Here is a 144179-nt window from a genome sequence, read left to right on the forward strand (position 1 = left end):
GGATTTATGATTTCTCCAATCACAAGCAGGGGGTGGGGATTGTGCTCCTCCAGGCATTCCCGGCCAGGACAAGTACTGTCAGTGACTAAAGCGGTGATGTGGCGGCCTTTTTTAGGGGTATCAGATTGGCCCGGGTGGTGGCTGTGTCAGTTTTATTCTGGGACACTGTATTGTCCTGGATTGAATGTGCCCGGGACAGACCTGCAAAATGCGGGACTGTCCCGGGCAATCCGGGACACATGGTCACCCTAGTCAGGGATTACAGCTATGTCAGCCAATGAGGTTGGATGGGCTGAGGCCTCACCTTCTCTCAACACCCAGTAGCACTCATGTGCGTCCTACTGCACCTGCATGACGCGCCTCACTCTGACTGCTGAGCCTGACCCCCATCCCTTCCATGACCATGTTTGAAAGGGTCTATGCCGCTGTCACCTCCATATCTGGTTTTGGTAAGGCCTCCCCAAGACCTACATAGTTGTAGGGCTAATGCCAGTTGGCAAAGCCAACTTCCAACTGACCACCAATGTAAGGGGAATTTTTCCCCTTGACTCTGATGAATTGGTTTTGGTAAGGGTTCCCCAAGACCTACATAGTTTTGAGGCCAATGCCAGTTGGCAAAGCCAACATCCAACTGACCATCAATGTAATGGGCATTTTTCCCATTAACCACAATTAAGGCCCCTTTCACACTGGGGCGTTTTTCGGGCGTTTTTTCAGGCGCTTTGGTGTTAAAAAAAAGCCTATAAAGCGCCTGAAAGAAGCCTCATCTGCAATCTCAGTGTGAAAGCCAGAGTGTTTTTAGAGCCCTTTCACACTGCCAGTGCCCGAAAAACGCTGGTAAAGCGCCGCTAAGACCCCTTTCACACTGGGGCGTTTTTCAGGCACTTTGGCGGTAAAAAAAGCTCCCTCAAGGGGAAGGGGGCTTTAGGAGCGGTGTATTCAATGCTCCTAAAGCGATGCAAAGAAGCTGCTTGCAGGACATTTTTTGACGCCCTGCCAGCGCAGCGCCTCAGTGTGAAAGCACTCGGGCTTTCACATTGGGATTGCAGATGCAGCTTCTTTCAGGCGCTTTTTTTAACGCTAAAGCGCCTGAAAAACGCCCCAGTGTGAAAGGGGTCTAAATGTTTTGATAAGCATTCCCCTATGGCTTACATAGTTCTAGGGCCAATGCCAGTTGGCAAAGCCAACATCCAACTAAGCAGTTGCTCTGGAAAAACCTGTGCATCCCACTGCACCTGCATGGCATGCCTCACTGAGCCTGACCCCCACCCCTTCCATGACCATGGTTAAAAACTCAATCAACTCCAATGACGTGAGGGCTGGGGTGCGGGGCTGTGTCCTGTAGTCGGCGGCTATGGACGCTGGATACAGGACTCGGGAGCGCGCCCACAAGGTAACCCCCTTGGGAAAGCGCATTCCAGGGGGGTTAGCTGATGTGGGGAGGAGCCGAGACAGCCGCCAAGGGACCATAGAAAATGAGGTTCGGGGCCACTCTGCACAAAACGAGCTGCACAGCGGGGGTAAGTATAACATGTTTGTTATTTAAAACACAAAATAAAATATAAGCTTTACAATGAGAGCTTTTGGTTGGGAATCCCAACTGTGTGTATGCTCCATCAGACGTTTTCCAATGGAGAAACTGCCGGAAAAATATAGGGGTAGATTCGCCTAGATCCGCGTATCTTTGCGGCGGCGTAACGTATCAGATTTACGTTACGCCTCCGCAACTTAGATGGGCAAGTGCTGTATTCTCAAAGCACTTTCTCCGTAAGTTGCGGTAGCGTAAATCGGTCGGCGTAAGCCCACCTAATTCAAATGTGGGACGGGGGGCGTGTTTTATGTTAATGTTCTGTGACCCGACGTGATTGACGTTTTTCCCGAACGGCGCATGCGCTGTCTGTGGAATTTCCCAGTGTGCGTTGCTCCTAATACGCCGCAAGGACGTCATTGGTTTTGACGTGAACGTAAATGACGTCCAGCCCCATTCACGGACGACTTACGCAAACGACGTAACTTTTTCAAATTTCGATGCGGGAACGACGGCCATACTTAACATTGGTATGCCGCACTTACGCCACCATATAGCAGGGGTAACTATACGCCGGGAAAAGCCTGACCTAACTGTACTGCGTCGGCCAGGCGTACGTTTGTGAATTCGCGTATCTAGTTGATTTACATATTTCGATGCGTAAATCAGTGTACACGCCCCTAGCGGCCAGCGTAAATATGCAGTTACGATCCGACGGCGTAAGAGACTTACGCCTGTCGGATCTAAGGGAAATCTATGCGTAACTGATTCTAAGAATCAGGCGCATAGATAAGACGGCGCAACTCAGGGATACGACGGCGTATCTCCACTGAGAATCTGGCCCACAGAGAGCAGGTTCTCTATTTTCCCATCGGGGAAAAATCAGATCAGAATTTCCAATCGTGTGTACAAATCCCGACGCGCTAAATTCCGACGTATGCTCGGAAGCATAGAACTTAATTTTCTCGGCTTTTACGTCACCACGTTATTGGCAGTCAAAGGTTCACCAAACTTGTATATGCAAGGCAGGCTTAAGCAGGATTTCTGATGGGAAAACCATCCAAGTTTTTTTCTGACGGGAATTCCGCTCGTGTGTACGGGGCGTTAGTGGCTAAACTCCCGAGCGCAGGAGATTGTTTGTGTTTCTGCAAAAAAGCCTGGCAGTTCCTTTCTATCCAAATAAAAAATGGGTATAAATAATTTTGTTTTGTGATTATCAATGGCTTTATTGTTTTTTTTACATAAACATGGAATTTATATACACTAACAAGCTTCTGAAATAAGGCTCAAATCTAGTAACCCACAGGAACAAATCCGATTTCGCTGACCTGTCCCAAGTAGACTAAGGCTGCATTCACACCTCCGCGACAAGATACGCCGCGTACGCGGCGTATTTTGCCGCGAGTGTGTAACTTTTTTTTTTTTTTAACAAATCCTTCCTATTGCTTTGTATGGCCGAACGCCAATGCCGTCTGAAAAAAAGGGTCCGGGACTTTTCAGGCGGCAGGCGTACGGCGTCTATAAGATGTGAACCATCTCATAGACAGCAATGGGAATTCTCCCCTCCAGCGGCACGAGCGTCCGGCGTCGGGCGTTTTGTCGCGGAGGTGTGAATGGGGCCTAAAATCGCTTTGTTATGGTGACGCGACTTTGCACATCATCTTAGCTCTTTGAGCTATTTTCTCCAGCAGGCCTAAGGGTGTTTTTCTATTAACAGTATATACATTTATTTATTTCAAGTTTCTTTTTATCTTGGCTTTTGTGGTCTAGTCCCTCAGGGCCTTCAGAAAATTTCATAATACAGTGGAACCTTGGATTACGAGCATAATCCGTTCCAGGAGAACGCTCGTAATCCAAAGTACTTGCATATCAAAGCGAGTTTCCCCATTGAAGTCAATGGAAACCAAAATAATTTGTTCCGCGTTGACTTCAATGGCATGCAATACCACATGCGGCCAGAGGCAAGGGGGGCGCCGGAGAGCCTTCGGAAACGTCCGAAAAGGCCAGAGGACTCTTCGGCTGACCTCGGCAAACCTTCAAAAGACTTGTAGCCAGATTCACAAATAGTTACGCCGCCGTATCAGTATATACGCCGACGTAACTCGGAATCTGCGCCATCGTAAGTTTAAGTGTATTCTCAAACTGAGATACACTTAAACCTAGCTAAGATACGACAGCCTGCGCCGTCGTATCTTAGGGTGCAATATTTAGGCTGGCCGCTAGGTGGCGCTTCCGTTGAGTTCGGCGTAGAATATGTAAATGCCTAGATACGCCAATTCACGAACATACGTGCTCCCGTCGCAGTAAAGATACACCGTTTACGTAAGGCGTTTTCCGGCGTAAAGTTATTCCATCAAATAGCTGGCCTAGTCAATGTTAAGTATGGCCGTCGTTCCCGCGTCGAAATTTGAAAATGTTTACGTTGTTTGCGTAAGTTGTCCGTGAATAGGGCTGAACGTAATTTACGTTCACGTCGAAACCAATACGTCCTTGCGGCGTACTTTGGAGCAATGCACACTGGGATATGTACACGGACGGCGCATGCGCCGTTCCTAAAAAACGTCAATCACGTCGGGTCACCCCCCATTAACATAAAACACGCCCCCTCATCCTCATTTGAATTAGGCGCGCTTACGCCGGCCCCATTTACGCTACGCCGCCATAAGTTAGGAGGCAAGTACTTTGTGAATACAGTACTTGCCTCTCTGACTTAAGGCGGCGTAGCGTAAATACGGTACGCTACGCCGCCTTAAAGATGCGCGCCCCTACCTGAATCTGGCTATTGGTTCCCGAGATTTGCTAGGTCATCTGAGCTGTCCTCTGGCCTTTTCATGCATTGCCAAATGAAGCCGATCGGCTGCGATCGGCAATGTCCGGCTCTGCATGGCTCCGGCGCCCCCCCCCCCACCTCAGGCCAAATACAGTACTGCAGGCCCCATTAGCTTGAATTCTGCTCGTTTTGCAAGACAACGCTCGCAGAATTATTTAAAAAAAGTTGCTCGTCTTTCAAAAAGCTTGTTAACTGGGTTTCTCGTAAACCGAGGTTCCACTGTATACAGTAAAAAACATAATAGATTTCTGTACTGCAAAAATATTGGATTTACAGGAACTTTAGCTAGTTTGGTCCTCAAGCTGTGCCAGCAGGATTGTAAAGAGTAAAGTGCTAAAGCAGTTTGCATTTCATTCTATCTTGACTTTCTTCGACTTTCTAAAAAATGTACTAAAATGGAACACTTCTCCTTTGCAGTGCCATCAGTTCTTTCTGCCTTTCTTTTTGCTTATCAGTCCCTAGATCTGATGTGCTGGAGATATTTCTAGGCTCCTTGTCCTTTATCTCTTGAAGAACTTCAGAGGCCTCTTGAAGTTGGGTCATCAGATCGTTTAGAATTGTTTCTGGGTTACACTCCACCCCATTTCCTTCTGCCGTCTTTCCAAGTTGTCCCTTCAAGATCTGGTTTAGCAGAGTCTTTGTTCTCTCCTTTCCACAGGCTAGCTTCATCTCCACTTGATCTAAATCGTCTTTGGTTAGATGTAGCATGGTGCTGTCCTTATCCGATGTTGAAGATAAGAGGTCTCCCAAGGAAGAGGCTTTCATTTTACTTTTAATGTGATGCGTTTGCGTTGTCACGTGGCCAGTTTTCTTTTTGTGTTTTACGTATCGGAACTTTTTCTCATCGGTTGGTTGTGTAGTATGCTGTTCTTGGACGTCACTTGTCGGTGAATCTTTCTTTGCCGTCTCATTGTTGTCTTCGTCCTTATTGCTGTTACATATACCGTCTGCAGATGTCCCCTGAAGAGCTCCTTCATCGGTGTCTTCGTCATTGAGATATTGGGATGACCTCTTACGCTCTTCTTGAAGGCTATTCGAGCGACTTCTTAACTCCTCTTCTTGTAAGTCTTCTAATGACTCTGCTTGATGTGGATTCGATGGGTGTTCTTGATCATCAGACTCAAAGTCAACTAAGTTCTCTTTGCTTCCTCTCTCATCTGACACGACGTCCTCTTTGTCCTCCAAGTCCGATGACGAACCAACCCACTTAATCTTCATCTTGTCAGAAAGAATTTTCGGAGGTGGTTTGGGAGGAGAACTCATAACCTCATTTAGATTTTCTGTACTCTCATTTTGAAGAACCTTGAGTGCTGAATTTTCTTCCATGCTTGTCTGTTCATTTTCAGACTTTAGCTTCTCGCGGGCATAAACATCTTCTTTAAGTTTTTTGGAGGGAGGAGCCGGTGCTTGAGGTGCTTGATCTTTGCTGTCCGTTGTGTCAGGAATGGTGGTCTCCAAAGTTGGGGGAGGATTTGGTTTTGTGGGTGGCATTGGAATCTTTACAGGTTCTTTTTGAGGTTCTGGTTCTGCTTCCTTAGGCTTAGCCATTGGTGGAACAATTGTTAATATTCCAGTGTCCAACGATTCCAGACCCAACCTTAGAGAGTCATCAGTAGCTGCCTCTGCCACCTGAATAAGATAGTTAAAAAAATTCTGTTAGAAGTTATGAAGATAAAATGTCAACAACTGCATACATGTCTGAAATTACACATACATCTTCGGGTTACTTCACTAGGAAGTGATAATGAGCACCACCAACCAGTGCTGGGACAAGGCCATTTGGTGCCCAGGGCAAACTGCGCCCCCCGTTTTTAAGAAAGAATCGATGTTCCCATCTGTGTGCCCCTTAGCATAAAATGTGCCCATTAGTGTTGCTCATAAAATATGCTCAGGGGGGGTGGGCATAACAGGGGGAATACCCCAGGGTATTGATACCTTAAACAGGGATGGAACACGCTAAGCGTTTAGTGAACGGGAAGTAGTAGAAAGGTGAGGTTAACCTTTATTTGTGTTTTGCTTAATTAGGAATAAGTAAATGTTGTTAAAGCGGGGGTTCACCCGTACAATATACTTTTTCCCCTTAGATTGATGCTCATTTTGTCTAGGGGAATCGGCTAGTTTTTTTTTAATCTAAGCTGTACCTACCGTTTTCGAGATGCATCTTCTCTGCCGCTTCCGGGTATGGGCTGCGGGACTGGGCGTTCCTATTTTGATTGACAGTCTTCCGAGAGTCTTCCGACGGTCGCATCCATCGCGTCACGATTTTCCGAAAGGAGACAAACGTCGGTGCGCAGGCGCCGTATAGAGCCGCACCGACGTTCGGCTTCTTTCGGCTACTAGTGACGCGATGGATGCGACCGTCGGAAGCCTCTCAGAAGACTGTCAAGCAAGAAGGAAAGCCCTCTCCCGAAGACCCATACCCGGAAGCGGCGGAGAAGATCGCTCTCTACAACGGTAAGTACTGCTCGGATTTTAAAACAACTAGCCGATTCCCCTAGACAAAATGAGCATCAATCTACGGGTAAAAATCATTTTTAGGGTGAACTCCCGCTTTAAGAGAAAGGATACTCTTGATTAAGAAAACCTGAATTTTGGAAGAAATATATGATGTATAAATGTGATGTGTTATTATCCTTGTGTAAGGAAAATAAAAAAATGGAAAAATAAAGTATTAAAAAAAATAAAAATAAAATAAAATATGCCCATCAGAGCAAATAAGTAGCATGCCGATAGGCACATTTTATGTTAAGGGGCACTCTGGTACAAATTATGCCCATCAGTGTGCCCCTTAACAAAATATGGCCATCAGAATGCCCCATAAAAAATATGCCCATCAGTGTGCGGCTTAGGAAAACATGTGCCCCACATACCTTAAGCTCAGGAGTAGTCAGCACAAGCTGCAGTGGAGCGGAAAGCTGCAAGATATATCTCGCAAGTGAGAGTCAGGACAGGAGCTGGGAGCCGGGAGTAGCAGGGGGATGTCACACCCGGCCGGTTACTCTTGTGACAGAAAACCGTGAGCCGCGAGAAGCAGGGGGCGGGGCGGAGCATGCACGTGATGTCTCACCCAGCCAGGTGCTCTTGTGACAGAAGACTGGGAGTGAGAGCCGCAGTCAACTTCACTGGTTGCTGGGAAACCCGCAGTCCCAGCAAGCCAGTGACTGCTACTACACTGGCGGCCTGGCGGTCCGGGCAAGAGCATCGCTCGGTCCGTGCACGGACCGCGGGCCGCCATTTAATGACTGATGACTGCTGTTTTAAAAGGACACTTCAGTGCCCCCCCACCCTCAATAAATTGTACCACCCAGGGCTTCCGTCCCTTAGGCCCCCCCCCCTGTACTGCCTCTGCCACCAACTAATGGGTATATATGTTAATACGCCATGTTGGGAAATCTAATTCTTCACTCATTGGTGCAGTACAGTAAGAGCACCGGCTGCTTCCAGAAATAGAGGAGCAATCTCTCAATGGATACACAAGTTCTGGTGACCCTGCTGACAACCAGGGATTCCCCCACTTTGGATGGATTTCCTCTCACTTCCTGTTTTGGCTGTGGGACAGGAAGTGAAGGGTAATTTCCCCAAGGGAGAAATGACAAAAAACAACTGGTTTCATTGTCATAGTTTTGCCTGCAGTTTCCTGCCTGTGAATTTATTGCCTCTTTGCTGTAGTAGCTCTCTGCTAGACCACTGATTCTATTCACATGTTTTTTTTGGCTTCTGTGTTCACCTATGGGTATAGCCTGCTATTCTGTGGGTTTAAATGTCTTTCCCTCCTCTCACTGCCTAGCCCGCCTTCCAGTTTGCTTCCATGTATAATGCCGCGTACAAACGACCATTTTTAATGGTCTAGAAAAAAACGATATTTTTCTTGTCGTGATTCTTGTCAAGCCTGCCTTGCATACACACGATCGTGAAAAAAAATGCTCGAGCAAAGCGCGGTGACGAACAACGGCACTATAAAGGGGAAGTTCCATTCGGATGGCGCCACCCTTGGGGCTGATTTTGCTGATTTTGTGTTAGTAAAAGTTTGGTGAGAGACGATTCACGCTTTTCAGTCTTCGTGCTTTTCAGTCTGGTACAGCGTGACGAATGTGCTATCTCCATTACGAACGCTAGTTTTACCAGAAGCACGCACGTTTTTTCACGTCGTTAAAGCCTACACACGACCGTTTTTCACGACGTGAAAAACGACAACAAAAAATGAGCATGTTCTAAATTTCATGAAAAATGCTCTGGAGCCCACACACGATTGTTTTTAATGACATTAAAAAAAAAAAAAAATTTCACGTCATGAAAAACGGTCGTGTGTACGCGGCATAAGACATGCTCAGTGCAGCCCGCGTTGCCTGAGCAACTTCCTAGTTTCTCTCAGCTTCTGGTTTGCCTTGAATTACTTGTATTTTGTGTCTGGCTTATCTCCCGCCTGCCCTGACCTTGGCTAATTTCTCTGATCCTTTTCTGTCTCCTGCCATCTGTACTCTGCATAGGTGAGTGGTTTCCGTATTGTCAGATGGGCATACCAGGGGGCCATGACTTGGTTCCAACTGCTGCAAGTCCATCCTCATCATCAGGGGCCCTGGTAAAAAAGCAGTCTGGGGCCTCCGCACCTTGGGGAACGCCGAGCTGGCGTTCTATAGGGGCTCATAAACCACAGAAACCTGATACTTATGTAAATCTTTGGGGGGGCAGCAAACAATGCAACCCCCCTGGGCAGTCGGGTCACGTGCACCCCCCCCAGTCGGTTGGTCACCTGCCCCACACTCATCTATTGGGCAGCGCTTCCTTCGGCTTCCCCTGCGTCTCCTCTCCTCTGCATCACGGCGGCTTCCGTCATGCGTCTCCTCCCTTCTCCTCGTAGGCGCCAATAGGATCGCTTCTCTTTTTGGCCAACTGGGTGATGGGTCTCAGGACCCGCTTCCTAATTGGCCAGGAGGGGAATCAGAAAGACAATAGTGAATATTCATTCGCTATTGTCACACAACTGGGTGGGTTTAGGGCACAGTGCTCTGCGCCCCGAGCCCACCCTTTTTTTAAGCCAATGAGAGTCTCAGGCTCAGATCATGTGCTTCAAAAAACAGAAAACCTCAGTTGAAATCCATGCATCTGGCATCCCGCATGTAGATTAGGGGGCCGGACGCATAGATAGGGCAGTGGTGCACCTGCGCCCTGCATTACGAGCCGCGACTGCTAATATGAACACAGAATTATCTGCTTATAATAGTTCTTTATGTAAAAATAAATGTATCAACTTTTTTTTCATTAAATGCGTAGTGGTATTGATAACGTGGGGTAGGGGCACCCTATGCTACCAATACCACTAAGCAATATATTATCTCCATGCTTGCCTGGGTGAAATCTCCATGCTTGCCTGGGTGAGATCTCCATGGATCTGGCCTTATGGCTTTTAACTGGACTCTCAAGCTTAATGGTTTATGTCTGACAGTATGACAAAGTGACTGCCACCAAAATATGTGGCTACAAGGATTCAGACATCTTTCAGTCTAAATTTGAGTTCTATCACATACCTCTTTGAGGTGGATCCTGGTTGGGGGTCTTCTCTTTGCTGCTCCAACTTTAACTCTGTCCCGGGTCACATGTTCCAACGAGATTGAAGCGTCTACCTTCACCTGACCAACAAAAAACAAACAAACACAGGTCCTCATAAGGTCATGTTAATGTTGTCCACCATCTTGACCAGCTAAACCACGACTTCACTCTTTCTATACTGCTGTAAGTAGAGTCAATTACTCCGCAGACTCTACAGACCTGGACAATTTGTCCACCTATACAAGTCTTCAAATAGCTTAAATTCCTTATGAGATTATGAGAATAGCGCAATACTTTACTACCATCCTTCTCTTACCCTTTTCCTTCTTTTTTACCTCACCTACCAGAGGAAACACACCACTATTACCACCAACGATCGGTCCAGGCTAGAGTAGTGAGCTACTGTATAAAGGCAACGCCTTAATGGTCTACAGAGACTTGGCTGATGGGATTAATTTCCAATACTTCTACAGGAGAGTCAGGATGCTCTCTACATTGCAGATAGAGAAAGGAGCTGTGTGTTAGTGGGCACCCTGACTCTCCTGTAGTCCAAGGGAGGAGGCGAGCACGACACTCCACACCAGGGAGAAAGCCTTGCATTACTGTGTGGAGTTACAGACAGAAGAACAGGAAGTGAGGATTTCTCAGAAGAAATAAGGACATTTAAAAGCAAAATAGAAGGATGAGGTAAGTGAAGGAGGACTGCACTAAGGTAAAAAGCTATTTAGGGGGGAAACAATTCCTTTACAACCCCTTTAAAGTTTGATCAACAGAGCTTGAACTGAACCCAGGGCAGTAGGGCTCACCCCCGTTCTTCACCCAACAGACCGGTGTGCACAACCCCATACCTCATCGAAGACCTTGTTTTTCCCCCGGTTTATGCCGTCGTTCAAGGCTTGGATCCATGCGTCTCGTTCCTCTGCATTTCTGGCCAGAAATTTGACCTCTTGCACCTAGGACATATTAACATTAAAGTGGCTGAAAACCCTAAAAATTTTTTTAATAACAAACATGTTATACTTAAGAAGGTTTGCCGCTCTAAGCCCCAGTCCTCTAAAGCACACGCCCTTTTAGGAACTTACAGGTGCTGGCTCTGCAACGAACTAGGAAGGAAGAAAAAATCTTGGATGGCCGCACACCACTAAGGTGCTTAATCATAGCTGCTATGATTAAGCACGTCCATACGGTGTGAAACGCGTCAGCAGCTTTTCCTGTTTTCTGCAACATGAAGTGACTGTATTGGATTTCATCTGCTACACAAGATATCAATAAAGATGCTGTGACAGACTCACCTCGGACAGAGGCTTTTGAAGGGGACTGAATGCTAGCCTCTTGCCCTGCGATCATGGGCCCTGGCATTTGGGGGGAACGGTGCTCTTTGTGAGTTGTATGCCCGGGACCCTGTATATGACATTAGAGTGATTGATTCATACTGTTGGGACATGCTGTGGAGTTGCTATCCGGCCATCTGTCTGTTCTCTGTGCTAATTGACCCTGCTATTGTGTGAAGATGTCCTGTGTTTACACTTATGATAATGTGTATTGTATAGCAGGTGAGCGAGGAGACGTGACGTCTACCCTGTAAGGTCATATCTCAGAGTTGCCTCGGCTGTCTAAATGATTTAGTTAATTAGCTCATGTTAATTTATGTTCTGGTTACCTCCTCTTTAACTGTATATAAGGTTGTATTCTTGGTTCTATTAAACACTCCATGTTCAGCAGACAAACAAATCTCCTCTCATTGTGTGCTTTTGAGCAGCAGGAATATCTGATATCTATATCCAGACTGATAGGAAGCGGTATATGACGGAAGCACTCAAGCGGAGTGTGGGACCTTCCGTTATAGATGCCTTCAGCGATGTGCGGCTGTCCAGGATTTTTTCTTCCTTGCTAAACATGTTATACTTACCTGCTCTATTGTAATGGTTCTGCACAAAGCAGCCCCGATCCTTCTCTTCTCGGGTCCCCCCGCCGGCAGACCCTGTGGAGTGCCCACCATAGCAAGTTGCTCGCTCCTGAGCTAGCACACAGAGCCCAGCTCAGCCCCCTCCCTTCCCACTGGCTGTAATTGACAATGGCTCCCGCTGCTGTCTCTGAGCCAATGAGGAGGGAGAGAGCCGAGAGAGACGCTGCTCTTGTGCTTGTGCTCATCTCTGGATCATAATTAGACTCAGATCAGTATGGGGGGGGGCAGTGCCGGGGCCAGGTCATCTAGAGCCCAGCGCAAACGTGCCAAATTGCGCCTCCCCCAAGATGTATGAGCATTATGTGTCATCAAAAATCCCCCCCCCCCTAAAATATCGAGCACTAATATGCATGCTTATCTTTAAGCAAAAAATTCCCCCTCCTCCCCAATACAATTCCACCCCCCCCTGCTGAAATTCCCCCAGCACAAATATCCCCCTCATTCCCCCAGCTCAAATCCTCGCCTTCATATGCTCCCAGCACAATCCCCCCCCCCCCCCAATAAAGAATTATGCCTTTCTAGCACAAATCCTCTACCCCACAAATTTTGTCTTCAAGTATATATCACCCCCACTCCAAATCTCCCCTCCCAGTACAAATAACCCTCCCCAATCCCCCATCCTAGCACAAATAACCCCCCCCCCAATTTCCCATCCTTGCACCAATGCCCACCAATCATTCCTACTAGCACAAATCCTCCTCCCAAAGGAAATTCCCCCTCAACACAAATCCTACTCCTAGCACACTTCCCCAAAATTTCCCCTCGTTCTTACCTCCTGTCGCCTCCCAAATGTACCCTCCCAACACAAATCTCCTCCCCCCCAATTTCCTTGTGGTGCCCCTGCACCTCACATGATACCACAGTGCCCAGGGCAGCCGTCCCTCCTGCCCACCCCTTGTCCCGGCCCTGGGGGGGTGTTTAGCTTTACTCAACAGATTTTTATTTTAATGCTTTAAGGTAAAAAACATTCAGCCTTTAGAACCACTTATTTATCAGAAGATAAAATGTGCAATAACTGAATGCAGATGGGAGGAAGAAGTTGATTACAAGCTCTCATACTGAATTCTTGCGACACGCTTCCCAAAAAAAGGCGCTGCTTGTGATTGCTCCAAATCAGACTTTCCCCGTCCACTGCTGGCAATGGGCCTTGTTTGTAGACTTTATACTGTATGTCTATGACATCATCAGCAGTCACACTATAACAGTATTAATCCACTTCTTTCATTAGGATTACTGGAACTGTATGCAAGCAGATACAATTAGGTAGATTCACAAAGAGTTAGGCCGGCTTATCAGTAGATAAGCCGGCCTAACTCTGAATCTACGCCAGCGTTTGTTTAAGCGTATGCTCAAACAGAGATACACTTAAACAAAGCTAAGATAGGACGGCTTGCGCCATTCTATCTTAGATTGCAATTTTTTGGATGGCCGCTAGGTGGCGCTTCCATTGCGGCCGGCGTAGATTATGTAAATGAGCTTTTACGCCGATTCCCCAACGTACGCGAGCCCGCCGCAGTAGATTAACGTCGTTTCCATAAGGCCTTAGGCGGCCTAAAGTTATTCCACCTATGAAGTGGAATAACAATGTTAAAGTATGGCCGCCGTTCCCGCCGCGAGGTTCGAATTTTTTACGTCGTTTGCGCAAGTCGTCCGCGAATCGGGAGTTACGTCGTTTACGTACACGTCAAAATCAATAGGCCCGTACGGCGTCCTTAGCCGCAATGCGCACTGGGAAATGTAGGCGCCCGGCGCATGCGCAGTAGCAAAAAACGTCAAAAAACGTGAGGTCAAGCCTCATTTCCATACAACACGCCCCCCTCCAACCAATTTGAATTAGGCGCCCTTACGCCCGCTCGTTTGAGGCTACGCCGCCGTAGATTAGCAGGTAAGTGGTTTGAAAATCACTACTAGCCTAGCTAATTTACAGCGGTGTAGCCTAAAAAGGCTAGGCCGCCCTAAAGTAAGGCCAATCTCTCTGAATCTACCTAATAGATTCTAATGGAAATTCACCTGACAATGTCACTTGTGCATCATTATAAAATAAAAGCTAATTTTACAGTGCCTTGAAAAAGTATTCATACCCCTTAAAATGTTTCACATTTTGTTACAACCAAAAATGTTAATGTATTTTATTGGGATTTTATGTGATCAACCAACACAAAGTGCCACATAATTGTGAAGTGGAAGGAAAATGATAAATGATTTTCAATTTTTTTTCTCCAAATAAATCTGTGAAAAGTGTGGGGGGTACATTTGTATGGCGCCCCCCGGAGTCAATACGTTGTAGAACCTCCTTTCTCTGCAATTACAGCGGCAAGTCTTTTTGGGGATGTCTCTACCAGCTTTGTACATCTAGAGAGGGACATTTCTGCCCATTCTTCTTTGCAAAATATCTCAAGCTCTGTCAGATTGGATGGAGAGCGTCTGTGATCAGCAATTTTCAAGTCTTGCCACAGATTCTCAATGTGATTTAGGTCTGGACTGTGACTGGGTCATTCTAACACATGAATATGCTTTGATCTAAACCATTCCATTGTAGCTCTGGCTGTATGTTTAGGGTCGTCGTCCTGCTGGAAGGTGAACCTCCCCCCCGGTCTCAAGTCTTTTGCAGACTCTAACAGGTTTTCTTCTATATTGCCCTGTATTTGTCTCCATCCATCTTCCCATCAACTCTGACCAGCTTCCCTGTCCCTGCTGAAGAAAAGCATCCCCACCACATGATGCTGTCACCACCATGTTTCACAGTGGGGATGGTGTGTTCAGGGTGATGTGTAGTGTTTCGTCCCCCCCCCCCCCCCCACATAGCGTTTTGCTTTTAGGTCAAAAAGTTACATTTTGGTCTCATCTGACCAGAGCACCTTCTTCCACATGTTTGCTGTGTCCCCTCCCCCACGTGGCTTCTCACAAACTGCAAACAGGACTTCTTATGTCTTTCTTTCACCAATGTCTTTCTTCTTGTCACTCTTCCATAAAGGGCAGATTTGTGGAGAGACCACTAATAGTTGTCCTGTGGACAGATTCTCCCCCTGAGCTGTGGATCTCTGCAGCTCTTTCAGAGTTACCATGGGCCTCTTGGCTGCTTCTCTGATGAATGCTCTCCTTGCCCGGCTCGGTCAGTTTAGGTTGAACGGCCATGTCTTGGTAGGTTTGCAGTTGTGCCATACTCTTTCCATTTTCCGATGATGGATTGAACAGAGCTCTGTGAGATGTTCAAAGCTTGGGATATTATGTTATAACCAAACCCTGCTTTATACTTCTCCACGACTCTATCCCTGACCTGTCTGGTGTGTTCCTTGGACTTCATGATGCTGTTTGTTCACTAAGGATCTCTAACAAACCTCCGAGGGCTTCACAGAACAGCTGTATTTTATACAGAGATTAAATGACACACAGGTGGACTCTGTCTACTAATTAGGTGACTTCTGAAGGCAATTGTTTCTACTAGATTTTAGTTAGGGGGATCAGAGTAAAAGGGGCTGAATACAAATGCCCCCCCCCCCCCCACACTTTTCACATGTTTATTTGTAAAAAATAAATAAATTGAAAAACATTTATAATTTTCCTTCCACTTTAAAATTATGTGTGTTGGTCTATCACATAAAATCCCAATAAAAATACATTTACGTTTTTGGTTGTAACATGACAAAGTGAGGAAAATATCAAGGGGTATGAATACTTTTTCAAGGCACTTTATATCCAGAGGATACATATAAGTAGAAGGTCTTTTATATCCCCCTGAAAAGCCACATGTCTTTATCATTTAAAATACACCTATGATAAAAATTATAGACCCTTAATTTCTTTGTAAATGGGCAAACTAACAAAATCTGCAGGGGATCAAATATTTATTTTCCCCACTGTAGTCTCCAAACTGCGGCCCGGGGGCCAGATGTGGCCCTTTGCTTGCTTTTATCTGGCCCTCAGGGCAGTGTTCCTCTCACTGATACAAGACACTATTCCTCCCCCTGACACCAATGATGGGACACTATTTCTCCCCCTGACACCAACAATGGGACACTATTCCTCCCACTGACACCAATGATGGGACACTATTCCTCCCACTGATACCAATGATGGGGTACTATTCCTCCCACTGACACCAACATTAGGGCACTATTCCTCCCACTGATACCAATGATGGGGTACTATTCCTTTCACGACACCAATGATGGGACACTATTCCTCCCATGACAATGATGGGGCACTATTCCTCCCACTGATACCAACGATGGGGTACTATTCCTCCCACTGACACCAACGATGGGGTACTATTCCTCCCACCAACACATCCGGCCCCCCTACAGTCTGAAGGACAGTAAGCTGGCCCTTTGTTTAGAAAGTTTGGAGACCCCTGGTGTAAACAGCGTTCACTCGTAGATTATTATTATTTTTTGCTTATGCATTGTACTGCAGTTAAAGGGGTTGTAAAGGTACAATTTCCCCCCCCCCTAAATATCTTCCTTTACCTTAGTGCAGTCCTCCTTCACTTACCTCATCCTTCCATTTTGCTTTTAAATGTCCTTATTTCTTCTGAGAAATCCTCACTTCCTGTTCTTCTGTCTGTAACTCCACACAGTAATGCAAGGCTTTCTCCCTGGTGTGGAGTGTCATGCTCGCCCCCTCCCTTGGACTACAGGAGAGTCAGGACGCTCTCTACGTTGCAGATAGAGAAAGGAGCTGTGTGTTAGTGGGCGTCCTGACTCTCCTGTAGTTTTTACCTTTACAACCCCTTTAAAAACATTTTTGACTGCTATGAACAGTAACATTTGTATTGTATGGATTTCACAAAGAATAGAAAGTAGGCGTAAAGAAACATAATGAAATGTCAATGTAAAGTTCACTTTCTGAATATTTTTTACCTTGGTGCCCGCGGACGGAATCAATGAGAAATGCCTTTTGCGTTTTAGGAGGCCCTTTTGGTCCTGACATCGCTCAAAGCTGGCGAGCTCAAATGTCTCCAAACACTTCTGTTCATCCTAAGGAGACAAAACAAATAAAGAAATGTTAACCACTTAAAAGACCAGGGGCCAGATTCTCAAAGGACTTACGACGGCGCATCTCGTAAGTCTGAATGAGCGCCGTCGTATCTATGCGCCTGATTCTTAGAATCAGTTACGCTAGAATTCGGCCAAGGTACGAGCGACGTAAGTCTCCTACGCCGTCGTATCTTGGGGTGCATATTTACGATGGCCGCTAGGGGCGCTTCCATAGATTTACGCGTTGAATATGTAAATGAGCAAGATACGCCGATTCACGAACGTACTTGCGCCCGCTACGCCGTTTACGTAAGGCTTACGTCGGGCGTAAAGTTACCCCTGCTATATGAGGCGCAGGTAATGCAAAGTATGGACGTCGGGACAAGCGTATCTTTTTACGTCGTTTACGTAAGTCGTACGTGAATGGGGATGGGCGTAGGTTACGTTCACGTCACAGGCATTGAGCCGGCGTATCTTAGGGCGTAAATTCAACGTGATACTGAGCATGCTTCGTTAGGCGCGTCATTTACGCGGGGTCACGATTCATTTCCATACAACACGCCCCCTACCAGCCTACTTTGAATTAGGCGGGCTTACGCCGGCCAATTTACGCTACGCCGCCGCAACTTACGGAGCAAGTGCTTTGTGAATACTGCACTTGCCTGTCTAAGTTGCAGAGGCGTAGCGTAAATAGGATACGCTACGCCCGCACAAAGATACGCCCTCCTATGTGAGTCTGGCCCCAGGCCTTTTTCTAACATTTGTTATTTAAAAGTAAAATGTAGTACTTTTTGCTAGAAAATTACTTAGAAACCCAAACATTATGGGCCAGATTCACAGAAGAGATACGCCGTCGTATCTCTGAGATACGATTGTCGTATCTATGCGACTGATTCATAGAATCAGTTACGCATAGATAGCCCTAAGATCCGACAGGTGTAACTTGTGTTACACCGTCGGATCTTAGGCTGCAATTCTAGGCCGGCCGCTAGGTGGCGAGGCCATTGGCGTAGAATATGCAAATGACTAGTTACGGCGATTCACGAATGTTCTAAATTTACGTTGTTTCCGTAGCGATACGCGTCGTAAAGATAAAGCTAAGCCCTAGGTGGTCTAGCCAATGTTAAAGCGGATCTCCACCCTAAAGTGAAGTCGGCACCCTCCCCCGCTCCGGTTTCACATTTGACACCTTTCAGGGGGGAGGGGGGTGCAGATACCTGTCTAAAGACAGGTATTTGCACCCACTTCCGGCCACACGTCACGGGCAAAAGACGTTTTTTTTCTGACATCCCGTCTGTCCCCCGTTGTGTGCTGGGAACACTCGGCTCCCAGCACACAGCGGGAGCCGAGGATTGTGGCTCAGAACAGGGCCTGACAGGAGGGTGAGGGGGCACTATGCGCACCACATTACTATTCTTTTTGGAGCACCAAAGGTGTCCCAGGTCTGTTCCAATCCTATAGTGCAGGGGTATCCAAACTGCGGCCCGAGGGCCAGATGCGGCCCTTTTCTAGCCATTATCCGGCCCTCAGGGCTTTATTCCTCCCACTGATATGAGGCACTATTTTTCCCACTGACTCCAACAAGGGGGCACTTTTTCTTCCACTGATACCAATGATGAGATACAATTACTCCTACTAATAGGGGCACTACTCCTTATCCTACTGATCGCAAACTATGAGGCCATATTTATTCTCACCAATGCTGGGTCCGGGGCTTTTTCTGCCCCCGCTGGCCACAATCCGGCCCTCCTAAAGGCTGAAGAACAATAAACTGGCCCTTTGTTTGAAATGTTTGGAGACCCCTGCTATAGTGTATACCGAAAAAAAAAAAAAAGTGCCGTGAGCCGCTAAAGTGTTCAGGTTTGGCTTGAAGAAAATATGACAACCCTACCCCCACATCAAGGAAGGCCCATCAGAGTCCCTGCTTATATCCAGGAGTCCCCCCTCCCACATCAAGGAAGGCCTATCCGAGTCTCCTCCCCTACATCAAGGAAGGCCCATCAGAGTCCCTGCTTATATCCAGGAGTCCCCCCTCCCACATCAAGGAAGGCCCATCAGAGTCTCCTCCCCTACATCAAGGAAGGCCCATCAGAGTCCATGCTTATATCCAGGAGCCCCTCCCCCCCCACACACACATCAAGGAAGGTCCATTTGAGTCCCTGCTTATATCCAGAAGTCCCCCCCTACCACATCAAGGAAGGCCCATCAGAGTCCCCTCCCCTACATCAAGGAAGACCCATCAGAGTACATGCTTATATCCAGGAGTTCCCTCCCCCCACATCAAGGAAAGCCTATTAGAGTCCCTGCGTACATCCAGGAGTCCCCCCCCCCTCGAATCAAGAAGTGCCCATCAGGGTCTCCCCCCCCCCACATCAAGGAAGGCCTATCAAAGTCCCCCTACATTAAGAAAGGCCCAACAGAGTCCCCGCTTGTATCCAGGAGTCTTCCCTTTACATCAAGCAAGGTCCATCAGAGTCCCCCCTCTACATCAAGGAGCACCCATCAAGGCCCCCCTCCCCATCAAGGAAGGTCCATCAGAGTCCCTGCTTACATCCAGGAGTCCCACCCAAATCAAGGAGTGCCCATCAGAGCCCCCCTACATCAAGGAAGGCCCATCAAGATCCCTGCTTATATCCAGGAGTCCCCCGTCGAATCAAGGAGTGCCCTATCAGGATTCCCCCCCACATCAAGGAAGGCCCATCAGAGTTCCTGCTTACATCAGGAGTGCCCATCAGGTTCCACCTCCCCGCCTAATGTGTAAAAGTGTCCAGCTGAGTTCCCCCCTTACATCCAGGCGTGCCCATCAGAGTCCCTTCTTAAAACATTTAGCCAGATTCAGGTAGTGGTGCGCATCTTTAAGGCGGCGTACCGTACCGTATTTATGCTACGCCGCCGTAAGTAAGTGAGGCAAGTACTGTATTCATAAAGTACTTGCCTCCTAACTTACGGCGGCGTAGCGTAAATGGGGCCGGCGTAAGCGCGCCTAATTCAAATGAGGATGAGGGGGCGTGTTTTATGTTAATGGGGGGTGATTGACGTTTTTTACGAATGTGCCGTCCGTGTACATATCCCAGTGTGCATTGCTCCAAAGTACGCTGCAAGGACGTATTGGTTTCGACGTGAACGTAAATTACGTCCAGCCCTATTCACGGACGACTTACGCAAACTTCGTAAAATTTTCAAATTTGACGCGGGAACGACGGCCATACTTAACATTGATTAGGCCAGCCATTTTAAGGGAATAACTTTACGCCTGAAAACGCCTTACGGAAACGGCGTATCTTTACTGCGACGGGCGCACGTACGTTTGTGAATCGGCGTATCTAGGCATTTACATATTCTACGCCGAACTCAACGGAAGTGCCACCTAGCGGCCAGCCTAAATATTGCACCCTAAGATACGACGGTGCAGGCTGTCGTATCTTAGATAGGTTTAAGTGTATCTCAGTTTGAGAATACACTTAAACGTACGACGGCGCAGATTCAGAGTTACGGCGGCGTATCTACTGATACGCCGGCGTAAATCTTTCTGAATCTAGCTAATAGAGTGCCTATTATAGCCCCTCCTTACACCCATGAGTGCCCATCATAGTCCCCACATCCATATGTAGAAGGGTGATGGCCAGCTAGCTGGCAGTGGATGTGCCTATTGCCAAATTAGGATACACAGACCAGCATGCCAACTCCCAGCCAGCCAGGGTATGGTACTGGACAGTTGCTGTGGGCCAGATAAAATCCCACTTGCGCCGTTCTATCTTAGCTTGCAATGTTTCTGTTGTCCGCTAGATGGCGCTTCCATTGCGGCCGGCGTAGATTATGTAAATGAGGGGATACGCCGATTCACGAACGTACGCCAGGCCTACACCGTCGCATTACGTCGTTTCCGTAAGGGATAGGCCGCCTAAAGTTATTCCACCTATGAGGTGGAATAACAATGTTGAGTATGGCCACCGTTCGCGCCGCGAGGTTCGAATTTTTTACGTCGTTTGCGCAAGTCGTCTGCGAATCGGGATTTACGCCGTTTACGTACACGTCGAAATCAATAGGCCCGTACGGCCTACTTAGCCGCAATGCGCACTGGGAAATGTAGTCGCCCGGCGCATGCGCAGTGTCAAAAAACGTCAAAAAACGTGAGGTCAAGCCTCATTTCCATACAACACGCCCCTTCTCCAAGTCATTTGAATTAGGCGCCCTTACGCCCGCTCGTTTTAGGCTACACCGCCGTAGATTAGCAGGTAAGTGGTTTGTGAATCACTACTAGCCTAGCTAATTTACGGCGGTGTAGCCTAAAAAGGCTAGGCTAGGCCGCCCTAAAGTTAGGCCAATCTACGTGAATCTACCTAAAAGTTCCTATCTATGGTGAAGCACCACTTTAACCCCTTCAACACCGGGCACTTTCACCCCCTTCCTGCCCAGGCCAATTTTCAGCTTTCAGCGCTCTCACACTTTGATTGACAATTGCGAAATCATGCAACACTGTACCCAAATGAAATCTTTTTATTTATTTTTTGACAGATAGAGCTTTCTTTGAAACAAACAAATAATAAAAAAAAAAAAAAATTTTTTTTAGTTTTTCTTGGTTTCTGTTATAAAATTTAGTAAATAAGTAATTGTTCTCCTTCACTGGGCACTGGTGAGGCTGTACTGAAATGCAGCACTGATGGGCACGGATAGATGGCCATGATGGACACTATTAGCTGCACTGTTGGGCACTGATAAGGTGGCACTAATATGCTGCACTGATGATCAGTGGCCTGCTTATCAGTGTATATGTCCCCTGTAACTGGAAATCCGGTAAACAGCTTTCCTTTTTTCAGACACCGACAGCGCTAAATAAAGGAAATGCCAATAACCGGCATTGGTTTACATGGGATCGGCTGTGATTGGACACAGCTGATCACATGGTAAAGAGCCTACATCATCGTCTTTTTACCCTGATTGGTGATGCGCGGTGTCCGAGGGACACATCTCACCACTGATCGCCGCACTGCACGCCCCCGGGGGAACGCACACGAGCGCAACGCGTGAATGACGTCATATGACATCCAATCAGGATCTTAAAGCCACTGCCCCCCACTGTTATTCTGCTGTAGGCCAGGCTTGAAGGTGTTAAACAGGGGGCAGATCCACAGAACGAGTATGCCGGCGTATCTACTGATACGCCGGCGTACTTTCAAATTACCTGCGTCGTACAGTATCTTTGTTTTGAATCCTCAAAACAAGATACGACGGCTTTTGGGTTAGATCCGACAGGCGTACGTCTTCGTACGCCTTCGGATCTAAGATGCAATACTTCAGCATCCGCTGGGTGGCGTTCACGTTGTTTTCCGCGTTGAGTATGCAAATTAGATATTTCCGACGATCCACGAACATACGAGCGGCCGTCGCATTTTTTTTACGTCGTCTGTAGTCGGCTTTTTCCGGCGTATAGTTAAAGCTGCTATTTCGTCGCGTATAGTTAGACTTGCCATGTTAAGTATGGCCGTCGTTCCCGCATTTAATTCGAATTTTTTTTTTTGGTTTGCGTAAGTCGTCCGACATTATTTAGCGCAATGCACGGCGGGAAATTTAGGGACGGCGCATGCGCAGTTCATTCGGCGCGGGGACGCGCTTCATTTAAATGAAACACGCCCCCTAATCGCTGATTTGAATTCTGCGCCCTTACGCCGCCAGAGATAGACTACGCCGCCGTAACTTACGGCGCAAAATCTTCCTGGATTCGATTTAAAGCCAGGTAAGGTACGGCGGCGTAGCGTATCTCTGATACGATGCCCCGGGGCAGATCTCTGTGAATCTGCCCCCATGTATACATAAGTGGGAGAAAACCGCCATTATTTTAGTACATAAATGTCCCGGATTGCCCGGGACTGTCCCACAATGGACAGTCCCGGGCAATCCGGGACATTTATGACATTTATGACATGTCTGTCCCTGGTCCTGGGCACCTTCATTCCGGGACAATACAATGTCCGGGAATGAAACAGAGGACACAGTCACCCCCTACTAACTAATAACTACATTTCCAGAACTGATTGCAAGGGCCGGCGCTGCCTGGCGTCTTGCAACCAGTGACAATTTACTCACAGACAGTGAGACCGGGAGCGAGGCCTGCGTCTAGGGCAGCACTGCTATCCCCACCCACCTCGGCACCTCCTCCTTCTCTGACACCCAGCGGCAAGCAGCGGGGACTGGTGTGATCTTCACTCTCCAGATAGCGACTCCACTCCTTTCCTGTAATGCACGTGGCTCATGCAGAGGGAGTGACAGCAACACTGCATCTGGTGGCAGGCTATGAGTGGCAAGCGGCACTGCACCGGGTGGCAAGTGGCACATTCAACTGACAAAACCCGCCGCCAAAATTCCCCATCAACCCCCAAGACTACATTTACCCCCCCCTCATCTTTTTTTGGGGAAGGTGAGGGGAGGGGGGCAGGGTGTCCCTGAATGGCAGTTTGGAAATGTGGTCACCCTATTCCAAGCTTAAAGAGGAATTGCAGTCTGCTCACATAACTTGTAATAAACACGTCTTTGCCATTCTGAAGCTTCCCTCCAACCACTTTGCATATTATTTTATATATACTGTGATTCTGTACTTGCCAAATATGCTGCAGAAATCTCCCTCCACTGAGTCTGGCTGCATCCATTTTAACTGTGGGCAGCTGAAGCTGCTGCCTGTTCACTTCCTGGATTTACACAGTGGTACACCTCCAGCTCAGCAGCTCGCATTGACCCTCTTATGACTCACCCCCTCCCTTCCTGGCAAACTCTCACGAGAGAGAGAGAGAGAGCGAGAGAGAGAGAGAGAGAGAGAGAGAGAGAGAGAGAGAGAGAGCTGTGCATGATGTCATAAGCCTAGGCTAATGACCAGACAAGAACCAGGAAGTGGGCTGTATAAGGGATTTACTGGCAGAATTTTTTTTTTTTTACTATCCAAAGTTAAAACAACAACAAGGGCAGAAGATTTATTAGATGGAAAGATGAAAAAATTACTAAAGTTCCACTTTAATTGGGCTAATAACGTCTCCCACAGGTAGAAGAGGTAAATCAAGTGTAACAATTTTACCTCCATCTCACAAGTCTCCCATTATAATCTTTCTTGATTTAATCAGTTTATAGATTACAGTAGCAGGTCACCCTCCTCAGCCTGTGAGGAGGGTGACAGGTGGGGAGGTGAAGGAGGCGGGCACAAGGACAGCTGGGGAGGTGGAGGAGGCGGGCGCGAGGACAGCTGGGGAGGTGGAGGAGGCGGGCGCGAGGACAGCTGGGGAGGTGGAGGAGGCGGGCGTGAGGACAGCTGGGGAGGTGGAGGAGGCGGGAGTGAGGACAGCTGGGGAGACGGACATGAGGACAGCAGGGGAGGTGGGCACAAGGACAGCTGGGGAGGTGGAGGAGGCGGGCGCGAGGACAGCTGGGGAGGTGGAGGAGGCGGGCGCAAGGACAGCTGGCGAGGTGGAGGAGGCGGGCGCGAGGACAGCTGGGGAGGTGGAGGAGGCGGGCGCAAGGACAGCTGGCGAGGTGGAGGAGGCGGGCGCGAGGACAGCTGGGGAGGTGGAGGAGGTGGGCACGAGGACAGCTGGGGAGGCGGACACGAGGACAGCTGGGGAGGTGGGCACAAGGACAGCTGAGGAGGTGGGCATGAGGACAGTTGGGGAGGCGGACATGAGGACAGCTGGGGAGGCAGGAACGAGGACAGCTGGGGAGGCGGAGGAGGCATGTATGAGGACAGCTGGGGAGGTGGAGGAGGTGGGTACGAGGACAGCTGGGGAGGCGGAGGAGGCAAGTACGAGGACAGGTGGGGAGGCGGAGGAGGCAAGTACGAGGACAGGTGGAGGAGGTAGGCGTGAGGACAGGTGGGGAGGCGGGCATACGGACAGCTGGGGAGGCAGAGGAGGCGGACACGAGGACAGGTGGGGCGGAGGAGGAGGGAGGCGCAAGGACAGGTGGGGAGGCGGCATGAGGACAGGTGGGGAGGCAAAGAAGGTGGGCATGAGGACAGGTAGGGCGGCAAAGGAGGCGGGCACGGGAACAGACAGGGAGACGAAGGAGGCGGGAATGAATACAGCTAGGGAGGTGAAGGAGGCGGGCACGAGGACAGGTGGGGAGGCGGAGGTGGCGGGCACGAGGATAGCTGAGGAGGAAAATACGAGGACAGGTGGGGAGGCGGAGGAGGCAGGCGCAAGGACAGCTGGGGAGGCGGGCACTAGGACAGCTGGGGAGGCAGAGGAGGCGGGCACGAGGACAGCTGGGGAGGCGGAGGAGGCAAGTACGAGGACAGGTGGGGAGGCAGAGGAGGAAGGCGTGAGGACAGGTGGGGAGGCGGGCATACGGACAGCTGGGGAGGCAGAGGAGGCGGGCACGAGGAAAGGTGGGGTGGCGGAGGAGGGAGGCGCAAGGACAGGTGGGGAGGTGGGCATGAGGACAGCTGGGGAGGCAGAGAAGGTGGGCATGAGGACAGGTAGGGTGGCAAAGGAGGCGGGCACGGGGACAGACAGGGAGACGAAGGAGGCGGGAATGAAGACAGCTAGGGTGGTGGAGGAGGCTGGCACGAGGACCGGTGGGGAGGCGGAGGTGGCGGGCACGAGGACAGCTGAGGAGGCAGAGGAGGCGGGCACGAGGACAGGTGGGGCGGCGGAGGAGGGAGGCGCAAGGACAGGTGGGGAGGAGGGCATGAGGACAGCTGGGGAGGCAGAGAAGGTGGGCATGAGGACAGGATAGGGCGGCAAAGGAGGCGGGCACAGGGACAGACAGGGAGACGAAGGAGGCGGGAATGAGGACAGCTGGGGAGGTGGAGGAGGCGGGCATGAGGACAGGTGGGGCGGCAAAGGAGGCGGGCACGAGGACAGCTGGTCGAGGTGGAGGAGGCAGGCACGAGGACAGACAAGAAAGAGAAGTGGGCTGTATAAGGTATTTACTGGCAGAAAGATAAAACAACAAGGGCAGAAGATTTAATAGATGGAAAGTTGAAAAGATGACTAAAGTTCCACTTGAATTGGGGTAATAACGCCTCCTACAGGTAGAAGAGGGAATCAAGTGAACAATTTCACCTCCATCTCACAAATCTCCCATTCAATTTTTTTGGATTTATAGAGTTTATAGATTAGTCTCAGGTTATAAATGACAGAAGTAACTTTTTTGTTTTAAACTGGGTAAGGGGAAATGATATTTTGTAGCATTATCTTCCCTGAGTACCAATTAGTTGCAGGCAAGATGATACTTTCCACATCGGAGATTATTTTTATTTTTTTCTGCAGGCTTTTCCATGTTTCATTAAGGCTGCATTCACACCTAAGCGACAGCCGCGTTCGCGTGTAGCGGCAGATTTGCCGCGAGTACAAATGTTTCAATTTTTTTTTTTTCCTAAAAGTATTCCCATTGCTGTCTATGGGAAAACGCGCCTGTCGCGTGAAAAAAAGGGTCCGGGACTTTTTTTCAGGCAACAGGCGTTGCGCGTCTATGAGATGTGAACCATCTCCATAGACAGCAATGGGAATTCTCCCCTCTAGCGGCAGAAGCGTCCCGCGTCGGGCGTTTTGTCGCTTAGGTGTGAATGCAGCCTAAGTGCTAAATCAGAACCCCGGAGATTAGGTTGGGAAGAGAAGAGGGTGACAGACGGAGGCAGCAAAGAAGTGGAAGATAATTGTCATCTTCATAAGTGTCATCAAAGAAACTGCTTCACAAGTATCTATTTCACACAGGCAAGCACAAATAATTCACAACCTAGGAGAGTCCAACATCGATATGTGATGTATAAGCCGTGCCGGTCCTGGATCTTTTGGGTAGATTCAGTAAGAGTTAGGCCGGCTTATCAGTAGATAAGCCGACCTAACTCAGAATCTACGCCGACTTATGTTTAAGCGTATGCTCAAACAGAGATACGCTTAAACATATCTAAGATACGACGGCTTGCGGCGTCCTATCTTAGGTTGCAATATTTCTGATGGCCGCTGGGTGGCGCTTCCATTGCGGTCAGCGTAAAATATGTAAATTAGTAGATACGCCGATTCACGAACGTACGCCCGGCCGCCGCAGTACATTTACGCCGTTTCCGTAAGCCATTATCAGGCCTAAAGTTATTCCATCTATTAGATGGAATAGTAATGTTAAAGTATGGCCGCCGTTCCCGCTTCAAGATTCAAAATTTTTACGTCGTTTGCGTAAGTCGTCCGCGAATAGCGATTTACGTCGTTTACGTCCACGTCGAAATCAATAGGCCTGTGCGGCGTACTTGGCCGCAATGCACACTGGGCAATGTAGGCGCCCGGCGCATGCGCAGTAAAAAAAAACGTCAAAAACGTAAGGTCAAGCTTTATTAACATAAAACACGCCCCCCTTACACACATTTGAATTCGGCGCCCTTACGCTCGCCCGCTTTAGGCTACGCCGCTGTAACATAGCAGGTAAGTACATTGTGAATCATGTACCTAACTAACTTACGGCGGCCTAGCCTAAACACGCTAAGCTACGCCGCCATAAGTGTAGGCACATCTACCTGAATCTACCTATTTGTGTTTTAACCAGGGCTGTGGCAAGGGTGGGCGGGAGGTTGTGCCCTGGGCTCGATGGCTTACTGGGGGCGACTTCCTTCTGTTGCTAGGCTGACAGGGGCAGTGACAGTGGCAGTGATTTTGACAACCGAGTGACTGCTGGGTGCAGTGGCGGCCCGTCCATTAGGGGCACCCAGGCATCACCCCTTTTAGCCATGGTCGCCAGATCCAAATTAATGCTCTATGATCCATGGGCGCTACCCCCTTTCAGGACGCCGGACGCATGAATTACAGTGGGGGGGGGTGTTCTTTTGAAGCACCTGATTAGAGCCAGAGGCAGTGGCGTCACTAGGGTTGGTTTCACCTGGTGCAGTAAAACATGGTGTTACCCCCTGCCCCATCTAGGTTGCCCAGCACCCTGCAGGCAGCGCACGGTCACAGGGTGCACTCCAAACCAGCGCCTGTAAATGATAGTATAGGGTGGTATAGTGACAGGTTAGGGTAGTTCGGGGTGGCACAGGGCAAGTTGCAGGTGGTACAAGGCAGGTTGGGGTGGTACAGGGCAGTTAGGGGTGGTATATGGCAGTTTGAGGTGGTACAGGGCAGGTTTGGGGTGGTACAGGGCAGGTTGGGGGGACACAGGGCAGGTTGGGGGGCACCGGGCAGGTTGGGGGGGGCACAGGGCAGGTTGGGGGGCACAGGGCAGGTAGGGGTGGTAGGTGGCAGTTTGAGGTGGTACAGGGCAGGTTTGGGGTGGTACAAGGCAGGTTGGGGTGGTACAGGGCAGTTAGGGGTGGTACATGGCAGTTTGAGGTGGTACAGGGCAGGTTGGGGGTGGTACAGGGCAGGTTGGGGGTGGCACAGGGCAGGTTGGGTGGCACAGGGCAGGTTGGGGGCACTGGGCAGGTTGGGGGGGCACTGGGCAGGTTGGGGGGGGGGCACAGGGCAGGTAGGGATGGTACAAGGCAGGTTTGGACTCTATGTAGTGAGTGTGCTGTGCAGTAGGCTCAGAGCATTGCTCCATGAGCCCGCCCAGGTGTTACAACTGTAAATGAATATTCGCTGTTGCAACACTGATCCTCCTCCCAGCCAATCGGGAAGCGGGTCTGATACCCGTCACCTGATTGGCTGAAAGGACATGTAATCCTATTGGACGCCTAGGAGGAGAGGAGGAGACGCACGGCAGGAGCGAGGAGGAGAAGACACAGAAGCCACTGCCCGATGCCCGCGGCAGTCTGATGTCCGCCGATGCCCCGTTCCCCGTCGCTGCCTGATGTGTCCGACGCCTAGGGGGTAAGTGCCATTGGAACGGCAGACAGCAGTGGGTGGGGGGTGTGATATGGGGGCCCAAGGTGTGTTCTGCATACCTTGGTTGTAATGAGTGGTTATTTGAGTTATTACTATTATTATATTATATTATTATTTGAGTTATTGTTGCCTTTTTATTACCTGGAATCAGTCTGTCCATTCTCCTCTGACCTCAACAAGGCATTTTCTCCCACACAACTTCCGCTCACTGGATATTTTCTCTATTTCGGACTTTGTAAACCCGAGAGATGGTTGTGCGTGAAAATCCTAGTAGATCAGCAGTTTCTAAAATACTCAGACCAGCCCGTCTGGCACCAACAATCATGCCCTGTGAAAAGTCACATCAAATCTCCCTTCTTCCCCCATTCTGATGCTCGGTTTGAACTTCACCACGTCTAGATGCCTAAATGCACCGAGTTGCTGCCATGTGATTGGCTGATTAGCAATTTGTGTTACCAAGCAATTGAACAGGTGTACCTAATAAAGTGTCCTGTGAGTGTATATACTGTGGCCCAAATTCACATACATTGGGCCAGATTCTTTTAGAATCTGCGGCGGCGTAGCGTAAGCCATTTACACTACGCCGCCGCAACTTACTGGAGCAAGTGCCGTATTCTCCAAGCACTTGCTCCGTAATTTGCGTCGGAGTAGTGTAATTGGCCCGGCGTAAGGCCGTGTAACTCAAAGGGGGTGGCTTGTATTTAAATTAGGCGCGCCCCCGCGCCGATCGAACTGCGCATGCGCCGGGCTTAAAATAGCCCAGTGCGCATGCTCCTTGTACTCGACGGAAAACGTCAATGACGCCGACGTGGGCGTCATTGACGTAAAGTCGTATTCGCGGACAACTTAGGAAAACGACGTAACCGACGGAACAAGCCGACGCTGACCCGACGCCATACTTAACATGGCATACGACGGACCTACGTAAACTTGCCCCTCATATTAGCAGGGGCAAGTTTACGCTTACGTAAACGTCGTAAATTCTCTGCGTCGTTCGCGCGTACGTTCGGGAATCGTCATAAATTGATAATTTACATAAGCGACGGTGGAAAACGACGTCGGCGACACCAGCGGCCGGGAAAAAAAATGCATTTAAGATCTGACAGCGTAAGAGCCTTACGCTTGTCAGATCTAAGGGATATCTATGTGTAACTGATTCTAAGAATCAGTCGCATAGATAGGCCGGGCCAGATTAGGACTTCCGACGGCGCAAATGGCTTTGCGCCGTCGTAACGCCTTTGAGAATCTGGCCCATTGGCGCATATTTATGCCGGCGTAGCGTATCTTTTTTACGCTACGCCGAACCAGCGCAGAGAGGCAAGCACAGTACAGTATTCACAAAGCACTCGCCTCCCAAACTGCGCTGGGTTTCCTCGGTGTAAGCCGGGGTAGGTGGAAGTGGGCGTGAGCCATGCTAATGAGGCGTGACCCCATGCCAATGATGGGTCGAGTGCCAGACAAGTACTTAAAACGAACGGCGCATGCGCCGTCCCGTGGACGCATCCCAGTGCGCATGCTCAGAATCACGCCGGAACTACTCCCTAAGATACGACGGATCACTGCCTACGACGTGAACGTAACCTACGCCCAGCCCTATTCACGTACTACGTAAATGACGTAAAATACGACGGCTGTGTTCCCCGGTGCAGCCATTTGCATGGATGCTGCTGACTTACACCTGCTTTATGGGGCATAACTTTACGCCGGACGTACGACTTACGCAAACCGCGTATATTATGCGCCGGGCGCATGAACGTTCGTGAATCGGCGTATCTCCCTTATTTGCATATGTGAATAGGAAATCAATGGGAGCGCCACTTGCGGCCAGCGTAAATATGCGCCCGTGATACGCCGGCGTAGGAAAGTTACGTCGGTCGGATGAAGCCTATTTTCAGGCGTATCTAGTTTCTGTGGGCACGGCGCACAGATACGACGGCGCATATTTACACTTACGCGGCGTATCTCGAGATACGTCGGCGTAAGTGCTTTGTGAATCCGGGCCTGTATGTATATATATATATATTGGATTCAGTGTGGCTCTGCCCCTGCCTAGGAACGGTCATGTTTTTCATGGGCCAGATTCACAAAGAGATACAACGGCGTATCTCCTGATACGCCGTCGTATCTCTGAGATCCGACGGTCGGATCTATGCGACTGATTCATAAGAATCAGTTACGCATAGATCTCCCTTAGATCCGACAGGTGTAAGTGACTTACACCGTCGGATCTTAGGCTGCAATCTTCCGCTGTCCGCTAGTTGGCGTTTTGTGTTTTACTCGCGACGAATATGCTAATGAGGAGATACGCCGATTCAGAAACGAACGCCCGCCCGTCACTTTTTTTTTTACGTAGTTTGCGTTCGGCTTTTTCCGGCGGATAGTTACCCCTGCTATATGAGGGGTAGCTAATGTTAAGTATGGCCGTCGTTCCCGCGCCGATTTTTGAATTTTTACATCGTTTGCGTAAGTCGGTCGCGAAAACGGATGGCCGTAATTTACTTTAACGCCGAAAACAATGACGTCCTAGCGACGTCATTTGGAGCATGCGCACTGGGAAATTTTGCCAGCGGCGCATGCGCAGTTAAATCGACGTGGGGACGCGCCTGATTTAAATTATACACTCCCCCTAGCCGTGGAATTTGAATTCCGCCGGGGGAGTTACGATCCGCCGGCGCAAGTTTGGAGGTAAGTGCTTTGTGAATACTGCACTCGCCTCGAAAATTGCGCCGGCGGATCGTAAATCACATAGATTACGCGGATCTAAAGATCCGCTAATCTATGTGAATCTGGCCCAATGTTTTTCCAGGAGTGACAGGTGTCAGCCGAATGAATCCAGCAGATCCGTCAGACAGATCTGTACGGAGAGCAGATTTATTTCCAGCCCCGGCATTGCCAAGTTTCCTTTTACAAGGAAAAGAAAAAGTCGTTGTTGGCAGCAGGTGCGTGAAATTCCCCGATGAAGAGGAGGCCGATGGTGACAGCCGAGGGCCGCTTTCCCACCCAGAGACCCGTCACTTTCCAGACATTACTGAGCCGTCCGCACGTTTCCTGTCTGAGGTTTATGGAGATAAATAAATACTCAGATTTAAAGCCAACGCCGAGGTCTGTTTCATGTAACAAGATGCTGACCGGCGTTTTTTTTCAATCTCTACTGGTAACCGTCAGTTTCCCAACCAAGTCAGAATTTGGTACATCACAGCAATCTAGTAAATTAATCATTTGAATATTCCTTTATTTCATGGAACGGTTGTTCATATGCACTATGGAGCAGCAGTGGCTGGTGTTCAAAGTTTTTTGGGGGGCGCAAACAAACTAAAAAAAAAAAAAATTATCAATTGCAGCCACTATGCCCATCAAATACAGCTACTGTGCCATCAAGCGCAGCCACTGTGCCCATCAAATACAGCTACTGTGTCCATCAAACGCAGCCACTGTGCCCATCAAATACAGCTACTGTGTCCATCAAACGCAGCCACTGTGCCCATCAAATACAGCTACTGTGCCATCAAACACAGCCAACTGTGCCATCAAGCGCAGCTACTGTACCCATCAATTGCTGCCAGTGTGCCCATCAATTGCTGCCACTGTGCCCATCAAACACAGCCACTGTACCCATCAAGCGCAGCCGCTGTGCCCATCAAGCGCAGCCGCTGTGCCCATAAAGCGCAGCCGCTGTGCCCATCAAACGCAGCCACTGTGCCATCAAACGCAGCCACTGTGCCATCAAACGCTGCCAGTGTGCCCATCAATTGCTGCCAGTGTGCCCATCAATTGCCGCTACTGGGCCCCATCAAATGCTGCCAGTGTGCCCCATCAATTGCTGCTACTGTGCCCATCAAATGCAGCCACTATACCCATCAAACACAGCCAACTGTGCCATCAAATGCAGCTACTGTACCCATCAATTGCTCCCACTGTGCCATCAAGCGCAGCCACTGTGCCATCAAACGCAGCCACTGTGCCATCAAACTCAACCACTGTGCCATCAAACTCAACCACTGTGCCATCAAACTCAACCACTGTGCCATCAAACTCAACCACTGTGCCATCAAACTCAACCACTGTGCCATCAAACTCAACCACTGTGCCATCAAACTCAACCACTGTGCCATCAAATGCAGCCAGTGTGCCCATCAATTGCTGCCAGTGTGCCCATCAATTGCCGCTACTGGGCCCCATCAAATGCTGCCAGTGTGCCCCATCAATTGCTGCTACTGTGCCCATCAAATGCAGCCACTATACCCATCAAACAAAGCCAACTGTGCCATCAAACGCAGCTACTGTACCCATCAATTGCTGCCACTGTGCCATCAAATGCAGTCACTGTGCTCATCAAGCGCAGCCACTGTGCCATCAAACGCAGCCACTGCGCCCACCATTGCTGCCAGTGTGCCCATCAATTGCCGCTACTGTGCCCCATCGAATACTGCCAGTGTGCATCACCCTGCACTAACCTGTCTCGCAGCGGGTCAGCGGCAGTGTCCTGCACGCTCCTCGATGTCGTCTTCTGTCCTCTCTATCAGGCGTCCAATCACAGCGCCTGACGTTTCAGGTGACAGGTAACAGACCCGAGCACCTAATTGGCTGAGAGGCGGTTCAGTGTTAGCAAAGCAAATTCCTGAGTGAACAGCGAGCACCCAGCATGGCGCCCACTGTTCACCTTTTTGGGCTCCTATTAGAGCCTACGGCCCTAATCAGGTGCTTCCAAAAAACACCCCCTGTCACTGTAATTCAGGTGCCAAGAAAAGTACCCGAAAAGGGGTTGGACACCTGAATAGGGGGTGTCAGCGGCTACCATAGATAGATTCATGTAATGGATAAATCTATCTATGGTGATAGAGCGATGCAGGAGAGAGGGGGCGGTGCCCATGTGCCCCTTATGGACGCACCGCCACTGCTATGGACATTCATAGGCAATATAACAAAGACATCTGTGTGGGTTCCTGCAAAGTCGCTATCGCACCAATTCGTGCCGGCAATAGCCGCCGATTTGGCATGCAATTTGACCTTTTAAATCGCATGCCAAATCGGCCCAATTTGAACCAGGGCTATGGCTGAAAGGAATGAGAGTAGAATTGTGACTACAGTGGAACCTTGGATTACAAGCATAATCCATTCAAGGAGAATGCTTGTAATCCAAAGCACTTGCATATCAAAGCGAGTTTCCCCATAGAAGTCAATGGAAACGAAAATAATTTGTTCCGCATTGACTTCTATGGCATGCAATACCGCATGCGACCAGAGGTGTGTGGGGGGGGGGGGCGCGCGAAAGAGCCTCGGAAATACTCGGAACAGCTTGGGAACTGAGGGCCATATTCTCAAACAAGTTACGCCGGTGTATCTACTGATACACCGGCGTAAATCGAATTTCCCGCCGGCGTATCATTGTTTTGTATTCACAAAACAAGATACGCCGGATTTAGGCTAGGATCCCACTAGTGTAAGTCACTTACACTGTCGGATCTTAAATGTAATTCGCCGCCGGCCGCTAGGTGGCGTTTACGTTCAGGTCTCATGTGTTTATGCAAATGAGCCTGATACGCCGATTCCCGAATGAAATCGCGTCGCGTAATTGTCCCTTACGTCGTTTGCGTAAGCGTAAGGTTACCCCTGCTATATGAGGGGTAACCTTACGCCAGTCCCACGTAGGCCATGTTAAGTATGGCGTCGGGTCCGCGTCGTCTTTTCCCGTCGGGTACGTCGTTTTACTAAATCGTTCTTGAATACGACTTTACGTCGGCGTCATTGACGTTTTCCGTCGAGAACTGGAGCATGCGCACTGGGCTATTTTAAGCCCGGCGCATGCGCAGTTCGAACGGCACGGGGGCGCGCTTAATTTAAATACAAGCCGCCCCCTTGGAATTACGCGGGGATACGCCGGGCCAATTACACTACGCCGCCGCAAACTACGGAGCAAGTGTTTGGGGAATACAGCACTTGCTCCTGTAAGTTGGGGCGCCGTAGTGTAAATGGCTTACGCGACGCCGCCGCAGGAACTACAAGAATCTGGCCCTGAGTATTTATGAGTTTTTCTGAATATTTCCAAACAGCTCCGATCGGCTGCCATCGGTCCTGCTCGGCTCTGGCGCCCCCACATCTCTTGCCAAATGCGGCACTGCACATCGCTGTGGCTTGAATCCTGATAGTTTTGCGAGACAACACTTGCAAACCGAGTCAGGATTAAAAAAAATACAATAATGCTCGTATTGCGAATCGCTCGTTAACCAGGTTACTCACAATCCGAGGTTTCACTGTATTTTGCTTGTCTGAGCATGCGCACTTGTGCTGCTACATAGTCGTAGAAAAAGGGAAAATGTATCTCTTCTCAGACTTTCAATGATATTTCAGTTTATACATCAATTCTTTAAGCAGTTTTAAAGCAGATCATCTTCAAACAATATACTGCACCATATACAGTAAAACCTTGGTTTGAGAGTAACTTGGTTTGAGAGCGTTTTGCAAGACAAGCTAAATGTTTTAATACATTTTGCCTTGATATACAAGCGATGTCTTGATATAACAGTAGCGTTATGTCACAACTGAGTATAAAAAAGAAGAGAGGAGCCTCTAAGGCCCCGTACACACGAGGGGATCTCCACTGGAAACGGTCCGCCGGACCGTTTCCAGCGGAGATTCCTCCTCCGGATTTTGATCCGATGGCTTGTACACACCATCGGATCAAAATCCGCGCGGAATACATCCGCTGTGACGTGTCGCCGCGACGATAACGCGGCGACGTGCGCGACGCTGGAAGGTAAGTACTTCCACGCATGCGTCGAATCATAACGACGCATGCGAGGGAGGGGAGCGGACGGATTGATCCGGTGAGTCTGTACAGACTCAATCCGCTGGACAGGATTCAAGCGGATAGATTTCTTAGCATGCTAAGAAATTTCTATCCGCTTGAAATCGCTCGGCCGGAGGAATCTCTGCGGATAAATATCCGCTAGGCCGTACAGACGACTATCAGTGTCCATCACTGCCAGCTATCAGTGCCAATTCTCAGCGCCCACCAGGGCCACCTATCAATGCCCTTCAGTGCCACCCATCACTGCCACCTCTCAGTGTCACCTCTCAGTGCTGCCTATCAGTCTCACCTACCAGTGCTGATCAGTGCCCGTCATTGCCACCCATCAGTGCCCATCACTGCCACCTATCAGTGTCCATCACTGCCAGCTATCAGTGCCACCTATCAGTACCACCTATTAGTGCCAATTCTCAGCGCCCACCAGTGCCACCCATCACTGCCACCTCTCAGTGCCCACCAATGCCACATCTCAGTGTCACCTATCAGTGCCCACCAGTGCTGCCCTATTGGTGCCCATCAGTGTAGCCTAATAATGCCCATCCGTGCAGCCTCATCAGCGTACATCAATGAAGGAGAAAAATTACCCATTTGCAAAATTTTATAACAAAATCTAAAAAAAAATTTTTTTTCATTCAGATTTTATTTTTTTAACAAAAGACAAAAACCACAGATGTGATCAAATACCACAAAAAGAAAGCTCTATTTGTGGAAAAAAATGATAAAAATATAATTTGGGTACAGTGTAGCACGACCGCGCAATTGTCATTCAAAGAGTGAGAGCGCTGAAAGCTGAAAATTGGTCTGCACAGGAGGGGGGTTCAAAGAGAAAGTAAACCCTCAATCTTTTTTTTTTTTTTTTTTTTAATCCTGCAAGAGAAAGTCATAATGAGCTAGTATGCATATTACGGCATTACCCCCCCCCCCATTGCCCTATTGACAAAACGGCACGCTCAGTGCGCCTGCGCCGCAGACATCGGTGCAGTCCTTACTGCAAATATCTCCTTAACCGTGTAGGTTAAAGGGTCACTAAAGGAAAAAAAATGTTTCTTTAAAATAACAAACATGTTATACTTACCAACACTGTGCAGTTCATTTTGCACACAGTGGCCCCGATCCTCGTCTTCTGGGGTCCCTCGGCGGCTGTCTCTGGTCCTCCTCGCAAGTACTGACCACAGTCATGCGAGAGAGCTTGCATAGTGATGAGTCCTTGCGGGCGCGCTCCCGTGATACAGCGAGCGGCCATAGCCGCTCACTGTATCACTCGGCCCCGCCCCTCGGCGCGCCGCGTCACTGGATGTGATTGACAGCAGCGCCAGCCAATGGCTGCGCTGCTCTTAATCCATCCGCTCTAGCCAATCAGCGGCCAGGCTGAGCGGCGAAGAGGATCTCGGGACCGAGCGCGGGACTTTCGAGGGGTCAGGTAAGTAAAACGGGGGCTCTGCATTAAGGTGATTTTTTTTTCCTTTACAACTCCTTTAACCACTTCCATACAGGGCACTTACGCACCTTCCCGCCCAAGCCAATTTTCAGCTTTCAGCACTGTCGCACTTTGAATGGCAATTGCGCGGTCATGCTACACTGTACCCAAACAAAATTGGCGTCCTTTTTTCCCCACAAATAGAGCTTTCTTTTGGTGGTATTCGATCACCTCTGCGATTTTTTTTTTTGCGCAACAACTAAAAAAAGGCTGAAAATTTGGAAAAAAAATTACGTTTTTATTTTTTTCTGTTAATTTTTTTGTAAATAAGTTTTCTCTTTCAATTACGGGCACTGATATGGCGGCACTAATGGGCACCGATGAGATGGCACTGATGGACATCGATGAGGTAGTACTGACGGGCACAGATGAGGTGGCACTGATTGGCGGCGCTGGTATGCGACACTGATGGGCACACATAGGCGGCACTGATGGGCACACATAGGCGGCACTGATGGGCACACATAGGCGGCACTGATGGGCACACATAGGCGGCACTGATGGGCACACATAGGCGGCACTGGGCACTCATGGGCGGCACAGATGGGCACTCATAAGCGGCACAGATGGGCGGCACTGATGGATACTTATGGGTGGCACAGATGGGCACTGATAGGTGGGCACTGGGCATGGATGGGCACTGTGGGGTGGCACTGATGGACACTGGGGTGGCGCTGATGGACACTGGGGTGGCACTGATGGACACTGGGGTGGCAGCACTTATTTTTGCCATCTTTTTTCTTTATGCTTTTTTTTTTTAGACTTTTTTTTTTTTTTTTTTTTTTTGCCATTTTTTTTTTTTTTTTGCCCACCCTGGTGCTCCAGGGTGGGCATCCCTGGTGCTCCAGGGTGGCGATCCGAGGGGGGGCTGCGCTGATAAACAATCAGCGCTAACCCCCCCTGTCAGGAGAGCCGCCGATCGGCTATCCTCTACTCGCGTCTGTCAGACGCGAGTGAGGAAGAGCCATCGACGGCTCTTCCTGTTTACATCGTGATCAGCCGTGGTTGGACACGGCTGATCACGTGGTAAAGAGTCTCCGCCGGAGGCTCTTTACCGAGATCGGAGATGCAGGGTGTCAGACTGACACCCCGCATCACCGATCGCCGCGATGCGCGCCCCCACGGGCGCGCGCGGCATGAAATCCTGCAGGACGTTCTAGAACGTCCTGTCAGGATTTCATAACCACTTCCCGGACGTAAATCGGCCATAGGCCGGGCGGGAAGTGGTTAACCACTTAAGACCCGGACCAAAATGCAGGTAAAGGACCCGGACAGTTTTTGCGATTCGGCACTGCGTCGCTTTAACTGACAATTGCGTGGTCGTGCGACGTGGCTCCCAAACAAAATTGGCGTCCTTTTTTCCCCCACAAATAGAGATTTCTTTTGGTAGTATTTGATCACCTCTGCGGTTTTTATTTTTTGCGCTATAAACAAAAATAGAGCGACAATTTTGAAAAAAATGCAATATTTTTTACTTTTTGCTATAATAAATATCCCCAAAAATAATATAAAACATTATTTTTTTTCCTCAGTTTAGGCCGATACGTATTCTTCTACTTATTTTTGGTAAAAAAAAAAAAAAAATCACAATAATCGTTTATTGATTGGTTTGCGCAAAAGGTATAGCGTTTACAAAATAGGGGGTAGTTTTATGGCATTTTTATTAATATATTTTTTTTACTAGTAATGGCTGATTTTTTTTTTCGGTATTGCGACATTATGGCGGACACTTCGGACACTTTTGACACATTTTTGGGACCATTGTCATTTTTATAGCGATCAGTGCTATAAAAATGCATTGATTACTATAAAAATGCCACTGGCAGGGAAGGGGTTAACACTAGGGAGCGGGGAAGGGGTTAGGTATGTTCCCTGGGTGTGTTCTAACTGAAGGGGGGGGTGGGACTGACAAGGGGAAATGACTGATCGCTGTTCATACATTGTATAAACAGACGGTCGGCCTTTTCTCCCCTGACAGGACCGGGAGCTGTGTGTGTTTACACACACACAGCTCCCGGTCCCCGCTCTGTAACGAACGATCGCGGGTGCCCGTTGGTGATCGCTCCCGCCGGGCACGCGCACAGGAGTCAGGAGCGAGCGCGCCCCTATTGGCTTCTCGGCGAGATGACGTATAGCTGCGTGCTCTTGGCTAGCAGAGCCGACCTGCCGCCGTATAACGGCGGCAGCTGGTCGGCAAGCAGTTAAGGAGATATTTCTTGCACCTACAAGTAAGCCTTAAAGGGGTTGTAAAGGAAACATATTTTTTTCATAATAAGCATCCTTTACCTGCAGACATTTCTCTTTTCACTTCCTCATTGTTCGTTTTTGCTCAGAAGTTGCTCTATTTCTTCTCTGTTCTGTTCACTTCCTGCTTGTCTGATTGTTACTGACCACCGTGAAGGGAGGCTTTACTGCAGTGGTCAGTGACGTGCTCGCCTCCTCCTGGGAACTACATCTGTGCGGCGGGACGCTCTCTACGTGTTAGAGACTTCAAGGAGGTGTGAATTACTGGGCGTGCCGCAATTCATACTGGGAAATGTAGGGCCAGATTCACGTAGGTGAGCGGCGGCGTAACGTATCGTAGATACGTTACACCGCCGCAAGTTTTCATCGCAAGTGCCTGATTCACCAAGCACTTGCGATGAAAACCTACGCCGGCGGCCTCCGGCGCAAGGCGGGCCAATTCAAATGGGCGTGTGCCATTGAAATTAGGCGCGCTCCCGCGCCGAACCTACTGCGCATGCTCAGTGTCGCAATTCCCGTCGTGCTTTGTGCGTCGTGACGTCATTTTTTTGAACGGCGACGCGCGTAGCGTAATTCCATATTCCCGGACGGCTTACGCAAACGACGTTCATTTTTTAATTTCGACGCGGGAACGACGGCCATACTTTAGACAGCAATACGATTGCTGACTAAAGTTAGGGCACCAAAAACGACGACTAACTTTGCGACGGGAAACTAGACTAGCAGCGACGTAGCGAACGCGAAAATCCGTAGTGGATCGCCGTAACTCCGAATTTGCATACCCGACGCTGGTTTACGACGCAAACTCCCCCCAGCGGCGGCCGCGGTACTGCATCCTAAGATCCGACAGTGTAAAACAATTACACCTGTGGGATCTTAGGGATATCTATGCGTAACTGGTTCTATGAATCAATCGCATAGATAGAAACAGAGGAACGCCGTCGTATCTCATTTGTGAATCTGGCCCGTAGTTCTTACATGAACGAACGATGCAAACCAGGAAGTGAATGAGAGAACAGAAACTAGAATCCCGGAGGTGATATAGATGAAGGAATCGAATAGGTATTTACTTGTTTTTTTAACAGAATCATTACACTATTCTGTCTGTCTACCTTGCAGACATTCATTTTAGGCAACAAAAATGTTTCCTTTACAACTCCTTTAATCTTACGTGTAGGGGGAAGTTGTAGAGAGGGTTTACAACCACTTTAAGTGCCCAGTAAGCAAGTGGTTAAGCCCCAGACGGATTCTCTTTGTATGAATGTATAATTATTGGAGGGACGGTGGCAACTTCTGTCCACACCAGAAACTCACTTTTGAATTACCTACATTAGTTTTGTTCAAAATACACTTAGACCCCTTTCACACTGGGGCGTTTTCCGGGCGCTTCAGCGTTAAAAAAAGCCTGTAAAGCGCATGAAAGAAGCCTCATCTGCAATCCCAATGTGAAAGCCTGAGTGCTTTCAGAGCCCTTTCACACTGCCAGCGCCCGAAAAACGCTAGTAAAGCGCCGCTAAGACCCCTTTCACACTGGGGCGGTGTATTCAACGCTCCTAAAGTACTGCAAAGAAGCTGCTTGCAGGACTTTTTTTAACGCACTGCCGGCGCAGCGCCTCAGTGTGAAAGCACTCGGGGCTTTTTACATTGGGATTGCAGATGCTGCTTCTTTCAGGCACTGTACTAGGGTTGCCACCTGTCCAGGATTGACCCGGACAGTTCGGGTTTGGAATCATGTGTCCGGGTTTCAGAAAGCCTGAACACACATTATTTAGCCTGGACCAGGCCCGGATTGGCCATAGGGCAAACCGGGCATATGCCCGGTGGGCTGCGGCCGCCGGGCCACTGTTCTTGCTTGCGGTGCCAAGGCAGGCTGCTCTTTAAGCCCGCGCCAGTCCTCCGACCTTTCCGCAGCCGCCCAGCTGCTAGTTTAGCCTCGGGCTCAGCCTTCGGCATCGGCATCAGCAGCAGCAGGACGTAAACAAGAAGGGGGAGGAGACACCGCTCCACGGCCGCCAATGAAGTGCAGCCGTTGGTGCCGGGGGGCGTGACCAGGAAGGGAGAGGAGCCTGCGATGGGATCTCTGCGATGGGATCTCTGCGATGGGATCTCTCAGAGAAAACATAAGCGCGGCCCCTGCCTGTAACCGGCCTGTAATAGGAGGAGCGGTGGCTGCATATAGAAGAATCATTGGCCCAGATTCTCAAAGGCGTTACGACGGCGCAACACCATTAGCGCCGTCGTAACACCTCATCTGGCCCCGGGTATCTATGCGACTGATTCTCAGAATCAGTTTCGCATAGGTACCCATTAGATCTGACATGCGTAAGGCTGTTACGCTGTCAGATCTTAAAAGTAAGTTTTTTTCCCGCCGCTAGGTGTCGCATCGTCGCTTTTCCCCGTCGTCTATGCAAATGAGGTAAGTACGGCGATTCCCGAACATACGCGAGGTCGACGCAGCGAATTAACGTCGTTTGCGTAGCGTACCCGACGCGTAAGGTTGCCCCTGCTAATTAGCAGGCGCAACCAATGTTAACGATGGCCGTCGTTCCCGCGTCAAATTCAATAAAAATTACGTCGTTTGCGTAAGACGTCCGTGAATGGCGCTGGACGCCATTTACGTATACATCTAGGCAAATGACGTCGGGGCGACGTCATTTAGCGCAATGCACGTCGGGTAATTTACCCGACGGAGCATGCGCAGTACGCTCGGCGCGGGAGCGCGCCTAATTTAAATGGTGCCCGCCCCATTTGAATTGGGCGGGCTTGCGACGAGCAATCTAACGCTACACCGCCGCAAGTTTACAGGTAAGTGTTCTGAGAATCAGGATGTAAACCTGTAGACCTGCGGCGGTGTAACGTAGATCTCATATATTACGCTGCCCAGGAGCAGCGCGAATGTATGAGAATCTGCCCCATTCTCTCCATCGTCCTCCCATGGTCTCTGAATGCCTGCTTCTGCTCCTCTCCCTCTCTCAGGCATTCAGGTACTGCGGGAAGAAGATGGAGAGAATGATTCTTCTATATGCAGCCACCCCACCGTTCCACTTATCCTGCTAATCTGCTGCCCCCACAGTGCTCTCTACCCCCCTCCACAGTGCTCTCTACCCCCCTCCACAGTGCTCTCTAGCCCCCCCACAGTGTTCTCTAGCCCCCCCACAGTGCTCTCTAGCCCCCCCACAGGCCACAGTGCTCTCTTACTCCCCCCCGCCTCTCTTCCTATGCTCTGCACCTCCCCCCTGTGATATCCACCTCCCCATGCTCTCCGCTGCCCCCTGTGCCCTCCACTTCTCCCCCAGTGCTATCCAGCCCACCCCCCCTGTGCTCTCCTCCTCCCTTCTGTGCTCTCCACCTCCCCCCCATGCTCTAGGCTGCCCCCCTGTGCCCTCCACCTCTCTACTTGTGCTTTTTACCTCCCCCTGTGCTCTCCACCTCCCTACATGCTCTACGGTCTCCCCCTGTGCGCTCCGCCTCTCCCCCTGTGCTCTTCACCCCCCCCCCAATGCTCTACAGCCCCCCAAGTGCTCTCTAGCCCCCCCCCCCAGTCATCTCCACCTCCCCCATGCTCTCCACCTCCCCCATGCTCTACGCTGCCCCCCTGTGCCCTCTGCCTCTCCTCCTCCCCCTGTGCTCTTCACCTCCCCCCAATGCTCTCCAACCCCCCCAGTGCTCTCCAGCCCCCTTCTCTCCACCTCCCTCCTGTGTTCTCCACCTCCCCCCATGCTCTACGCTGCCCCCCTGTGCCCTCCATCTCTCCCCTTGTGCTCTCCACCTCCCCCATGCTCTACGCTGCCCCCTGTGCCCTCCGCCTCTCCCCCTGTTCTCTCCACCTCCCCCTGTGCTCTTTTCACTTCCCCCTAATTCTCTCCAGCCGCCCCCCCCAGTGCTCTCTATCCCCCCCAGTGCTCTCCAGCCCCCCTCTTCTCTCCACCTCCCTCCTGTGCTCTCCACCTCCCCCCATGCTCTACGCTGCCCCCTATGCCCTCCGTATCTCCCCCTGTGCTCTCCACCTCCCCCATGCTCTATGCTGCCCTCTGTACCCTCTGCCTCTCCCCCAGTGCTCTCTAGCTCCCCAGTACTCTCTAGCTCCCCAGTGCTCTCTAGTTCCCCAGTGCTCTCCAGCCCCCCCTGTGCTCTCCACCTCCTCCCTGTGCTCTACGTTGCCCTCCCGTGCCCTACGCCTCTCCTCCAGTACTCTCCAGCCCCCCCATTGATCTTCACCTACCCCCTGTGCTCTCCACCTCCTCCTATGCTCTCTTCTGCCCCCCCCCTGTGCCCTTCGCACCCCCCCAGTGATCTCCGCCCCCACCATGTGCCCCCATGCTCTCCTGCCCTCCCTAAGCTCTCTGCCCCAGCATGTGTTTTTGCTTCCCCTTGTGCTCTCCAACCCCCCCACTCCCTGTGCTCTCCAGACCCCCGTGCTCTCCGGCCCCCTTGTGCTCTACTTTTCCTCCCTGTGTTCTCTGCCTCTCCCCTGTGCTCTCTGCCCCCCCCCATTCTCTCCGCCTCCCCCGTGCTCTCACCCGACCCCATGTTCTCAAGGTTCTTCCCTGTGCTCTCTGCCCCCCCTGCTCTTTCCCTGTCCCCTCGCCCCCTGCACCTTTGCAGGGTTTCCCCCTCTCCTCTCCCGGGGGATCGTCAGGATGGAGAGTGGGGGTGGGCCAGTTAACGTGTCATGGGCTGCTCATTCCAAAATGCCCGGGCCTATTTTTTGTCCCAGTCCGGGCCTGGCCTGGACTATGGCTTGCCAGCAGGGTTTATGGCTGCAGTTGTCTCTTTCACACCGCCTGAGAGAGGGCTCGATCTACACCTATCCCCCCACCCCGTCCCCTCTGTGTCTGTCCACACTCCAATCCCCGGCGCTGTGCCTCAGAAAAGGAAAGTTGGGTCTGGAAATTTGAAGTCCAGCAGCCTCAGATACATCTGGATGAGAGGTGCTGACTGCCAAGGGGTGAGTGAGCTCACCATCCGTCCCTGTCTGTGAATGTCTCCCCCCCCCTCTCCCTTTTCTCTCCTGCCTCTGATTGAGTACACAAAGGTGAGTAAAGGTTCTCAGAGCACCCCTTACATCGGAGTTCCCCTTTACACCAGAGGCCACAGCTTTCCCCCTTACATCAGAGTCTTCTCCGTACATCAGAGTTCTCAGTATTCCCCCTTACATCGGAGTTCCCCTTTACACCAGAGGCCACAGCTTTCCACCTTACATCAGAGTCCTCTCCGTACATCAGAGTTCTCAGTGTTCCCCCCTTACATCGGAGTTCCCCTTTACACCAGAGGCCACAGCTTTCCACCTTACATCAGAGTCCTCTCCGTACATCAGAGTTCTCAGTGTTCCCCCTTACATCGGAGTTCCCCTTTACACCAGAGGCCACAGCTTTCCCCCTTACATCAGAGTCCTCTCCGTACATCAGAGTTCTTAGTGTTTCACCTTACATCGGAGTTCCCCTTTACACCAGAGGCCACAGTTTTCCCCCTTACATCAGAGTCTTCTCCATACATCAGAGTTCTCAGTGTTCCCCCTTACATCAGAGTTCCCCTTTACACCAGAGGCCACAGTTTTCCCCCTTACATCAGAGTCTTCTCCGTACATCAGAGTTCTCAGTGTTCCCCCCTTACATCAGAGTTCCCCTTTACACCAGAGGCCACAGCTTTCCCCCCTTACATCAGAGTCTTCTCCGTACATCAGAGTTCTCAGTGTTTCCCCTTACATCAGAGTTCCCCTTTACACCAGAGGCCACAGTTTCCCCCCTTACATCAGAGTCCTCCTGTATATCAGGGTTCCCCCTTAGATCATGGTTTCCAGAGCATCCCTTATGTTAGAGCCCCCAGAGTTCCCCCTTACATCAGAGTCTGCAGAGTCCCCCCTTACAGTGAAAGGGAACTCTGCGAGTTCAGATGTAAAAGGGGGAGCTCTGAGGACTCTGATGTAAAGGGGAACTCTTGGTATTAACTTCATATGATCAGAAATGGTGTTTAATAGCAAAATATATGTATAGGTTATACTATAAAAAAAAAATTGCCGTGGGCCGCTAAAGTGTTCGGGTTTGACTTGAAGAAAAGGTGGCAACCCTACGCTGTACAGGCGCTTTTTTTAACGCTAAAGCGCCTGAAAAACGCCCCAGTGTGAAAGGGCCCTTAAGAAAGTATTAACATTGGTAAATGTATCATTCCAGGTTTCTTCAACCCTGGAGAGACATAGGGCCGGATTCACGTACAGCCGCGTATCTTTGCGCGGGCGTAACGTATCCTATTTACGTTACGCCTCCACAACTTAGACGGGCAAGTGCAGTATTCTCAAAGCACTTGCTCCGTAAGTTGCGGCGGCGTAGCGTAAATAGGCCGGCGTAAGCCCGCCTAATTCAAATGTGGGACAGGGGGGCGTGTTTTATGTTAATGTGCTGTGACCCGACGTGATTGACGTTTTTCACGAACGGCGCATGCGCCGTCCGTGGACATCTCCCAGTGTGCATTGCTCCAAATACGCCGCAAGGACGTATTGGTTTCGACATGAACGTAAATGACGTCCAGCCCCATTCACGGACGACTTACACAAACGGCGTAAATTTTTCAAATTTCGTCGCGGGAACGACGGCCATACATAACATTGGTACGCCTCATATAGCAGGGGTAACTTTACGCCGGGAAAAGCCTAACGTAAACGGCGTATCTGTACTGCGTCGGCCGGGCGTATGTTCGTGAATTTGCGTATCTAGCTGATTTACATATTTCTAAGCGTTAATCAGCGTACACGCCCCTATCGGCCAGCGTAAATATGCAGTTAAGATTCGACGTATGTTACGCCGGTCGGATCTAATATAAATCTATGCGTAACTGATTCTAAGAATCAGGCGCATAGATACGACCGGCCAGACTCAGAGATACGACAGAATCAGGGCAAAATCGTGGGTGCGCGGTATACGCCGATACCCGCTTTCCCGCGCCGAGTTTTGAATACTGCGCCGACATATACCGAGCGCAGTACACATTTGGGTATAGTTGGGCAGTCTCGGCTCCTTCCGCGCTCACGTCCTGGACGTACAGGACGTCAGCGCGAGAGTTGCCGAGCATTGCCGACAATACACGAGTGTACTGCGCTCTGTATATGTCGGCGCAGTATTCAAACTTGGTGCGGGAAACGAGCAGGGAGGACGCGAAGACGCCGCAAAAGGACGCCGGACCCGATGAAGAGGACACCCGAAGCCGCAGACGGGCGCCAGACCCGACGAGGGTGCCGATGGATGCCGCGCAAGACACCAAAACTGTAAGTACAAAAAAAACTTTTTTTCCACAGGATTCGGGGCAACTTTAGGGGTGCGCGGTATACGCGGGAGCGCGTTATACCGCGATAAATACGGTAGTTGCCATTGTTGATCCTCCCAGGTTGTCCTTGGGATTCCTTACCTCCTGGTCACATACGAGGAACTGTGTCTTCTGTATCAGAATGTAGCGATCCTTCCATAGACCCAGAATTCCGCCGCTCTTCTTCAGCCAGCCAGCCTTGTAGGCCTTCGCAGGTCCCGGCGGTGAGACGCTCTTCCCGTTCACTCCCTAAGAACAAATACATAAGAAGAGGTTAACATGAGCGATTGAGAAACCCAGAAAATGAGAACTCCTTATCACCCCGGGGGGTTTCCTTATTACTGCGCAATGGCTTAACCCTTTCACTGCCCAGAACCTTTTTAGCATTTTTTTGCAAATTTTATTTTAGGTCTGAAGATTACTTAACCACTTAAGCCCCAGACCTTTAGGCAGGTAAAGGACCCGACCAGTTTTTGCGATTCGTCACTGCGTCGCTTTAACTGACAATTGCGCGGTCGTGCGACATGGCTCCCAAACAAAATTGGCATCCTTTTTTCCCCCAACAAATAGAGCTTTCTTTTGGTGGTATTTGATCACCTCTACGGTTTTTATTGTTTGCGCTATAAACAAAAATAGAGCGACAATTTTGGAAAAAAATGCAATATTTTTTACTTTTTGCTATAATAAATATCCCCCAAAAATATATAAAAAAAAATGTTTTCCCTCAGTTTAGGCCGATACGTATTCTTCTACCTATTTTTGGTAAAAGAAATCGCAATAAGCGTTTATCGATTGGTTTGCGCAAAATTTATAGCGCTTACAAAATAGGGGATAGTTTTATGGCATTTTTAACCACTTAAGGACCGGACCAATATGCTGCTAAATGACCCAAGGGGTTTTTACAATTCGGCACTGCGTCGCTTTAACTGACAATTGCGCGGTCGTGCGACGTGGCTCCCAAACAAAATTGGCGTCCTTATTTCCCCACAAAGAGAGCTTTCTTTTGGTGGTATTTGATCACCTCTGCGGTTTTTATTTTTTGCGCTATAAACAAAAATAGAGCGACAATTTTGAAAAAAAAAATGCAATATTTTTTACTTTTTGCTATAATAAATATCCCCCAAAAATATATAAAACATTATTTTTTTCCCTCAGTTTAGGCCGATACGTATTCTTCTACCTATTTTTGGTAAAAGAAATCTCAATAAGCGTTTATCGATTGGTTTGCGCCAAATTTATAGCGTTTACAAAATAGGGGATAGTTTTATTGCATTTAAAAAAAAAAAAAGCGAGTTATGAGACAGGTGCGCTCGTTCTGGTAAAACTAGCGTTCGTAATGGAGTAAGCACATTCGTCACGCTGTAACAGACAGAAAAGCGCAAATCGTCTTTTATTAACACGCAATCAGCTAAAAGCAGCCCCAAGGGTGGCGCCATCCGCATGGAACTTCCCCTTTATAGTGCCGTCGTACGTGTTGTACGTCACCGTGCTTTTTTTAGAGCATTTTCTAAAAACGATGGTGTGTGGGCAATGTCGTTTTAATGATGAAGTTGGAAAAACTTAGTTTTTTTCCATGCCGAAAAATGATCGCGTGTACGCGGCATTAGAGTCTGCAAAAGACTTGAGACTGGGGCGGAGGTTCACCTTCCAGCAAGACAATGACCCGAAACATACAGCCAGAGCTACAATGGAATGGTTTAGGTCAAAGCATATTCATGTGTAGGGATGAGCCGAACCCCCCCCCCCCCCCCCCATGTTCGGTTTGCACCTCCGAATGTTCGCGCGAACATTTAGAACCCCATTGACGTCTATGGGACTTGAACGTTCGAATTCAAAAGTGCTCATTTTAAAGCCTAATATGCAAGTTATTGTCAGAAAACGTCTTTGAGAACCAGTGGCGGCTGGTGCTCAAAATATTTGGGGGGCGCAAACAAAAAAAAAACAAAACAATTGCAGCCTCACTGTACCTATCAATTGTCACCACTGTGCCATGCCATCAAATGCAGTCACTGTGCCATAAAAACGCAGCCACTGTGCCATGCCATCAAAACGCAGCCACCGTGCCATCAAAACGCAGCCACTGTGCCATGCCATCAAAACGCAGGCACTGTGCCATGCCATAAAAACACAGCCACTGCGCCATCAATTGTCACCACTATGCCATCAAACACATCCACTGTGCCCCCAATTGTCTCCACTGTGCCCCCAATTGTTGCCACTGTGCCCGCAATTGTTGCCACTGTGCCCCCAATTGTCGCCACTGTGCCCCCAATTGTCGCCACTGTGCCCCCAATTGTCGCCACTGTGCCCCCAATTGTAGCCACTGTGCCCCCAATTGTAGCTACTGTGCCCCCAATTGTAGCTACTGTGCCCCCAATTGTTGCCACTGTGCCCCCAATTGTAGCTACTGTGCCCCCAATTGTTGCCACTATGCCCCCACTTGTAGCCACTATGCCCCCACTTGTAGCCACTATGCCCCCACTTGTAGCCACTGTGCCCCCACTTGTCACCACCGTGCCCAGTACCCCCCCTGGCACTTACCTTTATGGCTTCTACGTCCCTCGATGTCCCTTGTCCCGCCCTCGATGACGCTTCAGCCAATCAGGTTACCTGATTGGCTGAGACGCCTGTCAGTCTTATCCTCGGATGCACGGCCGGTACGCCCCGAGGATGAGCTTCAGGAAGCCGACTACAGCCTCAGGGCTGGCCCTGATAGGTACTTCCACACCGCCAGTCAGCTGCCGCTATTCAGCTGACCGGCGCTCAACATCCGGCCATCTGAATAGTGGGCAGCAGCGGCGAAAATATACAGATTCATACAGTGTATGAATCTGTATATTTTACTGGCTGTGAGCGAGCCAGAGGGGGCGGCGCTCCTGCGTCCCTATGGACGCACCGCCACTGTTGAGAACCCCAGGGAACATGTATCAATGGAAAAAAAGTTTTAAAAACTGTCGTTTTTTTCAGGACTCCTGAAAAAAAGACCGTTTTTAAAACTTTTTTTCCATTGATACATGTTCCCTCGGGCAAGACCCGGGTTCTCAAAGACGTTTTCACAGGCATACTATAGACACCCAGCAGGTACAATATTTAAAGGAATTTTTCATTTTTTTTTTTCATTTAAAAATGAAATACATTTACGTTTTTGGGTGTAACATGACAAGATGTGGGAAATTTCAAGGGGTATGAATACTTTTTCAGGGCACTGTATTTGGAGAGTTATTATATGTTGGGAAATATTTGCAGTCAATAATTGTATGTATTGTTGGCATATTTTATGACCTATAATAGGTTTTAATGTATTTTAATATATATTTTTTTTAATACAATTTTGTTATGATAGTTTTACCTACATGAGTGTCCAAATCTGTGTGTCAGTAAAGTCCGTTAAGCTCATGCCTTAGGTCTTTTGGTCTGTGGTTATGTAGATGGAAAGGATGTGGCACTTTGAGTGGTTATTTATAGTTTGAATAATATAAAAGATCAGGTTGTGCCGAAAAAATAATATGTGAAGCGTTAAAATGACATGCATCTGTGAAACCAGCGGCAAACTTCAGTGCCCTATCATTTCTATAATAGGCGATGCTTTAACCACTTAAGCCCCGAGACTGTTTTTCAGATTCCGCGTTTACAAGACTAAAACTGTTTTTTTTGCTAGAAAATTGCTTAAAACCCCCAAACATTATATATATTTTTTCTAACACCCTAGAGAATAAAATGACGGTCATCGCAATACTTTTTGTCACACCGTATTTGCGCAGCGGTCTTACAAGCGCACTTTTTTTGGAAAAAAATCACTTTTTTGAATTAAAAAAATAAGACAACAATAAATTTGGCCCAATTTTTTTATATATTGTGAAAGATAATGTTACGCCGAGTAAAATGATACCCAACATGTCACACTTAAAAATTGCGCCCGCTCGTGGCATGGCGTCAAACTTTTACCCTTAAAAATCTCGATAGGCGACGTTTAAAAAAATTCTATAGGTTGCATTTTTTGAGCTACAGAGTAGGTCTAGGGCTAGAATTATTGCTCTCACTCTAACGATCGCTGCGATACCTCAGTTGTGTGGTTTGACCACCGTTTTCATATGCGGGCGCTACTCGCGTATGTGTTCGCTTCTGCGCGCAAGCTCGTCGGGGCGCCTATAAAAAAAAATTTTTTGTTTTCTTATTTCTTTTTATTGATTTTATAATTTTTTACACTGAAATAAAAAAAAAATTATGTAACTTTTATTTCTATTACAAGGAATGTAAACATCCCTTGTAATAGAAAAAAGTATGACAGGTCCTCTTAAATATGAGATCTGGGGTCAAAAAGACCTCAGATCTCATATTTAGACTTAAATGCAAAAAAAAAAAAAAAAAAAAAAAGCGGAAATTTTGTCATTTAAAAAAATTACAACAAAAAATGTGTCTCTTTAAGACGCTGGGCGGGACTGACGTTTTGACGTCACTTCCGCCCAGCAAAGCTATGAGGACGGGTGGGGGCCATCTTGCCCTCACTCGCGTCCTCACTGAAGAGCCAGCAGCACCCGATCGCCTCCGGCCCCTCTCCCGCCACCGATAACGGCGATCTCGTGGCGAATCCGCCGCGGAGACCGCCGTTATCGTTTACACGCCTGCCCACAGAAGAGATGGATACCTCGGTTGTGGCAGCAGCTGCTGCCGTTACCGAGATATCCATCTTTAAAAACGGGACGTATATATACAGTGGGCGGGCGTTAACCGGTTAAAAGACCTCTACAGGTCATCAGTTTAGAATTATGAATAATGGGTCTAGAATTATTACTCTCACTCCGGTGTGCACAAGCGACGGTGTTTGTGTTCATATGAGTGTGTCTGTGGCAGTCGGGCGAGGCACAAACATTTTTTGGGGAGATTGTAAGGGCTAGGAGCTTTGTTAGCAGCAGCTTGGCATTACTGAGCCTATCATCTACTAGGATATGGTGACCAGATTTTTTAAATGAAAACCGGGGGCATATTTTTTTTTACTAGTAATGCAGGGATGGACTGGCCATTGGGACTACAGGGAGTTTCCCGGTGGGCCGATGGCTCAGTGGGCCGGCTTCAGTGACAGCAGACCGCCGCCCCCCTCTGCTCCTCTGTCTCTCCCTTCCCGCAGCACTCACCTCCTCTCCCTCCCTGCAGCGCTCACCTGGGGGGAACAGAGAAGCAGGGGGAGGACCAGAGGAGCATGGGGGAGGGGACAGACAGCTGACTCAACAGCTATGGCCTGGGAGTTTCTCACTTCTGCCTAATCTTGTCCCATAAGAGGGGCACCGAACTGGTTCTTTGCCCCGGGTGAAATAATGTCTAGCTTTCCCACTGGTACTGCCTATGAGGCCTTGTACACACGACCGAACATGTCAGCTGAAACTGGTCCGTCGGACCAGTTTCCGCGGACATGTCCGACCGTGTGTAGGGCCTACCGGACAGTTTTCCGGCCTATCGGACAGGTTTTCAGCGGACAAAAGTTTCTTAGCATGCTAAGAAACTTGTCCGCTGGAAACCTGGCCCGAAATCCCGCGCATGCGTCGAATTGATTCGATGCATGCGTGGAAGCATTGAACTTCCTGGGTCGCGCACGTCGCCGTGTCAACGTCGCCGCCACATCACCGCGTTTTCTGTCCGCGGGGAGTTTGGTCTGATGGTGTGTACACACATCAGACCAAAACCTCCCAGCAGACATGTCCGATGAAAACGGTCCGCGGACCGTTTTCATCGGACATGTCTGGCCGTGTGTACAAGGCCTAAGAGTACCAGTACCAGCCTTTCTACTCTAATAAAGTAGAATGGCAAGTGAAGGGGGAGAGGGGGTGTGGGTGGCGGGGGGGGGGGGGGGGGGTGCGGGAGTTGTCCGTCCGACATGGGAGAGACCTTTCAAAGTGGGCCAAATTTTTGTCCCAGTCCAGCCCTGGTAATGGCGGCAATAAGAGCCCATTCACACCTAGGCCTGAAGCGCGACGCTCGTGCCGCTGGAGGGGCGAATTTACATTGAGATGGTTCACATCTCACGCCGAACGCCGAAACGCTGTACGTCTGCCGCCTGAAAACAAGTCCCGAACCCTTTTTTTCAGGCGGCTTTCGGCGTTCGGCATAGACATCAATGTTAAATGTTTTGTTTAAAAAAAAAAAAAAATGTTACAAATCGCGGCAAAATACGCCGCGTACGCCGTGTTATAGTGTGAATGCAGCCTAAGCGACTCAATCCCCGTTGCCACTGCTACACCACCTCGCAGCCTGTCAAGTCTCACTCTCCGGGCCCTGGAAATTACTGGGTGGGGAGCGGAGGAAGATCACAAAGGAAAGCCAAGGAGATAAGCAGGTAGGTGGCTGGCCGGGACTTGAGCCAAGGCAGAAGAACATGCGAGCGGAGCTGAATGAGCATCCGCCCGAAACTGAAGAAATATTCCCTCCGCTCCGACCAGCACATGATCATCAGAAAGGGGCACAGATAATGGAAAAAATACAACCCCCTAAGCTAGAGGTGGAGCGCGCGCGGGCGGGGGGGTTAGGGGTTGGTACAACTCAGATTTGTTTATTTTTTGTCTTTGAAATTGCCCCTGTTCAAATCCAATCCGGGGACAAAACTGGGGACAGACTTGGTCCGGGGACCAGAGGCGGCTCTAGGCCTTGTGAGGCCTTAGGCAAAACTTGACATGGGGCCCCACTCACGCCCATTATGGGAAAAATAATTCAAGGACGAGAGCCTCTTCCCCACAACCCTGGCCGGTGATTGTGGGGGTCTGCGGGCAGGGGGCCTATCGGAATCTGGAAACACCCCCTTTAACAAGGTGGCCCCCAGATCCTGCTCTTTAATACCTGAGGGGCAGGGGCCACCCGGAGATGTCACCTGCTGAACCCGTCCCCTTGTGACATCATTGACTGAGGGCATGCTGGGTCATTGACGTCACAAGGGGTGGTGTCACCGATATTCACTGGTTGTTAGGGACGCTGGCGGCCCCGCTCCCGAGTCAGGGCTGTTAACGCTGCCTGAGCACAGCAACGTTAAGGTCCCTAGCTGTCCCTCAAAACTGGGGTAATGCATTGAGTAAGTTAGGCAGCCGCGAGGCCCCTGTGAGTGTGAGGCCTTAGGCGTCCGCCTAATTTGCCTAATTAAAGAGCCACCTCTGCCTGGGACAGTGTCCTCAATCCGGGGACTGTCCCCTGAAACCAGGGATGTCTGGTCACCCAGAGGTTCTCCCCCCAGTTATAGATTGCATTCATATATTTGCCACCCAAATACTTATTAAATAGTTGCCCCACAATTCATTTGCTCAGATCTTCTTGCAAGGTTTACACACCCTGCGGAGAAGTTATCGCCCCGCTTAGCTTCGTATGGCACAGAATATCGCTGTGCTTTCTTCCTTCCAGAGACCCTGCAGAGACGAGAGCAGTCACTCTGCACAAGGTGAGAGAGAAGTGGTGACCCACAGGAAGCTCCGCACAGAGCAAAGCGTCGCACTGGATCACGGCGCAAATCTGGAAGAAATACACAAAGCTCACGAGAAGAATACAGAGGACTGTTATATTCAGAAGAAAATCAGGCGAAGATCTTTGTCCGAGGAACGATCGTGCGATTTTCGGTTCGTGTGTACACCACATTCCACCGCCGATTCTGACAAACTCCACAACAATTCTCATATGGGAACGGAACGAACAGTTTTTATTTCACCGCCTCCTGCCCGCCGTGTAGACTAATGACGACGGGTGGGGCGCCCTCTCGTTCTGGGGTGATGTCATATGACGTCACACTGCACAGTGGGGCATTCCGGTGCGCTGTGTCCCTAGGATCTCGGTAAAACGCCGGTGACGAGGCTCTTTACTCATGTGTACAGATAATCACAGCTGATTACATGTAAACAAGGAAATACCGGTTGTCGGCATTCCTTTCCTTCCACTGACAGCGTGTGAGGAGAGGAGAGCCCATCAGCTGCATTTCCTCACAGGGCAGACCTGTATAGATAATCAGTGCAGCCCCGACAGTGCCCAGCAGTGATTCCAGTCAGTGCTCATCAATTTGTGCCAATCAGTAATGCCAGTCAGTGTTGCCTTTCAGTGCTGCCTATCAGTGTTGTCCATACGTGGTGCCTATCAGTGCCCATCAGTGATGCCAGTCAGGGCTGCCTTTCAGTGCCCACCAGTGCCGCCCAACAATGCCGCCCATTAGTGGTCATCAGTGCTGCCCATACTTGCCACCTATCAGTACCCATCATTGCCACCTATAAGTGCCCATCAGTGTTGCATATTAGTGCCTCCTCCTCAATGCTGTCTCATCAGTGCCCTACAGTGCTGTCTCATCAGTACCCATCAGTGCTGCCTCATCAGTGCCCATCAGTGATGCCAGTCAGTGCTCATCAGTGATGCCAGTCAGTGCTCAGTGATGCCAGTCAGTGCTCATCAGTGATGCCTTTCAGTGCCCATCAGCGCCACCTCTCAGTGCCCATGAGTGTTGTGCATACGTGGCGCCTATCAGTGCCCATCAGTGATGCCAGTCAGTGCTGCCTTTCAGTGCTCATCAGTGCCACCCATCAATGCCGCCCATTAGTGCCCATACGTGCCGCCTATCAGTGAACATCATTGCTGCATATTAGTGCATCCTCCTAAATGCTACCTCATCAGTGCCCATCTATGCTGCCTCATCAGTGCCAATCGGTGCTGCCTATCAGTGTCCATAAATGCTGCCTATCAGTGGCCATCAGTGCTGCATATTAGTGCCTCCTCAGTGCTATCTCATCAGTGCCCATCAGTGCTACCTCATCAGTGCCCATCGGTGCTGCTTATCAGTGCCCATCAGTGCTTATCAATGCCCATCAGTGCTGCATATCAGTGCCATCTCAACAGTGCCCATGAGTGCAGCCTTAACAGTGAAGGAGAAAAAAACGTTCTTATTTACAAATCTTTATAACTGAAACTAAGAAAAACAGTTTTTTTTTTTTCAACATTTTCAGTCTTTTATTATTTGTATCGCAAAAAATAAAAATACCGCAGATGTGATCAAATACCACCAAAGAAAGCTCTATTTGTGGGAAGAAATGATAGAAATATCATATGGGTACAGTGTGCGACTGCGCAATTGTCATTCAAAATGCGACAGCGCCGAATGCTGAAAATCGGCCTGGGCAGGAAGGGGGTAAAAGTGCCCGGTATTGAAGTGGTTAAACAAAAAAATATTTTGTTACAGTTTTTTAAATATTTTATTCGGTTCTCTCAGGTTCCGTTCACACTTGTGGGACTCCAAAGTCGCTCGATTTCCAGTGCGACGTTCCACTCTCCGGAAACTCAAGTCGCCTCAAAGCGTAAGGGCGCCCAAACTTTTACAGACGCCATTTTTTTGTTTTTTCTGTCATTTTGAAAGTGTAAATGATGGAAATAAAATCTAACTTTTTTTTGACATGTTATAAGAATGTCTAATCTGTAATTTGATGCCTTTTGGAGATTTTTCCATCTTTCCTTGGCTTTGTTATGCACATTAATACAAATTTTCGATCCCCACCGTAATTACTATGTATATATCACATCCGATCCGCCATGTAAGTCCTCCTAGGTCGGGGGGGAGATATGAATAGTCCGGGTGAAAACACCCAGGCAGATGGAAATGTCTTGTTGATGGGAAAGTGAGAGGGGAATATGAAGTGGAAATGATCAGGTAACAAGGACAAAGGGAAATGGCACAGAGGAAGCTGGATAAACAATGAGATATTGCCAGAAATAGCAGCAAGGAGTGGCTGCACAGAGGGGCTACAGGGAGAGGCAACAGACAGGCATGGAAACTATTTACTGATTCCTCCTCTGATAGACGTGAGTCCAGACTTCACACATCTCTGTGTAGCTCTGAGCCATTCTAAGTCCTGTGCAGGTTCTAAAAGTAATATACACAATGTTACCAAAAGTATTGGGACGCCTGCCTTTACACGCACATTAACTTTAAATGCCATCCCAGTCAGGGCTGCCATCAGGTGGGTACAGGCAGTACACCTGTAAGGGGCCCGGGTGGCAACCCTCCCTTTTTTTTTTTATAACATATTTTTTTTTTTTTTTTTTTTTTCCAGGGACCCGGATGGCTACCCTTTTTATATATATATATATATATATATATATATATATATATATATATATATATATATATATATATATATTTCTTTATTTCTTTTTTTTTTGTAATTGTTTTTTTTTTCGTCAGCACCCAAAATTTGCGGCAGCAGCACCCTCCGCTTCTTAATTCACTGCCCCCCCCGCTTCTCAATCCGTGGCACCCCCGCTTCTCAATTTTCTCAATTAGCGGCGGCACCCCCCTGTTTCTCAATAACCCCCAGCATTGGTGTCAGTGATCACAATAAAAAAAAAACAACAACATTGGTGTCATTGATCGCAATAATATCCCTGAACATTGGCAGCAATATTAGCCCTCAGCATTGGTGTCAGTGATCACAATAACTCCCAACATTGGTGTCAATGAGCGCAGTAATAACCACCAGCATTGGTGTCAATGAGCATAATAATAACCCCCAGCATTGGTGTCAATGAGCATAATAATAACCCCCAGGATTGGTATCAGTGATCACAATAATAACCCCCAGCATTGGGAGTCAGTGATCACAATAATAACCCCCAGGATTGGTATCAGTGATCACAATAATAACCCCCAGGATTGGTGTCAGTGATCACAATAATAACCCCCAGGATTGGTATCAGTGGCCACAATAATTACCCCCAGTATTGGTGTCAGTGATTGCAATAATAACCACCAGCATTGGTATCAGTGGCCACAATAATAACCCCCAGCATTGGTATCAGTGGGGTGGATTCAGGTAGGGGCGCGCACTACTACGAAGGCGCAGCGTACCGTTTTTACGCTACGCCTCCGTAAATTACTTGCGCTACGCTTCATTCACGAAGCAGTAGCTCCGTAATTTGCGCGTGCGCTCCGTAAAACTGCCCCGGGTAAACGCGTGTAATTTAAATGATCCCGTAGGGGGCGTGGATCATTTAAATTAGGCGCGTTCCCGCGCCGAAAGTAGTGCGCATGCTCCGTCGGGAAACTTTCCCGACGTGCATTGTGGTAAATGACGTCGCAAGGACGTCATTTGCTTCAACGTGAACGTAAATGGCGTCCAGCGCCATTCACGATTCACTTACGCAAACTACGTAATTTTTAAAAATCGCGACGCGGGAACGACGGGTATACGTAGCATTGGCTGCCCCTGCTAATAGCATGGGCAGCCTTACGTAGAAACCGACGAACGCAAACGACGTAAAATGCAAACGCAGGGCGCGCGTACGGTTGTGAATCGGCGTGAGTATGCAATTTGCATACTCTACGCTGACCACTACGGGAACGCCACCTAGCGGCCATCGTAAGAATGCAGCCTACGATACGACGGCATAAGAGCCTTATGCCAGTCATATCTTAGGCTGCAGTCGGCGTATCGAGCTTTCTGAATACAGAAAAGTCGATACGCCGGCGCAACTAAGCAATTGCGCTGCGTATCTATGGATACGCAGACGCAATTGCTTACTGAATCTACCCCAGTGATTGCAATAATAACCCCCAGCATTGGTGTCAGTGATCACAATAATAACCCCCAGTATTGGTGTAAGTGGCCACAATAATAACCCCCAGCATTGGTGTCAACGATAGCAATAATACCCCTCAGCATTGGTGGCTGTGTCCGCAATAATATCCCTGAATATTGGTGTCAGTGGCTGCAATATCATAAGACATTGGAACTGCCGCTATTTTATTCTCCAGGGTCTCTTCTTTCAGAAATTATATTATAATGGTGGGGGGCGGGGTTCAGGCCTAAAATGCAAAAAAAAAAAAAGCAAAAATGACTCTGGCAGCACAAGGGTTAAAAGTGACGTTTATTTTAGTAATTGGCGTCACTTGTCACATGAGAGAAGAGAAGAGCGCAGAGTCTTTTTTTCCTAAAGATGTTGGGCTAGATTAAGATAGCCCGGCGTAATTTTCTGCGGGCGTAACGTATCTCAGATACGTTACGCCGCCGTAACTTAGGGCGCAAGTTCCGTATTCATAAAGAACTTGCGCCCTAAGTTACGGCGGCGTAGCGCATGTGGTCCGGCGTAAGCCCGCCTAATTCAAATGTGGGCGATGTGGGCGCGTTTTATTTAAATGACTTATGACCCCACATACTTGACGGGTTTTTTTACGAACGGCGCATGCGCCATCCGTGAAAGAATCCCAGTGCGCATGCTCGAAAGTACGCCGCAAATCGTCAATGCTTTAGACGTGAACGTAACTTCCGCACAGCCCTATTCGCGAACGACTTACGCAAACGACGTAATCGACGGAAAATTCAACGCTGGCCCGACGTCCATACTTAACATAGGATACGCCTCATATAGCAGGGGTAACTTTACGCCGGAAAAAGCCTAACGTAAAAAAATGCGCCGGGCAGACGTACCTTTCTGAATCGGCGTATCTACCTAATTTGCATATTCCTTGCGTAAATCGACAGAGGCGCCACCTAGCGGCCAGCGTAAATATGCACCCTAAGATACGACGGCGTAGGAGACTTACGCCAGTCGGATTTTAGCCTAATTTCGGCGTATCTTGCTTTCTGAATACAGAAAGAATATACGCCGGCGCAGCTTTGAATTTACGCGGCGTATCAATATCTATTGATACGCCGAAGTAAATTCTTTCTGAATCTAGCCCGTTGATTTGAAGTATCCGGGACCTTTGTCTGCAGAAATCAGATCTATTAGAACTTTATTTCACAGATGATGTTCTGCTGCTTCTTTGTCGGATGTCATTTGCTTAGCAATCATTTCCAGGAAAAGCATCTCCTGCTCTCATTTCCTGTTTCTCTTTAAAAAATACGATCGACTGACATGAAGATCGGTGAAGGGAAATTATGTTTTTGTATAAGATGATTTTTTTTTTATTTTTATTAACCACTTAACCCCCGGACCATATTGCTGGTCAAAGACCAGAGCACTTTTTGCGATTCGCCACTGCGTCGCTTTAACTGACAATTGCGCGGTCGTGCGACGTGGCTCTCAAACAAAATTGGCGTCCTTTTTTTCCCACAAATAGAGATTTCTTTTGGTTGGTATTTGATCACCTCTGCGGTTTTTATTTTTTGCACTATAAACAAAATTAGAGCGTAAATTTTGAAAAAAATGAATATTTTTTACTTTTTGCTATAATAAATATCCCCAAAAATATATAAAAACAACTATTTTTTTCCTCAGTTTAGGCCGATACGTATTCTTCTACATATTTTTCGTAAAAAAAAAAAAAAATCGCAATAAACGTTTATTGATTGCTTTGCTCAAAAGTTATAGCGTTTACAAAATAGGGGGTATTTTTATGGCATTTTTATTAATATTTTTTTTTTACTAGGAATGGCGGCGATCAGCGTTTTTTTTTTCGGTACTGCGACATTATGGCGGACACATCGGACAATTTTGACACATTTTTGGGACCATTGTCATTTTCACAGCAAAAAATGCATTAAAAATGCATTGTTTACTGTGAAAATAGCAATTGCAGTTTGGGAGTTAACCACTAGGGGAGCATGATGGGGTTAAGTGTGACCTCATTTGTGTTTCTAACTGTAGGGGGGTGTGGCTGTAGGTGTGACGTCATTGATTGTGTTTCCCTATAAAAGGGAACACACGATTGATGACGGCGCCACAGTGAAAAACGGGGAAGCTGTGTTTACACACACCTCTCCTCGTTCTTCAGCTCCGGCGACTGATCGCGGGACTCCAGCGGCGATCGGGTCCGCGGGTCCCGCGGTCACGGAGCTTCGGACCGGGTCGCGGGCGCGCGCCCGCGACCCGCGGCTGGGCACTTAAAGAGGACGTACCTGTACGTGCTTGTGCCCAGCCGTGCCATTCTGCCGACGTATATGTGCAGGCGGCGGTCCTTAAGTGGTTAATGGGCTTGATTTACTAAAGGCAAATAGGCTGTTCGCTTGGCAAGGAAAGTTGCACTTTTCCCCAGAGCTTAGTGAATGCGGTGAAGTTTCACTTAGCAAAGAACACCCAATCACAGAAAAGGAAAATTAACCACTACCCGACGGCCGTACGACTTTATAAGGCCGCGGGGTGGTTCTGAATCTCTAACTGGCCGCGTTTTTACGGCCTGAGCGCGCATCCAGCGTCACGGGTGCGCGCGTGCGCGCGGCATCGCTGAGGTGCCGATGCGAGTGCCTGGCGGCCGTGACAAGACGTGGAGCTCTGTGTGTAAACACAGAGATCCATGTCCTGTCAGGGGAGAGAGGAGACCGATCTGTGTCCCTTGTACATAGGGACATAGATCGGTCACCTCCCCCAGTCACCCCCCCTCCCCCCACAGTTAGAACACACCCAGGTAGTACATTTAACCCCTTCCTCACCCTCTAGTGTTAACCCCTTCAGTGCCAGTCACATTTATACAGTAATTAGTGCATATTTATAGCACTGATCACTGTATAAATGTGAATGGCGCCGAAAATGTGTCAAAAGTGTCCGATGTGTCCGCCATAATGTCGCAGTCACGAAAAAAATGCTGATCGCCGCCATTAGTAGTAAAAAAAATAATAAAAAATAATAATAATTCTGTCCCCTATTTTGTAAGCGCAATAACTTTTGCGCAAACCAGACGCTTCTTGCGATTTTTTTTTTTTTTTTCAAAAATATGTAGAATAATAATACGTATCACCTAGACTGAGAAAAATGTTTTTTTTTTAAAAAAATTGGGCTATTTATTACAGCAACAAGTAAAAAATATTGTTTTTTTTTCAAAATTGTCACTCTATTTTTGTTTATAGCGCAAAAAATAAAAACCGCAGAGGCGATCAAATACCACCAAAAGAAAGCTCTATTTGTGGGGAAAAAAGGACGTCAATTTTGTTTGGGAGCCACATCGCACGACCGCGCAATTGTCAGTTAAAGTGACGCAGTGCCACAAGCTGAAATTTTACCTGGTCAGGAAGGGGTATATGTGCCCAGTAAGGAAGTGGTTAAATAATTTTTGCTTGCGCATGATTGGATGATAAAAGTCATCAGAGCTTCACCTCATTCACTAAACTTTGGGGCAATTTTTCCTGCAAAGTGAACAGCTGATTTTTCCTTTTAGTAAATGAACCCCAATATGTCCATATTGGGTCAGATGGGGTGAGGTGCACCCCCGGCGCGTTGTGGAATCTCCCGCCCGCAGCTCATTCGCCCAGCAAGGACAGCTGACTTCTTCGGTGCGACTGAACCTAAGCTCATCGTTACTGACCTCAGATACAGGGCCAGATTCACATAGAGATACGACGGTGTATCTCCTGATACACCGTCGTATCTCTGATTTACTTCGGTCGTATCTATGCGGCTGATTCATAGAATCAGGTTACGCATAGATATGCCTAAGATTCGCCAGGTGTAAGTGTGTTACACCGTCGGATCTTAGGCTGCAATTCCCGGCCGGCCGGTAGGTGGCGTTTCGCTTTATTTACGCGACGATTATGCAAATGAGGAGATACGCCGATTCCGAAACGAACGACCACCCGGCGCTTTTTTTTTTACGTCGTTTGCGTTCGGCTTTTTCCGGCGTATAGTTACCCCTGCTTCTATGAGGCGCAGCCAATGTTAAGTATGGCCGTCGTTCCCGCGTCGAATTTTGAAATTTTACATCGTTTGCGTACATCGATTCTCCAAAGCGCTGGACGCAAGTTACGCTCACGCCGAAACCAATGACGTCCTTGCGACGTCATTGGGAGCAATGCTCGCCGGGAAAATTCGCGGACGGCGCATGCGCATTTAAATCGGCGCGGGGGCGCGCCTGATTTAAATACTACACTCCCCCTAGCCGCGGAATTTTAATTCCGCCGGGGGATTTACGATCCGTCGCCGCAAGTTTTGAGGTAAGTGTTTTGTGAATTACCTACTTGCCTCAAAAAATTGCGGCGGCGGATCTTAAATCACGTAGGTTACGCGGATCTAATGATCCGCTAACCTACGTGAATCTGGCCCAATGTGTTATTTCCTCATGAATGTTGGCGCAACAATCACAAAAGACAGTAAAAGTGTCACAAATATGAATTGTTTGAATGAAAATGAAAATGTTGCAAGAACTTTACGCAAGACTTCCACTGCTTGCCCAAAACAACAACAACGTGTCACAACTAATCTGCCCCCATTGTTTGTAACAAGTCTGTAAAGCGGAACTAAACTGTCTCTGAGATACGCTACGCCGCCGTAACTTTTCCGGCTTTGGTTTGAATCCTGAAAGATTGCGCAACGTAAGTTACGGCGGCGTAGTGTATTTCTGGCAGCGGAATTCAAATCGGCGATTACGGGGCGTGATTCATTTAAATGAAGCGCGTCCCCGCGCCGATTGAACTGCGCATGCTCCGTTTCGAAATTTACCGCCGTGCTTTGCGCGAAATGACGTCGCAACGACGTCATTTTTTGAACTTAGACATGACTTACGTCCATCCCTAGTCAAGGACGACTTACGCAAAAACTAAAAAAAAAAAAAAATTTCGTCGCGGGAACGACGGCCATACTTAACATGGCAAGTCTATCTATACGCCGCAAAATAGCAGCTTTAACTATACGCCGATAAAAGCCGACTAGAGACGACGTAAGAGAATGCGACGACCGCGCGTACGTTCGTGGATCGCCGGAAAAAGCTCATTTGCATACCCAACGCGGAAAACGACGCAAACTCCACCCAGCGGACGCCGAAGTATTGCATCTACGATCCGAAGACGTACGCCTGTCGGATCAAACCCAGATGCCGTCGTATCTTGGTTTGAGGATTCAAACTAAAGATGCGACGCGGGTAATTTGAAAGTACGCCGGCGTATCAGTAGATACTCCGGCGTACTCTCTCTCTGAATCTGGCCCTTAGAGAGCAAGGCGCACATTACACCGCCGTAGCGCACACGCCACGCTAACATCGCGCGGAGAGGCAAGCATTGCATTCAGCAAGCCAGTGCTCCCAACGCTGCGCCAGAGTGGCGAAGGGTTTCGAAGGCGCACGCCGACGTAGGTGAAAGTGGGCGTGACCCCATGCAAATAATAGGCCGAGCGCCAGACAGGTACGTATCACGAACTGCCCATGCGCCGTGACGTGGACGCATACACAGCACCCCCCTGCGCCTGCTCACAACCACACCGGCACAACTGCCTAAGCTTCGTCGGATCACCGCGTACGCCGTGAACGTAACGTACGCCCAGCCAGACACGCGTCCAACGCACAATACGCCGGCTTGTGTTCCCTGGTGCAGACCTGTGTATGTCTGTTGCCGGGTTGCACCTCATTTATGGGGAATAACTTCACGCCGGACGTACAACTTACGCGCGTGCGCCGGGCACACGCACGTTCGTGAATCGGCGTATTTCCCTCATTTGCATGTTTGAATGGCTAATCAATGGGAGTGCCACCATGAGCCCAGCCCATATGTGCGCCCGCCCTACGCCGGCGTGTGCAAGCTACATCGGCGGGGTGTAGCCTGTTTTTAGGCGCATGTTGGTTCGTGGGTCTGCCGCACACATATACGCCGGCGCATATTGGCACTTACGTCGGCGTAACTTGTTATACGTCGGCGTAAGTGCTTTGTGAATCTGGGCCTATTTATCCACTTCAGCCCCGGAGGGTTTTACCCCCCTTCCCCACCAGGCAGTTTTTTTTGGCAATGCGGCACTTTAACTGACAATTGCGCAGTCGTGCGACGTGGCTCCCAAACAAAATTGACGTCCTTTTTTTCCCACAAATAGAGCTTTCTTTTGGTGGTATTTGATCACCTCTGCGGTTTTTATTTTTTGCGATATAAAACAAAAATAGAGCGACAATTTTGAATTTTTTTTTTTTAAAATATTTAGTACTTTCTGCAATAAAACGTATACAGTAAAAAATCGAATTTCTTTATCAATTTAGGCCAATATTTGGTAAAAAAAAACAAAAAAACAAAAAATAATAAGCATATATTAATTGGTTTGCGCAAAAGTTACAGCGTCTGCAACCTTTGTGTATATATATATAATATGGAATTTCTATTTATTTATTTTTTAATAGTAATAGCGGCGATCAGTGATTTTTAGTGGGACTGTGACACTGCGGCGGACCAATCTGACACTAAGTGACACTTTTTGGGGACCAGTGACACAAATACAAAGATCAGTGTTAAAAAAAAATGCACTGTTACTGTACTAATGACACTGGCAGGGAAGGGTTTAACATTAGGGGCGATCAAAGGGTTAAACGTGTCCCTAGGGAGTACTTGCTAACTGTGGGAGGGAACGCTTTGACTGGGGGGAAAACCGAGATCCGTGTTCCTGCTTAGCAGAAACACTAGGGGCCAGATCCACATAGATCGGCACCGGCGCATCGTATCTACGCCGCCGTAACTTACTTGGCTTTGTTTCAAATCTACAACGAATTTGCGCCGTAAGTTACGGCGGCGTAGTGTATTTCTGGCGGCGGAATTCAAATCGGCGATTAGGGGGCGTGTTTCATTTAAATGAAGCGCGTCCCCGCGCCGAATGAACTGCGCATGCTCCGTTGTGCATTGCGCGAAATGACGTCGCAACGACGTAATTTTTTAAACTTAGACGTGACTTACGTCCATCCCGATTCACGGACGACTTACTCAAAAAAAAAAAAAAAATCAAATTTCGACGCGGGAACGACGACAATTCTTAACATGGCAAGTCTAACTATACGCCGCAAAATAGCAGCTTTAACTATACGCCGGAAAAAGCCGGCTAGAGACGACGTAAGATAATGCGACGGCCGCGCGTACGTTCGTGGATCGTCGGAAAAAGCTAATTTCCATACTCGACGCGGAAAACTACGAGAACTCCACCCAGCGGACGCCGACGTATTGCATCTACGATCCGAAAGCGTACGCCTGTCGGATCTAACCCAGATGCCGTCGTATCTTGGTTTGAGGATTCAAACTAAAGATACGACGCGGGAAATTTGAAAGTCCGCCGGCGTATCAGTAGACACGCCGGTGTACTCTCACTGTGGCCCAAGATCTCCATATTTCCCCTCTGGCAGAACGCCCTTCTGCCTCTTCTCAGAACGATCAGTGGGTCCGAGCGGACATCGTGTGTCCAATCACAGTGGAAGACGTGCACAAAGTCACGCACGTACGTTACGTGATTTCGGGCAGGAGGGCCATCCTGCCGCAGTGTATCTGCGTGGGGCGGTCCAAAAGTGGTTAAAGTGTTACTAAACCCGCAACAGTAAAATCAGTGGCCCCCGCAAATTTGCTCCGCTACCCTTGATACACGGAGCAGAAGCTCCGTAAATTGCGCGGGCGCGCCGGCAAAATGCCCGGCGCAAGAGCACGCAATTTAAATGATCCCGTAGGGGGCGGGAATCATTTAAATTAGGCGTGTTCCCGCGCCGATCGTAGAGCGCATGCTCCGTCGGGAAACTTTCCCTACGTGCATTGCGGCAAATGACGTCGCAAGGACGTCATTTGCTTCAAAGTGAACATGAATGGCGTCCAGCGCCATTCACCATTCACTTACGCAAAGTACGTAAAATTCTAATTTCGCGGCGCGGGAACGACGGGTATACGTAACATGGGCTGTCCCTGCTAAAAGCAGGGGCAGCCTTGCGCGAAAACCGCCGTACGTAAACGACTAAAACTGCGTACGCAGGGCTCGCGCAACGTTGTGAATCGGTGTTAGTATGCAATTTGCATACTATACACTGAGCACAACGGGAACGCCACCTAGCGGCCATCGCAAGAATTCAGCCTAAGATATGTGGGCATAAGAGCCTTATGCCGCGCAGATCTTAGGCTGCAGTCGGCGTAACGAGGTTCCTGAATCAGGAGCACTCGTTACGCCGGGGCAAGTAAGCAATTGCGCCTGTGTAACCTATGGTTACACAGGCGCAATTGCTTCTTGAATCTACCCCAGTCTGTATATGCAGTAAAGTATGCTTGTTATATTCACTGTGGAACCTAAAGGGGGGTCAATCCTCTGCATTGTGTAAAAAGACTGTTTGATCCTCACCTTCTTTTACTGTCCCCAATCCATCTGCTGATAGTACAGAGCCTTGGAGGCACTCTGCACATACTCAGTTTGGTGTATATTGCTAGAGAGTTTTTTTTTTTTTTTTACTTGGGAGGGTGCATGTGATCAGCACAGGGCCAATCAGCACTGTCCTGACAGGGGGTCAGGAGTCATGCAGCCTCATAGCAGACAGAGTAGAATGAAAACTGACTGGGCCATTTTTTGTTATACGGCACTGCACTACTTTAACAATTGCGCGGTCGTGCGACCTTGTACCAAAATAAAATTGATGTCCTTTTATTCCCACAAATAGAGCTTTCTTTTGGCGATATTTGATCACCTCTGCGTTTTTTTTGTGTTTTTTTTGCACTATAAACATAAAAAGACCCTACAATTTTGAAAACAAAAAAGTAAATTTTTTACTTTTTGCTATAAAAAAATTCCAATAAATAATAATAAAAATGCCAATATGTTTTCTGTTACATATTTTTGGTAAAAAAAAAATTCTAAGTGTATATTGATTGTCTTATGCAAAAGTTATAGCGTCCGCAAACTATGGTGTATATACTAGAACTTTTATTTATTTACTTTTTACTATGGCGGCAATTAGTGACTTTTAGCGGGACTGGGATATTGCAGCGGACCTAACTGACACTTTGACACTTTGTGGAGACCATTGACACTATTACATATCAATAAGACTCCACATATCTCCTACAGGCTAGAAGGCATGAGATTGGTGAAAAAAATATCACCGATCTCACGATCAGTGTTACTCACTAGCCGCAATCGCGCCTTTGTTTACTTACGGGTACCCGGGCGTGACGTCATCACATCGCGCCTGGGCCTCCGACGGTCATAGAGATGACTGGTGACCATCTGGTCACCAGTCATCTCTATGCTTCCTGCCTGCGCCGGACGATTCTTTCTCCGGGCCCCCGATGGCACGGGAGAGCCCGGAGAAGCACTGGATGGCGGCGGGAGGGGGGGGATGTCCCCTCCTGCCGCCTATTAGAACGATCAAGCGGCGGAACCGCCGCTATGATCAGTCTTATGGTGCGCAGGATCGCTGGCTGAAGATATGGATATCTGAATGATGCCTCTAGCTGCACCCATCATTCAGATATCCCCCCGCAAAGCCCGGAGATCCCATCTGTGGACGTCATATGACGATGGGCTGGTACTGAAGTGGTTAAAGTACCATAGTTTGCCGCCATTCCACAAGCGTGCGCAATTTTAAAGCTTGACATGTTAGGTATTTATTTACTCGGTGTATCACCAACTTTCACGTTTCACAAAAAATGGGGGTATACATATAGGGCCAGATTCATAAACTATGTACGCCGGCGTATCTCCAGATACGCCGCCGTAATTTCAAATGTGCGCCGTCGCATCTTTACGCCGATTCACAAAGTGAGATACGTCCAAAAACATGGCTTCAGCCGTCCGACATAACTTGCCTACGCCGGCGTATCGTGGGAGCATAGTTACGCTGGACGCACTCGGCGTTCCCACTATAAATATGCAAATGAGCTAGATACGCCGATTCACGAACGTACTTGCGCCCGGCGTATTAATATACGCAGTTTACGTAAGGCGCACGACCGGCGTAACTTTACCCCACATAAAGCAGGGGTAAGTCATGTTAACCAGTTCCCGACCCCCGCATGTACATATACGTCCACAATATGGCACGTACAGGCACATGGGCGTACACGTACGTCCTCGCCTATTAGCGGGTGGGGGGTCCGATCGGGACCCCCCCCCCGCTACATGCGGAGGTCGGGTCCGCTCGGGGAGCGATCCGGGACCACGGCGCGGCTATTTGTTTATAGCCGCTCCGTCGCGATCGCTCCCCGGAGCTGAAGAACGAGGAGAGCCGTGTGTAAACACGGCTTCCCCGTCCTTCACTATGGCGGCGCATCGATCGCGTCATTCCCTTTATAGGGAAGACACGATCGATGACGTCATTCCTACAGCCACACCCCCAAACAGTTGTAAACACACACTAGGTGAACCCTAACTCCTACAGCGCCACCTGTGGTTAACTCCCAAACTGCAACTGTCATTTTCACAATAAAGAATGCAATTTAAATGCATTTTTTGCTGTGAAAATGACAATGGTCCCAAAAATGTGTCAAAATTGTCCGAAGTGTCCGCCATAATGTCGCAGTCACGAAAAAAATTGCTGATCGCCGCCATTAGTAGTAAAAAAAAAATAAAAAATAAAAATGCAATAAAACTATCCCCTATTTTGTAAACACTATAAATTTTGCGCAAACCAATCGATAAACGCTTATTGCGATTTTTTTTACTAAAAATAGGTAGAAGAATACGTATCGGCCTAAACTGAGGAAAAAAAATGTTTTTATATATGTTTTTGGGGGATATTTATTATAGCAAAAAGTAAAAAATATTGCTTTTTTTTCAAAATTGTCGCTCTATTTTTGTTTATAGCGCAAAAACTAAAAACCGCAGATGTGATCAAATACCACCAAAAGAAAGCTCTATTTGTGGGGAAAAAAGGACGCCAATTTTGTTTGGGAGCCACGTCGCACGACCGCGCAATTGTCTGTTAAAGCGACGCAGTCCCGAACTGTAAAAACACCTTGGGTCTTTAGGCTGCATATTGGTCCGGGGCTTAAGTGGTTAAGGTATGGACGTCGGAACAGCGTCGTATTTTACATCGTTTGCGCAAGTCGTACGTGAATGGGGATGGGCGTAGGTTACGTTCACGTTGGACAAAGCATTGAGCCAACGTATCTCAGGGAGTATTTGCGACGTGATTCTGAGCATGCGCGCGCATGTGCCGTTCGTTAGGCGTGTCATTTAAGTGGGGTCGCGATTCATTTCCATACAACACGCCCCCTACCAGCCTACTTTGAATTAGGCGGGCTTACGCCGGCCAATTTACGCTACGCCGCCGCAACTTACGGAGCAAGGGCCAGATTCACAGAAGAGATACGACGGCGTTTCTCTGAAACGCCGTCGTATCTCTCAGAGTATCTATGCGCCTGATTCATAGAATCAGTTACGCATAGATAACCCTTAGATCCGACAGGTGTAATTGTCTTACACCGTCGGATCTTAGGATGCAATACCGCGGCCGCCGCTGGGGGGAGTTTGCGTCGTTTTCCAGCGTCGGGTATGCAAATTAGCAGTTACGGCAATCCACGACGGTTTTCACGTTCGTTATGTCGGCGCAAGTCTTAGTTTCCCGTCGCAAAGTTAAGCAATCTTTTTCATTGCTTAACTTTACACCAGCCATGTTAAAGTATGGCCGTCGTTCCCACGTCGATTTTGAATTTTTTTTTTTCTGCGCAAGTACGTTACGCACGTCGCGATTCACAAACACGTCGCGCCGCCGTAATTTCGCTCAAAGCACGTCGAGAAAATTGCGAACGGAGCATGCACAGAACGTCCGGCGCGGGAGCGCGCCTAATTTAAATGGTGCCCGCCCCATTTAAATTGGGCGGGCTTGCGCCGGACGACTTTACGTTACACCGCCGCAAGTTTCCAGGTAAGTGCTTTGGGGATCAGGCACTAACGCTGAAAACTTGCGGCGGTGTAACGTAAATGGGTTACGTTACACGGCCGCAATTATTCGTGAATCTGGCCCCAAGTGCTTTGTAAATACTGCACTTGCATGTCTAAGTTGCGGTGGCGTAGCGTAAATAGGATACGCTACGCCCACACAAAGATGCGCCCAGATACGTGAATCTGGCCCATATTATGTTTCTCTTTTTTTTTATTGAATAAAGTGTATTTTTCACCAAGAAAATTACATTTGCAAAACTGCTGTGCAAATACTGTGACAATAAAAAAATAAATGCAACGATCGCCATTTTATTCTCTAGGGTCTCTGGCCCGGATTCAGAGAGCAATTGCGCCTGCGTAACCATAGTTACGCAGCGCAATTGCTGACTTGCTCCGGCGTTACGAATGCTCCTGATTCAGGAACATCGTAACGCCGACTGCAGCCTAAAATCTGCGTGGCATAAGGCTCTTATGCCACGCAGATTTTAGGCTGCATTCTTGCGATTTTAGTGTTGCATACTAACACCGATTCACAATGTTGCGCGGGCCCTGCGTACGCAAGTTACAGAGTTTCCGTACGGCGTCTTTAGCGTAAGGCTGCCCCTTCTAATAGTAGGGGCAGCCAATGCTAAAGTATACCCGCCGTTCCCGCGTCGTGAAATTTGAATTTCACGTCGTTTGCGTAAGTGATTCATGAATGGCGCTGGACGCCATTCACGTTCACTTGGAAGCAAATGACGTCCTTGCGACGTCATTTGCCGCAATGCACGTCGGGAAAGTTTCCCGACGGAGCATGCGCTCTACGCTCGGTGCGGGAGCGCGCCTAATTTAAATGATTCCCGCCCCCTACGGGATCATTTACATTAGGCGCCCTTACGCAGGGCAATTTTAAAGAGCGCACACGCAATTTACGGAGCTACTGCTCCGTGAATCGCGCGCAGCGCAGTAAATTTGCGGGGGCGCAGGGCAAAAACGCTGCCCTGTGCCTCCATAAAAAAGGGGCAAATTCTACCTGAATCTGGGCCTCTGCTTAAAAAAATGTATAATGTTTGGGGTTTATAAGTAATTTCCTAGCAAAAAATAAAATAAAAATACTGATTTAATCTTGTAAACAAAAAGAGCCAGAAAAAGCCGGGTCGGCGAGGTCATTGGTGTGAATAAGCAGGAAGAAAGGCCCCACGTTCCTCGGTGTATCCCGTGTATAATGTTCTTTGTCATCCCAAGTTTATAGTTACAGTTTATTTCTTGTGAACTTCGCTGTATTGAGCAACTTGTAGTACAGGCAGTTACAGGGTGACTCAGCGAGCGTGTGCGAGCGCCGATCATACCGCAAGTCTGAGCAGAAAATAGTCCCCAGTGCTGCGCTCGTCTTCTCTATACATCCTGTTTGTACTCAGATTGTCATTGGTCACACTTTGCAAAATTTGCAACACAACGAAGTTCAAACACAACCCTATTGAAATCACAATGTAGACGCGTCCAATGACAATCTGAGTACAAACAGGAAGTGTAGAGAAGACGAGCGCAGCACAGGGGACCATTTCTTTCTCGTCACCTGAACACTGAAAACGCGAGCATTCAATGGGCTCAACCAACCATTTTTCACATTTTCAAATTACCGTATTTTCCGGCGTATAAGACGACTTTCTGGATGCACAAAAATGCATCCAAAGTTGGGGGTCGTCTTATACGCCGGGGACGGTCTCCGTGCTGCGAGCGTCAATGATTTAAAAGACGCTCCTTCTCCTCAGAGTGTTCTGTGATAGGCGGAACACAAATCTTCCCAGCAGCGCCTCTGTTCTGTGTTCCTCCTATCACAGATGCCTTCTTATCCTCGGACGAGATGAGAAGACGTCCGTGATAGGAGGAACACAGAACAGAGGCGCTGCTGGGAAGATTTGTGTTCCGCCTTGTAACGGACCTATGCATGCTGCCGGGACATCGATAATCTTCATGCAGGGAGGACTACAAGGAACTGCATGGCTTGTCACAATTGGATGTACCACATTGTATTCTGAGCTCAAAGGGTTAATTGGACAAAGGTCTCTTTCACTGCTGAATGCTAATGTACCCTTTGCATAGCTAATGAGAACTCTCTTTTGTGTAGGTAACAGCCCCCTGTGAGGTGTATGCTGATGGGGATTATGTGTGAGTGATAATTGTTTTAAAGGTTAATTGAATTCTATTGTAAGTTTAGGAGCCAAAACGGCTAGCGACTGATTGGCTCAAGGGAATGTCATTATTTTAAAGTATGTGTATTGAAGCCCCCCCTGGGTGGGGGGGGGAGTGTCATTTGTTTCTGTACAGTTTGTAACCAGATATAAGGAAGAAAAATGTGGCATTAAAAGTCTGTCTGCTTGACCCTTCAAACGTAGCCCGTCTCGTTTCTTGAAAGGGCGTTCGATGGGATATACCGGTGGTACCTGCATATCGCAGCTTGCCAGGGAAAAGGACGTCTCCAACGGCTGAGACCCTCTCACTACATGGGTAGCCGTTACATTGGTTGGCAGCGGTGGGTTGGTCCTTTTATCCAAAGAGCAAGTGCTGAATGGAGTCGCAGTACGCCAGGCTGAAAAGATCCACACTAAAAGATCTATTGGAGAGTCGTGGTAGGAGCGCCAGCAACAGACCACGGAGGGAGCTGATAGCTGAACTGCTGGGGCTGGACGAAATGGATGGATCCATGGAAGGAACTGAGCCCCTTGCACCTGTCAGCAAAGAAGATGTAATTACTGGGATTGTACAGCGGAGATTATCCTTGTATCCAGAAACGTCCGTGGAACTAATAAACCAGCTGTTCCGGGAAGCAAGGGAGGAGATACAAACGAAGAGGGGACAAGAACTGGAACTGGTAAGAGCGAGACAGCCCATTACACCTGCAGTTACTACCCCCCACCTGCTGCTACAGGAAAGAAAATACCGTTCACTGCATTTAAAGTGAGGAGGAAATAGATGGATATTTGGCGGACTTTGAGAGGCAGTGCTCACTACACCAGGTACCACCAGACCAATGGGTCACTATTTTGTCGGGCAAAGCCAATGAAGCCTTTCGGGCTCTCGCTCCAGAGGATATTTTACAATACCAGCAAGTTAAAAAGGCGCTGCTAACCCGATACGCCGTAACTCCAGAAGCCTACCGCCGGCGCTTCCGGGAGTCCAAGAAGATGGCTGTGGACTCCCACATGGAATGGGCCAACCAGTTACAAAGGGTGGCATCCCTTTGGGTCCAAGGGTGCAAGGCCAACACCGGGGAGGAAGTATTGCAGCTGTTCCTAATGGAACATTTCTTCCAAGACCTGGCCGCAGACATACAAGACTGGGTACGAGATCGCCGTCCCGCTAACTTAAACAAGGCGGCTCGGCTAGCAGATGAGTACGCGGAGACAAGGAAAGTAAGCCAGGGTACTATGCGGCTGGCTCAGAAGGTAGAACCGCGTACTCCAACCGTCACCCCACGCCCAGAGTTTCGGGCTCCAGTCCCACCACGTCCTTAGGGGCCTAGCAACTACCCCCGGGATTCGCCTAGGGTGACGTGCCATCACTGCAGCGACACGGGACATATTGCTCGTTATTGCCCTTTGAGAGCTACAAATAACAATTGGAGACGCACAACACCCAACACAGAGGTCACTCCATCACGTCCCTCTGCGGCCCACTGCCTGGAGACCGAGGGGGGCCCTGAGGAATGTCTGGGAATTTGGTATGAGGCAGACCCAATACAAGCTACCTCTCCGGATAACCGTCAGCATCACCGTCAGGAGGTACGAGTGAATGGACAAGTAGCACAAGGCCTAAGAGATTCCGGGACTACTATCACTCTGATTCAAAAACATCTGGTAAAGCCAGAGAACGTGTCCACTCGCACAGTTGCCGTCCGGGTCGCAGGGGGTGCTGTATTTCGCGTACCCACCGCCCGGGTGCACTTAGACTGGGGAGCCGGGTCAGGAAAGACCACAGTTGGTATCATGGACAACCTACCTGCCGAGGTGGTGCTGGGCAACGACATTGGCCCTCTGACTTCGGCTTATTTACCTACACCTGCTGCTTGTCCCGTGACCACCCGCGTTGCTGGAATCAACTCGCTTGCTGCTGAGAACCGGGTAAGACTACCTTCCCCGACATGTACTGTAGATCTGGCACAATATCACAGTCTAAAATGGGAATGTGACAAGTTGACCAGTGAGAAATCAGAGATGCAACAACACTATGTCATGTATTATGAGATGTCCCGTGGCTTGAACATTGAAGTGCACAAACAGGCGGAAATTGTCAAAAGATTAAATGGGATTTGCATCCAGGTGGTGCCGTATCTGTCCCAAGAGCATCAGCAACAGGTTTTAGGAGCCATTGAGAGAGCAAAGCAAGTGACTGTTCCAGAATTGAATTCTATTATTCACCGTCACCATCAGCTACCGACCTGGTAAGCCAATGGGAAGGCAGACGGACTGTCCAGGCAAACAAAACTTTTACCCTAACAGCAGACCGGACATCCCCAAGTTGATCCGAAAAGGATCAATCCGGGTCTGCCGGAGTGTTCCACAAAAGGGGAGTAGTGTAACGGACCTATGCATGCTGCCGGGACATCGATAATCTTCATGCAGGGAGGACTACAAGGAACTGCATGGCTTGTCACAATTGGATGTACCACATTGTATTCTGAGCTCAAAGGGCTAATTGGACAAAGGTCTCTTTCACTGCTGAATGCTAATGTACCCTTTGCATAGCTAATGAGAACTCTCTTTTGTGTAGGTAACAGCCCCCTGTGAGGTGTATGCTGATGGGTATTATGTGTGAGTGATAATTGTTTTAAAGGTTAATTGAATTCTATTGTAAGTTTAGGAGCCAAAACGGCTAGCGACTGATTGGCTCAAGGGAATGTCATTATTTTAAAGTATGTGTATTGAAGCCCCCCCTGGGTGGGGGGGGGGAGTGTCATTTGTTTCTGTACAGTTTGTAACCAGATATAAGGAAGAAAAATGTGGCATTAAAAGTCTGTCTGCTTGACCCTTCAAACGTAGCCCGTCTCGTTTCTTGAAAGGGCGTTCGATGGGATATACCGGCGGTACCTGCATATCGCAGCTTGCCAGGGAAAAGGACGTCTCCAACGGCTGAGACCCTCTCACTACATGGGTAGCCGTTACACGCCTATCACAGAACACTGAGGAGAAGGCGCGTCTTTTAAATCATTGACACTCGCAGCATGGAGACTGTCACCGCACCGCACCGCCTGCTATTCAGAAAAAAGTGAGTAAATGCACCGTTTGCAGTGATGGCACAGAGAGGGGGCAAGTGATGGCACAGAGAGGGGGCAAGTGATGGCACAGAGAGGGGGCAAGTGATGGCACAGTGAGCAAGTGATGGCACAGTGAGCAAGTAATGGCACAGAGAGGGGGCAAGTGATGGCACAGAGAGGGGGCAAGTGATGGCACAGAGAGGGGGCAAGTGATGGCACAGTGAGGGGCAAGTGATGTAATGGCACAGTGAGGAATGTAATGTAATGGCACAGTGCAGTGAGATTTGAAAAAAGCCTGTTTCTGTCAGTGGTTGTTCTGGCTCCCCCTCAGCTTTCAGAAAGACTAGTAGGAAGGGGGTAGTCTTATACAGTGAGTATATCCCAAAACCAACATTTTTCCTGGAAAATTAGGGGGTCGTCTTATAAGCCGGAAAATACAGTACTTCAAACTTATGACATTGTTGCAGTCTGAACGGTGAAGTTCTTTAGAGTGATAGCAAAGGCGTGGAAGATGCCAACACTTGAGGCGGTTAAAAACCACATGGATAACATAATGGTGAATGAGAAGTTGACTGCCATTCTTTTAGATACTCACGATAAATTCCTGAAGGTCTGGCCCCCTGGGTTGATTATACTAAACCCACTAGATATGACACCACCCTTCTTCAGATTTGATGTACTTTTGCCTCCTGCCGCGGGGACCCCCCTTCTCTCTCTTCTTCCCCCCTTTTTTTTCCCTCTCTTTTCTCTTTCTTCTTCTTTCTCTTTCCTCATTGCTATTATTTTTTCAGCCTCAGCTTATAATTCGGAATGTCGGTGACCCTGGCCCTGTCCCTGGAAGTGTTGGTGACATGGCTGGAAGTCGCGGGATATTTACAGTTGGGCTTCTGTTGGGATGGACCTTTTATATCAGGGGTGCCCAACCTTTTGAAGAGCGAGGGCCACTTAAGCAGCTTGGTAACCAGTCGCGGGTCACAATGAGCGGAGCGGGCGGATGACAGGTCACAGCTACTCTATAGGTCCTCTGTTCCCCCCAGATGAAAGGGGAAGAATTCCCTTTTGTTTTTCGGATTGGAGGTAGGTGGGTATAAATGGATATCTGTCGCTCTATAGAGGTGAATTGAGGGTCCCATTTGGTCGGGTTGGTCGTGTCAAAAGGGCCTAAGACTACTTTCACACTGATGTGCTACGGTAGTGCACCTGCGTCTATCCTGAACTTTGCCATAGACTCCTCCTGTGGCAAAAGCCGACGCTGTAGAGGAAGCATCGGCTTATGGGGCTCTGCTCCGCAGCCACTTTCTTCCTCTACCACCAGCTTCATTCACACCACTGATGCTGTGGTATGGCGGGTCGGCAACCTGCGATCTGTGCTTGCCAACCCGCCATTCCAGGGCAGGGTAGTCGCGGGCCACCGCAGAGGGCTCCGCGGGCCACATGTGGCCCCTGGGCCACTGGTTGGCCACCCCTGTTTTATATGTTTGCTAAATAGTGGGCATTCCTGGGTCCTGAAAATTTTTGTTTGTCTTTACGGGTCTAATTTACTGGCATTTTTTATTCTTGTTTGTTTATCTTTTTTTTTTAAATGCTGTATTGTTACTTTTTTATTTTTTATTTTTCTCTGTCATGTTTATTCATGATGTATTCTTCTCAATGTTAAGCTGTAAAGTTGAATTGTTTATCAATAAAACTCTTTGTAAAAGAAGTTCTTTAGAGTGTTAGGCTGCTTTCACATTGGGGATAGAGCCGCGGTGACGGTATAGCCTCGCTATTTGTAGCGCGGCTATACCGTCGTATTTACCACAATATTCGCGCGCTAGCGGTGAGGTTTTAACCCCCGCTAGCGGCCGAAAAAGCGTTGCGGGCGGTATTACCATGGTTTCCCATTGATTTCAATGGGAAGGCGCGGTATAGGAGCGGTAAACACACCGCTCCTATACCGCAGTAAAGATGCGGCTAGCAGGACTTTTGAAGCGCTCCTGCTAGCGCAACGCTTCAGTGTGAAAGCCTTCGGGCTTTCACATTGAACACTACAGGGCAGGTTTTTTTCATGCGGTATAGCAGCAGTAAAATCCGTCCTTACAGTGCCTTGAAAAAGTATTCATACCCCTTAAAATTTTCCACATTTTGTCAGGTTACACCCAAAAATGTGAATGTATTTTATTGGGAATTTATGTGATAGACCAACACAAAGAGTCACATAATTGTGAAGTGGAAGGAAAATGATAAATGTTTTTTTTTTTTTTTTTTTACAAATAAACATGTGAAAAGTGTGGGGGGGGGGGCATTTGTATTCAACCCCCTTTACTCTGATCCCCCTAACTAAAATCTAGTGGAACCAATTGCCTTCAGAAGTCACCTAGTTATTAAATAGAGTCCCTCTGTGTGTAATTTAATCTCAGTATAAAATACAGCTGTCCTGTGAAGCCCTCAGAGGTTTGTTGGAGATCGTTAGTGAACAAATAGCATCATGAAGGCCCAGGAACACACCAGACAGGTCAGGGAAGTTGCTACAACGTAACGCGTACGGGGGGAAGGAGCCCGAAGTCGCTCGCTGCCGTCTCTGTGAAAACACACGCTGTGTGTATTTCGTTTCTGTCGTTTACCATTTGGGATAATGTGAGTAGCCTTTTATGCCTTTTTAATAAATTCAAGCCGTTTTTAAAACAGAGAGCACTTAGATCTGTTTTTTTTCTCTCATCTATGATCCCAATGCTGCTGAGCTTAAGAAGTTTGCCATTCACACATCGCACTTATCTGTTTATTGATGTCTGCTGGTAAGACTGCCTGGTAAAACATGGGTCCATACGTTAAGGTGAGAGTAGCCATTCTTAACGGTGGAGGGATCACTGTATTTGAAGTCAAAGTCACCGGTGAAGATTTGGAGGGGTTGTCTTACTGTTCCTTTGGATTTTGTTTCACTTTCTGGACTTTCATATTTATGCATTATATATATGCAATTATTATTATCACAAATTTATTATCGTTATAATTACTGTGTTTATTGCACTTTTATTTTTTATTTTTATATTGCGCTGCACTATTTTCTCATATAGGTCAGGGATAAAGTTGTGGAGAAGTATAAAGCAGGGTTGGGTTATAAAAAAAAATCTCCCAAGCTTTGAACATCTCACGGAGCTTCTGTTCAATCCATCATCCGAAAATGGAAAGAGTATGGCACAACTGCAAACCTACCAAGACATGGCCGTCCACCTAAACTGACCGGGCCGGGCAAGGAGAGCATTCATCAGAGAAGCAGCCAAGAGGCCCATGGTAACTCTGGAGGAGCTGCAGAGATCCACAGCTCAGGGGGGAGAATCTGTCCACAGGACAACTATTAGTGGTCTCTCCACAAATCTGCCCTTTATGGAAGAAAGACATTGGTGAAAGAAAGACATAAGAAGTCCTGTTTGCAGTTTGTGAGAAGCCATGTGGGGGAGGGGACACAGCAAACATGTGGAAGAAGGTGCTCTGGTCACATGACACCAAAAGGTAACTTTTTGGTCTAAAAGCAAAACGCTATGTGTGGTGAAAAAGTAACACTGCACATCATCCTGAACACACCATCCCCACTGTGAAACATGGTGGTGGCAGCATCATGTGATGGGGATGCTTTTCTTCAGCAGGGACAATCATCCACTCAGGTCTCAGATTACACTCGGCTATTTGTTCAATGTTGTGCAGTGTGTGACATCAGAAAATGTAGCCACAGTGACCCCCCGTGTGGTGAGATGACTATTGCACAACATAACTGAACCGGAATTTGCAGCAGACTTTGCAGAATGATTGCAAAGAAAGTTGATCTGGAGTTATGCAATGCAGAGTTTCTGCAAATGGGGACGGGGGGGGTCGTCCCCCACCAGCACACAGCAGATTATTGACAGCCTCAGCTGTGCATGTTTTCCTATGAGACTGTGTAGAGGGGTGGTGTACATTCCATCCACTCGGGGCTCAGATTACACTCAGCTATCTGCTCAATGTTGTGCAGTGTGTGACATCAAATCTACTTTAGTATTAATAAGTACAGAAATGCATACAATATATGGCCAAATGTGGACATCACTCCACATTACTAAATTCACATGTAGAAAGCCGAGATCCCTAAAGACCTGATTGGACGACTTTGGTGTGGAGGGCACAGAGCCCCAACCCAGATAGTAAGGGTAACTTGCCACAAGTTTGTGGCCGTGTTGAATTGTAAGTCTTGGTAACTTGCTGCCCATTTTCCCTGGCAAGTTGTACACTTGCAGAGCACTTAAGCACAAGTTCTAGTTGACACTTTTCCAACTTGTAGCAAATTTACGTGGCAAGTCTTTAGCAAGAGCAAAGTTGCAGTGGTGAGACTACAGCAAGAGCTCTGCAAGCCAACAGCATGAAAATTCAACCACAGTGACCCCCTGTGGTGGGATGACTATTGCACAACGTAACCAGTGGCGGCTTGTGCTCACATTTTTTGGGGGGGGTGCAAAACTGAAAAAAAAAAAAAACAATTGCAGCCACTGTGCCCATCAAACGCAGCTACTGTGCCATCAAACGCAGCCACTGTGCCCATCAAATGCAGCTACTGTGCAATCAAATGCAACCACTGTGCCCCATAAAATGCAGCCACTGTGTCCATCAAATGCAGCTACTGTGCAATCAAATGCAACCACTGTGCCCCATAAAATGCAGCCACTGTGTCATCAAATGCAGCCACTGTACCCCATCAAATGCAGCCACTGTGCCCCATCAAATGCAGCCACTGTGCCCATCAAATGCAGCTACTGTGCAATCAAATGCAGCCACTGTGTCCCACCAAATGCAGCCACTGTGCCCCACCAAATGCAGCCACTGTGCCCATCAAACGCAGCTACTGTACCCATCAAATGCAGCTACTGTGCAATCAAATGCAGCCACTGTGCCCCATAAAATGCAGCCACTGTGCCCATCAAATGCAGCTACTGTGCAATCAAATGCAACCACTGTGCCCCATAAAATGCAGCCACTGTGTCCATCAAATGCAGCTACTGTGCAATCAAATGCAACCACTGTGCCCCATAAAATGCAGCCACTGTGCCCCATCAAACGCAGCCACTGTGCCCATCAAACGCAGCCACTGTGCCCCATCAAATGCAGCCACTGTACCCATCAATTGCTGACACTGTGCCCATCAATGGCCGACACTGTGCCCATCAAATACTGCCAGCGTGAATACCCCCTAGCACGGCACTTACCTTGCTATGGTGGGGCAGCGGGTCATGGCGGCGATGTCCTCCACGCTTCTCGATCTCTTCTCCCGCCCTCTCTTCCAGTCCTCTGCTATGATTGGACGCGCGATAGGCGGCGTCCAATCACAGCGCCTGTCGTTTCAGCCAATCAGGTGACAGGTAACAGACCCGATTACCTGATTGGCTGAGAGGCGGTTCAGTGTTAGGAAAGCGATTTATTCACTTTCCTTACACAACGCTGAGTGAACAGCGAACGCACAGCATGGTGCCCGCTGTTCACTGTTTTGGATGCCTATTAGAGCCTACGCCTCTAATCAGGTGCTTCCAAAAAAATACTCCGGCGCTGTAATTCAGGTGCCCGGCGCCCAACAAGGGGCCCTACACCTGAATAGGGGATGGCAGCCGCGACCATAGATAGATTCACACAATGCGGACTTTCTGCAATTGTGGAACAAACTTGTGAAGCCCGGCAAGTCTAGCAATAGCTTAGCAAGTCATTTTCAATCTCGCAGCACAATCGCTTGCTGTCCGGGACCCTCAACCCTACTGATCCCCCGAGGGAGAAATCAGAACTCTGACTGCAAGGCAGGTCTTCCCATCCAAAACAAGTACTTGACCTTAAATGCTCCCTTGGACACAATTTTCCATGGACGTGCTCCAAAATCTTGTGGAAATCCTTCCGATAGGAGTGGAGGCTGTTAACCACTTAACGCCCGCCGCACGACTATTTACGTCCGCAAAATGGCACGGACAGGCAGATGGGCGTATATATACGTCTTTGCCTTTGCTTGGGTCGGGGGTCCGATCGGGACCCCCTCCGCTGCGTGCGGCGGGCGGATTCCCTCGGGGAGCGATCCGGGACGACGGCGCGGCTATTCGTTTATAGCCGCTCCGTCGCGATCGCTTCCTGGAGCTGAAGAACGGGGAGAGCCGTATGTAGACACAGCTTCCCCGTGCTTCACTGTGGCGGCGCATCGATCGTGTCATATAGGGGAGACACAATCGATGACATCAGACCTATAGCCACACCCCCCTACAGTTGTAAACACACACTAGGTGAACCCTAACTCCTACAGCGCCCCCTGTGGTTAACTCCCAAACTGCAACTGTCATTTTCACAATAAACAATGCAATTTAAATGCATTTTTTGCTGTGAAAATGACAATGGTCCCAAAAATGTGTCAAAATTGTCCGAAGTGTCCGCCATAATGTCGCAGTCACGAAAAAAATCGCTGATCGCCGCCATTAGTAGTAAAAAAAAAATAATTAATAAAAATGCAATAAAAATATCCCCTATTTTGTAAACGCTATAAATTTTGCCCAAACCAATCGATAAACGCTTATTGCGATTTTTTTTTACCAAAAATAGGTAGAAGAATACGTATCGGCCTAAACTGAGGAAATTTTTTTTTATATATGTTTTTGGGGGATATTTATTATAGCAAAAAGTAAAAAATATTGCATTTTTTTCAAAATTGTCGCTCTATTTTTGTTTATAGCGCAAAAAATAAAAACCGCAGAGGTGATCAAATACCACCAAAAGAAAGCTCTATTTGTGGGAAAAAAAGGACGCCAATTTTGTTTGGGAGCCACGTCGCACGACTGCGCAATTGTCTGTTAAAGCGACGCAGTGCCGAATCGCAAAACCTGGCCTGGGCATTTAGCTGCCTAAAGGTGAGGAGAGAAAGTCCAATTCCATATGACTTCCCATGGTTTTGGAATTGGATGTCCCACATGTTCATGTAGGTATGATGGCCCACAAACTTTGGCCAATTTAACCACTTCAGCCCCGGACCATTTTGCGGTTCCACCGCTTGATCGTTCTTACATGCGGCAGGAAGGGACACCCCCCTCCCGCCGCCATCCGGTGCTTCTCTGGGCTCTCCCGTGCCATCGGAGGCCCGGAGAAGGAATCGACCGCTGCCGAATGAAGAGCATAGAGATTTACGGTGACCAGATGGTCACCGGTCATCTCTATGACCATCGGAGGCCCGGGGCGCAACGTTATGACGCCCGGGGACCCGGAAGTAAACAAAGCCGCAATCGCGGCTGAAAGCATGAGATTGGTGAATTTTTCTTTCCCAAATTCATGCTTTCCATCCTGGTGGAGAGATGTGAGGTCTTATTGACCACCCTGCATCTCTCCATAAAGAGGACCTGTCAAAAAGCATTCCTATTACAAGGGATGTTTACATTCCTTGTAATAGGAATAAAAGTCATCAAAAGTGCTAAAAAAAATGTTTTCAATTAAGTAAAAAAAATAAATAAATAAAAAAAAATAATATATATATATATATATATATATATATATATATATATATATATATATATATAGATATATTATTAAAAAAAATATTACAAAAAATGGAAAACACCCCCATCCCCAGTAGCTCGTGCTCAGAAGAGAACACGCACTTAAGTCCCACCCACATACGTAAACGCCATTCAAACTACACATGTGCAGTATCGCCGTGTGCGTTAGAGCGAGAGCAATAATTCTAGCACTAGACCTCCTCTGTAACTCTAAACTGGTAACCTGTAAAAAAAATGTAAGCGTCGCCTATGGAGATTTTTAAGTACCGAAGTTTGGCGCCATTCCATGAGTGTGTGCAATTTTAAAGCGTGACAAGTTAGGTATCTATTTACTCGGCGTAACATCATCTTTCACATTATGCAAAAAAATTGGGCTAACTTTACTGTTTTGTTATTTTTTTTATTCATAAAACATTTTTTTTGTCCAAAAAAACACGTTTGAAAAATTATTGCGCAAATACCCTGCGAGATAAAAAGTTGCAATGACCGCCACTTTATTCCCTAGGTGTGTCTGCTAAAAAAAAACTAACTCCCAGCCATAAAGTCAAAAGTACCTCTTTATTATATCCACCAATAAAGATAAATGCATATAATGGTATTAATCAGCCCTTCTAAAGCATAACACACTATGCCACATGTGCTACATCCTATACCATATGAACATAGAAAAGATACAAACATTAGGGATGAGCTTCGAGTTCGAGTCAAACTCATGTTCGACTCGAACATTGCCTGTTCGCCTGTTCGGCGGACAACGAACAATTTGAGGTGTTCGCGGCAAATTCGAAAAGCCACGGAACACCCTGTTAAAGTCTATGGGAGAAATCTAAAGTACTCATTTTAAAGGCTAATATGCAAGTTATTGTCCTAATTCAGAGAGGATTCATTCATAAAAAAATAACAAATAGCGTGGGGGTCCCCCCAAATTCAATTACCAGGCCCTTCAGGTCTGGTATGAATATTAACGGGAACCCCAGCGTCAATTTAAAAAAAAATGACGTGGGGTTTCCCCCAAATATCCATTCCAGACCCTTCAGGTCTGGTGTGGATTTTAAGGGGAACTCCACCCCAATTTTTTTTTAAAATGGCGTGGAGTTCCCCCAAAAATCCACACCAGACCCATTATCCGAGCACGGTAACCTGGCCGGCCGCAGAAAAGAGGGGGGGACAGAGTGCGCCCCCCCCTCTCCTGAAACGTACCAGGCCACATGCCCTCAACATGGGGAGGATGTCCCCATGTTGATGGGGACAAGGGCCCCGAAGGCCCTTTTATGAATACATTTTTTTATGAATGAATCCTCTCTGAATTGCCGGGAGCCGACAATTCATTATAGCCGCAAGTCCGGTTTTAAATTACTTTTTTTCTTTCAGAAATTACACTTTGTGCAGTGACAGTTCTAAGTACGGGAAACATGCGCTATTTCACATGCTAACTTTACACCCCCCCCCCCCTAGGTACGTAATTTAAAGGAATATTTCACTTTTATTGTTTCACTTTTAGCATTATTAAATTCACTGCTCCCGAAAAAACGGTAGTTTTTAAAACTTTTTTTTGCATTGATACATGTCCCCTGGGGCAGGACCCAGGTCCCCAAACACTTTTTAGGACAATAACTTGCATGTTAGCCTTTAAATTTAGCACTTTAGATTTCAAATGTTCGAGTCCCATAGACTTTAACGGGGTTCTAAAGTTCACACAAACGTTTGGTGTGTTCGCAAGTTCTGGTGCGAACTGAACAGGGGGGTGTTCGGCTCATCCCTAACAAACATATACAAAGGAACCAATTCTGTGATTTAGATGTTGAAGGACACAAAAGATGACCCATGACCATAAAAGGTCAGAAGTCTTCAAGTCTCGTCATTTCCTACAGGTCAGGAAGTAACCTCTAATATAGAATATGAATGCGTTACATTATACTAACACATTTCTATATTCAATCACAGAACACCATCACCAAGTCATTAACCACTACAGCCCCGAAGCCTCTTTCTGAGATTTGGGCCCGGATTCTTAACACACTATCTTTATATACGCCGCGTAAGTGCACCGATGCGCCGTCGTATCTCTGCGCCTGATTCTTAAAGCTAGATACGCCTGAATTGTGGCTTCATCCGACCGACGTAAGTTTCCTACGCCGTCGGAGCCTGGGCTCATATTTACGCTGGCCGCAAGGGGCGCTTCCATTGATTTACACATCGAATATGCAAATGACCGAGATACGCCGATTCACGAACCTACTTGCGCCCGTCGCAGTAATCTACGCCGTTTATGTAAGGCGTACGTCCGGCGTAAAGTTATTCCTCATAAAGCAGGTGTGAGTCATGTTAGGGTATGGACCAGGGAACAGCCGTCGTGTTTTACGTTGTTTACGTAAGCCGTACGTGAATGGGGCTGGGCGTAGGTTACGTTCACGCCGTAGGCATTGAGCCGTCGTATCTTAGGGAGTATATGCGACGCGATTCTGAGCATGCGTGCGCATGTGCCGTTTGTTCGGCCCTTCATTTACATCGGGTCACGCTTCATTTTAATAGATCACGCCCACTACCTTCCTACTTTGAATTAGGGAGCAAGTGCTTTGTGAATACTGGGCTGGATTCAAGAAGCAAATTGCGCCTGTGTAACCATAGTTACACAGCGCAATTGCTTACTTGCCCCGGCGTAACGAGTGCTCCTGATTCAGGAACCTCGTTACGCCGACTGCAGCCTAAGATATGCACGGCATAAGGCTCTTATGCCCGCATATCTTAGGCTGCATTCTTGCGATGGCCGCTAGGTGGCGTTCCCGTTGTGCTCAGCGTATAGTATGCAAATTGCATACTAACGCCGATTTACAACGTTACGCGAGCCCTGTGTACGCAGTTTACGTTGTTTCCGTACGGCAGTTTTCGCGTAAGGCTGCCCCTGCTGTTAGCAGGTGCAACCAATGTTATGTATACCCGTCGTTCCCGCGTCGCGAAACTTCAAATTTACGTAGTTTGCGAAAGTGATTCGTGAATGGCGCTGGACGCCATTCACGTTCACTTTGAAGCAAATGACGTCCTTGCGACGTCATTTGCCGCAATACACGTCGGGAAAGTTTCCCGACGGAGCATGCGCTCTACGATCGGCGTGGGAATGCGCCTAATTTAAATGATTCCCGGCCCCTACGGGATCATTTAAATTGCGCAAATCTACCTGAATCCAGCCCACTGTTCTTGCCTCTCTATGTTACGTTGGCGTAGCGCATATGAGATGCGCTACGCCGCTCTAAAGATGCGCCGATCTACGTGAATCCGGGCCTTGGTGTTTACAAGTTAAAAACATTTGTTTTTTGCTAGAAAATTACTTGGAAACCCCAAACATTATATATATATTTTTTTTTTTTTTTTTCTAACACCCTAGAGAATAAAATGGCGGTCGTTGCAATACTTGATGGCATCTGTCACACAGTATTTGCGCAGCGGTCTTACAAGCGCACTATTCTTGGAAAAAATACACTTTTTTGAATTAAAAAATAAGACAACAGTAAAGTTAACCCCTTTTTTTTTTTTACATTGTGAAAGATAATGTTACGCCGAGTAAATTGATAACCAACATGTCACACTTCAAAATTGCGTTTGCTCGTGAAATGGCGACAAACATTTACCCTTAAAAATCTCCATAGGCGACAAACCACAATGTCACAATGTATGAGGTGATCCACAGTATAAAAAGTGAGAAATCCACCCCTCCCCCACATAACACATCCTGGTAATAGACAATGAACTGTGGATCACCTCATATTATGATAAACATAACATATGATAAACATGTCCAAGCTAGATATGTAAATAACCTGTCACTCAAAGCAAGGAGAGAGGAAAGGACTTTGTATTTAGACAGGGTTTTATCTGGAAGTCTGTTAATTTTCACTGAACAATAAAAGAGGATTGCTCAGAGCTATGAGTAAGCACTGATTGTAGTACGAAACGTCAGCTGTATGCCCCTGTCTTTGCTGTGATGTGTGGTGTTTGAATACTTTTATCAATAAAAGGCAACCCGAGAAGGTTTTTCCAGAGTGCGGCTGTCCAAACATTTCTTTCTACAATAAAAAATTAAAGGTAAAATATGTAAACGCACCCCGTCCCGCCGAGCTTACTAGTAAAAAAATTATTAATAAAAATGCCATTTCATACCCTATTTTGTAGACACTATAACTTTTGCGCAAACCAATCAATAAACGCTTATTGCGATTTTTTTTTTACCAATAATATGTAGAAGAATACGTATCGGCCTGTGGAAAAAAAAAAAAAAAACCGCAGAGGTGATCAAATACCAACAAAAGAAAGCTCTATTTGTCTGAAAAAAAGGACGCCAAATTTGTTAGGGTGCAACGTCGCACGACCGCACAATTGTCAGTTAAAGCGACGCAGTGCAGAATCGCAAAAAACCCGGCCCGGTCATTGGGCAGCCAAATCTTCCGGGGCTGGAGTGGGTAATCCCTCAATAAAACAACAAAGCTGATGGACTGTTCATGGTCTGGAGGGTGACTGGACGTTAATTTTGGGCTGGGCGACATGTGGCACTACTACACTCAGCGGCCCCACGGGGGCACCACTACATTATTAATATATATATATTTTTTTGGTTGGGCTACACTTGACGTTGTATAGTACTATGAGTCACATGTGGATTCACTCTGAGAGGTGTTGGCAGCAATCACGTTAAGCCCATTAGTAGGCCAACACACTGAATTATTGAGTATTACTTAATATCTTAATAGTTATTTTGCACTATTTTCCCGTTATTATTGAGTTTGAACATTGCGCTCAATATGTATTTGCTTTCATTTATAGATACAATACAGTGGCGGCTGGTGCTCAAAAATTTTGGGTGGGTGCAAACGAAAAAATAAAATAAAAATTGTAGCCTCACTGTGCCCATCAAATGCAGCCACTGTGCCATCAATTGTCACCACTGTGCCATGCCATCAAACGCAGCCACTGTGCCATCAATTGTCACCACTGTGCCATGCCATCAAACGCAGCCACTGTGCCATCAATTCGCACCACTGTGCCATGCCATCAAACGCAGCCACTGTGCCATCAATTGTCACCACTGTGCCATGCCATCAAACGCAGCCACTGTGCCATCAATTGTCACCACTGTGCCATGCCATCAAATGCAGCCACTGTGCCATCAATTGTCACCACTGTGCCATGCCATCAAACGCAGCCACTGTGCCATCAATTGTCACCACTGTGCCATGCCATCAAACGCAGCCACTGTGCCACCAATTATCACCACTGTGCCATGCCATCAAATGCAGTCACTATGCCATCAATTCGCACCACTGTGCCATGCCATCAAACGCAGTCACTGTGCCATGCCATCAAATGCAGTCACTATGCCATCAATTCGCACAACTGTGCCATGCCATCAAACGCAGTCACTGTGCCATGCCATCAAATGCAGTCACTATGCCATCAATTCGCACCACTGTGCCATGCCATCAAACGCAGTCACTGTGCCATGCCATCAAATGCAGTCACTATGCCATCAATTCGCACCACTGTGCCATGCCATCAAACGCAGTCACTGTGCCATGCCATCAAACACAGCCACTGTGCCATCAATTGTCACCACTGTGCCATGCCATCAAACGCAGCCACTGTGCCCTTTAATTGTCGCCACTGTGCCCACTGTGTTGACACTGTGCATGTCACTGTGACCTTTAATTGTTGCCACTGTGCATATCACTGTGCCCTTTAATTGTTGCCACTGTGCCCATTGTCGCCACTGTGCCCAATGATGCCTCTGTGCCTTTTGTCGCCTCTGTGCCCATTGTCGCCGCTGTGCCCTGTAAAATGCACTTACCTTTCTGCTTCCACGTCCCTCGATGTCTTCTCCCGCCCTCGATGACGCTTCAGCCAATCAGGTTACCGATAACCAGAATCGGGGAACCTGATTGGCTGAGACGGCCGTCAGTCTTATCCAAGGAACGCACCCCCGTACGTTCCCTGAATAAAGCATCCGGGAGACGAGGGCTGTACTCGGAAAGCCTATAAGAGCCGCTGGCTCTGATAGGCACTTCCGCACAGCCAACCAGCTGCCGTTATTCAGGTATCCGGCGCCCAAGGTCCGGCTATCTGAATAGACCAGTGGCAGCCGCCAACAATAACATACATTCATGCAATGCAATGCATGAATGTATGTTATTTGCGAGAGCCAAAGGGGGCGGCGCTGCAGTTAGTAAAAACGACATTTTAAGGAAAAAATAAATTCTTAAAGGGCCCATCTTTTTTTTACTACAAGAGGGGGAGGGGGGCGGCGCCCGGGCGCCCCCTATGGACGGGCCGCCACTGATACAATATGAACATTGATTAGATACAAAACATTTACAAAGGAACCCATTCAGTAATCTAGATGTTGGGCGCAGACAAAAGTGACCTATGACCATAAAAGGTCAGAAGTCTGCGAGCCGCGTCATTTCCTACATGTCAGAAAGGGCTGAGTAACCTCTAATATAGGATATGAAAGCATTACATTATACTAACACATTGCTATATCCAATCTCAGAACACCATCGCAACCTAAATAACTTCGGGACAACCAACGCTCCTCAAATCGGATTACGTTTTACCATTTATTTTACACTTAGGGTCTCCAAACTACGGCCCTCCAGTTGTTCAGGAACTACAATTCCCATCATGCCTAGTCATGTCTGTGAAAGTCAGAGTTTTCTCAATGCCTCATGGGATGTGTAGTTCCGCAAAACAGCTGGAGGGCCTTGGAGAGTTTGGAGATCCCTGCGTGACGGTTGACCAAGACTACTAAACCTTGCCATACACAGTTCGAATGCCGGCCAATTCCACCAGTGGGTGGCGCTGTCTTGTGTGGGACCCTGCTACAACTGTGGTAAGGGGGCATCCAGGGCTGTGTCTTAGCCGAGGCTGACAAGGCCCAGGCCTAGGGTGGCAAAAAGCTGTTCCCCGCTGAGATTACAGTGAATGAATTGCTGAAGACTTTTTTTATTCCCTATGATGACCACCGGGAGGCATGTCTGCAGTCTCTGACCATCTCCTGTATCATGTTCGCAGTCTCTGATAATGTTTCACAGTCTCTAACCATCTCCTGTATCATGTCTGCAGTCTGACCTTCTCTTGTATCATATCCGCAGTCTTTGACCATCTCTTGAATCATGTCCGCAGTCTCTGACCAGCTCTTGTATCATGTCTGCAGTCTCTGACCATCTACTGTATCATGTCTGCAGTCTCAGACCATCTACTGTATCATGTCTGCAGTCTCAGACCATCTCTTGTATCATGTCTGCAGTCTTTGACCATCTCTTGTATCATGTCTGCAGTCTCTGACCATCTACTGTATCATGTCTGCAGTCTCTGACCATCTACTGTATCATGTCTGCAGTCTCTGACCATCTCTTGTATCATGTGTGCAGTCTTTGACCATCTCTTGTATCGTGTCTGCAGTCTCTGACCATCTCCTTAATCGTGTCTGCAGTCTCTGATCTTCTCTTGTATCATGTCTGCAGTCTTTGACCATCTCTTGAATCATGTCTGCAGTCTCTGACCAGCTCTTGTATCATGTCTGCAGTCTTTGACCATCTCTTGAATCATGTCTGCAGTCTCTGACCAGCTCTTGTATCATGTCCGCAGTTTCAGACCATCTCTTGTATCATGTCTGCAGTCTTTGACCATCCCTTGTATCATGTCTGCAGTCTCTGACCATCTACTTTATCATGTCTGAAGTCTCAGACCATCTCTTGTATCATGTGCGCAGTCTTTGACCATCTCTTGTATCATGTCCACAGACTCAGACCAAGAGGTGGAGCCTAAATAGGAAGGGGCGGGGTTTACAGTTGAAGGGGTGGATCTTAAGCAGGAAGGGGTGGGGTGCCTGATTTTAGTCTTGCCTAAGGCAGCACAAAAAAAAAAACACCACTGGGTGCTACACTGTCCTCCATCTTGCCAACTCTCCATCCCATCTGCCCACAGCTGACACTAAAAACACACAATGCATGCGCATATACGTTCTAGCTGCTGGAAAGCTAGGACATGTGCAGTGCACACTCCATGCCAACCATAGGCAGCCAGAAAAATGGGAATAGAGAATGGGCGCAGGGTGGTGCACCCACTGAACGACACACATTAGAATTGGGGTGCATTTCCGCATCCTTGCCCTGAGCGCTGGATGAACCTGTCCCAGTACTGGGTGAACAACAGCCAAGCAGAAGCAGCCACTGTTTGGGTATTCTGACAACCGCAGGTGAAGGCTGTCAAAATACAATAGCTGTCAGCGGGAGATTCCTCCATGTATGCTGCTTAGTGTGGATGAAGGAATCTATAGATTCCACTCATTGAGACCAGGGGGTAATTTCCTCATGTATGGCCAGCTTAAAGGAGGACTTAACCACTTCCATACCGGGCACTTACGCACCTTCCTGCCCAAGTCATTTTTCAGCTTTCAGCGCTGTCGCATTTTGAATGACTTTTGCGCGGTCATGCTACTCTGTACCCAAACAATTTTTTTTATCATTTGGCATCTATTGTGCCTATTTTTTTAACATGTGGATGGCCATGGGGGATGTACCTGGCCATCCACAGGTTGCCCCCTTCCCTGGTGGTCCAGGCGGCTTCCCTGGTGGTCCAGTGTGGGCATCCGAGGGGGGGCTGTGCTGATAAACAATCAGCGTGAACCCCCCCTGTCAGGAGAGCCGCCGATCGGCTCTCCTCTACTCACGTCTATCAGACGCGAGTGAGGAAGAGCCAATCAACGGCTCTTGCTGTTTACATCGTGATCAGCCGTGATTGGACACGGCTGATCACGTGGTTAAGAGCCTCCGCCGGAGGCATTATTCCGGCATTATTCCTCCCAAAGATGTCAATCATAGGGCTCTATTCCTCCCCCTAACTACCAACAATAGAACACCATTTCTCCCACTCATACCAACAATGAGGAACTATTCCTCCCACTAAAACCCAATGAGGAGGCACAGTTTGTCCACCCCAAAGCTCGGCCAGTACCTTTAGCAGAGAAACAGCCCCTCCACCTCCGTGCTTGACTGTAGGGATGGTGTTCTTAGGGTCATAGTCAGAGCGAGTCAAGTTAATTCTGAAGAGCTCAATTTTGGTCTCATCCGATCACAGCACTTTCTCCCAATCCTTCTCTGAATCATTTATATGTTCATTGGCATGACTGTATATGTGTCTTCTTGAGGGGGGGGGGGGGACTCGCCGTGTTTGGAGGAAGAACAATGCTGACAATGACCCTCAGAACACCATCCCTACAGTGAAGCACGGAGGTGGAGACATTATGCTTTGGGGCTGTTTCTCTGATAAAGGTACAGGCCGACTTTGCCGCATTGAGGGGCCAATGGATGGGGCCATGTATTGTAAAATCTTGGGTGAGAACCTTCTTCCCTCAGCCAGAACACTGAAGATGGGTCATGGATGGGTCTTCCAGCATGACAATGACCCAAAACATACCGCCAAGGCAACAAAGGAGTGGCTCAGGAAGAAGCATATTAAGGTCATGAAGTGGCCTAGCCAATCTCCAGACCTTAATCCCATAGAAAATTTATGGAGGGAGCTGAAACTTCGAGTTGCCAAGCGACAGCCAAGAAACCTTAAAGCGGAGTTCCATCCAAAAGTTGATCTTCCGCTTATTCGTCTCCTCCCCCCCCCTCCTCCGGTGACAGGGACCTCTTTTTGACAGGACCCCTTCCCCACTTCCGGTAGACCTTGCCGTGGCGAAGTACATCAGCAGCTTGACCTCCCTCCTCCCTCCCCTTCTGCTGGGTCAGTGAGAGAGCACAGCGCCCTTCGCGCATGCACAGTAGGGAGACCCGGCCATGAATCTAAACTGAAGGCTACACTGCTGGGTTCCCTTACCAGCAATGGCGGCGGCGGAAGTACCCGACCAGCCGATGTACACATCAGCTGCGCTACCGACATCGCTGGACTCCAGGACGGGTACGTGTCCTGATGTTAAAAGTCAGCAGCTACAGTATGGGTAGCTACTGACTTTTAATTTTTAAAGGGGCGGGCGGAACTCTTTAACCACTTAAGCCCCGGACCAAAATGCAGGTAAAGGACCAGGCCCCTTTTTGCGATTCGGCACTGCGTCGCTTTAACTGACAATTACGCGGTCGTGCGACGTGGCTCCCAAACAAAATTGGCGTCCTTTTTTTCCCACAAACAGAGCTTTCTTTTGGTGGTATTTGATCACCTCTGCGTTTTTTATTTTTTGCGCTATAAACAAAAATAGAGCGACAATTTTGAAAAAAATTCAATATTTTTTACTTTTTGCTATAATAAATATCCCCCAAAAATATATAAAAAAACTTTTTATTTTCCTCAGTTTAGGGCGATACGTATTCTTTTACATATTTTTGGTAAAAAAAAAAATCGCAATAAGCGTTTATCGGTTGGTTTGCGCACAATTTATAGCGTTTACAAAATAGGGGATAGTTTTATTGCACTTTTATTTATTTTTTTTTTTTTTTACTACTAATGGCGGCGATCAGCGATTTTTTTCGGTACTGCGACATTATGGCGGACACATCGGACAATTTTGACACATTTTTGGGAGCATTGTCATTTTCACAGCAAAAAAATGCATTTAAAATGCATTCTTTATTGTGGAAATGACAGTTGTAGTTTGGGAGTTAACCACAGGGGGCGCTGTAGGAGTTAGGGTTCACCTAGTGTGTGTTTACAACTGTAGGGGGGTGTGGCTGTAGGAGTGACGTCATCGATTGTGTCTCCCTATAAAGGGGATCACTCGATCGATGCAGCCGCCACAGTGAAGCACGGGGAAGCCTTGTTTACACGCGGCTCTCCCTGTTTTTCAGTTCCGGGGAGCGATCGCGGGACTCCAGCAGCGATCGGGTCCGCGGTGACGGAGCTTCGGACCGGGTCGCGGGCGTGTGACCCACGGCTGGGTAGATGTAAAGGACGTGCCAGGACGTCCATCTGCCCAGCCGTGCCATTCTGCCGACGTATATCGTCGTGCGGCGGTCATTAAGTGGTTAAAGGGGCGGGCGGATCTCTTTAAAGGGGCGGGCGAAAGATCTGTACAGAAGAGAGGACCAAAATCCCTCCTGAGATGTGCGCAAACCTGACCACCAACTACAAGAAACGTCTGACCTCTGTGCTTCCCAACTTCTCCACCAAGTACTAAGTCATGTTTTGATTGGGGGTCAATTATATATATACTGTATACACTCGCCGGACACTTTATTAGGTACACCTTGCTAGTCCCGGGTTGGACCTCCTTTGGCCTTCATTCTTGGTGGAATAGATACAACAAGGTGTTGGAAACGTTCCTCAGAGATTTTGCTCCATAGTGACCTGATAGCATCACACAGTTGCTGCAGATTTGTCGGCTGCACATCCATGATGCCAATCTCCAGTTCCACCACATCCCAGAGGTGCTCTATTGGATGAGACCTGGCGAGTGTGGAGGCCATTGGAGTGCAGTGACCTCATTGTCCAGTGGTGAGATGATTGGAGATTTGTGACATGGTGACATTATCCTGCTGGGAGGAGCCATCAGAAGATGGGGACACTGTAGTCATAAAGGGGTGGACACGGTCAGCAACAATACTCAGGTAGGTCGTGGTGATTAAACGATGATCAATTGGTACTAAGGGGTCTAATGTGTACCAAGAAAATACCCCCCCCCACCATTACACCCCCACCACCAGCCTGAACCGGTGATACCCCATCCCCCCCACCATTACACCCCCACCACCAGCCTGAACCGGTGATACCCCATCCCCCACACCATTACACCCCCACCACCAGCCTGAACCGGTGATACCCCATCCCCCCCACCATTACACCCCCACCACCAGCCTGAACCAGTGATACCCCATCCCCCACACCATTACACCCCCACCACCAGCCTGAACCGGTGATACCCCATCCCCCACACCATTACACCCCCACCACCAGCCTGAACCGGTGATACCCCATCCCCCACACCATTACACCCCCACCACCAGCCTGAACCGGTGATACCCCATCCCCCACACCATTACACCCCCACCACCAGCCTGAACCGGTGATACCCCATCCCCCCCACAATTACACCCCCACCACCAGCCTGAACCGGTGATACCCCATCCCCCACACCAATACACCCCCCACCACCAGCCTGAACCAGCGATACCCCATCCCCCCACACCAATACACCCCCCACCACCAGCCTGAACCGGTGATACCCCATCCCCCCCACCAAAACACCCCCACCACCAGCCTGAACCGGTGATACCCCATTCCCCCCACACCATTACACCCCCACCACCAGCCTGAACCGGTGATACCCCATCCCCCCCACCATTACACCCCCACCACCAGCCTGAACCGGTAATACCCCACCCCCCCCACCATTACACCCCCACCAGCAGCCTGAACCGGTGATACCCCATTCCCCCCACACCATTACACCCCCACCACCAGCCTGAACCGTTGATACCCCATCCCCCACACCATTACACCCCCACCACCAGCCTGATACAGTGATACCCCATCCCCCCTACTATTACACCCCCACCACCAGTCTGAACCGGTCAAAAGTCGCATGAACGTCGCACCTGAGTGTTATACGTGCGACAGCTGTCCATTATCATTGGTCAAAGCCAAAGTCAAATCCAAGTCGCACCCATCAGAAATTGCGTTCAAGTTGCACTCCAAAGTTGAGTGACAGGTGTGAATGGGGCCTAAAAAAAAAGTCACTGCAACAATGTAACAATTCTACAGAAGTATCCGGCTTTTCCCCTTTATATCGTATATTTCTTTAGCATCCTTTCTTAAAGCGGATCTCCACTCTAAAGTGGAGTCCCGCTGATCGGAACCCTCCCCCCCTCCGGTGTCACATTTGACACCTTTCAGGGGGGAGGGGGGTGCAGATACCTGTCTACAGACAGGTATCTGCACCCACTTCCGGCCCTACGATACGGGCAAAGGACGGGTTTTTTCCTTCCTTCCCGTCCGTCCCCCGTTGTATGCTGGGAACACTCGGCTCCCAGCACACAGCGGGAGCCAATCGGCGGGCGCAGCGCGACTCGCGCATGCGCCGTAGGGAACCGGGCAGTGAAGCCGGAGCGCTTCACTTCCTGGTTCCCTCACCGAGGATGGAGGGGGGAGCAGCAGGGTGACGAGCGATCGGCTCATCATCTGCTGCGATCGGCGCTGGACTCCAGGACAGGTAAGTGTCCTTATATTAAAAGTCAGCAGCTGCAGTATTTGTAGCTGCTGGCTTTTAATATATTTTTCCCGTGGCACATCCGCTTTAAAGTTGTAAAAAACCCAAAACCAAGAATTTGATATAGCAACTTAAAGCGGGGGTTCACCCTATAAAAAAAAAATATATATATATTTTTTTCTTCTAGCATAAAATTAGGCATAGTAGCGCGAGCTACAGTATGCCTGTATTTATTATTTGTTGCCCCGTACTCACTGTGCAATCCTATAGTGAAGATTCCGACTCCCCGCGGGGAATGGGCGTTCCTATCCAGAGGGAAGATGATTGACGACCGGCTATGGCACGTCACGCTTCTCCGGAAATAGCCGAAATAGGACTTGGCTCTTCACGGCGCCTGCGCATAGTCTGTGCGCAGGCGCCGTATAGCGCCGTGAAGAGCCGAGACCTGTTCCGGCTGTCTTCGGGGAGCGTGACGTGCCATAGCCGGCCGTCAATCATCCTCCCTCTCCATAGGAACGCCCATTCCCCGCGGGGAGTCGGAATCTTGTCTCTACGATTGCACAGTGAGTACGGGGCTAAAAAAATAAAGACAGGCATACTGTAGCTCGCGCTACTATGCCTAATTTAATGCTCAAATGTTGGTAATGAGGGTGAACCACCGCTTTAACGATCATCAGATGCCGTGGCTGCATTCCTTTTCTTTAACCACTTAAGGACCGCCTCCTGCGCATATACGTTGGCAGAATGGCACAAGCACGTACAGGTACGTCCTCTTTAAGCGCCCAGCCGTGGGTGGCGGGCGCGCGCCCGCCACCCCGGTCCGAAGCTCCATGACCGTGGGACCCGCAGACCCGATCGCCGCTGGAGTTCCGCGATCGGCCCCCGGAGCTGAAGTACGGGGAGAGCCGTGTGTAAACACACCTTCCCTGTTCTTCACTGTGGCGCTGTCATCGATCGTGTGTTCCCTTTTATAGGGAAACACAATCAATGATGTCACACCTACAGCCACACCCCCCTACAGATAGAAACACAAATGAGGTCACACTTAACCCCTTCAGTGCCCCCTTGTGGTTAACTCCCAAACTGCAATTGTCATTTTCACAGTAAACAATGCATTTTTATAGCAGTCTGTGAAAATGACAATGGTCCCAAAAATGTGTCAAAATTGTCCGAAGTGTCCGCCATAATGTCGCAGTCACGATAAAAAACGCTGATCGCCGCCATTAGTAGTAAAAAAATAAATAATAAAAATGCAATAAAACTATCCCCTATTTTGTAAACGCTATAAATTTTGCGCAAACAAATCGATAAACGCTTATTGCGATTTTTTTTTAACAAAAATAGGTAGAAGAATACGTATCGGCCTAAACTGAGGAAAAAAAATATGTTTTTATATATTTTTGGGGGATATTTATTATAGCAAAAAGTAAAAAATATTGCATTTTTGTTTATAGCGCAAAAAATAAAAACCGCAGAGGTGATCAAATATCACCAAAAGAAAGCTCTATTTGTGGGGAAAAAAGGACGTCAATTTTGTTTGGGAGCCACGTCGCACGACCGCGCAATTGTCAGTTAAAGCGACGCAGTGCCGAATCGCAAAAACTGGCCAGGTCCTTTAGCTGCCTAAAGGTCCGGGTCTTAAGTGGTTAAAGTGGATGTAAAGCCCCTCTCATCCTTTCTAATCTACTGCCATAGTGCTGATCTATAAGGATATAGATGCCTCCTGCATGTATCCTTACCTGTCCAATGTCTCCCCTCTGTCTGTTATAAGAACTGAAAAACTGCAGGTTCTGTGGGTGGATCTGTTGTCTGGAGCTCGGTGGGTGGAGTTGTGATGTCAGTAGACTCCCCGCCCACCTCTACACTCCCCTTGTCGACATGCGTTTTGTCCTGTGTATTCCTTACACTGAATTCTGCTATGATCACTAACATCCAGTCAAAATCCAGAAAAGTAACCACATGAATATGTAAAAAGGGGGGAACTAATGCGCAAAACCAATCTACCCAGGGCAACTAAGTAAAATACAATAAAATATAAATAAATCTATAAAGGCAGCAGCCACTACTAAAACAGTGATCACGCACCAACAAGCATATGTAAAACAGGGAGTGTAATGGCGCTTGCCAAAGGGAAACTATAATAAGATAAAATATATTACACACACAACAACGTATAAAAACGTATGAGTATTGATCAGTAGTGTTCAATCAATCTGTGTTCCACTCCTAATTTCCTTGAAGACCCTTCATAACATCCATAATTCAGGTGTAAAGGGTAGGAGTAGTGGATATAATAGATAGAATAGATTTACAATGATACTATGGAGATCATTGATTGAAGTGAATGTACCAATATAATGTAAACAAAGGCTTCCAGTGTTACCCCCAAAATAAAGTGCTCAAGTGTTAACGTGAATACAAAATCCCAAATAGGAAGTGGTTTGTATATCAATAGTTATAGCAAATAAGCCAGTGTGCACAAAGATAAAAAGTGCAAAGTGAATAAATAATGGTATAAATAGATTCCATGAAAAATATATAAATAAAATTATATATATAAAAGAAAAATATCAAAAATATATATATAACAAATCCAGTTGATATAATGTTCAAGTTGACTTCCAAAATTTCATACAAAAAATGTTCAAACGTTGTGTTCCAAACGTGCAAATAAATGAAAAATTAAATAAAGTGAAAAAGAATAGAGATATTCAAAGTGCATAAATTTCAAAGATTTCCCAGCGGTGAAAAAGTTGTTCAAACCAATGCTCCAATCCACCACACGATCCTCCAGGGTGACTGTGCAGATAGGATAGATAATGCTAGCCTCTCACCTCAATTGCGATCATACAAGCCTGTTGGATAGGGGATGAAACCCAGCAGTACACACTCTGCATATAGGAAGGTTCAGATGACTCCGGTCCTCCACCTCCAAATTCCTCCAGACACTCTCATAGATGGACTCCAATGGGTCTAGTAGTGCATCGAACGATGATGAACAGCAGGTGGTGGTTACTCTTACTCTTCTGGACAGCACATGTCAAACGAAGGAGACAGGAGAGAGGATACACGAAGGAGGAAAGAGTAACCACCACCTGCTGTTCATCATCGTTCGATGCACTACTAGACCCATTGGAGTCCATCTATGAGAGTGTCTGGAGGAATTTGGAGGTGGAGGACCGGAGTCATCTGAACCTTCCTATATGCAGAGTGTGTACTGCTGGGTTTCATCCCCTATCCAACAGGCTTGTATGATCGCAATTGAGGTGAGAGGCTAGCATTATCTATCCTATCTGCACAGTCACCCTGGAGGATCGTGTGGTGGATTGGAGCATTGGTTTGAACAACTTTTTCACCGCTGGGAAATCTTTGAAATTTATGCACTTTGAATATCTCTATTCTTTTTCACTTTATTTAATTTTTCATTTATTTGCACGTTTGGAACACAACGTTTGAACATTTTTTGTATGAAATTTTGGAAGTCAACTTGAACATTATATCAACTGGATTTGTTATATATATATTTTTGATATTTTTCTTTTATATATATAATTTTATTTATATATTTTTCATGGAATCTATTTATACCATTATTTATTCACTTTGCACTTTTTATCTTTGTGCACACTGGCTTATTTGCTATAACTATTGATATACAAACCACTTCCTATTTGGGATTTTGTATTCACGTTAACACTTGAGCACTTTATTTTGGGGGTAACACTGGAAGCCTTTGTTTACATTATATTGGTACATTCACTTCAATCAATGATCTCCATAGTATCATTGTAAATCTATTCTATCTATTATATCCACTACTCCTACCCTTTACACCTGAATTATGGATGTTATGAAGGGTCTTCAAGGAAATTAGGAGTGGAACACAGATTGATTGAACACTACTGATCAATACTCATACGTTTTTATACGTTGTTGTGTGTGTAATATATTTTATCTTATTATAGTTTCCCTTTGGCAAGCGCCATTACACTCCCTGTTTTACAACCACATGAATATAGTAGTTAAACAGTCCACAGATGGTATAAGTAGTAGTGGATTTTAGATTGGTTCTCCAGCAAAGACAGAATCACTGTGTTGATCAGAGGCTGGTTTGCATGTAGAGATGTTAGCTTTTCAATGCACCAGGTGACATGCATACAGTGTGTGAGATCCCACCACCGGAATTGTATATCAGCTTACCAGATAGCAAGCCTTTAGTGCAGTTGGCTATAGCCCAGCCACGGCCTTTGAATCCCCTGGGCTAGGATGTTTTAAAATTCCCAATCGAATGGCAGCCTTGATGTTAAAGGTGGTGCGTGTTTGCGGTTTGGAACGCAACGCAACTCATCAATAACCACAGTAAAACGACAAGCGTAACCCAATCCGGCTCACATGCAGGCAGGAAGATAGAAAGGGACGCAATAGCGTGATATCGTAGGTATAACAGATTTATTAAAAAAGTAATGTACTTACACTTAGGCAGTATAAACACAGCATGTACAAATAAGTAAAAAAGCCGGCCGGCTTACAGAGCCCTCCTCCTAGGCGTGGTGACGTCACTGACGCTGCCTCCAGGCGCGTTTCGTCCTATTGGACATTCTCAATGGACATTCCCCCATTGAGAATGTCCAATAGGACGAAACGCGCCTGGAGGCAGCGTCAGTGACGTCACCACGCCTAGGAGGAGGGCTCTGTAAGCCGGCCGGCTTTTTTACTTATTTGTACATGCTGTGTTTATACTGCCTAAGTGTAAGTACATTACTTTTTTAATAAATCTGTTATACCTACGATATCACGCTATTGCGTCCCTTTCTATCTTCCTGCCTGCATGTGAGCCGGATTGGGTTACGCTTGTCGTTTTACTGTGGTTATTGATGAGTTGCGTTGCGTCCCAAACCGCAAACACGCACCACCTTTAACATCAAGGCTGCCATTCGATTGGGAATCTTGAAACATCCTAGCCCAGGGGATTCAAAGGCCGTGGCTGGGCTATAGCCAACTGCACTAAAGGCTTGCTATCTGGTAAGCTGATATACAATTCCGGTGGTGGGATCTCACACACTGTATGCATGTCACCTGGTGCATTGAAAAGCTAACATCTCTACATGCAAACCAGCCTCTGATCAACACAGTGATTCTGTCTTTGCTGGAGAACCAATCTAAAATCCACTACTACTTATACCATCTGTGGACTGTTTAACTACTATATTCATTTGTTTTTGATATCTGGCGCGGCTTTTTATATTGTTTTATTTTCTTGTCATCACACGCTAGCCGCTGCCTGAATTTACGGTGTTGTGATAGCGCGGTTTTTTGGTGTATATAAGTAACCACATGACTTCAGAAAAGGAGTGGGGGTGGGAATTAAAAAAAATAATGCCTGTCTCCAGGCTAGTGCATGAGATATGTAAATAACCTGTCACTCACAGCAAGGGGGAAGAATGGACAAAAGTTTTGTCCGTTTATCTCACTGAAAAAAGATAAAGAGGATTGCTCAGAGCTGGATTAACTGTTTGTGGCAGGACTGGGCACAGATGATAGGAAATCTTATACTCTACATTGTGACAGCAAAAACAAAACAAAGAAATTTGGGTTTACATCCACTTTAAGGCTTCCCCCCCCCTCTCTGTTTTCACCTGGTGATCTGTCCAGTAACACACCTCCTGTATTAGAGTGCCCCCCCCACTCTGGATGAAGGAGCACAGGGGGCACCTTGGGACAGCAGCATTGTCAGTCTGGAGGGGAGTATTATATGTATTAGCAGATTAAAATACACTAACAAATTAAAGCCAAACTCCAGCTCACACTGTATAATCAGTTACTGCAAACAGTTTTTTTTTTTTTTGCTTTCGGGATAAAGCTGATCATTTTAATCACCCCTGCCAGTGTTAAGTGGTTTGTCTCATCCCTGTAAACCAGTAGGGCGGCTTAATGTTGAGGCGGCGTAGCGTATCGCATATACGCTACGCCGCCGTAAGTCAGAGAGGCAAGTGCTGTATTCACAAAGCACTTGCCTCCTAAGTTACGGCGGCGTAGCGTAAATGGGCCGGCCTAAGCGCGCCTAATTCAAATGTGGAACAGGGGGGCGTGTTTTATGTTAATGACTGGTGACCCGACGTGATTGACGTTTTTTACCAACGGCGCATGTGCCGTTCGTGAAAGAATCCCAGTGCGCATGCGTCGGATAGAATGCTTAAGATACGTCAAACACTGCATAGGACGTGACGTAACTTACGCACAGCCCTATTCGCGTACGACTTACGCAAACGACGTAAAAAGATAGGCTTGTTCCGACGTCCATACTTTGCATGGGCTGCGCCACCTAGGGAGCAGCTTTATCTTTACGCCGGCGTATCTCTTACGTAAACGGCGTAACTAATTGCGACGGGCGCACGTACGTTCGTGAATCGGCGTATCTTGCTCATTTGCAAATTCTATGCTGAAATCGATGGAAGCGCCACCTAGCGGCCAGCGTAAATATGCACCCCTAAGATACGACGGCGTAGCAGACTTACGCCGCTCGTATCTTAGCCTAATTTAAGCGTATCTGGTTTCCAGAATACGCTTAAATTTACGACGGCGTAGATTCAGAGTTACGACGGCGTATCTACTGATACGCCGGCGTAACTGTCTCTGAATCCAGCTAGTAGTCTCCAAACTGTGGCCCGGGGGCCGAATGCAGCCCTTTGCTTGCTTTTATCTGGCCCTTGGGGCAGTATTTTACTGGCTGATGCCAACAAAGCGGCACAGTTCCTCCCAATGACACCAACGATGGGGCCCATTAATACCAATGATGGGGGGACCCTTCCTTCCAATGACACCAGCAATGGGGCCCAATAATACCAATGATGGGGGACCCTTCCTTCTAATGACACCAGCAATGAAGCCCACTGACACCAATGAACGGGCACTATTCCTCCCAATGACTCCAACAATGGGGCACAGCCCCCCCCCACCCCCCCAATGACATCAACAATCCAACTGATGCTGGGACAATTTCTACTCACAATAGCCCCCGTAAAGTCTGAAGGACAGTAAACTGGCCCTTTGTTTAGAAAGTTTGGAGACCTCTCTTGTAAACTAATACATCTGGGGGAGAGCTTGTGCTTTTGAAAAACGACAGACTTACTGACTGAGGGCCAGATTCTCGTACATATGCGGCGTAACGTATCTCGTTTACGTTACTCCGCCGCAAGTTTAACGGGCAAGGGCCTGATTCCCAAACCACTTACCTGTAAACTTGCGGCGGCATGCTCCGTCGGGTAAATTACCCGACGTGCATTGCGCTAAATGACGTCGCACGGACGTCATTTGTTTTGACGGTAACGTAAATGGCGTCCAGCGCCATTCACAGACGACTTACGGAAACTACGTTAAATTTTGAAATTGCGACGCGGGAACGACGGCCATGCTTAACATTGAGTACGCCACCTAGGGGGCATGTTTATCTTTACGCCGCGTATCGCTTACGGAAACTACGTAAAAACACTACGACGGGCAAGCGTACGTTCGTGAATCGGCGTGACTAGTCATTTGCATATTCTATGCTGACCGCAAAGGAAACGCCACCTAGCGGTCAGCGTAGATATTGCAGCCTAATATACATCGGCGCTGGCCGTCGTATCTTAGGCATGTTTAAGTGTATCTCAGTTTGAGAATACACTTAAACATAGGACGGCCTTAGAATCTGACTTATGTTGGCGTATCTGCTGATACGCCGGCGTAATTCTTTGAGAATATGGCCCTGAATCACCAGAATAAAATAAAGGGAAAAAAAAGTCTAAAAAAAGGAAAACAAATGCAGCCGTCACATCTAAGAATTGGTAAGCTGCAATAGAAGAAATGTTTGGTTTTGGGTTCAATATCGCTTTAAACAAGCCGTCTTCTGCCCCCTTCTACAATAACAATCCCTTTTCGGAGAACTGTGCCGTAATTGCCGGGTGAAAGTGCGGTGAACGAGTTCTGGGACGGAGCTGGAAACTTTTAATCAGCTACAAAACATTTGTGATTTCAGAGCCCAATCTGCTCGCTGTACAAGAGAAGCTACAACAGCTTGACGCACATCTGCTGGGAGTGTAACCCTTGCTATGCCGGGAGCTCGGTGTGCGTTCCTCTCCTTACTGGACAGCCACATAGGCTGCTGCTTGTAGGGAGAGACGTCGTCAACGGATCTCATCCCAAAGCCAAGGATGTGTTATTAAAGGGCTGATTCTCTTCTTCCTGGCAGCAGATAGCAATTTCCTATAAATCTAATAGAACTGAGAAGCTGTGCCTCTATTAGATTGTAAGCTCTAAACCCTCTTGTATTTTAGTGTATTGTAACTTTATATTGTAAATGTTTTTATTTATATTGTATAATAATAAAATCAGTCATAATAATAATATTAGTAATAATATTATTATTATTAGTATTGTAATATTAGTAATAATATTATTATTATTAGTATTGTAATATTAGTAATATTATTATTATTATATTAGTAATAATAAAATATTATTGTAATATTAGTAATATTATTATTATTATTATATTAGTAATAATAAATTATTATTATATTAGTAATAAATTATTATTATTATTATTATTATTAATAATATAAAAAATAATGTTTTTCTCTCAGCCTTATTCTTAATATGCCCAACCAAACTGATAGCATGCATGTCAGTTTAAAGGTATATTAGGACTATAATAATAATAATAATAATAATAATAATAATAATAATAATGTTTGCTCATGGCATCTCCATTATATGCCCCACCAAACAGGTTGTGTGCATGACAATGTAAAGGTATAATAGGACTATAATAATAATAGTAATATTAAAATAATAATGATGATATTTGGTCTCTGCATCTTTATTATATGCCCAACCCAACTGGTAGAGTGCATGCCAATGTCAAGGTATAATAATAATAATAATAATAATAATAATAATAATAATAATAATAGCAATATTAAAATATTAATATTTAGTCTCTTCATATTTATTATATGTGCAACCTAACTGGTAGAGTGCATGCAAATGTCAAGGAATAATAATAATAATAATAATAATAATAATAATAATAATAAAATAATAATATTTGCTCTTGGCATCTTTATTATATGCCTAACCAAACTGGTAGTGTGCATGCCAATGTAAAGGTATGGTAGGACTATATTAATAGTCATCATAATAATAATAATAATAATAACAATAATAATAATAATAATAATAGTTTGCTCTCAGCATCTTTATTATATGCCCAACCAAAATGGTAGAGTGTATGCCAATGTAAAGGTATAATAAGACTATAATAATAATAATAATATTTGCTCTTGGCATCCTTATTATATGCCCAACTGAACTGATTGGACCAGATTCTCGTCCAGCGGCGTAACGTATCCGATTTACGTTACGCCGCTGCAACTTAGACAGGCAAGTGCAGTATTCTCAAAGCACTTGCTCCGTAAGTTGCGGCGGCGTATCGTAAATCGGCCGGCGTAAGCCCGCCTAATTTAAATTTGGAACAGGGGGGCGTGTTTTATGTAAATGTTGTGTGACCCGACGTGATTGACGTTTTTCACGAACGGCGCATGCGCCGTCCATGGAAATCTCCCAGTGTGCATTGCTCCTAATACGCCGCAAGGACGTATTGGTTTTGACGTGAACGTAAATTCCGTCCAGCCCCATTCACAGACGGCGTACGTTCGTGAATTTGCATATCTAGCCGATTCACATATTTCGACGCGTAAATCAGCGTACACGCCCCTAGCGGCCAGCGTAAATATGCAGTTAAGATACGACGGCGTAAGAGACTTACGCCTGTCGGATCTAACAGATATCTATGCGTAACTGATTCTAAGAATCAGGCGCATAGATACAACAGGCCGGACGCAGAGATACGACGGCGTATCTGGAGATACGCCGCCGTATCTCCTCTAAGAATCTGGGCCGTAGTGTGCATGCCAATGTAAAGGTATAATAGGACTAGAATAATAATAATAATAATAATAATAATAATAATAATAATAATTGCTCTCAGCATCTTTATTATATGCCCAACCCAACTGGTAGAGTGCATGCCAATATAAAGGTATAATAAGACTATAATAATAATAATAATAGTCACATAAATATTAATAATAATAATAGTCACAATAATAATAATAATTGCTCTCTGCATCTTTATTATATGCCCAACCAAACTGATAGAGTGCATGCCAATGTAAGGCTGTCCATACATTATACACTTTTCTTGTACAAATTCCTTTAGATTCAACCAAAACCATATAATAAGAGGTCACACCTAAACACTTTTAATTTGTATGAATCAGGCAGGCCCTTGCACTACATAGTTGAAGGCAGAGCTTTTTTTCTAAAAAAAATAGGTGCAGGAACTCAACCACGACCCCATTCAAATTTCACAAACAGTAGAAGGGTCATAAAGGGGCATTAAATACCAGGATTGTGTTACATACAGAGTGCAGAGTTCAGGGGGGTTACACACAGAGTGCAGAGCTGTCACTTGTAAACACAGAAACCAGACTTCTGTGTCTACAAGTGATTGTGGTGAGCAGGCACCGAAGGGTCTGAGCCAGAGGTGGTGGAACTGAGTTCCCCCTGAAAAAAAAGCCCTGGTTGAAGGTAAATCTAAAGGAAATTGAATAAGAACATTTTAAAAAGTATGGCCAGCCTTAAGGTATAATAACACTATAATAATAATAATAATAATAGTAATAATAAAAAAAATAATAATAATAATAATAATAATAAAATAATAATAATAATAATAATAATAATAATAATAATAAAAAAATGTATAATAATTATTATAATAATAATAATAATATAAATAATTATAATAATAATAATAATAATTATAATAATAATAATAATAATAATAATAATAATAATAATAAAATAATAAAATAATAATAAAATAATAATAATAATTGCTCTCTGCATCTTTACTATATGGCCAACTGAACCGGCAGAGTGCACGCCAATATAACGGTTCCTGCCCTGCTATAGAAGAAGTTTATTGCTGCTATTTAAACAATTTTGGACTTGTCTGTCTTGGCAAACATTTTACCACATGGTTGCGGTTTGGTGCCAATGAACAAGACCTATTCAAGTGAATGGGGCTGCGTCGCCACCGCGTGCGCTATTTTACATCCTGGGCTTACTTTACATACTTTCCTATTACATCCCTGTGTTTTTGGTACAAATTCCGGAGACGACGTCCCATCGTACAACACACACGGAGGATGTATCTGGCCAGTAAGGAGAGGAACGTGTACCGAGCTCCTCCCGGCATATGACGGGTTACTCCTCCAACAGCCGTGCATCAAGCGGGGGGGCGCAGCGCTCACAGGGTTAAAATAGGCGCCTCCTCGCCGCCTGTCAAATGCAATGTTAGCCGCATGTCTAAACGTAGCCTTGCTCAAATCAGGAGAAGGGATTAGCGAGGACCGAGGCGGAGGGGGATGCGAGAGCATCCTCAGCAAGGAAAGGGTTAAAGCAGGGGACCAGGAGAAGGCAGGTGACAGAGCGAAAAGCTTGGCAGAGAGGGGGGGGGGGGGGAGAGATGGGTCACTTACATCGTCCATGGTCAGCCTGTGCCCAGGATACGCAGATCTACGACCTGAGACTACAGGAAGGGAAGGCAGATGTCCTCCTCCATGCAGCCCCTTCCCTGCACACCCCACCCACCCAGGCTGGACCTCAGGCCCTGACAGGCTGAGCAAAGAGGAACCTTCCTAAGCCCTGAACAGCTCAGCTCTCCACCCTCCGCTCGCCTCGATTCCTCTTTTCTCTGCTGCTCACAAAACCTCGGCTTTAAAAAAAGTTGGGTTTCCGGTGGTTGGGCTGAAAATTGAGTCAGTGAACTGAAAGTGCGAAGCAGCTGAGTACATAGAGAGAGCCGTACACCGCCCAACAGAGACGTGCGCAAACGCTGCATAATAAATATGGCTTTCTACCGGAAAATCAAAAAAATGACATTAGCCACTTGAAGACCCGGCACTTTCTGGCACTTTTTGTTTACATGTAAAAATCATTTTTTTTTGCTAGAAAATTACTTAAAAGCCCCAAACATTATATTGTTTACCTATACAAACATTATATATTTTTTTTACTTATATAAATATTATATATTTTTACTTATATAAACATTATAGGCCAGATTCAGATAGGAGATAAGACGGTGTATCTCCAGATACGCCATCGTATCTCTGAGTCTGAGGCGTCGTATCTTGGCGCCTGATTCAAAGAATCCGATACGCCAGAATTTCTCTAAGATACGACCAGCGTAAGTCTCCTACGCCGTCGTATCTTAACTGCATATTTACGCTGGCCGCTAGGGGCGTGTACGCTGATTTACGCCTAGAATATGTAAATCAGCTAGATACGCCTATTCACGAACGTACACCCGTCGCAGTATAGATACGCCGTTTACGTTAGGCTTTTTCCGGCGTAAAGTTACCCCTGCTATATGAGGCGCAGCCAATGTTAAGTACGGACGTCGGGCCAGCGTCAAATTTTCCGTCGATTACGTTGTTTGCGTAAGTCGTTCGCGAATAGGGCTGTGCGTCATTTACGTTCACGTCAAAAGCATTGGCTTTTTGCGGGTTAATTTGGAGCATGCGCACTGGGATACTTTCACGGACGGCGCATGTGTCGTTCGTAAAAAGCGGCATTTACGTGGGGGTCACAATAAATTAACATAAAACACGCCCACATGTTCCATATTTGAATTAGGCGGGCTTACGCCGGCCTATTTACGCTACGCCGCCGTAACTTTGCTTTGAGAATACTGCACTTGCCTGTCAAAGTTGCGGAGGCGTAGCGTAAATAGGATACGTTACGCCCGCTCACAAATACGCGCTCCCTACGTCCGCTCACAAATACGCGCTCCCTACGTGAATCTGGCCCTATATATTTTTACTTATACAAACATTATGGGCCAGATTCACGTAGGGAGCGCGTATTTGTGAGCGGGCGTAACGTATCCTATTTACGCTACACCTCCGCAACTTTGACAGGCAAGTGCAGTATTCTCAAAGCAAAGTTGTGGCGGCGTAGCGTAAATAGGCCGGCCTAAGCCCGCCTAATTCAAATATGGAACATGTGAGCGTGCTTTATGTTAATTTATTGTGACCCCCCCCACGTAAATGACGCTTTTTACGAACGGCGCATGCGCCGTCTGTGAAAGTATCCCAGTGTGCATGCTCCAAATTAACCCGCAAAATGGCGATTGTTGCAATACTTTGTCACATCGTATTTGCGCAGCGGTCTTACAAGCGCACTTTTTTGGGGGAAAAATATATATTTTTTAACTAAAAAATAAGACACCAGTAAAGTTAGCCCTTTTTTTTTTTTATATACTGTGAAAGATAATGTTACGCCGAATAAATTGATACCCAACATGTCGCGCTTCAAAATTGCGTCCGCTTGTGGAATGGCGACAAACTTTTACCCTTTAATATCTCCATAGGCGACGTTTAAAAAATTCTACAGGTTGCATGTTTTGAGTAAGACCCCTTTTACACTGAGGAGTTTTTCAGGCGGTACAGCGCTAAAAATAGCGTTGCTATACCGCCTAAAAATGTCTGCACTGCATACTCAATGTGACGCCCGAGGCGCTGGCTGGAGACAAAAAAATCTCCTGCAAGCAGCATCTTTGGAGCGGTGAGAGGAGCGGCGTGTATACCGCTCCTTCACCGCTCCTTCCCATTTAGAACAATGGGAAACCGCGGCAATACCACCTGCAATGCGCCTCTGCAGAAGCGCATTGCGGGTGGTATTAACCCTTTATCGGCCACTAGCGGGGGTTAATACCGCACCGCTAGCGGCCGAATCCTGTGGCAAATCCGACGGTATAGCGCTATACTGCCACTGCGGCTCCGTGGATCAGTGCCGCCTATTGGTGCCCATCAGTGCTGCATATCAGTGTCACCCATCAATTCTACATATCAGTGCTCATTTGTGAGGGGGAAAACAAAGTTTTATGACAGAAACTAAGAAACATTTTATTTCACCCCCAAATTTTGGTCTTTTTTAGTTTGTTTAGCAAAAAATAAAAATCCCAGAGATGATCAAATATCACCAAAAGAAAACTCTATTTGTGGGAAGAAAATAATAAAAATGTAATTTGGGTACAGTGTAGCACGACCGCGGAATTGTCATTCAAAGTGCGACAGTGCTGAAAGCTGAAAATTGTCCTGGGCAGGAGGGGCGAAAGTGCCCGGTATTGAAGGACTTAAAGTGGAGTTTCCATACCAAATTTTTTTTTCATTATTGTGCTCATTAGACCTAAAAAAGTAAAAAAAAAAAATTTTTTTTTTTACTCACCTGGAAATGCCTGTTGCTATGTGGTCCCACAAAATCTGCCTTTGGAATCACCTATGATTCTGACATCATCTCCCTCTAATGCTCCTAGGAAATGTGTGTCATCATTTCCCAGGATGCAGTGCGCTACCCAATTATCGCTCCCCATCCAAGACTTCCAGGAAGTAAGGGATACTCCGTCGTATCTCTCAGAGTATCTATGCGACTGATTCATGTAATTGTTTTACACTGTCGGATCTTAGGATGCAATACCGCGGCCGCCGCTGGGGGGAGTTCGCGTCGTAAACCAGCGTCGGGTATGCAAATTAGTAGTTACGGCGATCCACGACGGATTTTCGCGTTCGCTACGTTGCTGCTAGTCTAGTTTCCCGTCGCAAAGTTAGTCATCGTTTTAGGTGCCCTAACTTTAGTCAGCACACGTATGTGCTGTTTAAAGTATGGCCGTCGTTCCCGCGTCGAAATTTGACATTTTTTTCTTCTTGCGTAAAACGTCCGGGAATACAAAAGTAGGCTACGCACGTCGTCGCCGTTCGGAAAAATGACGTCACTTTGCGCAAAGCACGGCGGGAAATTCAAAATAGAGCATGCGCAGTAGGTCCGGCGCGGGAGCGCGCCTAATTTAAATGGCACACGCCCCTTTGAATTACGCGGGCTTACACCGGAGGCCGCCAGCGTAAGTTTTCACGCAAGTGCTTGGTGAATCAGGCACTTGCGATGAAAACTTGCGGCGGTGTACGTTACGCCGCCGCTAGTCTACGTGAATCTGGCCCTGAGTATGCGGATCGGCGGCAGATTGTAAAATAGTAAGTGACCGGATTTATATTCTAAAAATGCAGGATGAAAGGACATACATTTAAAAAATGCTAATTGTGGTTGGAACTCCGCTTTAAGGGGGCAAATCCTTCCGGGGCTGAAGTGGTTAACGTTGCTTTTCTCTTGTCAGGAGGCCAAAGACAGATCTTGGTGTAGAAGAAGATATGAGAAAAGCGCAGAGTGTCGTCACCTTGTATTGGTTTTTGTTACAATGTCTCTTTTTTATGTAAGCAGAAATGAAACAATCAAGAATTACTATTCATAGATACATGGAGAAGAGACACGAGACTCTACAGCGAACATTATGGGCCAACGAGGACTACAGAGGGAAGTGACCTATGAGGACAGAGTGACAAAAACATCACAACCCCAGACAAACCAATACATACAGAGGCCCAGATTCACAGAGAGCAAGGCGCACATTACGCCGCCGTAGAGTAACCAATGTACGCTACGCCAACGCAGCGCAGCGAGGCAAGCAATGCATTCAGCAAGCCAGTGCTCCCAATGCTGCGCCAGCGTGGCGTGGGATTCGAAGGCGTACGCCAGCGTAGGCGGAAGTGGGCGTGACCCATGCAAATGAGGCATGACCCCATGCAAATGATGGGCCAAGCGCCAGACAGGTACGTATCACGAACTGCGCATGTGCCGTGACGTGGAAGCATCCCCCTGCGCCTGCTCACAACCACGTCGGAACAACTGCCTAAACTACGCCGGATTACTGCGTACGGCGTGAACGTAACCTACGCCCAGCCAGACACGTGTCCAACGTAAAATACGCCGGCTTGTGTTCCCTGGTGCAGACCTTTGCATGTCTGTTGCCGGGTTGCACCTCCTTTATGGCAAATAACTTTACGCCGGACGTACAACTTACGCGCAACTCTCATAGCCTGCGTTGGGCGCACGCGGGTTCGTGAATCGCCGTATTTCCCTCATTTGCATGTTTGAATGGCTAATCAATGGGAGCGGCACCATGCGCCCAGCCTAAATGTGCGCCCACCCTACGCCGGCGTAAGCAAGATACGTTGGCGGGGTGTAGCCTGGTTTTAGGTGCATATGTCATGGACGTCCTTCCGGTGTCAGGAGAATCCGTTCCCGGCGCGTGCGCATTGGTGCGCGTCTGCCCGCGCATGCTCGCATCGGTGGCGTTCGCGGCGCGCATATGGGTGCGCGCGCACGTTGACAGTGTTTGGCGCCAAGACTCCCTATATAAACAGTCTGGTCCCTCACCAGCTTGCTGTCCTGTCTACAGCGTTTCCCTGGAGAACCTGCACCTGTATACTTGTTGTTCCTGATTACCTGACCCGGCTTCCTTTGACCTCGCTTGTTTGCAACCCGCCCCCGATCCCGGCTACGTCTGACCTCTGCACCTGCTTAACCCTTGGCACTGTCTCTGCCCGCCTGTTATACCGACCCGGCCTGAACCTTGACTACCCCTTTGGACTTTGCTCTGGCTCTGATCCGCTCATCTGTGTTGACCCGGCTTGCCTGACCTGCTTAATTCCTGCTCCATAAGTGCCACTTCGTTGTTCCAGCCTGCTGCCAGCATCCTGCCAGGACCTCAGTGGTTCATCCTGCTACTGCTTCCAGCGACTACCCAGTCAACTACCAGGCGCTTGTGCCCCTCTGTACACCCGACCCCCTGTCTGCTCTACCAGGGGCTCCTGAGTCAGAGGCTTACGAGAGGCCGCTCCCTGCACATCGGGCTCCCATCACTAGGTACGTGACAGTACAGGACAGCCATGTCTGAGCCCACGCAGGGAGCGTCTCCCATGGAGGACTTATGCCGTCACCTGGATGGCCTCACAACCGCTGTAAGAACTCTGCAAGAGGGATATAGCCGCCCGGAAGGGCGCATTCAGACCTTGTCCGCAGCAGCCCCGGCTGCATCTGGAACCTCCCCGGGCCCCTCAGTCGTGATGCTACCGCCTGAGCAGAGAGTCCCCACCCCAGAAAGATTTTCTGGGGACCGAACCAAGTACAGAGCTTTTCGTAATGCCTGCGAGCTCTTTTTCGCCCTGCAACCCAGGACCTTTTCACTCGAGTCCACAAAAGTAGGATTCGTTATCTCACTGTTGTCAGGTGAACCTCAGACTTGGGCTCATCGCCTCTTGGAACGCAAGGAGGATTGCCTTGAGTCACTGATTACCTTCTTCCAAGCGATGGACCTCATTTATGAAGATACCCAGCTGGCGGCCACTGCAGAAGCGGCTTTGAGTACACTACAACAGGGGCGCAGGGCAGTAGAAGATTACGTGGCAGAGTTCAGACAGTGGAGCTCCGATACCAATTGGAATGATGCTGCCCTGCGTCACCAGTTTCGTATGGGCCTATCAGAACCTTTAAAGGACGAACTAGCCCGAGTTGGCATCCCTGCCACGCTCGAAGCTCTCATCCTGTTGTCCGTACAGATTGACAGGCGATTGAGGGAACGCCGAGCGGAACGCACGACTAACATGCATCCCAGCGCATCTACACGGGTACCTCGTTCTCCTTACTCAGCTCCTCCCAACCCTGTGCCAGCCTCCACCGATACTTCAGAACCAATGCAGCTAGGCCTGCTCCGCCCATCTCTGACCCCGGAAGAGCGCCAGCGGCGGCGAATCAACAATCTGTGTCTGTACTGCGGAGAGTCAGGCCACTTTGTGAGGACTTGCCCGGCCAAGATTCGTAAGTGCTCAACCCTCTCATCTGCTTTTTCTCCTACAGTATGTAACATTGATACTCATCTGGCTATTTCCATCTCGTTACAGCTCCCAGGAAGGAACGTTCTGACTTCCGCAATCATTGATTCTGGTGCCTGTAGCGGCTTCATGGACGCTTCTTTTGCCTCCCAACATGGCATTCCGCTGCGACCCAGACGCCAGAAACTTGCCGTCCATTTAGCCGATGGATCTACCATCAGATCCGGCCCTGTTACACAAGAAACCATGCCTCTCTATGCTCTCATCGCCAATAACCACTGGGAATTACTTTGCCTGGATATCATCGAGTCTCCAATGTTCCCTATCATTCTGGGCATGCCCTGGCTGAGGGCTCATAACCCCCAGATTGATTGGGATTCTGGGAGGATTCATTTCCCTTCTTCTTATTGCCGCCAGCATTGCCTTCAAGAACCGGCCGTCAACTCGTCCCCCCTGTTATGTCTGGAAAACGAAGCCGAAAACCGTCTATTAGTCCCAGAAGCCTACCACAGTTTTTTGGACGTTTTCAGTAAAAAGGGCGCTGAGACCCTACCACCACATAGGTCTTACGACTGTCCAATTGAGCTCCTTCCTGGGGCAGAGATCCCTTTCGGTAGGATCTTCCCTCTGACCGAATTGGAACTGGTAGCTTTAAAGTCTTATATAGACGAAAATTTAGAAAGAGGCTTCATACGTCCCTCAACATCTCCGGCCGGAGCTGGAATATTCTTCGTAGAGAAAAAAGACCATTCCCTACGCCCCTGCGTAGACTATCGGGACTTAAATAAAATTACAATCAAGAATAGGTACCCTCTTCCGCTGGTCCCCGAATTATTCCAGATACTTGGAGCTGCGACCATCTTCACTAAACTTGATCTCCGCGGGGCCTATAACCTAGTTCGCATAAGAGATGGCGACGAATGGAAAACCGCGTTCCGCACTCGATTCGGGCATTTTGAATACCTTGTTATGCCCTTCGGCCTGTGTAACGCCCCCGCAACCTTTCAACATTTTGTAAATGACATTTTCAGAGAGTACCTTGACCTGTTTGTTATAATTTATCTGGATGACATCTTGATCTTCTCCTCTTCCCTGTCAGACCATCAAGAACATGTTCGAAAAGTACTTGCCCGGCTCCGTCAACATAATTTATATGCCAAATCCGAGAAGTGCGAGTTTGAGCGAGAGAGCATTCAATTCCTGGGTCTAATCATCTCGGCAGAAGGTATTAAAATGGATCCACAGAAGGTCACCGCCATTTTGGACTGGCCCGCTCCCACCGACAAGAAAGCGATCCAACGCTTCGTGGGATTCGCAAACTTTTACCGAAAATTTATTAAAGGTTTCTCCTCCATCATCACCCCCATTACAAATTTAACCAGGCAAGGCACTCGGTTCCAATGGTCTCCCGAAGCCCAGACGGCTTTTTCTACTCTAAAGGGTCTGTTCACTTCAGCCTCCATCTTAAGACATCCTGATCCAACCTTACCCTACATCCTGGAAGTTGACGCATCGGAAGTGGCGGTCGGAGCGGTGCTCTCCCAGAGACAGGGGCCCAAGGCCCTGCTGCATCCAGTCGCATTCTTCTCCCGCAAGTTATCAGAAGCAGAGAGAAATTATGATGTCGGAGACAGGGAACTTTTGGCGATCAAAGCCGCCCTCTAGGAGTGGCGCTACCTTTTGGAGGGTGCAGCACACCCCATCCTGATCTTTACCGATCACAGGAACTTGGAGTACCTGAAGAGTGCAAGGAGATTGAAGCCACGCCAGGCCAGATGGGCACTTTTTTTTACCCGATTTCTCTTCCACATTACTTACAGACCCGGGTCAAAGAACACCAAACCTGATGCACTCTCCCGGATGTTTAATGGGCCGGAGGCTCCTTCCTCCCCTGACACCATTCTAACCACCGGTAACTTCCTTGTGCTACAAGGGGACCTCCTGTCCCAAATCATGCAGGCTTCCTCAGAGATCTCTACACCATCAGTTCCAACCCTACAGTTAAGAGACAATCTATTATGGAACAAGGATAAGATCTTTGTGCCCCAACAACTACGGGTAGCAGTTCTCAAGTCTTGCCATGATCATGAATTAGCCGGCCATTTCGGAGTCCACAAAACATTTGAACTTCTCCAGCGTACCTTCTGGTGGCCACAGTTATCCCGGGACTGCAGAAGCTACGTGGAATCCTGCACTACCTGCATCCAAAACAAGGGCAGCAGAGCCAGAGCGTGGGGATTGCTAAAGCCACTACCTGTCCCGGAAAAACCATGGAGGATGATATCCATGGACTTTATTGTCGAACTTCCTCCATCAGAAGGTTATACCACCATCTTTGTGGTGGTGGATAGGCTCTCTAAAATGGCCCACTTCTTGCCTATGATCGGAACACCTTCTGCCCCTGAAACAGCAAAGATCTTTGTTAAAGAGATAGTGAGGCTCCATGGCATACCCGCTAATATTGTATCCGACCGGGGGGTACAATTCACGTCAAGATTCTGGAAATCTCTATGTGGAGCTCTGAAAATTGACCTTTCTTTTTCATCTGCATACCACCCTCAGACCAACGGTCAGACTGAGCGTACCAATCAGACGCTCGAGCAGTATCTGCGCTGCTTTTCAAGTTTTTCCCAGGATGATTGGGCTTCCCTGCTGCCTCTTGCAGAATTTGCCTACAATAACTCTGTTCACTCCGCTACCAAGCAGTCTCCATTTTTTGCCAATTACGGTTTCCACCCATTGTTTCTTTCCAACAACATTCCGGAATGTTCTGTACCGGCTGCCCAAGAAACCCTGGATTTCTTCACCACCAACAATAAGTTGCTCCAGGAAACAATGGAGAAAACCCAGGAATACAATAAAGAGGTGTTTGACAGGAGGAGGAGAGGAGAACTTGATCTATCGCCTGGGGACCAAGTCTGGCTGTCTACCTTGAACCTAAAACTGGCCTGCCCATCTAAGAAATTAGGTCCCAAGTTTGTGGGTCCTTACCAGATTCTCAGGAAAATTAATGAAGTTGCCTATGAGTTGAAGTTACCTGCCTCCTTCCGGATCCACCCAGTCTTTCACGTGGCTTTACTCAAACCTACAGTCCCGGACCCTTTCACCAACCGGAATGCCGGTCCTCCAAAACCAGTACTTGTCGATGGCGAAGAGGAATATGAGGTGGAGTCCATCCTGGACTGCAGGAAGAGGCGCAACCAGATTCAATATTTGGTGAAGTGGAAGGGCTATGGCCCGGATGAGAATTCCTGGGAACCAGAGACTAACATCCATGCCAAGAGACTGATTCTGGCCTTTAAGAGGGCACACCTGAATAGGTTGGCCCAGTTGGGCATCCGGAGGCTGCCCGTAGAGGGGGGGCAATGTCATGGACGTCCTTCCGGTGTCAGGAGAATCCGTTCCCGGCGCGTGCGCATTGGTGCGCGTCTGCCCGCGCATGCGCGCATCTGTGGCGTTCGCGGCGCGCGTACGGGTGCGCGCACACGTTGACAGTGTTTGGCGCCAAGACTCCCTATATAAACAGTCTGATCCCTCACCAGCTTGCTGTCCTGTCTACAGCGTTTCCCTGGAGAACCTGCACCTGTATACTTGTTGTTCCTGATTACCTGACCCGGCTTCCTTTGACCTCGCTTGTTTGCAACCCGCCCCCGATCCCGGCTACGTCTGACCTCTGCACCTGCTTAACCCTTGGCACTGTCTCTGCCCGCCTGTTATACCGACCCGGCCTGAACCTTGACTACCCCTTTGGACTTTGCTCTGGCTCTGATCCGCTCATCTGTGTTGACCCGGCTTGCCTGACCTGCTTAATTCCTGCTCCATAAGTGCCACTCCGTTGTTCCAGCCTGCTGCCAGCATCCTGCCAGGACCTCAGTGGTTCATCCTGCTACTGCTTCCAGCGACTACCCAGTCAACTACCATGCGCTTGTGCCCCTCTGTACACCTGACCCCCTGTCTGCTCTACCAGGGGCTCCTGAGTCAGAGGCTTACGAGAGGCCGCTCCCTGCACATCGGGCTCCAATCACCAGGTACGTGACAGCATATCTGTTTGTGGGTCTGGCGCACAGATACGACGGCGCACATTTGCACTTACGTCGGCGTAACTTGTTATACGTGGGCGTAAGTGCTTTGTGAATCTGGGCCATTGTATCCAGAAAGTATTCACAGAGCTTCACTTTTTCCACATTTTGTTATGTTACAGCCTTATTCCAAAATGGATTAAATTCATTATTTTCCTCAAAATTCTACAAACATTCCCCCATAATGGCAACGTGAAAGAAGTTTGTTTGAAATCTTTGCAAATGTACATAAGTATCTTAAGCTCCTCCCATGTACACAAGTATCACAGGCTCCTCCAATGTACATAAGTGTTCACAGACTCCTCCCATGTACATAAGTTTTACAGGCTCCTCCCATGTACATAAGTTTTACAGGCTCCTCCCATGTACATAAGTATCACAGCCTCCTCCCATGTACATAAGAATCACAGGCTCCTCCCATGTACGTAAGTATCACAGGCTCCTCCCATGTACATAAGTATCACAGGCTCCTCCCATGTACATAAGTATCACAGGCTCCTCCCATGTACATACGTATCACAGGCTCCTCCCATGTACATAAGTATCACAGGCTCCTCCCATGTACATAAGTATCACAGGCTCCTCCCATGTACATAAAGCGGAGGTTCACCCGTATATATGACTATTTCCCCCTAGATTCCTGCTCGTTTTGTCTAGGGGAATCGGCTAGTTGTTTTAAAATATGAGCCGTACTTACCGTTTACGAGATGCATCTTCTCCGTCGCTTCCGGGTATGGGCTGTGGGACTGGGTGTTCCTATTTTGATTGACAGTCTTCCGAGAGGCTTCCGACGGTGCGCAGGCGCAGTATAGAGCCGCACCGACGTTCGGCTTCTTTCGGCTACTAGTGACGCGATGGATGCGACCGTCGGAAGCCTCTCGGAAGACTGTCAATCAAGAAGGAACGCCCGCTCCCGAAGACCCATACCCGCAAGCGACGGAGAAGATGCATCTCGAAAACGGTAAGTACGGCTCATATTTTAAAACAACTAGCCGATTCCCCTAGACAAAACGAGCATCCATCTAAGGGGAAAAGAGAAAAAAAAAACTTAATTGGGTGAACTCCCGCTGTAAGTATCACAGGCTCCTTCTATGTACATAAGTATCACAGGCTCCTCCCATGTACATAATTATCACAGACTCCTCCCATGTACATAAGTATCACAGGTTCCTCCCATGTACATAAATATCACAGACTCCTCCCATGTACATAAGTATCACAGGCTGCCACCACCATGCTTCACAGTAGGGATGGTATTAACCAGGTGATGATCGGTGCCTGGTTTTCTCCAGACATGACGCTTGCCATTCAGGCCAAAGAGTTTAATCTTTGTTTCATCAGACCAAAGAATTTTGTTTCTCATGGTCTCAGTCTCCTTCAAGTGCCTTTTGGAAAACTTCAGGTGGGCTGTCATGTGCCTTTTACTGAGGAGTGGTACTGTCCGGCCTCTCTACCATACAGGCCTGATTGGTGGAGTGCTGCAGAGATGGTTGTTCTTCTGGAAGGTTCTCCTCTCTTCACAGAGAAATGCTGGAGCTCTGTCAGAGTGACCATCGGGTTTTGGTCACCTCCCTGACTAAGGTCCTTCTCCCCCAATCGCTCAGTTTGGCCGGGCGGCCCGCTCTACGAAGAGTCCTGGTGGTTCTAAACTTCTTACATTTACAGATGATGGAGGCCACTGTGCTCATTGGGACCTTCAATGCTGCAGAAATTTTACTGTACCCTTCCCCCGATCTGTCCCTCCATACAATCCTGTCTCTGATGTCTACAGACAATTACTTGGATTTCTTGGCTTGGTTTGTGCTCTGACATGCACTGTTAACTGTGGAACATTTATATAGACAGCTGTGTGCCTTTCCAAATCACGTCCAATCAACTGAATTTACCACACAGGTGGGCTCCAATCAAGTTGGAGAAACATCTCATGGATGATCGGTGGAAATAGGAAGCACCTGAGCTAAATTTTGAGCGTCATGGCAAAGGCTGGGAATACTTCTGTACATGGGATTTCTTCATTTTTTAGTTTCAATACATTTGTAATGATTTATTTTATGTTGTCATTATGGGGGATTAATTCCATCACGTCCCGGGTGGGCAGATATAATGGCCCAGATTCAAGAAGCAATTGCGCCTGCGTAACCATAGTTACGCAGCGCAATTGCTTAATTGCGCCGGCGTAACGAATGCTCCTGATTCAGGAACCTCGCTACGCCGACTACAGCCTAAGATATGCGTGGCATAAGGCTCTTATGCCCGCATATCTTAGGCTGCATTCTTGCGATGGCCGCTAGGTGGCGTTCCCATTGTGCTCAGCGTATAGTATGCAAATTGCATACTAACGCCGATTCACTATGGTACGCGCGCCCTGCGTACGCAGGTTACGTCGTTTGCATACGGCGTGTTTAGCGTAAGGCTGCCCCTTCTAATAGCAGGGGCAACCAATGCTAAAGTATACCCGTCGTTCCCGCGTCGCGAAATTTGAAATTTACGTTGTTTGCGTAAGTGAATCATGAATGGCGCTGGACGCCATTCACGTTCACTTTGAAGCAAATGACGTCCTTGCGACGTCATTTGCCGCAATGCACGTCGGGAAAGTTTCCCGACAGGGCATGCACTCTACGCTCGGCGCGGGAGCGCGCCTAATTTAAATGATTCCCGCCCCCTACGGGATCATTTAAATTGCGCGCGCTTACGCCGGGCATTTTGCCAGAGCGCCCACGCAATTTACGGAGCTACTGCTCCGTGAATCGCGGGTAGCGCAAAAAATTTGCGGGGGCGCAGGGCAAAAACGGTGCCCTGCGCCTACGTAAAAAAAGCGCAAGGCTACCTGAATCTGGGCCATTGTTTTTTTCTTGCAGGCACTTGTGCGCAAAATGCCCTCCTTTGTTAGGCCGGATTCACACCTATGCAGTTTTAGTGCTTTTTGCATTTCGCAGATTTGCAATACAGTCCATTTTATATGGTTTCCTATGGAACACAATCTGTAGTGCAAATCTGCAAGATGCAAAAAGCACCAAAAATGCATAGGTGTGAATCCACCCCCGGACCATATTGCTGGTCAAAGACCAGAGCACTTTTTGCGATTCGGCACTGCGTCGCTTTAACTGACAATTGCGCGGTCGTGCGACGTGGCTCCCAAACAAAATGGGCGTCCTTTTTTTCCCACAAATAGAGATTTCCTTTGGTGGTATTTGATCACCTCTGCGGTTTTTAGTTTTTGCGCTATAAACAAAAATAGAGCGACAATTTTGAAAAAAAATGAATATTTTTTACTTTTTGCTATAATAAATATCCCCCAAAAATATATAAAAAAACGTTTTTTCTCCTTAGTTTAGGCCGATACGTATTCTACATATTTTTCGTAAAAAAAAATAAAAAAAAAATCGCAATAAGCGTTTATTGATTGGTTTGCACAAAAGTTATAGCATTTACAAAATAGGGGGTATTTTTATGGCATTTTTATTAATATTTTTTTTTTTTTTTACTAGTAATGGCGGCGATCATTATGGCGGACACTTCGGACACTTTTGACACATTTTTGGGACCATTGGGATTTTTATAGCGATCAGTGCTATTAAAATGCATTGGATTACTATAAAAATGCCACTGGCAGTGAAGGGGTTAACACTAGGGGGCGGGGAAGGGGTTAAGTATGTTCCCTGGGTGTGTTCTAACTGTAGGGGGGTGGCCTCACTAGGGGGAATGACTGATCTTCTGTTTATACATTGTATGAACAGAAGATCAGCATTTCCCCCCTGACAGGACCGGGAGCTGTGTGTTTACACACACAGCTCCCGGTCCCCGCTCTGTAACGAGCGATCGTGTGTGCCCGGCGGCGATCGCGCCCTCTGGGCACGTGCACAGGAGTCGAGGGCGAGCGGGGGGGCGCGAGCGCCCCTAGTGGCCTGCGAGAGAGCCGACGTAGAGCTACGGCTCTCGCGCAGGGGAGCCGACCTGCCGCCGTAAAACGATGGCGGCAGGTCGGCACGTAGTTAATTTGCTTTCAGATATTTCTCCTAAGGATGGAGTTTGAATGGTAACTGCGGACGTCACGTCCCTTTATACCATCATCCCTCACGAGTTAGGTTTTGAGGCTGTTCAAGGCTTTTTGGAGTGAGATTCTGATCTGTCCCAAGACCAGATGGCTTTCCTTATGGTGTTATTGAGGTTTGCGGCCTCTCATAACTATTTTTGGTGGGACAACAATTTCTACAGGCAGGATATGGGGGGTCGCTATGGGGGCTAAATGTGCCCCTAGCTTGGCCAATCTCTTTATGGCCAGGTGGGAGGAAGATGTCATCTATACCAAGGATATACAACAATTTGGGCTAGATTCATAAAGCCCGCCGTAAGTTTGTGCGGGTGTAGCGTATCTCAGATACGCTACGCCGCCGTAACTTAGTGAGGCTGGGGCTGGATTCACAAAGAACCTGCGCCCTAAGTTACGGCGGCGTAGCGTACATCTGCCGGCGTAAGCGCGCCAAATTCAAATTCTGAAGAGGTGGGCGTGTTTTAATGCAAATAAAACATGACCCCACGTAAATGACGTTTCTCACGAACGGCGCATGCGCCGTCCGTGAATGTATCCCAGTGCGCATGCTCCTAATCACGTCGCAAATAGTCAATGCTTTCGACGTGGACGTAATTTACGCAAAGCCCTATTCGCGATTGACTTACACAAACAACGCAAAATTCGACGCTGGCCCGATGTCCATACTTAACATTGGCTATGCCTCATATAGCAGGAGCAACGTTACGCCGGAAAAAGCCTTACGCAAACAACGTAAAAAAAATCCGCCGGGCGCACGTACGTTTCTGAATCGGCGTATCCAGCTCATTTGCATATTCTACGCAGAAATCGATGGAAGCGCCACCTAGCGGCCAGTGTAAATATGCAACCAAGATACGACGGCGTAAGAGACTTACGCCAGTTGGATCTTAGCCTAATTTCGGCGTATCTTGCTTTCTGAATACAGAAAGAAGATACGCCGGCACAGCTTTGAATTTACGCGGCGTATCGATAGATACGCCGGCGTAAATTCTTGCTGAATCTAGCCCTTTGTCTTTTGGCCCAGGTATATCGATGACATCCTCCTATGGCAGTGATGGCGAACCTTGGCACCCCAGATGTTTTGGAACTACATTTCCCATGATGCTCATGCACTCTGTAGTGTAACTGAGCATCGTGGGAAATGTAGTTCCAAAACATCTGTGGTGCCAAGGTTCGCCATCACTGTCCTATGGGATGGCCAACTTCAGGATTTGCAGGATTTCATAGTGTCCCAACCAGCGAGGCATACAGCTTAAATAGGAAGCAAGCCAATCCGAGATACAATTTTTGGACCTAAGAATTGTGATCAATAACAATTCTTTTGTTACATCCAAGCTGAGGTTCGAACACTGCTAGGTTCCTTGCTAAAGGATATAAGAGAGAGTTCCTTATGGAAACCTTAGAAAACATCAAGGCAACCAATAGGGAGGATCTATTGGTAGAAAGGGGACCCCGTGATGATGTATTGGCTCCTCTGGGGGTTCCTTTTGTAACTACATATTCAATCAATACAGCACAAAAGCATAAAATAATTGATTAACTGCTTGCCGACCAGCCGCCGGCCATGTCTTGGTAGGTTTGCAGTTGTGCTATCCTCATTCCATTTTCCGATGATGGATTGAACAGAAGCTCCGTGAGATGTTCAAAGCTTGGGAGATTTTTTTATAACCTAACCCTGCTTTGATGTAAACCATTCCATTGTAGCTCTGGCTGTATGTTTCGGGTCGTTGTCCTGCTGGAAGGTGAACCTCCGCCTCAGTCTCAAGTCTTTTGCAGACTCTAACAGGTTTTCTTCTATATTGCCCTGTATTTGGCTCCATCCATCTTCCCATCAACTCTGACCGGCTTCCCTGTCCCTGCTGAAGAAAAGCATCCCCACCACATGATGCTGCCACCACCACCATGTTTCACGGTGGGGATGGTGTGTTCAGGGTGATGTGCAGTGTTGGTTTCCCCCACATGTAGCGTTTTGCTTTCAGGCCAAAAAGATACATTTTGGTGTCATGTGACCAGAGCACCTTCTTCCACATGTTTGCTGTGTCCCCTCCCCCACATGGCTTCTCACAAACTGCAAACAGGACTTCTTATGTCTTTCTTTCTCCAATGTCTTTCTTCTTGTCACTCTTCCATAAAGGGCAGATCTGTGGAGAGACCACTAATAGTTGTCCTGTGGACAGATTCTCCCACCTGAGCTGTGGATCTCTGCAGCTCCTCCAGAGTTACCATGGACCTCTTGGCTGCTTCTCTGATGAATGCTCTCCTTGCCCGGCCCGGTCAGTTTAGGTGGACGGCCATGTCTTGGTAGGTTTGCAGCTGTGCCGTACTCTTTCCATTTTCGGATGATGGATTGAACAGAAGCTCCGTGAGATGATCAAAGCTTGGGAGATTTTTCTATAACCTAACCCTGCTTTATACTTCTCCACAACTTTATCCCTGACCTGTCTGGTGTGTTCCTTGGCCTTCATGATGCTGTTTGTTCACTAAGTTTCTCTAACAAACCTCTGAGGTTTTCACAGAACAGCTGTATTTATACTGAGATTAAATGACACACAAGCAGTCTGCAACTTTGGCCAGGTGGGCCACGCCGGCGGGGTCCATGGATGCGCGCACCCTGAAGGTGGATGCCGCACCTGGAACGGGGACCCCGCGAAGATTTTAGAACACATGACACCTGTCAAAGATATACTCCTCTCCAGCATGCCCCGCGAGGGAAAAAGCTCCTCTGATTGGCTGCTGGAGAAACTTACTCTGCCAGAACCCCTCTGGCACCAACTGCTGGCCAGGGATGATATTGCATCCCTGGACCACAGACTGACCCAGTGGACATTTCTGGAATGACGGAAGTCCCACAATTTGAACAAAACAGTGAATGGGAGCAAGGCAACTCTCCCATTCCCCACTAACTTTAGCGTAGTGCCCATACTGAAAGTAAGGGGGCGCTACATATTATTTTCCTTCCACTTTACCATTATGTGCCACTTTGTGTTGGTCTATCACATAAATTCCCAATAAAATACATTTACGTTTTTGGTTGTAACATGTGGAAAATGTCAAGGGGTATAAATACTTTTTCAAAGAACTGTACATGTATCTTAACCACTTGCCGACCTCCTCATGTAGATATACGTCAGCAGAATGGCACGGACAGGCACATCCACGTACCTGTACGTCCTCTGCTTGACGTGGGTGGGGGGTCCGATCGGGACCCCCCCGCTACATGCGGCGGTCGGTAAGCCTCGGGGATCGATCCGGGACGACGGCGCGGCTATTCGTTTCTAGCCGCTCCGTCGCGATCGCTCCCCGGAGCTGAAGAACGGGGAGAGCCGTATGTAAACACGGCTTCCCCGTGCTTCACTGTGGCGGCGCATCGATCGAGTGATCCCTTTTATAGGGAAGACTCGATCGATGACGTCAGTCCTACAGCCACACCCCCCTACAGTAGTAAACACACACTAGGTGAACACTAAATGTTACAGCGCCCCCTGTGGTTAACTCCCAAACTGCAACTGTCATTTTCACAATAAACAATGCAATTTAAATGCATTTTTGCTGTGAAAATGACAATGGTCCCAAAAATTTGTCAAAATTGTCCGAAGTGTCCGCCATAATGTCGCAGTCACAAAAAAAAAAACGCTGATCGCCGCCATTAGTAGTAAAAAAAAAAAATAATAATAATAATAAAACTATCCCCTATTTTGTAAACGCTATAAATTTTGCGCAAACCAATCGATAAAAGCTTATTGCGATTTTTTTTACCAAAAATAGGTAGAAGAATACGTATCGGCCCAAACTGAGGGAAATTTTATTTTATATATTTTATATTTATATTTTTATATAGATATTTATTATAGCAAAAAGTAAAAAATATTGCATTTTTTTTTAAATTGTCGCTCTATAATTGTTTATAGCGCAAAAAATAAAAACCGCAGAGGTGATCAAATACCACCAAAAGAAATCTCTATTTGTGGGGAAAAAAGGACGCCAATTTTGTTTGGGAGCCACGTCGCACGACCGCGCAATTGTCTGTTAAAGCGACGCAGTGCCGAATCGCAAATCCTGGCCTGGGCATTTAGCTGCCTAAAGGTCCGGGGCTTAAGTGGTTAATAAAAACATAAACACACAAATGTGATATTAAAGTCATAAAGTACATGCATCCTCAAAAAGCGATTTAAGTGTTAATCAGTCCTGGTGAACCCTCTGGATGGGTGGGGGGGGGTCTCCCATGGGGGGGTGTAGAACAAGGGCCGCTATGTCTCTCTATGGATTTGGATGTTCATGTTGGCCTGAGGCTGAGCGATGCAAATGCTTTCCTTATTGCTTCAGAAGAGTGGCGGCGATGGCGTAATGTACTCTTCCTGAAGACTGTGCTAATGAACTGCTGGAGACCACATGCATTGCGCTGTCCATTTGTCTTCACATTACGTATTCACACTTTACATCTAAAATGCATCGCACCACCGAACCAGCGGAGCCCCCCCGACCCCCCTCATCACACAGTCATGGGCTTCACATAGAAAGTGGAGGAGATTTTTAGTGAGTGCAAATTCTGAGCTAATATTACACCATCAATCTATTTCTAAAGAACAGGTTCTCTTTATAATACCAAATCCCTGGACCCCGCCCTGCCCCTCCCACCCAGGGGAACGGAAATTCAAGGAGGTCCAATCAGTAAAAGGGTCTTCCTAGAGAGGTCAGGATTGCTTGTTTGCGTCACTCTATTTACAATTCTCATAGCGTTTCAGGATTATTCTTTGTCCATTTTTAGTGTGCTCCCTTACATCAAGTGTCCCCATCAAATTGCCCCTTACATCGGGTGCCCCCATCAAATTGCCCCTTACATCAAGTGCCCCCATCAAATTGCCCCTTACATCGGGTGTCCCCATCAAAGTTTCCCCCCTACATCAAGTGTCCCCTGAGAAGTGCCCCCTACATCAAGTGTACCCATTGGAGTGCCCCCTTATATCAGGTTGTTATCCAACACAGGTGTCCCCATCAGAGTGCCCCCTTTCATCAAGTGCCACCATCAGATTGCCCACTTACATCAATTTCCCCCATCACAGTCCCCCCTCAAAATTCGTGTTTCCCTATCAGAGTACCCCCTTACATCGGGTGTCCCCATCAGAGTGCCCCCCTTACATCGGGTGTCCCCATCAGAGTGCCCCTTTACATCAGGTGTCCCCATCAGAGTTCCCTCTTACATCAGTGTCCCCATCAGCGTTCCCCCTTACATCACTGTCCCCATCAGCGTTCCCCCTTACATCACTGTCCCCATCAGAGTGCCCCTTTACATCAGGTGTCTCCAGAGTGCCCCCCTTACGTCAGGTGTCCCCATCAGAGTTCCCCCTTACATCACTGTCCCCATCAGAGTGCCCCTTTACATCAGTTTCCCCATCAGAGTACCCCTTTACATCAGGTGTCTCCAGAGTGCCCCCCTTACGTCAGGTGTCCCCATCAGAGTGCCCCCCTTACGTCAGGTGTCCCCATTAGAGTGCCCCCCTTACATCAGTGTTCCCATCAGAGATCCCTCTTACATCAGTGTCCCCATCATCGTTCCCCCATACAACAGTGTCCCTATCAGAGTTCCCCCTTACATCAGTGTCCCCATCAGAGTTCCCCCTTACATCAGTGTCCCCATCATCGTTCCCCCATACAACAGTGTCCCTATCAGAGTTCCCCCTTACATCAGTGTTCCCATCAGAGATCCCTCTTACATCAGTGTCCCCATCAGAGTTCCCCCTTACATCAGTGTCCTCATCAGAGTTCCCCCTTACATCAGTGTCCCCATCAGAGTTCCCCCTTACATCAGTGTCCCCATCAGAGATCCCTCTTACATCAGTGTCCCCATCATCGTTCCCCCATACAACAGTGTCCCTATCAGAGTTCCCCCTTACATCAGTGTTCCCATCAGAGATCCCTCTTACATCAGTGTCCCCATCAGAGTTCCCCCTTACATCAGTGTCCTCATCAGAGTTCCCCCTTACATCAGTGTCCCCATCAGAGATCCCTCTTACATCAGTGTTCCCATCAGAGATCCCTCTTACATCAGTGTCCCCATCAGAGTTCCCCCTTACATCAGTGTCCCCATCAGAGATCCCTCTTACATCAGTGTCCCCATCAGAGTTCCCCCTTACATCAGTGTCCTCATCAGAGTTCCCCCTTACATCAGGTGTCCCCATCAGAGTTCCCACATACATCAGTGTCCCCATCAGAGTTCCCCCTTACATCAGTGTCCCCATCAGAGTTCCCCCTTACATCAGTGTCCCCATCAGAGTTCCCCCTTACATCAGTGTCCCCATCAGAGTTCCCCCTTACATCAGTGTCCCTATCAGAGTTCCCCCTTACATCAGTGTCCCTATCAGAGTTCCCCCTTACATCCGTGCCCCCATCAGAGTTCCCCCTTACATCAGTGTCCCCATCAGAGTTCCCCCTTACATCAGTGTCCCCATCAGAGTTCCCCCTTACATCAGTGTCCCCATCAGAGTTCCCCCTTACATCAGTGTCCCTATCAGAGTTCCCCCTTACATCAGTGTCCCTATCAGAGTTCCCCCTTACATCAGTGTTCCTATCAGAGTTCCCCCTTACATCAGTGTCCCCATCAGAGTTCCCCCTTACATCAGTGTCCCCATCAGAGTTCCCCCTTACATCAGTGTCCCTATCAGAGTTCCCCCTTACATCAGTGTCCCTATCAGAGTTCCCCCTTACATCAGTGTCCCCATCAGAGTTCCCCCTTACATCAGTGTCCCCATCAGAGTTCCCCCTTACATCAGTGTCCCTATCAGAGTTCCCCCTTACATCAGTGTCCCTATCAGAGTTCCCCCTTACATCAGTGTCCCTATCAGAGTTCCCCCTTACATCAGTGTTCCTATCAGAGTTCCCCCTTACATCAGTGTCCCCATCAGAGTTCCCCCTTACATCAGTGTCCCCATCAGAGTTCCCCCTTACATCAGTGTCCCCATCAGAGTTCCCCCTTACATCAGTGTCCCCATCAGAGTTCCCCCTTACATCAGTGTCCCTATCAGAGTTCCCCCTTACATCAGTGTCCCTATCAGAGTTCCCCCTTACATCAGTGTTCCTATCAGAGTTCCCCCTTACATCCGTGTCCCCATCAGAGTTCCCCCTTACATCAGTGTCCCCATCAGAGTTCCCCCTTACATCAGTGTCCCCATCAGAGTTCCCCCTTACATCAGTGTCCCCATCAGAGTTCCCCCTTACATCAGTGTCCCCATCAGAGTTCCCCCTTACATCAGTGTCCCCATCAGAGTTCCCCCTTACATCAGTGTCCCCATCAGAGTTCCCCCTTACATCAGTGTCCCCATCAGAGTTCCCCCTTACATCAGTGTCCCCATCAGAGTTCCCCCTTACATCAGTGTCCCCATCAGAGTTCCCCCTTACATCAGTGTCCCTATCAGAGTTCCCCCTTACATCAGTGTCCCTATCAGAGTTCCCCCTTACATCAGTGTCCCCATCAGAGTTCCCCCTTACATCAGTGTCCCCATCAGAGTTCCCCCTTACATCAGTGTCCCCATCAGAGTTCCCCCTTACATCAGTGTCCCCATCAGAGTTCCCCCTTACATCAGTGTCCCCATCAGAGTTCCCCCTTACATCAGTGTCCCCATCAGAGTTCCCCCTTACATCAGTGTCCCTATCAGAGTTCCCCCTTACATCAGTGTCCCTATCAGAGTTCCCCCTTACATCAGTGTTCCTATCAGAGTTCCCCCTTACATCAGTGTCCCCATCAGAGTTCCCCCTTACATCAGTGTCCCCATCAGAGTTCCCCCTTACATCAGTGTCCCCATCAGAGTTCCCCCTTACATCAGTGTCCCCATCAGAGTTCCCCCTTACATCAGTGTCCCCATCAGAGTTCCCCCTTACATCAGTGTCCCCATCAGAGTTCCCCCTTACATCAGTGTCCCTATCAGAGTTCCCCCTTACATCAGTGTCCCTATCAGAGTTCCCCCTTACATCAGTGTCCCTATCAGAGTTCCCCCTTACATCCGTGTCCCCATCAGAGTTCCCCCTTACATCAGTGTCCCCATCAGAGTTCCCCCTTACATCAGTGTCCCCATCAGAGTTCCCCCTTACATCAGTGTCCCCATCAGAGTTCCCCCTTACATCAGTGTCCCCATCAGAGTTCCCCCTTACATCAGTGTCCCTATCAGAGTTCCCCCTTACATCAGTGTCCCTATCAGAGTTCCCCCTTACATCAGTGTTCCTATCAGAGTTCCCCCTTACATCAGTGTCCCCATCAGAGTTCCCCCTTACATCAGTGTCCCCATCAGAGTTCCCCCTTACATCAGTGTCCCCATCAGAGTTCCCCCTTACATCAGTGTCCCCATCAGAGTTCCCCCTTACATCAGTGTCCCCATCAGAGTTCCCCCTTACATCAGTGTCCCCATCAGAGTTCCCCCTTACATCAGTGTCCCCATCAGAGTTCCCCCTTACATCAGTGTCCCCATCAGAGTTCCCCCTTACATCAGTGTCCCTATCAGAGTTCCCCCTTACATCAGTGTCCCTATCAGAGTTCCCCCTTACATCAGTGTTCCTATCAGAGTTCCCCCTTACATCCGTGTCCCCATCAGAGTTCCCCCTTACATCAGTGTCCCCATCAGAGTTCCCCCTTACATCAGTGTCCCCATCAGAGTTCCCCCTTACATCAGTGTCCCCATCAGAGTTCCCCCTTACATCAGTGTCCCCATCAGAGTTCCCCCTTACATCAGTGTCCCTATCAGAGTTCCCCCTTACATCAGTGTCCCTATCAGAGTTCCCCCTTACATCAGTGTTCCTATCAGAGTTCCCCCTTACATCAGTGTCCCCATCAGAGTTCCCCCTTACATAAGTGTCCCCATCAGAGTTCCCCCTTACATCAGTGTCCCCATCAGAGTTCCCCCTTACATCAGTGTCCCCATCAGAGTTCCCCCTTACATCAGTGTCCCCATCAGAGTTCCCCCTTACATCAGTGTCCCCATCAGAGTTCCCCCTTACATCAGTGTCCCCATCAGAGTTCCCCCTTACATCAGTGTCCCTATCAGAGTTCCCCCTTACATCAGTGTCCCTATCAGAGTTCCCCCTTACATCAGTGTCCCCATCAGAGTTCCCCCTTACATCAGTGTCCCCATCAGAGTTCCCCCTTACATCAGTGTCCCCATCAGAGTTCCCCCTTACATCAGTGTCCCCATCAGAGTTCCCCCTTACATCAGTGTCCCCATCAGAGTTCCCCCTTACATCAGTGTCCCCATCAGAGTTCCCCCTTACATCAGTGTCCCTATCAGAGTTCCCCCTTACATCAGTGTCCCTATCAGAGTTCCCCCTTACATCAGTGTTCCTATCAGAGTTCCCCCTTACATCAGTGTCCCCATCAGAGTTCCCCCTTACATCAGTGTCCCCATCAGAGTTCCCCCTTACATCAGTGTCCCCATCAGAGTTCCCCCTTACATCAGTGTCCCCATCAGAGTTCCCCCTTACATCAGTGTCCCCATCAGAGTTCCCCCTTACATCAGTGTCCCCATCAGAGTTCCCCCTTACATCAGTGTCCCTATCAGAGTTCCCCCTTACATCAGTGTCCCTATCAGAGTTCCCCCTTACATCAGTGTTCCTATCAGAGTTCCCCCTTACATCAGTGTCCCCATCAGAGTTCCCCCTTACATCAGTGTCCCCATCAGAGTTCCCCCTTACATCAGTGTCCCCATCAGAGTTCCCCCTTACATCAGTGTCCCCATCAGAGTTCCCCCTTACATCAGTGTCCCCATCAGAGTTCCCCCTTACATCAGTGTCCCCATCAGAGTTCCCCCTTACATCAGTGTCCCCATCAGAGTTCCCCCTTACATCAGTGTCCCCATCAGAGTTCCCCCTTACATCAGTGTCCCTATCAGAGTTCCCCCTTACATCAGTGTCCCTATCAGAGTTCCCCCTTACATCAGTGTTCCTATCAGAGTTCCCCCTTACATCCGTGTCCCCATCAGAGTTCCCCCTTACATCAGTGTCCCCATCAGAGTTCCCCCTTACATCAGTGTCCCCATCAGAGTTCCCCCTTACATCAGTGTCCCCATCAGAGTTCCCCCTTACATCAGTGTCCCCATCAGAGTTCCCCCTTACATCAGTGTCCCTATCAGAGTTCCCCCTTACATCAGTGTCCCTATCAGAGTTCCCCCTTACATCAGTGTTCCTATCAGAGTTCCCCCTTACATCAGTGTCCCCATCAGAGTTCCCCCTTACATAAGTGTCCCTATCAGAGTTCCCCTTACATCAGTGTCCCCATCAGAGTTCCCCCTTACATCAGTGTCCCCATCAGAGTTCCCCCTTACATCAGTGTCCCCATCAGAGTTCCCCCTTACATCAGTGTCCCCATCAGAGTTCCCCCTTACATCAGTGTCCCCATCAGAGTTCCCCCTTACATCAGTGTCCCTATCAGAGTTCCCCCTTACATCAGTGTCCCTATCAGAGTTCCCCCTTACATCAGTGTCCCCATCAGAGTTCCCCCTTACATCAGTGTCCCCATCAGAGTTCCCCCTTACATCAGTGTCCCCATCAGAGTTCCCCCTTACATCAGTGTCCCCATCAGAGTTCCCCCTTACATCAGTGTCCCCATCAGAGTTCCCCCTTACATCAGTGTCCCCATCAGAGTTCCCCCTTACATCAGTGTCCCTATCAGAGTTCCCCCTTACATCAGTGTCCCTATCAGAGTTCCCCCTTACATCAGTGTTCCTATCAGAGTTCCCCCTTACATCAGTGTCCCCATCAGAGTTCCCCCTTACATCAGTGTCCCCATCAGAGTTCCCCCTTACATCAGTGTCCCCATCAGAGTTCCCCCTTACATCAGTGTCCCCATCAGAGTTCCCCCTTACATCAGTGTCCCCATCAGAGTTCCCCCTTACATCAGTGTCCCCATCAGAGTTCCCCCTTACATCAGTGTCCCTATCAGAGTTCCCCCTTACATCAGTGTCCCTATCAGAGTTCCCCCTTACATCAGTGTTCCTATCAGAGTTCCCCCTTACATCCGTGTCCCCATCAGAGTTCCCCCTTACATCAGTGTCCCCATCAGAGTTCCCCCTTACATCAGTGTCCCCATCAGAGTTCCCCCTTACATCAGTGTCCCCATCAGAGTTCCCCCTTACATCAGTGTCCCCATCAGAGTTCCCCCTTACATCAGTGTCCCTATCAGAGTTCCCCCTTACATCAGTGTCCCTATCAGAGTTCCCCCTTACATCAGTGTTCCTATCAGAGTTCCCCCTTACATCAGTGTCCCCATCAGAGTTCCCCCTTACATAAGTGTCCCCATCAGAGTTCCCCCTTACATCAGTGTCCCCATCAGAGTTCCCCCTTACATCAGTGTCCCCATCAGAGTTCCCCCTTACATCAGTGTCCCCATCAGAGTTCCCCCTTACATCAGTGTCCCCATCAGAGTTCCCCCTTACATCAGTGTCCCCATCAGAGTTCCCCCTTACATCAGTGTCCCTATCAGAGTTCCCCCTTACATCAGTGTCCCTATCAGAGTTCCCCCTTACATCAGTGTCCCCATCAGAGTTCCCCCTTACATCAGTGTCCCCATCAGAGTTCCCCCTTACATCAGTGTCCCCATCAGAGTTCCCCCTTACATCAGTGTCCCCATCAGAGTTCCCCCTTACATCAGTGTCCCCATCAGAGTTCCCCCTTACATCAGTGTCCCCATCAGAGTTCCCCCTTACATCAGTGTCCCTATCAGAGTTCCCCCTTACATCAGTGTCCCTATCAGAGTTCCCCCTTACATCAGTGTTCCTATCAGAGTTCCCCCTTACATCAGTGTCCCCATCAGAGTTCCCCCTTACATCAGTGTCCCCATCAGAGTTCCCCCTTACATCAGTGTCCCCATCAGAGTTCCCCCTTACATCAGTGTCCCCATCAGAGTTCCCCCTTACATCAGTGTCCCCATCAGAGTTCCCCCTTACATCAGTGTCCCCATCAGAGTTCCCCCTTACATCAGTGTCCCTATCAGAGTTCCCCCTTACATCAGTGTCCCTATCAGAGTTCCCCCTTACATCAGTGTTCCTATCAGAGTTCCCCCTTACATCAGTGTCCCCATCAGAGTTCCCCCTTACATCAGTGTCCCCATCAGAGTTCCCCCTTACATCAGTGTCCCCATCAGAGTTCCCCCTTACATCAGTGTCCCCATCAGAGTTCCCCCTTACATCAGTGTCCCCATCAGAGTTCCCCCTTACATCAGTGTCCCTATCAGAGTTCCCCCTTACATCAGTGTCCCTATCAGAGTTCCCCCTTACATCAGTGTTCCTATCAGAGTTCCCCCTTACATCAGTGTCCCCATCAGAGTTCCCCCTTACATAAGTGTCCCCATCAGAGTTCCCCCTTACATCAGTGTCCCCATCAGAGTTCCCCCTTACATCAGTGTCCCCATCAGAGTTCCCCCTTACATCAGTGTCCCCATCAGAGTTCCCCCTTACATCAGTGTCCCCATCAGAGTTCCCCCTTACATCAGTGTCCCCATCAGAGTTCCCCCTTACATCAGTGTCCCTATCAGAGTTCCCCCTTACATCAGTGTCCCTATCAGAGTTCCCCCTTACATCAGTGTCCCCATCAGAGTTCCCCCTTACATCAGTGTCCCCATCAGAGTTCCCCCTTACATCAGTGTCCCCATCAGAGTTCCCCCTTACATCAGTGTCCCCATCAGAGTTCCCCCTTACATCAGTGTCCCCATCAGAGTTCCCCCTTACATCAGTGTCCCCATCAGAGTTCCCCCTTACATCAGTGTCCCTATCAGAGTTCCCCCTTACATCAGTGTCCCTATCAGAGTTCCCCCTTACATCAGTGTTCCTATCAGAGTTCCCCCTTACATCAATGTCCCCATCAGAGTTCCCCCTTACATCAGTGTCCCCATCAGAGTTCCCCCTTACATCAGTGTCCCCATCAGAGTTCCCCCTTACATCAGTGTCCCCATCAGAGTTCCCCCTTACATCAGTGTCCCCATCAGAGTTCCCCCTTACATCAGTGTCCCCATCAGAGTTCCCCCTTACATCAGTGTCCCTATCAGAGTTCCCCCTTACATCAGTGTCCCTATCAGAGTTCCCCCTTACATCAGTGTTCCTATCAGAGTTCCCCCTTACATCCGTGTCCCCATCAGAGTTCCCCCTTACATCAGTGTCCCCATCAGAGTTCCCCCTTACATCAGTGTCCCCATCAGAGTTCCCCCTTACATCAGTGTCCCCATCAGAGTTCCCCCTTACATCAGTGTCCCCATCAGAGTTCCCCCTTACATCAGTGTCCCTATCAGAGTTCCCCCTTACATCAGTGTCCCTATCAGAGTTCCCCCTTACATCAGTGTTCCTATCAGAGTTCCCCCTTACATCAGTGTCCCCATCAGAGTTCCCCCTTACATCAGTGTCCCTATCAGAGTTCCCCCTTACATCAGTGTCCCTATCAGAGTTCCCCCTTACATCAGTGTCCCCATCAGAGTTCCCCCTTACATCAGTGTCCCCATCAGAGTTCCCCCTTACATCAGTGTCCCCATCAGAGTTCCCCCTTACATCAGTGTCCCCATCAGAGTTCCCCCTTACATCAGTGTCCCCATCAGAGTTCCCCCTTACATCAGTGTCCCCATCAGAGTTCCCCCTTACATCAGTGTCCCTATCAGAGTTCCCCCTTACATCAGTGTCCCTATCAGAGTTCCCCCTTACATCAGTGTTCCTATCAGAGTTCCCCCTTACATCAGTGTCCCCATCAGAGTTCCCCCTTACATCAGTGTCCCCATCAGAGTTCCCCCTTACATCAGTGTCCCCATCAGAGTTCCCCCTTACATCAGTGTCCCCATCAGAGTTCCCCCTTACATCAGTGTCCCCATCAGAGTTCCCCCTTACATCAGTGTCCCCATCAGAGTTCCCCCTTACATCAGTGTCCCCATCAGAGTTCCCCCTTACATCAGTGTCCCCATCAGAGTTCCCCCTTACATCAGTGTCCCCATCAGAGTTCCCCCTTACATCAGTGTCCCCATCAGAGTTCCCCCTTACATCAGTGTCCCCATCAGAGTTCCCCCTTACATCAGTGTCCCCATCAGAGTTCCCCCTTACATCAGTGTCCCTATCAGAGTTCCCCCTTACATCAGTGTCCCTATCAGAGTTCCCCCTTACATCAGTGTTCCTATCAGAGTTCCCCCTTACATCAGTGTCCCCATCAGGGGGGACCCTGTGTAAAAAAAATCACAAAAAAAGTGTGAGCCCCCCAATTTCATTCCAAACCTTTATCCAAGAATGCAGCCTGGCTGGGGTCGCCACCTTTTCTTCAGGTCAAACAGGAACACTTTAGCGGCCTGGAACACCTTTGGGTGCCCCAAGGAGAGTAGTATTGTGGGGTGCATAGCGTGTCCCCAACCAAAAAGTGTGACACCATCGCCCTGCCCCCCCCCCCAGTGATGCCGAACCTTCCCCCAGACAGCCGCCCGCAACTCCAAGATGGCAACAGATTTGTGTGTGACCGTCTTGGTTACCTGGGGAGCCACAACCCGGTGTGAATAATGTGTCCAGGTCTGAAACCCGGACACATGATTCTAAACCCGGACTGTCCGGGTGAATCTTGGACAGGTGGCAGCCCTAAGCCTGGGAGACAAGGAAAGGGGAGATGAGTCCATCTAGATCAGGCATGTCCAAAGTCAGGCCCGGGGGCCTATTGCGGCCCGCGTTTCGGTTTAATGCGCCACCAAGGCATGAGAATTCTTGTTGGGCAGTGTATTAGTTAATTTGGCCCTCACGCATGTTCACTTCATCAAATCTGGCCCTCTTTGAAAAAAGTTTGGACACCCCTGATCTAGGTCAACCAACAGAGAGAAAAAAAGAAAGAAAACCAAAACATTCAAATAGAAATCCTCCATATATACAATCCTATACCCACAGATCCAGAGGGCAACAAAACAATAAAGCATGATCCAATTTGCTACAGCAGGGGAAAAATGCCTATAAATATTAGTATACAGTAATATTTTGCGCATTTAGGAAAGAATCCATGCCCTTTTTAACCACTTGACCCCCAGAAGATTTACCCCCCTTCGTGACCAGGCCTTTTCTGGCGATACGGCGCTGTGTTAATTTAACTGGCAATTGCACAGTCATGCGACGCTGTACCCAAAAAAAAAAACACGTATGTCCTTTTTTTCCCACAAATAGAGATTTCTTTTGGTGGTATTTGATCATCACTGCGTTTTTTTTTTCCCAAGAAAGAATGTTTATTTACTCTTTAGCAGTTACAGTCAACAAGACAAACGGCCCAATGGCCAACTTAAAGATGTTAACAAACATATAAAGCGTATATATGCGGGCGCAGCCGCTACACTGAGTATGGCATGCAAAGGCAGAAGAGTCGAAAAACTGCTACATATTATCTATAAGCATTAGCCATCCTAACATGCATCAACACGATGTCATAAAATCCTGCCATCTCGGGTCTCGGTCGGAGGCGAAGATAAGCCCCACGCACCATTTCTGCAGTGTTCCAGATATGTTGGATGATATACCCAAGGGGAGATGGGAAGTATGTCCCCCAGGAGGCACCCGGGCCCTGTGGGGGCAGCGAGATATGACTAACAATCGGGGTCTACCTGCCTATTCAGTGGTTGTCCAGGCAAATCGTACTATCTGTTGCTTAGCTCTATAAGCAGTGCCCTATAGCCTTGGGGCTTCCCCGTGGGTAAGAAAGGATTCCAACAAACTTTAAGTCCGGGGGGGGGGGGGGGGAGCGGAATAGGGGAAGGGGAGAAGGGACATTGGGGGGGGGGTACTGGACGGGACAGGCCTCCAGCCACAGCTCGACAGGGTACTATGCGGTGGGGACTCCAGTTCAGGTTCAACGGGACTTAGCCGTAGTGTAATCATCAGTCGATGTGTAGTGTTTCCAGCAGGCCCACATCTCGTTAAATCGTGTAGGGTTGTCATGGGCTTGATGGATTAGGTCCTCCATCTCCATCGTCTTTTGGATTCGCTGAAACCAGTCAGCTACAGAGGGGGGTTGTGTGGAGAGCCATTTGATCGGGATGCACATCCGTGCGGCATTCACCATGTGCATAGCTAGTGATCGGTTATATCCCCTCGGGAGCGTCTGGGCGTGGTGGAGGAGGTATTGCGCAGGTGTGAATTCTAGGGTGTCAGTAGTTACCCGGGTAATGACATTGTGGACCTCCGTCCAGTAGGCTTTGAGCGATGGACAAGTCCACCACATGTGGAGAAACGAGCCTGTCTCCCGATGGCACCTCCAACAGATCTTCGGGAGGGTAGGGTCAATTCTGTGCAGTTTAAGCGGGGTTTTGTACCATCGGGAGAGGAGCTTGTATGCGTTTTCCTGAGTTTGGACGTTAATCGAGCCTTTGTGGGCCAGCCTGTAGACCGATTCCCATTCTGCCTCGGTGAGGTCAAGTGCTAGATCACTCTCCCACTGTTGGTTGGCCCAATGCAGTTTGGAGGAATGTGTGGAAAATAACAGGCCGTATATTATGGATATAAGGTGTCTCTGTGGTCCCTCGGTGGAGCAGAGTTTTTCGAAAGGGGAGCAAGGTCTAGACCATTTGGAGCTCGGGGCCGTCCTGTCTAGGAAGTGTCGGATTTGTATGTAGGTCCAGAACGGGAAGCTCTCTTTATCAATTTTAGCGGCAAGTTCCTCCTGAAGCAAGAGCTTACCTGAGGCGAAGAACTGCCCCGCTTGGACCTTTGCATGCGGCCACCCATCCAATAGAAAGGCAGAGTGCATGCCCGGGGGGAAGTCAGGGTTCAGTCTGAGGGGGGTTAACGGGCCGCATCTGTCTGACAATTTGTGTTTGGTACAGGCCTCCCGGAAGGCTCGTAAGGTATGAGGGGATGATCTTTACAGGCAGGTGGGGTGTTATCCTGCGAGGACCATGGCAGTTGAGATAGCGGGACATGAGAGAAGGATTGTTCCAGCCCCACCCATTGTTTTTGGTTCCCATTAGTGGCCCAGTCAACTATTCTAGTGAGGCTACAGGCCAAGTGGTATTTGTGCAGATCTGGGAGCCCTAGTCCTCCTTGCGGTTTGGGGACCGTGAGTCTGGTAAAACTTAGGCGAGGGCGGGAGCCCCGCCACACAAATTTAGTGCAGGCTGCTCTGAAAGACGCGAAGAATGCAGGGGGGGGCCTAATAGGGATCGCTTGCATGGTATAGAGTAGTCGGGGAAGGACATTCATCTTGACCACCGCTATGGCAAAAAACAAAAGAACAAAAGCTGGACAGCCGCACTCCAAAATTTTCTTTAAAAGAGATGTCTTTATTTTCAACTGTGCATACAGTCACTGCAAGCCCACAAAAATCAGTATGGCCAACGTTTCGCACTGGCGTCAGTGACCACCTGGCGATCCTGCCGAACCAAGATAGGTGTTTCGGAGCCCACCCCTTCAGGTCTTTCACTATCGCTTGGAGCAGTGGGAGGTAGTTCAGGGAGTAAAGATTCGAGAGGGAGGCCGGGAGTTGGATCCCTAGATAAGTGATGGCCCTAGTATTCCATTTGAATGGAAAGTTCACCTGGCACAGATCACATAGATTCTGGGGTAGGGAGACGTTCAGAGCATACGATTTAGACAGGTTAATCTGTAAATTGGATAGGAGTTTAAACTCCTTGAGATCTAACAGGAGGTTAGGGATAGTCGTGAGGGGGTCTCTTAGCATTAGTAGGATGTCATCCGCAAACGCGGCAAGTTTGTAGGTCCGGTCTTCAACGTCTATGCCCTTGATCGTCGGGTTTGACCTAAGTCGCCGCAGGAAGGGTTCAAGGGTGAGGACAAAAATCAAGGGAGAGAGGGGACACCCCTGACGGGTCCCGTTCGACATGGAGAAGGCGTCCGACAGGTGGTCGTCCACGCTGACCCTCGCCGTGGGGCCCGCCTAAAGCATCGCTATATAATTTAACATGAGTGGCGGGAGGTTGAGGGCTTCGAGGGTCGCTCGCATGTAGTCCCACGCCACCCTGTCAAACGCCTTCTCCGCGTCGAGCGACAGAAAAAACCCCGGGGACTTGGTTGAGGTGAGCCAGTGGTGTATGTTCAGAGCCGTGACCGTGTTGTCCCGTGCCTCCTGGCCCGGGATGAAGCCGGCCTGGTCGATGTCGATGAGTTTGGGCATATGTTGGAGCAGTCTGTTAGCAACTGTCTTGGCGAACCACTTAAGGTCCACGTTGAGGAGCGAAATGGGTCTGTAGTTGGTCACCATGGTGGGGTCTTTGTCTGGTTTGGGAATGACTACAATGTGTGCGGTCAGTAGGTCTCTGGGAGGGGCTTGGGTGTTGGCGAAGGAGGCAAAAGCCGAGACAAAAAATGGTGTAAGAACCTTGGCGTAGGTTTTATAGTACCCCGGCCGTCAGCCCGTCCGGGCCCGGGCTTTTGCCTACTTTCAGTTGTTTCAGGGCCAGACCTACTTCAGCAGTGTTCAGGGGAATGTCCAGGTCAGCTCTAGCCTCCTCCGTCAATTTGGTTGGGCCGTACCGGCGAAAGAAATCGTCAATGGAGGCTTGTCGTGTGGCGTGGGTGGTGGGTGTGGTCTGGGTGGGCAGGTTGTACAAGCCAGTATAATACTGAACAAAGAGCTTGGCAATGTCCGGGGTGGATTGTTTCTTCTGGCCTTTGCCGTCCGTCAGAGAGTGGACGGTCATTTTGGGTCTTTTGGATTGTAGGGCTTTCGCCAGCAGTGCGCTCGCTTTGTCACCGTGTTCGTAGGAGGATTTTATGGCTAGAGCAAAGCTCCGTTTAATCTTCTTCCCTATAGCTTCCAGGAGTTCGGCTCTGGCCCGGCACAGGTCCTGCAACGTCGCGAGGGCTTGTGAGTGCTTATGTGCGGATTCAAGGCGCGCTATGTGTCCTAAGAGGTCATTGTACTGTTTGCGTCTTAACTTATTTCGTTTGGCAGCAGCGGCGATCAGGAGGCCCCGGACTACACACTTGTGTGCCTCCCAATTAACTATGGGAGACGTGTCTTCCTGCCTGTTTTCCCGGAAATATGCTTTGAGCGCCACCTCCAGCTCCTTAGCTACTATCGGGTCCGTGAGTAGGGATGGGTCTAGCCTCCACACCCTCGCTCGAGGGTGGCCGGAGGGAAGGGATAATGTCATCGAGATCGGGTGGTGGTCCGATAGGAACATGGGTTCTATGGACGCAGCCGTGAGCATATGTAGGTCTGCCTGGCTAAGCAGTAGGTAGTCGAGTCTAGAGTACCGGTCGTGGGGGGCTGAGTAGAATGTGTAGTCCTTGCCCGTGGGGTTGAGGGCCCGCCATGTATCATGTAGGAGGTGGTTCTGAAGGGTCGCTTTAATTCTTCTCAGAGCTATGTACGGGGTAGACGACGTACCGGTGGACGTGTCAAGTGGTGGGTTAAGGGGCACATTAAAGTCGCCTCCCAGTATCAGCATTCCTGCCTGGAAGGGGGTCAGCACATTCGAGACGGAATTAAAGAACGAACCCTGGCGCGTATTTGGGGCGTTTACATTGGCAAGCGTGATAGTGTGATTCAAGAAAGAGCCCTTCAGGAAGAGGTACCTGCCTTCCGGGTCAGCTAACAGTTCTGTCATTGTGAAGGGGCATCGTCTAGCTATCAGTATGGATACACCTTTCGTCTTGGCGTGCGGGTTCGTGGCGTGATAGGCAGTTGGGAAATGGAAGTTGTGCAGCTTTGGCATGGGTGTTGCCTTGAAATGCGTTTCCTGCACAAACACTATGTCAGCCCGGGCTCTGTGCATAGCTAGAAGGAGTTGGGCCCGTTTTTCAGGGAGGTTTAGTCCCTGTGCATTTACAGATAGCACTTTCAACGTGGGGCTATCCAGTTTCGTCGAGGAGTCTGTCATTTGGGCAGTTACTACTGTCTCGCAGCCGCCTGCGGGGTGTTCGGTGGTGTCTCAGCTGTAGCGGAGCAGGGACAGGTCTCGAAAGGGGTCCCTCCGGGACAGCTGTGGGGACAGAGATTATAGGGGGGGGGAGCTGCGGTCGGGCCTGTAACCCGTCCGGTACTGGGGGGGGGGGGCGGTAGTTGTGAGAGGATGGGTAGACACAGGGGAGGGGGGAAGAGGGATTCAGGGGGATTTACCCAAAAAACTCCCCCTCAACTAGGGGGTGAAAACCGATTAGGCGGGGGATGTACCGTCCCCACACCTGTTTTGATTGGAGCACACAATCGGTTTATCGCGGCCGCGCGGAACGCCCACGCCTGGTGGCAGGCCCGGGCACCCCCGCACGGTACCGCGCGTGGGTCGGCCGAAACCCAGCCAGGAGATGACCAGATGGGGTCAGTTACTCTCTACTACGGTATATCAAAGCCCAGGATGCCACCCCAGAGCGATCAACCCTGCACTATAATAAGGGGTGAGATTTCCGGGGCACGCGGTTCAAGGCAGCCACGGTATTCTGGCAAAGAGGAGGCTGCTCTCTTTGTTATAGGGGGGACTATCCACTGCGGCACCGCGCTGCCTATCCCCTCCAGTTTCCGGTGGTACCGTACGCGGTGGTCGCGCCTCTGCCCCCCCCCCCCCCGACCGACCCACCCCCGAGCAATCGGGACGGTCCGGCCGAGGGGTAGGGGGGGGGGGAAGCGGGGGACCCCCAGCCGCGCATCCCAACCCACCCGCCCGCATACCTCGCTAGGTCCAAAGCCCAACATTTCATACAATAGGCAGTACATAGCCCCGTCTCAGGGCTGTGACCCTTCAGGAATAGTTCAGAGACCGACAAGGTCTGTGTACATATACTTAACCTTAGACCAGTTCAAGGTCCGCAGAGAACGTCCCAGCTCATCAAAGAAGCGGAGGGTAAGGAGTCACCTAGAGTGGGCGCGGCATCTGTCGGGGCGGGCGTGTCCTGGACCGGGACCGGCTCAAGGGTCGGGCTCCATAGTCTTTCGTGGTCCCGCTGCAGTGGAGCCGTGCATTCCGGAAGGGGGCGTCGCGGCGCCGTGGATGTCGATGGTCCAATGAGGTGAACTCCAGGCTAACACGGCGAGGCTCCGCTCATCCGTCCAGGAAGCGGTGTCGTAGGGGCAGGCAAGGAGGGGCCCCATCGTTTCCGTCGTCGTTAGTCTCATGGAGAGGGGTCCGGTAAGTGCCGCTGCCAGCCGGCTGGAGTGTAGTGTCGTCTTTCAGGGCTCTCCGGAAGCGGGGCGTGTATCTCGGACCCATGGACATTAGGCGCGTCGATGCGGGCACCCCGGGCTGTCCCTCCAGCGATGGGGTTTCAGTGGCGTCCATGGCAGGGTCTCTCCGGAAGTGACAAGGTCTATGTGCTCCGGAAGAGGTAGGAACACGGGACTCCAGATCCGGAAGAGGGCGCGGGGTCTCCTGGGTGTCGTAGTGCGGAGGTATAATGGGTCACGTGGGTCCTAGCAAGCCTCCGGGAGGAGGGCAGACGGCTCCGTTACACTCCGGGGGAGGGGGTGGGGCGGAGGATCCCAGCAGACGTTGTGGGGCATAGCAACAGTCAGCGCGGGAAAATCAAGCAGGCCGTCAGGAACACAGGCAATCCAAGTTCAACGGTTATAATCAAAGTACAGGATTGTTGAAACACCCAACACGGCAACCGGGAATAAACTTTGCCAACAACACAGTGGGTAACATGCCCGGTAGTCACTCATTAGAGCAGTTAGTTATCTCTGCGGGCTCTTCTTGATCCGGGGGATGACATCGGGTCTCTATCAATCCTGGGTCCCGGGGCGGTGTTCGGAGTGCGTGAGCCTGAGGGAGATCTTCTCCTGCGGTAGCTCACGGGCTGCGTGTCCATACTGTCCGTCTGAGGACCATTCCAGCGCCCCACTGATCTGCGGTGCAGGGCATACCACTCCGGGACCGCCACCGGCTGTATCCCCAGTGTTTCGAAGAAGCGTGGGAGATCCTCGGGCACCTTCAGTAGTGCGTTGCGGCCCTGGTGGGAGGCAGAGAGGCCAAAATGAAACTTCCACTGGTAGCGTATGTTAGCCGCTCGCAGGGCATCCAGCAGGGGTTTGAGATCCCTGCGATGCTTCAAGGTTATCCCCGAGAGATCCTGGAACAACTGGATCGGGACTCCCTCATATTTGAGGCGCTGATCTCTTGCCTGCCGCAGGATCTCCTCCTTTAGTCCATAATCCACGAGACAGCAGACAATGTCTCTGGGGGGATCTGTATCCCTGCCTCTCGGGCGTAGCGCTCTGTGGATCCTTTCCATGGAGATCTGCGTGTCCGGGGGTCGCCGGAGGATCGTGTTAAAGAGGTTGGTCACCTCCTGCTGGATCTTCTCACCCTCCACCGCCTCCGGTATGCCCCGTACGCGCAAGTTATGGCGTCTTCCCCTGTTCTCCAGGTCTTCCAG

At 48.5% G+C, this 144179-nt stretch overlaps 1 protein-coding gene across 1 annotated transcript; it reads right to left on the bottom strand.

Annotated features, from left to right (window-relative positions):
* Positions 1-4509: 4509 nt before the first annotated feature.
* Positions 4510-107623, bottom strand: PLEKHO2 (pleckstrin homology domain containing O2). Its single transcript, XM_040342312.1, has 6 exons — positions 107509-107623; positions 46567-46713; positions 16731-16847; positions 10754-10858; positions 9884-9985; positions 4510-5987 (listed from the first exon to the last, which is right to left on the bottom strand). The coding sequence occupies exons 1-6, from the start codon at positions 107515-107517 to the stop codon at positions 4749-4751; spliced, it is 1719 nt and encodes a 572-aa protein (XP_040198246.1). The 5' UTR covers positions 107518-107623; the 3' UTR covers positions 4510-4748.
* Positions 107624-144179: the final 36556 nt, after the last annotated feature.

This window comes from Rana temporaria, chromosome 3 (assembly GCF_905171775.1).
Source record: "Rana temporaria chromosome 3, aRanTem1.1, whole genome shotgun sequence".
NCBI lineage: Eukaryota > Metazoa > Chordata > Amphibia > Anura > Ranidae > Rana > Rana temporaria.

What these genes read in the sequence shown, in the direction of transcription:
- PLEKHO2 (XM_040342312.1), bottom strand. An exon ending in TCCTCGTATGTGACCAGGAG is followed by an intron (nt 16,848 to 46,566) that starts GTAAGGAATCCC and finishes TTGTCTCCTTAG; the next exon opens with GATGAACAGAAGTGTTTGGA. An exon ending in TTCCGTCCGCGGGCACCAAG is followed by an intron (nt 10,859 to 16,730) that starts GTAAAAAATATT and finishes AATATGTCCTAG; the next exon opens with GTGCAAGAGGTCAAATTTCT.